Source organism: Cervus elaphus, chromosome 14 (genome assembly GCF_910594005.1).
Source record: "Cervus elaphus chromosome 14, mCerEla1.1, whole genome shotgun sequence".
Classification (NCBI taxonomy): Eukaryota; Metazoa; Chordata; class Mammalia; order Artiodactyla; family Cervidae; genus Cervus; species Cervus elaphus.
The window spans coordinates 60,872,974-60,989,057 of NC_057828.1; the positions used below are offsets into that span (position 1 = coordinate 60,872,974).

The window sequence follows — 116,084 nt, forward strand, 5'->3', positions numbered from 1 at the left end:
CCTGAAACCCTTTCATTTCTCATTTTTCAAAAGGGAATAACTATAGGGTATTTTGGAAGAGGTAAAGTGTGTTGCTTGGTTATTTGTTTTGACTGCATGAAAGCCTCAGTGATCAATATCTAAATCCTCAGAGCTGCATTGAAGCTACCACCTTCATAATCTTCCCAACGGGGTATGCTGACCTTTGCTTTAAGGGAATAAGAAATTACAACCTCTTGATGACATTTTTGCAGGGAAATAATGCAAGAGGCTGGACAGCCATTGTTTTGAATGTGTTTGCATTCTTACCTAGTTTAATGATCAGAGAGACCCCATGCAATCCTTTTATCCCAATTCCTTATCAAGTGCATCTCACAAAGGTACCAGGACTTTGCCTTTCACCATATATTTGCTATGCCCAGGAAACTGGGGTCATTCAGAGCTTCCTGGACTCTGACTACACACCCCCTATGTCTGTCCAGTAGCTGCTAGTCACGTGCGGCAATCGAGCAGTTGGAACACGGCTGTCCTGAATTGAGATGTAAGTGTAAAATACACACCAGACTTTAAAACTTAGAATTTTTAAAAATGTAAAATATCAAATTAATGAGTTTTCTACATGCGATTACAGGTTGAAATGAAATGTTCTAGATGTATTGAGTTAAATCCGGATTTTTCATCCTCAGTAGCATAGACATTTGGGGCTACGTGGCTTTTTGCCATGGGATGCTGTCCCCTGTGCATTGTAGGATGTTCAGCTGCATCTCTGGCTTCTTCCTATTAAGTGCCACCAGCACACTCCAAGTTGTGACAACTAAAACTTGCCTAATGGCATTGCTAAACATTGCCAAATGCCCTCAGGGTGCAAAATCTCCCCTGGTTGAGAACCATTGGGATAAATAGAATACACTATTAAAATTAATATCACTATTCATTTTATTTTTTTTAATGTGGTCACTAGAGAACTTAAAACTACACTTGTGGCTTTTATTGTATTTATGCTGGACAGTGCTACCCTAGACTGAGCATCCTGAGATCAAGGTTCTTTCTTTTCTTTGTTGCATCACCAGAGCTGAGGGCAAGGACCCTTGGGCCTGGCACGGAACAGAGGAGCAGGAGCAGAACTGCAGCCTGTAATGTTTGCAGGTGGGGTTGGTAGGCAGCTGCCCACTGAAGACATTCAGGTAAGTAATAGGAAGGAAATGGGAAAAACACTGAAAGGTCACAGATCAGGCCCACCGGTGCTGGAAGAACCCAGTTGCAACAATCCCAGAGTTTGAGGGGAAGAGAGTTCTAGTAATTATCATGAAATCACAGGCTGGACCTGATGGCATATTAACCATTGGATAAAGTCCACCTCAGGAACCCATGTTGTCTTCTAACCAAAAATAGCTTTGCATGTGTGCATGCTAAGTCGCTTTATTTGTGTCCGACTCTTTGCAACCCTGTGGACGGTAGCCTGCCAGCCTCCTCTGTCCATGAATACTGGAATGGGTTGCCATGCCCTTCTCCAGGGGATCTTTCAGACCCAGGGATTGAAGCCGCATCTCTTATATCTCCTGCATTAGCAGGAGGGTTCTTTACCACTAGCGCCACCTGGGATGCCCAAGAATAGCTTCACCAGTGTCAAAATAGTAAAAAATAATGTATCATTTGGGGACATAATATCTTAATCAGCATACAAGCTCCCAAGTCCCTCTGACATTTGCTTATATTCTACTTTCTAATTCTGATCCTCTTAGTCTGCCTTTCCTCAGCTGTTCTTTCCAGTCCTGGGTTCACCTCCCCACCTATCAGACCACAAAATCCTCATAAGTTTGCTGTTCTTAAGGCACCGAGCATACCTTTCCTCCACCATGTGCTCCCAACCTGTTCTCATATGGTCACATCTCCCAGGTTGGGTGGGAACTCTTTACTCATACCCTGACTTGCTTACCACCTCCAGCTCTTTCTAAACTGGTTCTTCCTGGACATTCTTCTAATACTTAGGCCTTAATGAAGGTACATGTTTCATGGTTGAGTGTATTCTCTAATGCCAGGCATCTCACATTGCCTGCAGTAAGGCTCAGGGATCCTGTCCCATAACCTACCCCACTGTCCTCATGACAGAAAAGAAATTTTAACATTATTGTTTTATCAATTAAGTTGTCTTTCACTGAAAGTAACAGAGAACTCCAACTCAAAATAACTTAACAAATAAGGTAGGCAACTCCATATTTAATTGGGTAGCCGAAGGACATCACTAAGGACCCAGGTGCTTTGCATCAAGGGTCCCTGATGGCACTGGTCCATGGCCTGTTAGGAACTGGGTCACACAGTAGGAGATGAGGGTCAGGCAAAACCAAAACCATCCCTACCCCCAACTCCTGAGTGTGGAAAAATTGTCTTCTACAAAACCGGCCCCTGGTGCCAAAAAAGATTGGACATTCTCAGAGCATCCACTTTGTCCTTAGTGTTGCTCCCTTAATAGTCCCAGAATATCTGCAGCAGTCCCAGGTGCTCCAAAGACTTTGTTCAGAGCTGGAAAAGGAGCCATCTCTTCTCTGTGTCTCATTTGAAAAGTGAGAACCCCTTTCCCATAAGCCCCCTGCAGACTTATCATATCTCACTGGGAAGAGTTGCTTCATGTATCTATACCTAACCACTAAACATCAAGGAGGAGAAGGGACAAAAGAGGATGAGATGGTTGGATGGCATCACTGACTCAATGGACATGAGTTTGAGCAAACTCCGAGAGATGGTGAAGGATAGGGGAGCCTGGCATGCTGAAGTCCATGGCGTTGCAAAGAGTCAGATGCAACTTAGCAACTGAACAACAACTGGTAAGGAGGAGGGGATCACCAGGACTGGCTCAGACAGTGGCTGTCAAAGCCTGGTCTTCAGACCAATAGTATCAGCATCACTTGATGCAAATTCTCTGACATCACCCAGACCTACTAAATCAGGGCTGGTGCTCAGCGACTGGTGTTTTAACAAGCCTTCTGCATGATTCTGATGCCCATTAAAGTTTAGGAACCATTGACAGACCAATCTAGGCTTGCTTCTGGGCTAAAGCCTGCCTCCCTTGAAACATGCCATCATGATAAGGGCAGACATATAACAAAATCAGGGTTATTTTACAAAGGAGAAAGGAGTGATGTAAGAATAGAGGTTGAATAGAGGTTGGTTAAATAGCCAACATTACATGCCATAATCACCAAGTCAATTTTTTTCCTTTTCTGACTGGAAAAGAAGCCTTCCTATGTTATACACTTTTATTGCACATGCCTGGCAACCACTTTACAATAGTTCAAAGAGTGTTTTGGGAGTATTCTTAGAAAAAGTTTAACTCTACTTCTATACAATATTCAACAAAAACAACAACCCTTTAGCAACACAGTCTTCAAAACTATTACCCTTAAAAGGGTTTCATATTATCCTCAGGATAATTTTATAAAGTAGAAAGAGCAGTTGTTATTTTTATTTTCATTTTACAGGTGGGAAAACTGAAGTTCAGGAAGGACAGAATCACACAGCTAGCAAATTTTAGGGTGAGCATTCACTTTGTAGATCTTCTGGCCTCAACTTTTTATTCCTTCCATGATGATACCAAGCTTTCTCCCAGATAAACATCTCCAAGCAGAGGCCACTGTGATTCAACACACCCAGTGTCAGAACTCAGTGGGGCAATGACCTCCTACAATAAAGCATATTGGAAGAAAGCCATGGCTGTCTCCATAACTTTCACCCGCATGACCTGTTCTGGTGCGAGACAGTGGGATTCCACCTACAAGAGAATCTGACAGCTAGAAGAAATGGCCGAAATTTCCCTACCACTGTTAATTGTGCAGCAGAGAGATTTTGCATGCTGCTACCCAAGAAAATGAACATTTTCATTAACACTGTAGATTTAATTATTGACCTAAAGTTCAGCAAAAGAGATGCTACCCTAATCACATTGAAGCCACCTAAGAAGATATTTTTCTCTAGAAAATCCAAATGATTTTTTGTTTTATTTTTGCTAGAAATATGAATGATTTTGAATTGATGCTTTTGGATTATAGTACTGGAAAAGACCCTTGAGAGTCCCTTGGATGCAAGGAAATCAACCCTGAGTATTCACTGGAAGGACTGATGCTGAAACTGAAGCTCCAATACTTTGGCCACTTGATACAAACAGCCAACTCATTGGAAAAGACCCTTATGCTGGGAAAGATTGAAGGCAAAAGGAGAAGGGGGTGGTAGAGGATGAGATGGTTGGATAGCATCACAGACTCAACGGACATGAATTTGGGCAAACTCAGAGATAGTGAAGGACAGGGAAGCCTGAGGTGCTATAGTCCATGAGGTCACAAAGAGTCAGATATGACTTATCAATTGAATAACAGTAAGAAATGTTTAAATATAGCACACACGGTATACATTAAAATAAATTTCAACAGTAATTTTCAACTAGGGGACACAGGCTATGGTGTTCTTGAATAGCCATCAAACCAGGAGCTCAAACCCTAAAGATCACATGGGGTTCCTGGGGCAACAGAACCCAAGAAACAGATGTTTCTCAACTCCATCTCCCATTAATCTAACCATTCTCCAGCTCTACCAGGAAGCCCCTTCAGATCTTGGGAGCACTCATTACTAGAACAGTGCTGCCTGAGATGGGAAACCTAGGAGCTCTACCACAGCCTGAGTCAACTCTGAGATCCTAATAGGCATCCAGAGACCCAGGGAGCAGAAAATAGTATATACCTGAAGACTCCCTGGAGAAAAGGACTTTCGTGGAGAAAACTACATCAGCAGACTTTATTAAGGAACCCTGAAGGTAGGACAAGAGCAACATTATCCCGATGGCCCTCGCTCAAGGCTTCTCCAAAGGAATGATCCTCTCCAGATTCTCTGCTGTTGGCCCTGCTGCTGATTTTCCTCCTGTCTTTTGTGGCTTCCATGTATCCAAAGAGATGCCACTGAGCCTGGAATTTCTAATAATCTGTGCTGGACCAGCTCTGGATTCTAGCATCACTCCAACCTGACTTAGCTTAAATCTAATGCACCCGCTCTCCAAGATGCTGTCACCAAAGAGAACTTTCCTTTTGATCAAAAGAAAGCCCTGATGCAGCGCCATTGGGTCCCAGAGCAGCTGCCAAGTCCTGTCCCTAACCAAAGCCAAGCATCTTCCTGCCAAAACCCAGGTGGAAGGGAGCTCTTTCCCCACCTCAGCCCTGCAGGAACACGGCAGCTCAAAGCCCCAGGAAGCGCTCCGCCTGAGCAGGGTTCATGAATGCTTTATTATTGTTCTGCTGAGCAGTTACCCCCATGCCAAGCAACCCTGAACAACCTTTCTAAGCCGCAGTGATGGATGTTTGCAGGAAACCCATGGGAGTTATTAATATTCATGTTCCCGTCACACTTTTGCAAGTAATGGAAGCTTGTTTTCTGTAACACATCATTAGGCAAGGAAGATAAGTGACCTCCTAGAGTTTTGATGTGCAAAGGGTGGTCACCCAAGGCTCAGAAGGGGCTGAGGGAAGAGCAGGCAGGTGAGAGGGGTGACGGTGTTGCACTCTCCTTTCAGAGACTCCCAAAAGACCCTTTCGGTGAAGGCGGGCCTTCGTGGACCCCCCTCCCACAGAGCGAGCAGAATCTGGGACTGGAATCTGGGGAATGGTCACAGTGTCTCCCCTCCCCCAGAGGACAGCAGGACCCAATGTCAGGTGTCTGAGGGCACAGATCTGAGAGCACAGAGTGAGGAACTGGGAGGGCTGGGCTGAGCCATCCTGCCTGTTCTCGAGCGCTGGAGAGGCCTACAGACTCGGGAGCCAAAGAACAGGGGGTCGTGAGGGTCAGAAGGAGAGCATTTGCTGAGAGCTCAGGGAAGATTTGGTCCAGAGCAGCGAGGACTGAAGTGAGGGAAGGAGACATGTCCAGCAACTCTAAGAACCAGTCAATGGGGCAAGAGAGTGATTATTACCCATAAGCCTCCCAGAGCTGCCCACCTGCCCCTCTCCATTCTAAGGAAGTGCCCAGTTACAATGCAAGCTGTTGTCACACACGCCATCCACATTTCAGAATGTGTGGATTCTGTGTCTCCGTTTCCTCATCTGCAAATTGGGCATAAGAGTCATACTGACCTCTTTTTGTTGTAAGAAGAGTTAATACACCTAAACATAGAACAGCATCTGGCCTGTAGTACACTCCATTAAATGCAAGCCATCATCATTATCACTATTAATATTATTTATGGGTCCATTTCCCTCAATAGACTGAGTTCTCTGGAAGCAGAAACCATGTCTCATTTACATTCGTTACCCCAAAGCCCAGCACTGTGCCAGGCACAACTTAATTGCATAGTAAATACCTACTGAATGAATGAATCAATGAACAAATGATACATTTCCTGATCCTGTCATTGTAGGAAAGGCCTCACTCTACACTTAGGCTACATGAAGTCATTTCTTCCTAATATTAACAGCATCAGGTCACTGATTCATTCAACAAATATTTGTTGATCACTTTCTCTGGGCCAGGTGCTATTCTGGGTGCTGAGACTGTAGCAGGGAAACAAACGGAGAGACTGTCAGGCCTCAGGGAACTTGCCTTTCATTAGGGGAAAGAGAAGGCAAGTGAAAAAAGAAGTAAAATGTGTTCTGTTTGATGACTATCTGTGCTATGGAGAACAGTTGAACAACAAGAAGTGGGAAACTGCTATATAAGACAGGGAGGTCAGTATGGCGTCTGTGATGACCTAGAGATGTGACCAGGGTTTGGAGGAAGGCTCAAGAGGGAGGGGACATATATATAATTATGACTGATTTGTGCTGTTATATGGCAGAAACCAACACAGCATGGTAAAGCAATTATCCTCCAATTAAACTTTTTTAAAAGAAAAGATGCCAGGGAGCAGGGAATTTCCCTGGTGGTCCAGTGGTTAAGAATCTGCCTTCCAACGCAGGAGAGGCAGGTTCAATCTGTGGTCAGGAAACTAAGATCTCACATGCCACAGGGCAACTAAGCCCAGGCCCCATAATTAGAAGTGCCGCTGCCCTGCAACTGGAGAAAGTATGCGTGACACAACGAAGACTCAGCATGGCCCAAAAATAATTTAAAAATTAAATTTTAAAAAGGAATGGCAGGGAGCAGGGGCATTCTGTGTAACAACAGTGCTAAGGGAGGTCTGCTGGAGAAGGGAGCCAAGGAGGCGGGGGAGCCAACCACGTGCGTGTAGGGGAAGAGACTTCTGGTTAGAGGAAAACAAAGGTGCAAAGACAGGTTTACATCTTCTGGCCACACCTTAGTGACAGATTTCATAGCCTTCTTATAATGGAGAGGGTTTCCTTAGATACCTGAGCCGTCAAGGTCAGCTCAGGGTACCGAGTTTTTCACGAAGTCAAACCACAATCAAGCAGTGACAGCTCTTTGTTAACTGTGTGATTGTGAAGTGAAACTGGATCTCTCAGTGTGATCAGGAAGGAACACTTCTGACAATTCCAGATCTGTCCCCATCTTTAGTTCATAAATCTCATTTCCTTCTGGATAGATCTGTTAAATGAGATATTAGATATAAAATGCCTAAAAGACACTTGATCCTTGGAAGAAAAGCTATGATGAACCTAAACAGCATATTAAAAAGCAGAGACATAGTTTTGCCCACAAAGGCCCCTATGGTCAAAGCTATGGTTTTTCCAGTAGTCAGGTACGGATGTGAGAGTTGGACCATAAAGAAGGCTGAGTGCCAACGAATTGATGCTTTAAAACTGAGGTGCTGGATAAGACTCTTGAGAGTCCTTTGGACAGCAAGGAGGTCAAACCAGTCAATCCTAAAGGAAATCACTCCTAAATATTCACTGGAAGCACTGGTGCTGAAGCTAAAGCTCCAATACTTTGGCCACCTGATGTGAAGAGCCAACTCATTGGAAAAGACCCTGATGCTGGGAAAGACTGAAGGCAGGAGGAGAAGGGGATGACAGAGAATGAGATGGTTGGATGGCATCACCGACTCAATTGACATGAGTTTGAGCAAGCTCTGGGAGTGGTGACAGACAGGGAAGCCTGGCATGATGCAGTCCAAGGGGTCAAAAAGAGTTGGACACGACCGAGAAACTGAACAACAACAAGTGCTATACTGGGCACACTGCAATTGGTTAAATGGTTATTCCTATTATTCCAGTCATTCCTTCACCCTCCCCAAGTCCCAACCTTCCAAAATGCCACAAACAAGGAAAAATACTGGAGGAGGTTGTTGCTCTGTTGCTACTTGGGAAGCACGGGTAGGGAGGGGGAAGAACAGGATAACTGACCACTGATGGGCATTTTCTGCACCAGACTGTGAGTGAGCAGCTTGAGAGAGGCAATCTCCAGCTCTGTAACTCTGCACGATACCCAGCAGATGATCTGCCACATGGTAGGTACTCAATAAATGCTTGATGACAGAATAAATGGAAATAAAGTGCAGCCCTACGTGGTGGACCTCGGGACTGTAATACACTCATTTCCATGAGTCCTACTGGCGTCTTAGCCAGCCTGAGCTGGTGACACCTACAGCGCGAGGCTGCACTTCGACCTAACACCTCAGGAGCTTATCTCTTGCTGTCCACACGAACACTCGCTCAAATGCCGCCTGGTGTTCAGGGTGGGGCATGAGTAGCAACCCACAAAGGGAGTCTGGGTGATTTTACTGCACTTAGCTTTGTTGGCATTTAGATAAATCATTACTTTCTGTAGTTTTAAACTTTAGCTTGGTGTTCTCAGAGAAGATATAAATTATTAAACAAAGGAAAGCAACTCTGGCTTCAGATCAGCTGGCAATTAGCATTACCTAGCACTGAGGAAAAAGTCCCTTCATGTGGTCCACATGTCAGCTTAAGGAGCTCATGTTTTGGCAATGATGCTCAAGTTCTAGCTGATATTAATCTCAGATGTGCCTGGAACCCAGGGAGAATAATTGAAGTGATTTGGGCATTCACCTCTACTACAAGAGAAAAGGAAATTAAAAAGAGAAGGAAAAAAGGAAATGTAAATCTTGGTATAAGAATAGAGGGAATTTACATGAACTGCCCACTTTCTAGTTACCATGTATGGTACATATATGAACTCATTTCAATTTTTACATCATGAAGTAGGTGTTACTCTGTTAGTCAGGCAATCAAACTGAGGTTCAGAGAAGTTGAGTAACTCACCCAAAGGCACACAGCAGGTGGAGAAGCAGAGAGTAGAACCTGGATTTGCCTCACACTAAACTGCCTCCTCTCAGAAGAGAGCATAGGACCCTACCAGGCAGCCACAAAGTACACCCCAAAGGGTTTGTGGGCCATGAGCAACAATGCCTGGGGAAGAGTTTAAGTGTGGACCACTCCCTTTGAATGTACATATCCTCAAGGGAAGGATGAATCTGCACACATTTCCATGACATTAGAATTATTCCCTCCCTGTAAGAAGAAAAAAATAAAATGTTTCTTTGTAACAAACTGAGCTAAAGTCATGAGGTCCTATAACACTATTTCTCAACTTTTTCTTCACGCAATCCCCCACTTTGACATCTGTCATGTCCCGTCATTAGAATATAATCTATGTCATATGTATAGAGAGAGATAGAAATGTATCATATTTATATTCCCCTTCAATGCTAGAACTGAGTCTTGCCCCAACAGACTCTTAGTTAATATTTGTTGAATGAATATTCGTGTGTAAAATCTATCACAGGAAATAAAAGATTATAAGTGATCCAACTAAATAAATAGGGTTCCAAAAAAAGAGAAGACTTTAAGCATTGATTTTTTTTCTGATTTCAAAAGTAAATCCTCCTCTTGGAATTCAGAAAACGACCAGCGTTATTGACACTGGAATATGAGGAAAGGGGAGGTTTAATTAACCAGACAGCAAAACAAAAGTCTTTGTTTACCTAAGAGTTCCCTCTGCCATTGCCAGGTACCTCTTACCATGAAGAGTTTTCACTGCTCAAGGATGAACCTCATGGGGCTGGGGGAGGGGGGGGAAATGCAGTTTAAAAAGGTAAGTAACAGCATTAAAATAACACCACCAGAAAGGCTTCTGAGGATTCTCAGGTCACAGTTCTAACTGGTCGGGCAATATTAATAGGAGGGAGAAAAAGAGCAGAAGGCTGTATCGAAAAGATCCTCAGACTACAAAGACAGAAGTGAAATTCTGAACAATGAAAGCCAGGAAAGCTCAGAAGAAAATATGGCTTCAAAGATTCCTAGTGAGACCCTTTTTGGACTTTTCCATGTAGGAGATGCAAGAGACACAGGTTCAAGCCCTGAGTCAGGGAGATCCCCTGGAATAGGAAATGGCAACCCCTTCCAATGTTCTTGCCTGGAAAACTCCATGGATAGAGGAGCCTGACTGGCTACAATCTGTAAGGTCGCAAAGAGTCAGACACAACTGAGCGTGCATGCAGCATGACCCTTTTTACCTATCTAGAGAGAACACACACACACACACACTGATGAGAATATTCCCAGCCAGTCCTTGGTAACCTTCCAACAACCATTGTTGCCAATTACTGTCCCTTTGGTCTCAGAACACCTGCTTGGAGTGACACAAGCCAGAGATTCCAGCAGAGCATCCCAGGACCATTGAAGTTCACATTAGCCAGGTGACTTCTGAGCCTGAGGGAAGAGCCAGCTCAAACATTTCACTTGGGATCATGCCAAAATGCAGCTGCCTAAATAACAGCCCCATAACCAGCTCCCATAAGATTGTCCCTCTGGACAAGAAGAGTCATTTTTGCTGCCAGGATATGAACTGCCTATTCAGGTAAAGACTGACAGTGTGATAAAATCTAAATCTTCCTCAGAAATTTTAAACCTTCTTAAAACACAAACCTAGACATATCCTCTGACATACAACTCCTGACATTTTACAATTAACTGACACATAAAATAGCTAAAACATACCCAACATTCACTATGTGCCCAACTCTAAGTATTAGCTTGTGTAACCAATGCAAAAAAAAAAAATCTATGAGGTGAGAAATATCATTACTCCCATTTTGTGGATGAGGAAATTGAGACCCTGGAAGATTAACTTGCCCACGATCACACAGTTCCAGAGCCCTCACTCTCACCCACTACGCTATACTATGTCTTATGCTAGGATTCCAGGAAAATCTTAGATGTTTATGTCACTTGCTATCACTGACACAAAGTAACCCTTACGTCTTTCAATTGGGAATACATGTGCATTCCTGAGGATTTATCCAATTCAGCAAGTTCAATGAAACCTTATTCAATATCTTCTTGGTGAAAATCAGGGCCAGAGGTGGGGGTGGGCTCCATCTGGAGGTGGGCATCTGGCTTTCCTCCTTGCAGCTCACTGCCCAGGAGGAGGTGTGCTAGTGTGCGAGCCACAACTACTGAAGCTTGAGCAACCTAGAGCCCATGACCCACGACAAGAGAAGCCACCACAGTGAGCGCTACTGGGCCATGATGCAGGGTGGGATAGTCTGTGCGATGAACAACGAGGCAGGTCTTCCCTGGTGGCTCAGTGGTAAAGAATCCACCTGCCAATTCAGGAGACACAGGCTCGATTCCTGATCCGAGAAGATTCCACATAGTGAGGAACAACTAAGCCTGTGTACCACAACTACAGAACCTGTGCGCTAGAGCCCAGGAGCCACAACCACTGAAGCCCAAGCACCCTACAGCCCATGTTCCACAGCAAGAGAAGCCACCACAATGAGAAGTCCAGGCAGCCAACTAGAGAAAAGCCAACACGGCAACAAAGACCCAGCAGAGCCATAAATAAAATATTAATTATTTTTTAAAAAGTCAAAGGCTCTTACATCCCTGACCTGCTCTCTGCTCTCCTATCTAGTCCCTCATTTAATTTCCAGATTGTGTTCCTGTATTCGGTTAGTTCGAGAAGTTAAGCCTTTGGCTTCCTACCCCTGCCCTCCGCCCGTTGCCATCTCCCAATGCCTGGGGGGTTAACTTAGGCCAGCTCTGCTCTAGGCTGTATCCCCTGGACCATCTCCCTGTTAGATTCAGCTGTCCATGCCCTCCTGCTTTCACACAGTGGTAGAGGCTTGGGTATAAGAAAGGGACCAAGGAAGCCAGTTTTTAGCCTTGTCCTTGAGCTCTTCAGGAGACCAAGAAGAAAGTGTGACTCACACATGGTGAAGCCAGCTCCCTGGTCTATGGGTTCCATCCAACACCGAGTGGTCATCAATAGTCTACTCTTGTCTGGCCATGTTCTCTGTGCATGTCTACCCCAAAACCAGCACTGGTAAACTGAGGGTTCCAGTTTTCAGGATCTTACCCCTGCCTGTCTCCATCTTGGAGACATCTTAGAGATATAAGGACCAGTGAACCATGGTCCTTCCCTACCCTCAAGGAACTCACAATCTAGTGGGGATACAGATAAACACAAGTAGTCAGATATTAGGCAGAGGGAGAATGCATCGTCTGTCTACTTGGGAGCACAGAGGAGGGCGTGATGGATTTCAACTAAAGCAATCAGAAAAAAAAAAAAAGCAATCAGAAGAGAATCACAGGACTTGAACAGGCTTCTGATGGCAAGGGAGGGTGCTTTTTGCAGGTCAAGGGAACAACATGAGCCAGAGACTATGAAGCTGGAAAGGGCAAGGAGTTTTGAAAAATATCAATCACTGAAGCATTGGGTATAGGAGCTCAATGAGAGATGAGGCTGAAATCAACCCATAAAGAACCTTAAATGTCATATTAAAGGGCTTGGCCTTTGTCCTTTAACAAGTAAGCAGATGTTATAGGTTTTGATATTTATTTCCTGAAGACTTCCTCTGCCTCTCCCCTGAACTCTAGACTAGCAAATCCAGCTGCATGGCTTGGCACGTCTCCACTTGTAATTCTCAGATCCTAACATGTCCAAACCACGCTCTCCATCTTCTCCCCACATCCCTCTCTTCCTGCAGTTTTCCCCATTTTTCTGCTGCTAAAGCCAAAAACCTATGAGTCAACTTTTACTCCTGTATTTCACTCACACCCCACAGCCAATCCACCAGAAAATTCTAACAGCTCAACCTTGAGAATATATCCAGAATTTCAGCACTTCCCACCACCTGATCCAACCACCATGACCTATTGCCTAGATTATGCCAAGATCCTTCTGTCTCTCACCCAGTCTCGTCTCCTTCCAGAAGCCAGAGTGATCCCTGAAAAATGCAAAGACCGTGTCAGTCACTCCTCTGCTCAAAACCCAACAGCAGTCTCCCTCTCACTTAAAGACCAAAGTCCTTACCTTGACCCCTACAGCCTATGAGACCTGCCTCCCCACTTCAGGGAGCTCGTCTCCTTCCACTCCCTCCCCTTCCATCACCCACAGCATGCTGGCATCATGGCTGTTATTACACATCAAGCATGCTGTACCTTGAGTCTTGACACTCGCTGTTCCCTTGGCCTGGATCTCGAGATGGAGAGATTATCCTGGATTATCCAAGTGGGTCCATTGTAACCAAAAGGCCCATTATAAGAGGGAGGGAGAGGGAGATTACTGCTAAAGAGGAGAAGGCCATGTGATGATGGAAGTGTACATTGTCATGATGTGGCCACAAGGCAAGAAATGTGAGCAGCCACCAGAGCTGAGAGAGGCAAGGAAGAGTTTCCCCCGGATTCTCCAGAAGGAACCAGCCCGGCTAACGCCTGAAGTTTAGTCCCTAAGACTCTTTTCAGACTTGTGGGCTCCATAACTGCGAGATAATAAATTCATGTTGGTCTAAGCCATTAAGTTTGTGGCAACTTGTTACAACAGCGGAAGGAGACATACCACTGGGGATTCACCAGTGCCTGTTACAAGTGGAAAGGTCACTGGACAAGGATACTGGATCTCCAAGAGTCCTTTCTCTCTCAAAATTCTAGAATAAAAAGATAATTGGAGGGGCTTTTAAAACTCATTGCAGACTCTCCTGCTTCTGGGTCCTTCCATAGCAAGATGTTTAAGACTGAGTCCAGCTCTTTCTACTCAGTTTGGCCTCTTCTGTAGCAAGAGTTTTAGGAAACACTATTTCCAGACCTGAAAAATTGTCTTATTTTTTAAGCATTAGCTTTCCAAGCTTTTTCTTTTTACCTTGATGGGAGGAGGAGAAAGAGAAGTCTTCATGCCCTAAAGTAGAAATAATTCTCTTGAGGACTTCAAGACCGCACACTCACTGTTTACACCATTCTGATCAAAGTCAGCCATGACTTAAGAACAAACTATAGCCTTCTATTCAGTATTTCTTTAAATAATCTTTCTGCCTCTCCTCTTTGAGGAAAGAAAAAACTTAACAACCTGGAGACTAGTATTAACCATAATGATAATGTTTCACGTTTACATGCTCAAAGAGCTTTAGCATCATTAGGCAGTTAATGCATATGACACTTCATTGCATGAGTTAGGTCAGTACTGTTCTTCCCTCTCAGCGACAGGGATCCAGGTGCTACAAGTTTCAGTTCTCACTCATACACTTGTCATCCATCAGTCACAGGGACAGGGCTGGAAACCAGGTCGACAGAATCTCTGATCTCTCCAACATATGTAGGATTGTGAGCAGCCAACAGCCTCCAAAAAAAGACTGTTGACAAAAAAAAAGTTTATCAATGAATAACAGGATTCAAATAGAGTATTCTCATTCTTTAGGAGAGATAAGACTTGTGAATAATCAACAGCACAGGAGACAATGTAAAAACGAAGGGCTGTTGTGCTCTGTGGCATAGACAGTATGAGCTTCAGGGATTCGGATAAAGGAGATGTGATTGAGCAGATGCGTCTGTGCAGAGTCTTTTTTTTTTCACACCAACTAGAATTCTTGTAGTTCAGAGAGGAGCTTTGTATTTACATGATTGGAGCACATATATGTTCCACCTAAAGACAGAGCAACTACATCTGGAGCAGAAGAAAATGTATTAGACATCAGTGTGTTGGCTTCTGTGCCCCTGTTACAGGGACTGACAGGGATGTAAATTTTCCTATAGCCTAGTGATGGCATCCCTGCATGACTCATGTGGCCCAGCCTGGACCCCTGCTCTGAAGAGTCAAGACAGAGACGAGCCTGCAGGGCTTCAGGCGTCTTATCATTTGCTGAAATGAGCTCATTCTTTTAAGCAGCCCAGTGTCTCACTTAAAACCAATAGGGTGGTTTCACTACCATATGACCCAGCAATCCCACTCCTAGGCATATACCCTGAGGAAACCAAAATTGAAAATGACATATGTATTCCAGTGTTTATTGTAGCACTATTTACAATAGCTAGAACACAGAAGCAGCCTAGATGTCCACTAACAAATGAATGGATAAATAAGTTGTGGTACATATACACAATGGAATATTACTCAGCCATAAAAGGAACACAACTGAGTCAGTTCTAATGAGGAGGATGAAACTAGAGCCTATTATACAGAGTGAAGTAAGCAGGAAGAAAGATAAATACCATATACTAAAGCATATATACATGCAATCTACAAAGATGGTACTGATGAATTTATTTGCAAGGCAGCAATGGAGAAATAGACATAGAGAACAGATTTACGGACATGGGGAGAGGGGAGGAGAAGGTGAGAGGTATGGAGAGAATTAACATGGAAACTTACATTACCATATGTAAAATAGATAGCCAATGGGAATTTTCTGTATGTCTCAGGGAACTCAAAGAGGGGCTCTGTATCTACCTAGAGGGGTAGGATGGAGAGGGAGATGGGAGGGAGGTTTAAGAGAGAGGGGACATATGTACACCTATGGCTGATTCATGTTGATGTTTGACAGAAAACAACAAAATTCTGTAAAGCAATTATCCTTCAATTAAAAAAATAATATAAGAAAAACAATAGGGTGGTTTCAGTGAACTTTTTTTCAAAAGACAGAGATGAGTTAAACCATGGGTCCAGATTTTGGGATTTCACAGACTAATTAAACTTCCCCTCTTCATCCTCCCAAAATGCAGGGGGCTTAGGATCTTTTTGTTTTGCCAGGTATAGGCTAACAAAACTGGTGAAAAGTGTGCAATGTTCTGGCCCCAGCTGTGTTTGTCCAGGTTAAATGCTCTATAAATTCTCTGATGGCTCTTGGTTCAGAGATCTCATTTGCCATCTCATTTGTAGGCAAATTCAAGAGAAACCATGCCTCATACCTATTTTGCTCCTTGAAACCATAATGACAGGTAGGCTGCCTGCAGAGATTAGTCTCTGAAGAAACAAAGACTTTCATCCATCCACCAACCCACTCATTCATTCGTTCATTATTTACGGAGTACCTGTTAAACAGGGCTTCCCTGGTGGCTCAATGGTAAAGAATCTGCTGGCAGTGCAATGCTGGAAATGTAGGTTTGATCCCTGGGTTGGGAAGATCCCCTGGAGAAAGAAGTGGCTACCCACTCCAGTATTCGTGCCTGGGAAATCCCATGGACAGAGAAACCTGGTGGGCTACAGTCCACAGGGTTGCAAAAGTCAGACACGCCTTAGAGACTAAACCACCACCACCACCACTTACTAAACATTAGGGATTATTTTAGAAAATGGAGAAGCAAAGAAGAACTTTCAAGCCATGTTGACACATAAATCATGAAACAATATCCATTGCAGCATTATTTACAATAGCCAATATTTGAAAGCAACCTAAGTATCATCAATAGAATGGATAAAGCACATAGGATATAGATGTAGTTATGCAATGGAATATTACTCACCATAAAAAAGAATGAAGTCTTGCCATCTGAAAGAGTCTGGATGGACCTAGATGGCATTTTGCTAAGTGAATTAAGTCACACAGAAAAAGATGAATATTGATACCACCTGATTTCACTTGTATGTGGAACCTAAAAAAGAAAACAAAACATAACAGGGACAGACTTATAGAGCACAAACCGGTGACTGCCATGGTTGGGGGCTGGGGTGAAGATGAGTGAAACAGGTGAAGGAAATTAAGAGGTACGGACTTCCAGTTATGAAATAAATAAGTCACAGGGATGTAATGTACCACACGGGGAATATACTCAATAATATTAAAATAGCTTTGTGTGGTGACAGGTGGTAACTAGACTGATCATGGTGATCATTTTATAATTATAAAAATATTGAATCTCTGCTTTCTACCTGAAACTAATATAATAAGACCATTATACTTCAATTAAATTGAAAAAAATGAAACAAAAAGATAAAGCTGCAAAGTGCAGCAAGACCTGCAAATAGCAGTGCCAGGGCCAATGCAGGTACAATCAGAGAAGAGGGGGCTGGAGGCACAGGGAAGCAGAGGTCACATGCATCTGCTTCAGCCACCGAAATTTCCATCTTCTGTGGTACACACCCTGGCAATGATGCTGACAGCAGGCATATCTTCAGATAAGGCAGACAATGATACATCCCACTGTTCTAATTCTGGAACTGTTATGCCACCTCATTAATATGTGAAAATGTGTTAAAAAGCTGCTGATAAACAGCTGCACAGAGGCAGAAATAGTGGCTCCCATCACATTTGCAAGCTTTACTAGCTGGCTCTCGAACATGGCATGAGAAACGAAGCTTCGCCTGCATGTATAAACTGGGTAATTTGCTGTAATCTTCCACTTTATTGGTAGACATTTTGCCATATCATGTCTCCCCAACCACAGTTTAAGGGCACTTCTGATTTACACAGCTCTGTAAACTGCCTCTTCCTTAGAAAGAACTGTCATGTCGTTTGGCAGCATTGTTTCAACATTCTGATTTATCAATAAAATGGAAGATTGCCTTGCTTCCATGCACTGCACAATTTCTAATAACTGCATTTCTATTCAGTCGGAGAGCATTTGATTAAGGAATTAGATACAAGTTATATATAAATCAGTGCAAGCCCTGAGTTGACTGAAATGTTGGAAAGAGCACTTCATGGGTGAGGGGAGTAAAATTTTCCCCCGACCCAGGAGCAGATCGGGAGTAAGGAAAGAGGCTTGTCTGAAATGTGATGGCAGAGATTTTCATCTCTCCCAGGCACCGTTCCCCAAGGCCAAGAGCAAAAGCCCTCCGTTTACCTTACCTTGGGGATGGCCCGGCTCCATATTTCTCTAGCGACACTTCCCGCTGGAAGAAAAGTCCCCAGCGATCCTCATCTCCAATGCCTCCTTTCTCCCCCCTCCAATTCCTTTAGGGTGACAGATTGACGGCCTCCCCAGGTGCCGCCTGAATGCATCTTTTGACAGGGGACAGCAACATTGAGCTCAACGAACTGATTCCCAGTGTGTCCCTACTTAGACCCAGACCTTGGAGGTGATTCCCAGCCCTGACCTCCCCTCACCCGCCCCCACCCCCAGAGAGGAAATACGGCCGGTTGGGGGACCTTCTCTTCTGGGTAAATATTAAGCTGTTTTCTGTTTGGACCAGGTGGCAGCTGCTCCTTTCCTTCTGGGTTGGGGATTATGTATTTGTGTAATTTTTATATTGTGTTTGTTTTCTTGGCAGATGGCTTCCTTCTCATTATTGGGGTGGTATGGAGGGAGAGGAAGGGTGTAACTCTAGGGGTGTGTTCTGCCTGATGAAAGGCAGATAATAAAAAGGTGGCGTTTTGTAAAACCCACAGAGAGCAAGACTATATAATTTAACTAAACATGAACAGCCTCAGATCCTGCAATTATCCAAACAATCTCCATCCAGGCAGCACTTGGAACAGGGCAACTTAGAAATGGGCTTTCCTTTCTAGAAGCATTTAGATGATTCTCCTGACATACACATCTCCTTTCGCCTGGCTCCCCGTCCCCACCTCACGCTGCATTTGCATGCAAGAATGCAAAAACAAGCTCCGGGTCAGGATTTTGCCTCGTCTAGAAAATGTGAGTGTTTCCTGGCAGTGCCAAGAGTAGGGGTGGGGTCTTAGAATTACAAATGTAGCGCTAAGTTAAAGCCCTTGGTATAAAATTTGATCTAATTAAGACACTACCAGAGCAAAGCATTTCAATAGCAATTACACAGGTTGCAAAGGGGGTGAAGTGCCTTCTAAAACCAAAAAAATGCTTCTGCCAGAAATAAGCACCCCTGAAGGTCAAATGAGGAGCTGTCAGTGCAGAATACCACTCGCCTTGACCTCAAGTAGGTACCTCCCTTCCATCAACTGCCATGAAGGCTGTATGCTGGGGGTCTCTGCAAGGAGCCTGGGCTCCCCATCCCAGCAATCTCTATCACCTCTCCCACGGACAGCTTCCCAAATGTTGTGATAATTCCCATTTGCACCCCTTGCCTCCTTTACTAAGCTATCATTTATGGATTTTTTTTGGTGTTTTCTATGTACTGAGACCTGTCACCTCCTAAAGAGGCAGTGAGTGTTAGTCACTCAGTCGTGTCCAACTCTTTGGACCTCACAGACTGTAGCCTGCCGGGCGTCTCTGTTTGTGGGATTCTCCAGGCAAGAACACTGGTATGGGTAGCCTTTCTCTTCTCCAGGGGATCTTCCTGGAGATGGATAAAATTCTAACAATAGGATGATCCCGCATAGCAACCTCTAGGCCAGAAATAATTTGCAAATATTTTCTTACAGTTTTCAAGTACTCATAATGGGAAATTATTCATTCAGGTCTACTTTGAATACTGAGCCCTTAATAGACACAGGCACTGTGAAAGGTTCTAGAAATATAAAGGTAAGTTGTATCAGCCCTGTCCCTGTGAAGTCACAAGTCTAATAGATAAAACAGACATATGCCTAAACACTTAAGATCATGAGTAATATTGCTCAGTTACAGATGGAAAACAGAGGCATAGAAATTCACACTAGATGAGACAGAGGTGTCAGACTGGGGATAACGTTCAGTGGTCCTGCTCAAGATTGCAGGACAGATTCAACCACTTTAAACTAAGTGAACAGAAGGTAAGGGTCTAGGCTCTGGGGCCAGACGGCCTAGGTTCAAATCCCAGCCCCCCACCCCAAAATACTGTGTGATATTGGGAAAGTTACCTAAACTCTCTGTGCCTTCATTTTCTCAATTGTGAAGTGAGGCTAAATAAAGCCACCTGGTTTGAGTTATCTTGATGATTAAATAAGACAACATACATGAAGCACCTAGCACAATGTTTTCTGAGCTCTATCGTTAGCTGTGCAGTGCTGTCCAAATTATTTGAACTCCATGTTTAATTTCCTCCAAATACCTGCTTCATTTACATTAAGAGAATTTAATGAATGTAAACATGTGAACTCAAGTAACAACACCGAGCACAAAATCTTAGTTATTATTATTGACATTTTATTACTACAGACACACTCTCGATGTACTAATGAAACAGCTTTATATTTTAAATTATGTTCTCATAGTCAAAGGAAAAGACCATCAGCCTGGAAATCAAAACTTTAATTAAGGGCTTCCGAGGTGGTGCTGGGAAAGCATCCACCTGCCAATGCAGGTGATGCAGTAGTTGCAAGTTCAATCACTGGAGGAGAAAGTGGCAACCCACTCCAGTATTCTTGCCTGGAAAATCCCATGGACAGAGGATCCTGATGGGCTACAGTCCATGGGGTTGCAAAGAGTCAAACATGACTGAGTGACTGAATACTACACACAGGAAAATTGACTAACCTCTCCAATCCATGGTCTTTCCATCGATTGTTACCTCCTCGAGAACCTTCCAGTCACCTCCTTCCCTGGCGGGCAGTATCAGAGCCCTCTGCAGCACATTGCTAGCTCCTGAAGCAATCGCTATCTTGCAATATACTTGTTCACTTGGTTTCCCATCTCGCCCATGAGCTCTTTGAGCTAGTCATTTTTTTCACCTATCCATTCCATAAGTGTAAGTGTTAGTCGCCCAGTCGTGCCCGACTCTTTGCAACCCGATGGACTGCAGCCCACCAGGCTCTTCTGTCCATGAGATTTTCCAGGCAAGGATACTGGAGTGGGTTGCCATTTCCTTCTCCAGGGTATCTTCCTGACCCAGGGATCGAACCCAGGTCTCCTGCACTGCAGGCAGATTATTTACCTACTGAGCTACAAGGGAAGCCCATCCATTCCATGAGAGATCCTAATTTATTTGTTGAATGAGCAAATCCAAGTTTTTAGCTGAGAAATTTGGGGGCACTGAGAAATTCAATTAATTTACTTAAAATCACCAGTTTAGCTAGTGGGAGATGTGAGTCTAGAACTGGAAGTCTTTTCTTACTGTGGTATCTTCCTCCAAGATCACAAAATCAGCCTCTATAAACTGAGTGATTCATTTAAAGTGAACATTTTCTTTACAAACCATTTTTTTTATTTTAGAGTTTTAACATCAATTACCTTCAAATAGCAAGCCACTCCAGTACATTTAAAAACTAATTTGATTTAGCAAACGTCAATGTATCTACAGCTTGTTGTTCAAGTACCTGTTGCACAAAGCAAGTAAGTGTAGCTGGATCCCGACTTGAGATATTAACTGAGGTGCATTATCAGGGTGACTAACACCATCTGTGAGGTTGGGGCTGGTTTGTTGTTGTCTTCGAGGAGAAGCAGCTAAAAATTACATAAAGAAGTCATGAGTATAAGTCTCTGATTTGTTCTCAATTCATGAGTATTCATCCAAATATTCAGAGACGTATTAGAAATAAATTCTTACAGCCCCCGACTCAGATTATGTCTACTCCAGGACAATGAGATCCCCTTGTGATCTCAAATGATGACTGTAGAACACAAGGACAGGGAAAAAACAGTGATCATCATCCTCTATGTTCCAAAATGCACTTTTAGAACTCAGAGACAAGTTTTTTAAAAGTCCAGGTTTCTAAGATGCCACACTGGGGGAACATAACATCCTAGCTACAGTTTTCTAGCCCTAAGTCTGGATTTATTGACCTAGGATCTGTCATATCCTATTCTGGTAAATAGGACTCCAAGAATAGCTACATACTATCAGTCACTTGGAAGATGCTTAAAGGAGGGGCTGTCTTCCAGATAGGCAGTAATTGTGAAGAGGAAATAAAAGTCTAGAAAAAAAGGTAAAAAGAGACACACACATAAATCACATGCACTCCTCACCTTGGACCCTTCCCTAAGAGAGTTCTACTGCAATAGTTGGTCTTTTTTGGCCTCAGGATCCTGGAAAAAGCAGGAAGGAGCAAGCGGGTATTCTGTGATGGCAGCCTGGCACATCTAAATCAGACCATCCTCCTTGCCGATGCCACTGTTCCTTGTCCTTGTCATCACAGTGCACCAAAACCCTTGTTCCTTCAGGCTTCATGCTCGCCCCCTGCAGCCTAACGCCAGTTTACACTTGAGCCCAAAAGTTTGAATTTGCTATTCTACCTACTAGCAATAACCTTCACCCTGCTCTTAACCGACAATAAATGGTACCATTTGAACATGTTACACATTATATTAGCTCTTAAATTATATAAATAGATGAAACTCCTTATTGTTAAAAGATATCAAGGTAATTAAGTCCTTTGAATATATTTTTAAGTACAACTGTTCTGAAATTAAGCAGTAATTTCTGTGTTCATGTGTCTATCTCCCTCACTAGACTATGAGTATTTTTAGAGAGAAGACTCTCTTGATGAGAAAGCAGTGCAATGCCTGACACATCATTTGATTAATATTTGATGAATAAGTGAACAAATAAATATACATATGTCCAGGGACAATGTAGCTCAAAGCCCAGATTCTGAGGCCAGACTACCTGGAGTCTAATCCCAGCTCCATCCTTACGAGCCAAATGACCTTGGACAAATTGCTTAAACTCTTGAGTTTTCAGATTCCCCATTAATAACGTGTTGCAATACTACTATATAGGACACGACTGAGCACATACATACACACTCTGTGTATGTATATACACAGTGTGTGTATACACGTGTCTGACACAAGTGAGTGTTCTCACATGCAAATCCTTGTGCCCAACCCACAGTGAGGCCAAACAATATCAAAATGGCAGGGTTTGAGGTCCAGGCCCTGGCTACAAGGAGGGGTCCCTGCACGGGCCAGTCATCCTACCCAGGAGAATTCGTCCAGCACCAGTCTTGGTCCTCCCACTGGCACACAGGCCTGGCTGAAGAAGGGTGGTGAACTGGCAGCACCCTCAGGACCAGGCCCCCAGACCCTGCCCAGCCGCCATCACTGCGAGAGCCAGATGCCCAGGGCCCAGCCGGCACCTCAGGCTTTTCATCTGAACTGGAGAGAATCCTTTGTATAGAACCAATAGGAATACACGTTGTAGCAAATACCACTCAGGTTAATCCCCAGCTCACAACAGCCCTCTTTGAGAATAGCCCCAACCACAGAGATACTCTGAAGTACAATGTCCTTGCAACTTAACCCTGACCTCTGGCCACTTCCTAGGTGACAATTGATTTAAGCTGGACCAACTTTTGAAACTTGGAGAGTAATCGGTTAAAGCTGTTACCTTAAAGGCCGTGTCCATACACTCCGGTTGCTGAGGCCTCCATGGACTGTGGGTTTGCGGGAAACCTATGCCCGGCCATGGTGAGGACTCTAGAGCTCTTCAGGATCCAGTCCTCAGCCTGTCCCCAGGATGCCCAGCTCATCCACCGGCCTGGAGGCTGGAGGGCCTAGAGGGCCCCGGGGAGAAGGCCTTAATCTGCAGTCCTGCCGCAAGGACCACTGGGAGGCTGACTGTTGGCCACGCTCAAGGTCTCCTGATAACAATTAGAGACTAATGGCTGCAAGCTCACTCCACTCCTGTTACATAAGTACTCAATAAATATATATCTATTATTATTGCAATGCAGACTGTCTGGTCATCATAGCTACCAAAAGATTCCAAACATTTAGCTAATTTAATCCCCAACTCTGGTCAAGAAAGCCCCTTTTTGTAAACGTTCATTTCACAAGCTGAGACATGATTTAATGGGCTTCCAAAACATGGAAGAGTTCCAGGCACAGGTGGTGGTGAGCAGCTGTTTTCCATCTCCGCTGAGGACAAGCTGAGAGTCTTAAAGAGCCACATGAGCGATTTGGGTATAAAGTGCTAGGAATACCTTCCTAATGTTTGAGAGTGTGAAACTCTACATTGAAACCTCAAGAGAAGCCATGGAATCCTCCTCTCTAGAGATTCTTTAAAAATGGGACACTGAATCAGCTCTAAGTTGGATAAAGACCAGAAAAGCATCTCACATTAAAATAACAAGCAGTTTACATGGGTCAGTCAAGTTTGAGTTACACTGCTATTGACCTAGTTCCCTTGAAGTACCATTACCTGGAGACACATATAAAAAGAAAGAGTATGGGAAGCAGATTCCTTTACTAAGTGAGACCGCAATGAAAATCGTTGAACACTCATTCAAAATAACTTTAAATCTCATTAAGAAATCATTTCTGAAGGATCTGAATGAATGGTACCTGGTATAAGTACTTCATGAGAGAAGGCAGTCTTGGGGGTCATGTTTGAGGCAAACTCAGGAAAGTACCTAACATTCTATTATATGCAGACCACACCATATGCAATTTCCAGCTTAAGATGGTAAAAACAAGAGGGGAAAATGCACTTCCATTGTACTCTCTTGGCGGAGAAAGTGTCAGAAAAACCCCTGTGAGTGGAGAGACCCAAATTACACACCTATTATTCTTTCCAAGCTCAGGAGTGTTTTGCATATTTCCTCTTGGGAAGAAAATATTCTGATTTTAGTAAAGAGGTGGAGGCAGTCTCTTGCTATTCTTGGTGGCTCAGAGGAAGAAACCAAAGAGAAAGGCGATTTCTAGGGTTAAAAAAAAAAAAAGCTAGCAGAGGCTTTGATCCTGAACAACCTGAAGTTTGAGTTAGGGCCGAAAGAGGAGGCTGCATAGGTGACTAAGGAAGCAAGGCTTGTTTGCAGTTTTATAGCCACATAAGTGGGTTAGACAGAAGGCAGGAATGGTGATATGTGATAAAGACACTTAAATGGAATTTAACGGTTTATTCTCTTCCAAATTACTGAACATTAGGTTTAAATGTTTCCATATAAATATTAAATTATATGTATATAGCAGGATTGCAAATTTGCACATTACCACTCTGTTTTTTAAGGAAACTATAGCTTCTTTATTTCTTATAACTATTCTTCCTCCAAGTTCACACCCCATTGAGGAGTGTGGGGCAAAAACAAACTTGCCAATTAATAATATCTCAGTCTCTTCCCTTTTAAAGAGTGTCTTTGGGTAAGTCTTTTTTTAAAAGAGAGAAAGATCTGCTTATTTCTTCTCCCCAAAATGAGAAAGAAGGTCTGTGGCTGACACAGCCAGCCCCTCTCCTTGCAGGTGGCTGGTCTGATCCAGCCCTGACTTGGCATCTGCTGGGGCACAACGGGTCCCTCTTGACCTTTGGTGCACAATCATTGCCTCCAAAAGTCCCATGTGCACCAGCTTGCAGGGACCCAGAGGCTCTGCCTCAGACCATGGTCATCCCGAAGGCCAGGATGCTACAGCTCCCAAGCCAAAGCCAGCTTCTCCTTGGCCTGCAGAGGCCTGCAGCCTCCCAGGAGCTGTAGATGAGGAAACAGGCCACAAGCCCCAGTGTTCTCAGGCTCCCTGTTCCTGTTCAGCATATTTCTAGCACAATATCCCCAAGCTTTTACCTATATAGGAGGGAAAAAATATCTTGTTCTTACAGTTGCATTTGCTTTGTTTCACCACAACTGGTTTTAACTGCTAGAGCTCTAAAACAATCATGACCTTTAGCAACCTCACCACCATCACCACCACTAAAAAAAGCTGATCAACTACTAAGACCTCTGAGTGACCCCAGTTCATCAGACCCTTACTGCGCTAAACTGAGGGTTCCTTCCTGACCAATGAACAGCAGGACTGGTTTTAACCAACCGCACACCAATGAATGGATGCATTCTGACTTTGCTGGAGTACAAGCTTCCAAACATGATTTAGCGTAAGTGCCGCGGCCTCCTCCCTTTCTACTGCATAAACCCCTCTGATCTTCCCCTCAGAAAATGTGTCCACGGCTGCACGCACTACCTCCTTTGCCTGGAAAGTAACTAAGCTCAAGGCCTACTTTGTTGACACTAGTCACTGGTTTTCCATGAATAATCCCAACAGGAGGCAGAAGGGAAAAAACACAGGCATCTTGGCCTTCCTCTCAGGTCCTCACTGTCTTCCTCTAAAGTGCTTCTTTTTATGAGATAGGACTTCCCCTTCGTCATTGTTCCTGGGGGCACTAGACCACATGGCCTAACGCTGGTGGCAGCCAGGATGCACGGAGACAAACCAGCTTAGTCATAAGAACACCTATTGAAAAGTAATTTTAATTTATTCTTTCCATTACATACCTGCATCAAGAAGGAAAAATCTCATACAGATGGCCTACAGGCACATGACAAGATTCTCAACATCACTAATTATTAAAGAAATGCAAATCAAAACTACAATGAGGTATCACCCTCATATGGGTCAGCACGGCCACCATTAAAAATCCTACAAACAACCAAAACTAGAGAGGGTGTGGAGAAAAGGGAACCCTCCTACACTGTTGGTGGGAATGTAAGTTGATGCAACCACTACAGAAAACAGTATAGACGTTCCCCCAAAAAATTAAAAATAGAGTTGCCATATGATCCTGCAATCCTGGGCACATATCCAAAGAAAACTATAATTCAAAAAGATTCATGCACCCCAGTGTTCACTATTTACAATAGCCAAGACATAGAAACAACCTAAATGAATGAATAAGGAAGATGTGGTACATATATACAATTTGGATATTATTCAGCCATAAAAAAGAACAAAATAATGGAACTTGGAACAATATGGAGGGACCTAGAGATTATCATACTAAGTGAAGTAAATCAGAAAAAGACAAATGCCATATCATATCACTTACATGTGGAATTTAAAATATAACACAAATGAACTTATCTATGAAACAGAAATAGACTCACATAGAGGACAGACTTGTGATTGCCAAGGGGGAAGTGGGTAGGGGAGAAATGGATTAGATGTTTGGAATTAGCAGATGCAACTATTATACAGAGAATAGACAAACAACAAGGTCCTACTGTACAGCACAGGGAACTATATTAAATATCCTGTGATAAACTATACAGAAAAGAATATGAAAAAGAATGTGTGTGTATAAACACACACATATATATACAACTGAATCACTTTGCTATACAGTAGAAATTAACACAATATTGTAAATCAACTATACTTCAATAAAAGTTTTAAGTGAATAAAAATCCAGTTTAATCTGGTAGGCAACAAGCTTAAGGCAATTTTACTTATTAGAGTGTACACTAGTAATTTTTTAGAAACACACACATATGATGTGCAGCATGTACTAGGTACTTCTTTAAGAGATTGACTCAGTTCTTGCACTGCCATATGTGATGCCTCATGTGCTTAGTCATGTCCGGCTCTCTGTGACCCTGCCAGGTCCTGCCAGGCTCCTCTCCTGGAGCCTGGAGTCCATGGAGATTCTCCAAAGCAAGAATACTGGAGTGGGTTGCCATGCCCTCCTCCAGGGTCCTATGTGGCAGTACTATTATAATTACTATTGTAATTATAATCATTGCAATAGTAATTATTATCCTCATTTTATAGAAGAGGGAATTGAAGACAAGAACAATTAGATAACCCTGTCCAAGATTCCAAGGTGAACTGTGGATGAGCCAGGATTCAAGTCTAAACAATTTGGTGCCTCTGAAACTCAGAAACTACTGACATTGTTCCGCCACTGGGTGTCAGCATACCAAACTGAAGGGGCTGCAGTCTTTTCAAGAAGAAAAGGAACAGAACTCACTGAGGGCCTTCTAGATGCAAAACACTTACACGTACATTTCCTAATCTGAGAGATGAATAAACTTCTTAGAGGACAGAATGTGCCACATTTAGTTAACGGAGTAACTAGTTTTCATGAGAAGAGGGTTTGTTCATTTTTTTTAATTGTAAAAATAATGGTAGACAATTTAAGAGGATCAGTCCCTAGATTCTTCATTAATTAAGGGCTTTTTCCAGCTGTCTGCACCTTATCACCCAGTGAAACCATTATTAGAAAGACCTCAGGGAAGAGACCACCACGCCGTGTGTACTCTCCCTCTGCAAAAATCAGCCAGAGACAAGCATCTGCTATAAAATTATCTGGTTTAATCACAATCAACATCAGAACCATAGTACATTAAAGTACAAAACCTGTATGTACAATTACACATACAAAGAATGTTTTTTGTGAGGAGCAATTTTCAACAAATCTGACAAACAGCATGAGTCATTCCTATTGGGGGTATGAAAGGAGAAATGAAAATTTCCAAGATGGCCCCCTTCTCCCTCGGTCTCCTCTGACCCTCTGAACATCAATTTGCAGAGGCCTGAGGGAGGAAGGGAAGTATTAACAATCTCAGACACTCAATCCTCCTCTTATGGAAGGGGTGAATTTTTAGGGAACATTTTCCATCCTTTATTACACTGATGTTCCATCCATTTGCATCATTAGGTTCAGTAGTTACCATGACAATATGATGCCTACAGCAATCTAACTTGATAGCCAGATGCCAGAATGTGAAAAAAATAGGACCAGCTAAGAAAGTGAGAGAAATATAATTAATCTGAACCACATAAAAAAAAAAATGTGCACAAACCAAAACCAAGAAGGAAACTGCCGAAATGTCACCCAAGACAGAATGATGACAGGAAACAATGATCAAGTTTCCAAGATTCAAAAATCCTTTGCTAACTTGAGCCACGAATTGGTCTGTAACTAAGGCATGGAAGGAGTCAAAGTTAATCTAGAATATTGCTCTGAGTGCCTCTCCCCAAGTAACTGCTGCTGCGGAGTCCAGTGGTGTCATCTTTGATTCCTGCAGAGGAATTCTTAAGCCCTGATTTTCCCAAGGATCTACAGCCACGTGCTCAATGCTGCCACCATGGCATTCCGCTCCCCTCCAGTCTGATGTTATACCCAGCTTTTCCACCTGATGAAGTCATTTCCACCATCACTGTGAAGCTAATCTTAAGAGATTGGAACTGAGCTGTGTCCTGGGAGACCCTGTGCCCTTGCCTTCTCCATACCCAGTGAAAGCAACTGGCTAGCACAACCCTCTTGGGGGCCCAAACATGGCAGAGGGGCTGGGAAATGAAGAAACAAGAACAACATAACAGTTGTGTTTCAGGGAGACCAGCCTGAGATGGGTGGTCCTTCTCATCATGACTGGGTTGGATAACGGCGCTGAGCTAGGCGATTTGGCCGGTTCAGGCTGGTAACCGTGGAGAGCTGGAAAAAGACAAGCACAGCATGAGGTTATAACCCCAGGCACGACTGGCTGGATTGGGCTTGAAGTGAAGTGAAGTGAAGTCTCTCAGTCGTGTCCGACTCCTTGTGATCCCATGCACTATAGCCTACCAGGCTCCTCTGTCCATGGAATTCTCCAGGCAAGAATACTGGAGTGGGTTGCCATTTCCCTCTCCAGGGGATCTTCCCGACCCAGGGATCGAACCCAGGTCTCCTGCATTGCAGGCAGATGCTTTACCACCTGAGCTATCAATCTAGAACCCTTCAGGAACATTTGGTTTCCCATGTGGTATTCTCATTATTCACTTTCACACAACACCTTTACCTCTTAAATAAGGAGAAAGAAATTTGACTTTATAAAGAAGAGAAGCCAGTGACACATCCAAGCAAGCAGTCTGCCTCAGATCATGCAGAAGCAGGGAGTTTAGTTTCAGCCAAAGTTTGCAATGATCCCCTCACCCTCAGGACCCTGTGCTGGTGCAACCATACGATTAACACCGACACAAATTGTCTCTCTTGAGTCTTAAGACTTATGAAAGGTCAAGAGCAACATTAATAATAGTGACACTGACTGAGCATTTTCAGAGTGCCAGGACCTTCACATACATGCCCTGATTTAATCCTCACAACTATCCAGGGAGGTAGTTACCACTAACCCCATTTCACAGATGCAGAAGCCAAGACTTACAGAAGTTAGTCATTGCTGAAGAACTCAGGCAGAGTAAGTTGTTATCAGTAAGTTATAAACCAGGGTCTCCTTCACTCAGAACCCATGCTCCAAACCCAACCCCTCTCCCTCAGGACCTCCTTACCTGGGGAACCTGAGATGGGTTGTAGAGAGGAACACTCCCCGTCACCGGGGGTGGGGGAAGCAGAACACCAGCGTTGAAGTAGAGCTCAGTGGAAACACCCTGTGATGGAACATAATAGAAAATCCTCTTAGTCACCACTTCCTGGATTCTAGAATGTCAGGGGCTTCCCTGAGAATCAACTTTGGTCAAGAGATGCAGTCCCTGGTGATGCAGAGGATGGGAACCCAGCTGCCAAGGCAGGGGACACAGGTTCCATCCCTGCTCCAGGAAGATTTCACGTGCAACTAAGCCTGTGCACCACATCTACTGAGCCCACAAGCCTAGAGCCCGAGCTCTGCAAGAAGAGACGCCGCTGCGATGAGGAGCCCGTGACTGCAGCCCAAGAGCAGCCCCCACTCACTGCAACCAGAGAAAAGCCCACATAGTAACAAAGACCCGGCGTAGTCAAAATAAACAATAAATAAATTTTAAACATTTGTAAAAGAAAGAGGCAAATGTGATAGAGCTCAGGGAATCCTGAGCAAACAAACAGTCCCAGTGGGCACAGCCACCTCCGGGGCCTGGGGGAGCTTTGCAGAGGCTCAGGTGCTGCTGTCTGAGAAGAAAAGGCCACAAAAATGGTACTAATAGCATCATAAAAAGTAACCTCATATTCCTTGAAAAGCCTAAAATACTACAAGAGTGCCGTAACCAGGCCCCAAGAAATAAAATTGTTTTCCTAGCAATTGGCATAAATCCACACTGGACAATTCGTCAAGGCTTTATCACAATCCTTGCAAGGGATACTGGTAAACTCTAGCTCCTACTGGGGACAGGGAAAGAGGACTTTCCCTTTTTTCTTTTTTTTTTTTTTTTTTGGCTGTGCTTTGTGACATGTGGGATCTTGGTTCCTCAACCAGGGATTGAACCTGTGCCCCCTGCACTGGAAGCACAGTCTTAACCACTGGACTCCCAGGGAAGTCCCGAGGCCACTCTCTAGATATCACGTAAGGAAGCAGTGAGGGGCTAACTCATGTTCCTGCCCCCGACTTCCTGTCCTGAAGTCCTAACCCGGAGACCTCAGAATGTATTCAGAGACAGGGTCTTTAAAGAGGTGATTAACTACTGCACAGCTCAGGGAACTGTATTTGGTGCTCCATGGTGACCTAAATGAGAAGGTAATCCAAAAAGGAGCAGATATACGTATACTTATGGCTGATTCACATAGCTGTGCAACAGAAACCAACACAACATTGTAAAGCGATCCAGGCAAGAGTAATGGAATGGGTGGCCATTCCCTTCTCCAGGGGGCCTTCCTGACCCAGGGACCGAACCCTCATCTTCTGCATTGCAGGCAGATTCTTCACCTTCTGAGCCACCAGGGAAGCCCCATACTCAATAGAAATTAATTAAAAAAAAAAAAAAGAAGGTGATTAGAGTGGGCCCTAACCCATTATGACCGGTGTTCTTGTAAGAAGGGGAAATTCTGACATAGACACACACCAGGGAAAGACCACATAAAGACGCAGGAAGAACATGGCCATTCACAAGCCAAGGAGAAACCCACTCTGCGGACACTCTCCAGCCTCCAGAACTGTGAGGAGATACTTGTCTGGTGTTTAAATGGCACAGTCTACAACACCTTGTTCTGGCAGCTCTAGCAAATTACTACAGAAACTTTCTCCATACTCTCCACGAGTCAGGCCCTCACGGGGCAGCACCTCCAGCCCCCATGAAAGTTCAGTTCACACACAGGTGGGCTGCTCACCTCAGGTCCCAACAAGCCTCCACTCCCTGGGCCCTCAGCTGTCCCCGCACCAGATGCTGACCCTCGGACTTCATCTCCACCTAGGAAGCAACAAGTTGGGGGTGTTCCAACTACTCAGGACAGAGGAGTCCCCACTCCCAGAAGGCTCCTCCACCCACCCCTGGGGAGCGCAGAGAGGACCAGAGAGGGCTCAGAGGACATGAGGTTGGCATACCTGTGTCCCTGGAGAAGGCACTGGCACCCAGCAGAGACTGGGGATCTGGGGAAGGTGTCAGTGAGAGGCCTGGGCTGGGCTGAGGTGGAGATGCTGCCCTGGGCATCTCCTGCTTAGTGGAGAAAGAAGGGTGGAACTGATGGTCAACACATCCATGCCACCTGCTTGTATTCCTGCAGGACCCACATGGCGGCCTCCGTCCTCAACCAGGGCTGGGCTCCTCTCCACCAAACTCCATTCTCTTCATACCACTCCTCCGCTCAATAATCCAAATCACTGCCGGCTCTCGAAAGTTAAAATTCTACATCCTAACTTTTAAGGCCTTTCGTCATCTGCCTCTCCCCTCGCTGAACCAATCTGTCTCCCACAACCTCCCATCACAAAACCAGTTTCATCCAGACCAGGGTGGAGATGCCAGCTCCGAGCCCTCCTGGAGTTGAGGAAACTTCCTCAGAAGGCGCCACAGAAGAGGGAGTTTCCCTGCCCAGACCCCCACAACCTTCTGCCCAAGGTTACCTCAGAGTCCGGGCTGTCAGAGGAGTCTTCGTCTCCAGAGGGGGATGCGTTGTGGGTGGGCTTTGAGCGGAACCAGCTGAACCAGCCAAACCCTGAGCTCTGGAAGAGAGGGGGGTAGTTCTGTGGTCTGTAGGGTGGAGATTAACCCCCCCTCACTGTGACGGTGGTGAGACAGGAGAGGAAGGGACCCTACAAGAGCCCAGATCCCCAGCTCTGCACCACCATCTGGGAAGAAAAAGATCCCTCCACCTTTGCATTCTCCTTCACGTTTCCAAGCTTTTCTCTCTGGATGGTATTTTGTGAAGATTTTTTATCTGCCGCATCAGAGGACTCATCCTTGTCCTCCTTGACTGATATGGTGGAACTCTCGGAAATACTTCGAGCTCTGGGAATCAGTGGCACCTGGAATTAGAGAAAAGAGAAGTAACATCTTTATAGCACTTGACAGGTTACAAAGGCACATTTACATGTACTCCCTCACCTGACCTGCTCGATAAATCAGCGGGGATAGCTTTACAGGATCTAATATCACTGATGGGGCACCACGATCCAGCCACGAGGAATAACTTGCTGAAGGTCTCAGGACAAGGCCAGAGCCCAGTCTCAATCTTCAGATTATCCTTAATCCTACAGGGTTTTGGCCATTGTGCTACTAGTCCCCAGGAGCACCAGGTTTCCTGAACTATTCCAAGGCCTGGAGCAGTGGTATGGAATGCTTCCACTGGAGATGAAGAAAGCCAGGAAACACCCTTCAGGGAACCCCTAAATGCAAAGATCAGGGAAAGTGACAGCCACTGAATCTAACTCATCCCAGACCTCACTTCCTAGCTGACTTGCTCAAGATGAACCGTGAGCAACTGTACCGGGGGGGGGGGGGGGGGGGGGGGGAGTAAAATACACCCACATCCCTTAGTATTAATTTTGTGTGTGTGGTAGAATGTATCTAGTTGCCCAAAATGTTTGCTCAGGTTTGTCTGTAACATCTTACGGAAAAATCCAAATGAATTTTTTGGCCAACCCAATACATTGCATAAAGTTTACCCATTTAACCACTTAAAGCATACAGTTCAGTGTATTAGAATATTCATGATGTTGCATAACCATCACCGCTTTCCATTTTCAGAAATTTTCATTAACCTCAACAGAAACTCTGTTCCCATTAAAACTAACTCCTCATTTTTCTTTCCCTCTGGCCCCCGAGAACCTCTACGCTTTCTGTCTCTATGAGTTTGCCTATTCTAGATGCCTTGTATAAGTGGAATCATACAGTATTTGTCCTTTTGTGTTGTATTTACAATTTTCACTCTCAGAAAAAGATAATTGGTATAACCTTTAGAAAAAACACTTTGGCAAATATAGAAAAAGTTTCATTTTTTATTCTAATGAGTATAGAACTTACTGTGTAGCAAGTAGTATTCTGAGCATTTTATGTACGGCGAGTCATTTAATCCTTAAAACTATCCTGTCAGGTAGGTACTGTTATTGTCGTCCCATTTAACATATGAGAAAACTAAGATACAGAAAAGTTAAGCAACCTGGGTAAGGTCACACAGCTAGTTAAGGGCAGAGCAAGGATTCAAACCCAAGCAGTCCGGCTTTCCTTCTAGGAATTTCTCCTAATTGAGTGATTCAAGAAATACACAAGGGCTTATATATTAGAATGTCCATCACTGTGGTTTACCTACGAGGGGAAGGGAAGGGAGGAGTAAGGAGAAAGAGTAGAAAAGAAAAGGAAAAGAGAGACACTTGGCGTGTTTAACAAAGTAGTAAAGACGAATTAAAATCCAAGCTCCTTCCAGGGCCTACCAGGCCCTCTATGATCCTGCCTTTCTCTTTCTCTCTGGTCTTGCTTCTTAGTCCTCTCTTCACCTTTTTTTTTTTTTTTTTTTTTTGACCACACTGAACAGCTTGCAGGATCTTAGTTCCCCAACCAGGACTGACCCCAAGCCCTCAGTAATGAAAGCGCAAAGTCCTAACCACTGGCCCACCACGGAGTTCCCTCGTCCCTCTCTCTAGATACAGCCCATGCTCTCCCTCAGTTGTACCAGGTCATCTTATTACAGGGTCTTTGCTCTTGCTATGCCCTCTGCCTTGAACACTTGTTCCCTGAATACTCACCTGGCTCATGTCCACCCTCCATGCTGCGCTCAGAGACGCACTCCCTCCCACACCATCTAAAGGAGCATCCCTCAAGCATACAGTGGTTTATTTGCAGTCACCTCTACTGAACAGAAGCCCCATGAAGACAGGCTTTGTCTAGTTCCCTGTGTATCCCCAGCCTCAACAACAGGACCAGGTACACTGCAGGGTCTCAGTATTTGTGAATGAATAAACACATGAGCAATGATGTTTCCATACAGTGAATTTATCACACCAATACTAAAAATCATATTTAAGAATGACATGGAAAATCTCATTTTATAGTGTTAAAAATAGAAAATAAAGCTTCATCTACATATGTTCTCAACCATTTAAAAACACATACATGTGTATATATATACACATTTATGCATGTGGGCTAAGTCACTTCAGTCATGTCTGACTTTTTGCGACCCTATGGACTGTAGCCTGCCAAGCTCCTCTGTCCATTGAATTTTCCAGGCAAGAATACTGGAGTGGGTTGCTATGCCCTCCTCCAGGGGATCTTCCCAACCCAGTGATCAAACATGCATTTCTTATGTCTCCTGCATTGGCAGGCACGGTCTTTAGCACTAGCACCACCTGGGAAGCCCATATACACATCTATATATACACCCATATAGACGGGTCTCCTTCACTTTTTGAAAGTTTGTATCATACAGCTTTGCTTTTACCAAAGACTGACATTAGTACCTATTTTCGCTAACAACAACAAAAAAAAAAAAATCCAAAGAGGACTTTCACTTTTACCAAAAAAGTCAGAAAGCGAAAAAAGCATTCAGCATTTGTTTTGTAGGAGCCATTATAGAGGCAGCTCGTATCCCAAGCAGTGAGACTGGCCCCACTAAGCTCCTTTACCGGAAACTACACTCAGCATCTCACGTGGCTTTGAACCGTATCTGTGAGCATCTGGGCTTCATCTCGATTCATTTTGTGCATTGTTAGCAAGATGTGTACTGAGGTAATTGCTTCTTCCCTTCACATCATTTAGACTTACAAAAGGTTTCATAGGAAGGCTCTGCTTTCAGATAGCATGAGAAATGTGTACATAGAAAAAATATTGGAAGAAAATAAACTGTCTGGCTATGAGATTCTGAGTGATGGCTGTTTGACACTTCATATGACATTTTCTCTCTGTTTTTCAGATTATGTATAACAATAAAGCACTAATTTAGGGGGAAAAACATGTTTTAAGGTCTGTAGCTTGGTTACTACTCAAGATAGTTCTATGACATCACGTCCAAGCAGGCAAAGCTAGAGAGTATCTTAAATTTGGACCAGCAATGCCTGTTACTAGTGGAGGGATTCATTCATTCAACAGCTGAATAGATGATTAACTAGACATGGTTACCTCCAAGACCTGAAGAGAAGAGACACAGCTGCCATAGGTCCTTCTCAGAAATAAAGCAAGGCAAAAATGTTAAAGATAGAAATATCAAGAGTCTTCCATGATGGCGCAGAGCACAGCAAGTGTTCAGTGCATCAGTAAGAAGAGGGCATTGGATGGTGCTGATGTATGAGACCAGAGGGAAACCCAGTCCTGCCCCCACGGACACAGGTTGGCAGGATTGCACATGAACAAGAACGAGCCTCCTCTCCACCTCTCAGGATCTGGTGTAGACAGAAACAAGGAGCAATGTGGAAGAAAGGGCTGATGCAAGGCACAGGAAGGTGCCTGCATGTGGCTGAGAAACTGGGGCAATTGGAGGAAATCCACAGCTCAGAGTGGGTGCTGTCATCTGGGGACTCTGTCCTCTCACCTGGGGTCTGGAAACAGTCTTCTGCCCATCAGGATGCTGGAGGGTTTCCGGAGACACTGTGTTCTCTCCTATGGCACAAAACAACAGAAATTAGCATGTTGCGTCTTTCCCTTCTCTCCTGAAGAAGGGAACACAGTAAGCTTTCCTAATTGCCAAGTGACTGGAACTCTGAGCACGTAGCCCCAAGTGCCTCAGAATAAATATGAGGTCCATTTGCACAAGCCTCTCAATTCAGACCACCCCAGAACATGCAACTCACCCAACCTCCACCCCAAACCAAGATCATTCCACAGGAACCCTGGAAATGAGAGCGACGTCAGGCTGGATCACAGGGATCCTCCCAGGCTTCCCCTCCGTGTGAGCCTCCCATCTTGGATGGGACCTTGTGTTAGAAGGCCTAAGATCTGATTCTTCTGTTTGGCTTCTAGCACTTCCCTGGCCTCACTCAGCAGTGCTCACCCACACTCAGCCCCTGTTGTCCAAGACCTGATGGGACAGGACAGAAGCACAAGCCTCTGCCCGCAGCCCCCGACACGGATGACTTCAGAAAGAGGACTTGGCCTAAACTGCAGCCGCAGGCACAAGTGGATGGTCTTGCCTTCCACCGCCTCTCTCCTGGAAACTACGGAATCCAAACGGGGGCCGGAGCAGCTGCTAGAGGCTGCGGTGTGTTTGTCCCAGCAGAGAGCGGGGCTGGAATGGGAGACAGCCGTCTCCCTCGGATGAACGCGAAGCCACCAGCCCAGGTCTGACACCCCGAGGCCATCAATCACATGCACACCCACCACCCAGGGCTTCACTCGCTCCCACCCCGTATCCCACACTGGCCCCCGCACCGCCCTCCTCTGCTCGCTTCCCTCCACACCTCCCCACCCCAGGCTCGCTGCCTTGCTGGCAGCTCTTACCAGGGGGCAGGTGTATCTGCTGGGCTCCCTCCCAGGCTCCGGGAGCCCCTGTCACTGCCACATTGCCACTGGTCCCCAGCAGATGGGTCTCGGGAACGGAGTAGAGAGGCACCGGGACCCCCATCTGCCCGGAACCTCCGCCTGTTGGGTAGGAGCCGGGCTGCTGTGGGCTGGGCTGGGCGGGGCCCGACTGCTCCGGAGCTGGCCACAGAGCTGAGCGGTCGCCATAGGCTCCTGAGTTGCCTTGAGGTCCAGAAAGATCATGATAGAAAGTGTTTTCTAAGGACACAGGACAAAGAAGAAGAGGTGAGACCTGTAATGTGGCCTTCGTGTGGACTAAACACCAGGAACAAGCCTGCTCTTTGGAAAGCAGTGACGAGGACAGGCCAGTTGATGTGGCCACCATCAATGTGACAAGTATAACACAGCAGCGATTGTAACACCTCCCATCACTTAGGACTTAGAGTTTTCAAAACTATATCCCTCACAGCCTGTATGATCTCTCAGCCTTTTAAACCAGGGGGTTGGGATGGCAGAAATGACCATCTCGTTTAACTCTACACCTTTTAGCTTTTGAATAAACTGTTGTGTTTTTTTTTTAATGGATTTCCTAATGGACTGGGGTACTTGGAACTTGGAAAGTTTCAACTTAAAACCCAAATCAGACTACAGAAATGATGGCTTTGTTTTGAAAGATAAGAGCTTTGGCCCAGGAAAGGGACTTGGTGACATTCTTTCTGGCTTCACTGTGTTGCTGACGAGACAGACCAAGGTGTGGACTGTGGACGTGAACAACTGTTGGCCCAAATAATGGGACTAGTAAGGTTGGCTGACCTACCCGCTTGATAGGGTGACAGGAGACACAGCTGTTTCCCAGGGGAAGTGACCACTCAGGAGCACCCAGCCTGCTCTCCCGCATCCCTCTCCCCTCACCAATTCTGGGGCACAGCAGCAAAGCTGGGAAACAGAGACCAAGGCCTGCCCATCCTTGCTATCCCCTTAATCATCCCTAAAGGAAGTACAAAAGGCTGGGAATCAGCCAGAAGCAAAGCAGTGAGACCCCATCCTCACCCCACCAGTGAGTGCTATTTGGGGAAACAGCATGGAGTTAACTGGGATAATAATGTCTGCCCAGGCCAGCACTTGAAGCATCCTAAGAGAAAAGGAGGGATCTGTTGAAAACACTTTGAAGCCTATTTCACGTGTGTGGCAACTGATGCTCAAACACCATAGGCACTTCCAATGTGCCCACCACTAACATGAAATACAGATGATCCACCACCTCAGGCATCAAGAAATGCATCCACATGGGGAGATGGTACTGACACTAGTGAAGCAACTATATAACAACACAGCAATAACAAGATTAAAGCCTGAAAGTGAAACAAAAACTCTAAGGATGCGGAAACAGAAGTGTCAGGGAAGGCTGTGGCCGGCGGGGCTGTGTAGAGAGAAGCCTGCACCGTGGGTCAGACCAATATGTGTGAGGAAGACACTCCAGGCAAGGAAGGGGGAAAGTTTTTTGTTAGGTTATCTCCTATAATCAGATCCCAAGAGTCGGCTATTTACACACTCAGTTCATTAGTTTAGGTACCTGGAGTTTTTCTGGCTTCTGAAATAACCGCTTGAGCAGAGTGAGGACCCCCAACGTCTCCTGCTTCCTTTTGCTATTAAGATAAAGTAAAATCCTCTTAGGTGACACAAAGGAAAACAAAAACAAGGAAGCATGATTTGAAATGAAGTCAAGCAACTTCAGCAGTGATGAGGCAAGGGATCCTCAGCTGAGTGTGGGGGCTGTGAGGGGTTGGGGGTGGGGCGCCCGCGGCTCTTCCTACCTCGCAACTCTGCTCAGAGACAGCAGGCAGAGGCCAGGGCCTCCTCCTCTCCCAGAGGAAGGGACAAGAAGAAGGGACTAAACCACGGGCCCCAGAGCCCACAGCACACGGGGGAAGCAATGGCCACGTGTGTCTAAAAAAAAAAATCCACCTGCCCCTTTCTCAGAGACGGAGGAAGAAAGGAAATGGAGGAGGCCTTGTTCCAATTACTGTGACAATTACTACCAGCCGCTTTTGCAATTGTCAGAACAAAAAAAAAAAAGAAGGAAAGGTCCGGAAGTCTTTTAAGCAATTGCCCTACATTACATGAAAGTGACACGGGGCCGCTATGAGCCACTGTTCCGCACATAGAGAGACGGAAGCTTTGATGGTCAAACAATGTATTTTCTAGGACCGCAGAGAAGGGTGGCTGGGTGACTCGGGAGAGGGTCCCACTGTCTCCCAGGGGAACACAGGAAAATGTCTCCACCCGGGAGGGGAGCACGTTAGCGGAGGGGGGGGTGCGGTGGGGTGGGTAGCTGAGTGCTACCCCTTCCCCCATTAGGCTGTGCTTCCTTGGGGACAGACGACCCCGAGGCCCTCCACAGTGTTGGGGACTTGCCGAGGTCAGTGCCTGCCTACCCTGGGTCCAGAGGAGCTGAGAGGGGCGCAGAGGCCCACCCCGCTGACCGTGCCCCCTCACCTGCAGCTCCCTATGATGCCCCCGGAGGTGCACCAGCCAGTCCGGCTCCAGGTCCCTGTCTCCTCGGCGGCGGCGGCGTTCTAAAACCAGAGGGTCTGACAGCTTCAGTCTCTCTGCCAACTGTGCCCGGTTTCCAGATGGTAAGAGAGGGCAAAGGAGGGAGAGAAGTAGGAGAAATGGACCATGGGGAGAAGTAGTAAGAGAAAAGAAGAAAGGAAGCCTTTGCTCACTTGTAAATCAGATTACAAAGAACTGCCAAATAGCAACATCAGCAGATACCTTCCTCGAATCGCAACATAAACAGTTAAACCATCCTGGTGTTAGATACTAAATAAAATATGAGGAGAAACTGCTACTCTGCTCTATGTCTCTGCAAAGCTGTTCTCAGGAGCAGTGCTTCTCAAACTTCAGAGCTGGTAGGAACCACCTGGGATTTTGTTAAAATGCTAATTCCGATCCCAGAAGTCTTTGGGCCTGAGATCCGGCATTGCTAACAAGCCCCCCATGAGGTGATGCCCATGTTGCGGGTCGAAGGACTGCTTATGTTGCAAGACTATTCAATCGTTGCTTTTTTGGTGGCTCAGCGGTAAAGAATCTGCCTGCCAATGCAGGAGACGCAGGTTTGATCCCTGGGTCAGGAAGATCCCCTGGAGGAGAGAATGGCAACCCACTGCAGTATTCTTGCCTGGGAAATTGCATGGACAGAGGAGCCTGATGGGCTACAGTCCATGGGGTCGCAAAGAGTAGGACACAACTTAATGACTAAACAACAACATCCCATCATTAAGGCCCCCAACTTTCCTACTCCTCCCTTCTGGCTCCTGAGCAGCCTGCAACCATCATCCTATTGGCAGAAATTTGCCATCAGGTCACTCACTAGCACAGATCTTACTGGCTACAGAATCCAACACTTGGGCCTCATTTAAAGCAAAGCAAAAATTGACGGTAAGCTGCCTTTTTACTCTCAGCTAATGGATTTTTCTTCAATTAATTGGAACAACTATTTGCCTGATTGTTTTCTTTCCCAGGAACTAAAAGTTGATGTTTTTGTTTTCTTTTTTTTGAATGTATCTCACATGTGATAAAATATTCCATGCATTTAAAAGCATTTTAATAAGGATCATTTCCCATTTTAATCACTAAAATATATTTTCCAAGCCCAGCTCTTATAATTAGAATGGTTTGCCATAACATGCATTTTTACTGTACCAAAAAGGCAGATGCAAGAATGACTTCCTTGCACAGCACACGCCTGGTTTCCAGTCCCCCTATTTCAAACCCACTCCCGCCCCCCGCCCCTCCCACCCATAGCATCCTTCTTTATGCAGTGTCAGGCCTCTGCTTATCACATCTGGGCATGCATATGTGGTCAAAGACAGCCAGGGGCTCCAATTTTATAGCATGTTCAAAGAAGATGAAACGGGGCTCTGAGCCGCTTTACAATAGCTTTCTCTGAACACTGAAGATAACACACCTGCAGAGGACCCTTTGAGACGCTCACCTTGATGAGTTCCACTAATAGCACAGGGTGACTGCTCCCTCCGTGGCTCAGGAGGGCTGTGCCAATGGCTTCGCAGTAATGCAAGGCCTGGGACGTGAGGCCGTAATCTGCCAGACGGGAAGCATAAAGGAGCTTATACATCTGCGAAGAGGAGCGGGGCCAGAAAGAGAGACGTGGAGATAAGACTTCTTGGAAGTCCGTGGACGGCCAACTTCCTCTAACTCTGGGTCCAAATATTAAAGAGGGCCTTGCAACATTTAGGGCATTCTATCTGTGTATAGGCACAGTTCCAAACCCAGCCCGCAGTTCTGTCATTGCAGAGAACGGGGTGGAAGGCACATCAGCTGAGTCTCCCTAGGCGCTGGTCACCATGGAAATGCACCAGCCTCTCCACTTCTTATCAGGCAGCCTGTATCTCTGGGAAGCCTGGTGGGGGTGGGGGGTGGGCAGAGGACCAGGCAGCAGGGACACAGGTAAAAGAAGAAAAAATGCCTCCAGTGGAAGGGGCTTCAAGCCTAAGAGGAAGAGTAAGAAAGATACAGGTAAGGGTTCAGAGAAGCATGAGGGACAGGGCCAGATGGAGCACAAAGGGGCTGGGAATCAGACAGACCCAAGTTCAAACCCCAACTCTATGCTGGATATGGAACATGAAGCTAGTTCACCCACCTCCTCTCTGCACCTTGGTTTCCTCACTCTAATATGGGGATGATACTACAATCTACCCCTTGGTTGTTGTAAAGATTCAATGAGATAATCCATATAAAGTCCCTAGAGCGAATGGTACCCAAGAGATGTGAGCCAATAGCATGTAACTCCTTGGAACCTCTTTTGAGAAAAAAGGGTAATCATGCCTGCCTCACAGAATTAGAAATCACACAGTCAGAGGATCACAGCACAGTGCCTGGTGTGTAAAACTCATTCCCTAAAAACAGCTAATCTCACTGCTATCAGTCCAAAGCCAGCTGAGAGGTGCAATGACTACAGAAGAGAAAGACAGAGACTGAAGACCTGCATGGACCCAAAGCAGCTCACTGGGCAGGGCTGCGCTGGAGAAGATGGGTCTTTGGTAAAACCCTTACAGAAGATACTAACTGGGTCACTGCCCTATAGACAGTAATCCATCCTTTTCCAAGGCTTTGTTTTGTGTTTGGTGGTGATGGTGGTGATGGTGGGGTGTATGTGTGAGAGTGTGTGTGTGTGTGTGTGTGTGTGTGTGTGTGTGTGTGTGTGTGTTGTTGCCACCAGAGACACTCTCACTACAATCACTGACGAAGTCTTTGGGGATCAAAGGGGACACCAGGGCATCCAGTAGAGAGGTTGAGAGGTTAGAACCTGGACATGGATGCTGCCTACACACCTGCAGCCATGAGAGGAAGAGGAAGGACAGGGGCCAAAGTCAGAGCAGGGAGGAATTCCAGAGTTAAAGAGGGAGGCAGCCGAGAGAGATGGGAGCGGCAGGTCAGAGGAGAGTAGGAACGGTGAGCAGCGGGGGGCCGCCCCTGGCAGGATGACCGTGGAGCCGAGAAGATAGAGCCGTTTGGAGACAGAAGAGCGGAAGGAGCTGGGGCGGGGTGCCAGGGAGCCTGCCTGATTCTCCTTCGTCAGGAGGGAGGCAGGAGCCCGCAGCACAGAGGCTGCTGCCATGTTTTGCTTTCCTATCTTAAAATGCAGACCTTCAGGGGACCTCAAAAGAAATCCTAACCCTTCCCACACTCCAGCTCATGAGGAAAAGTTCAGTGGATGACTTAGTCCAGCCGCTACGTGCCAGAGAGCAAGGCTGAGAATCCAGGCGCCCACAGCCGTGAGATGCAGATAAGGCCTCGAGAGCGTTCAGTTACCTGGAAAGAAGGGATGAAGGATCGGGGACGGCCCAGCATCTGACAGTACTCGAAGATTTCTGTCCTCTGGATAGCCTCAGTTGTTGCAAATTTCAAAAACTCTTGACTAAAACCAGGGAATAACAATAAAAGAATTTGAGGTCGAGGCGGGTAGGGGACGTATTTCACTCATAGATAGCCAAACACCAGCTGCATCCATTCACGGCAGAGTTTCTGTCCTGGGCTGATCCCTGGGGCAGCTCCAAGAGAAGAAGGAGAATCTGTGCCCCCAAAGGCTCTGGGGGAAGGCGGGGCCAAGCAGGGGGACTTCAGGCAGTGGGGGCGGTTCCTGCCATCTTTCCTGGAGGGTCACTTAAGGCAAGATGCTCTCATGCCCAGCTCAGAGGGGCACTGCGTCCCCCCTGTAAGCATGCTGAGCGCCAGCCTTAGTGCCCGGAGAGCCCAGAGTGGGTGTCTGGGAGAGGTCACCCCAGCCTGAGCAGAAGAGCAGGAAAGAGGGAGCCATGTGATGTTCCGGAAGCACTGAAGAAAGAAGGCCCGGCAGAGAGAGGGTAGCACCGCAGAGCCAAAAATCAAATGACGGTCCGTACATTGGACGCTCATTCCAGTGAGAAAGCAGACTGAGTGAACGTGATCAGGGGGCCCTCAGAGTCCCCACGGGCCCCAAAACAGCTGCCGTGGGGGCTGAAACCATAATCACTGGGGCTTCCCCTGGGGTCAGGGCTGGATCTCCAGAAACAACTTCATACAATACACAGGAGGGAGACACCTTAACCCAGGAGTCTCCAACCTTCGGGATCTAACGCCTGGTGATCTGAGGTGGAGCTGATGTAATAAAAGAAATAAAGTGCACAATAAATGTAATGCACTTGAATCATACCAAAACCATACAGGGTCCCCCACCCCCCGCCCCCACCAACTCCAATCCGTGGAAAAATTGTCTTCCACGAAACCAGTCCCTGGTGACAAAACGGTTGGGGAAGCTGCATAACCCACTTCGCTTATTTGACACATCTGGCCCAGACAGGCTGCTTTGACAAGGTAACTATGTGCTATCAGAGACCGTGACCTTGACAGACAGGTTATGAGACGATGCATTTCTAGGAAGAAAAGCCCTAACAGTCTGGATTCCAAGTCCAACCTGACTCCACTTTAGCTGTACAATCTTAGACCCGTTACTCCACCTCTCTGTGCCTCAGTTTCCCTCCTCTATAAAGTGAAGCTTAAAAATAGGCTTTCTTCACAGGGTGAATGTGTAATGATTAAAGGAAACGGTGCAAATAAAACAGCTGGTACAAGGTAAGAGTTAGGAAATCTTCACTAACACAGAGAGAGAGAGAGAAAGAAAGATCCAGAATGTGGAGGGTGGCTAGAGAGCAATCCGGTCTTTTCATCCATTTATTCACTGTCTAGAGGCTTATCAAGGTCCTTCTATGTGAGAAGTCTAATATTATGGCCAGCAGGGAATGAGTGACAGGCCTGACTTTGAGTAGCTCGTGTGTCAAGTCAGTGTAAGGTGTGGGGGCGAAACACGAACTTCTTCCACTTGCAGGTTTTGCCCAAGGCCGGTTCTGAGAACAGATCCAGGGCGGCCGAACGCAGAGCCTCAAGCCACCGCGCTCGTATTAGCATGCTCCAAGAGTCGGTCTCCGGTCATGGAGCCAGGGCGCCACCGAGTGGCCAGAGGGGCATAATCCAACCCACGGGCACCAGCTCGCTGCTTCCCGGAGCAAGGCCTGGGCCTGAGGACCCCTGGCGGTGTGATGTTGCACTCTTCCCGGCACCTCTCAGCCCAGAGCCCACCTGTGCTGAAAAGCCATCAGCAGCAGCTGAAAATTCACAAAGGACAATGGAAAAATGAAGCCATGAAACCCAGCTAGGGCGAAACCAATCCCCTGGAAGACGTCCTCCCCACTCTCTGTCCCCCAGAAGATGGGCATACCTGTGGCTACTGCCCAGCAAGGCCAAGTAGTCTGTCTTCACGGTGTAGTAGCCGAAGGGCACGTGAGCCATGAGGTAGCAGAAGTGAGCAGCCTCCACCAGCCCCTTCCCAGCTGTAGGCGGAGAACAAGCCCAGGTCAGGGAACACACCCACAAAGAGAGGGACCCACCATCCGGGTGGGAGGGGAGAGGATTAGAGAGCGGCTCTGAGGTCAGAGCAGGGAGCTTCCGGGGAATAAAAGAACAAGCTCTCCATGACACGAGTCACAGACCCCAAACCCCACTCCCTCTCCCACCCCATTCTTGCCCTCCGACATTATATTTCACGTCTCTTCAGCCAGAAAAAGGAACTATTTCACATTCCCCCAATGGACTTTTGATGAGGACGTTTCTAAGCATTTTAGTCCTTCTGGAAGGGAACAAATAGGTAAGAAATGCCTACACCTGAGAAGAAAAGCAGACCCTTGGAAGCAGCGGTTTTTAAACTAGGCTTCTTGGGACATTGATGCCTCCCCCGCTAAAAATCAAACAATAGAAGACTTTTTCCCAGTGCTCATAAAAATCACATTCAGTACCAAATTGTTCCCAGTTTTTAAATGTTCTCCCATACCTTTTTCATTACTTCCACACTGAGTTAATTCAAGTAGGCAAAGTAATTAGCCTGGCACCCAAGAAGGTTCAACAAAAGTTAAGTTCTTTCTACCCAGGTGCTGAATAACCTGTCATTTGACTGGGCACAACTTTACCTGTAGCTATTTTAAGTTTAGCAGAGCAGTACTTCACGAAGTGCCACAAAGCAATGATTTTCTAAATATTCTGTCCCTTGACCCAATCTGAGAACCACTGATCTGCAACATCCAACAGCCCCTAAGTGTTTAAAAGGCCACATTCACAAAGAGATGATAGAAATAAAGACTACACAGTTACCCAGGGTAGCTCAGACAAAAATAGAATTTCCTATCTGGTTGAGCTGGGTCACTGGGGGACTAACAACAACAGTAGGAGAGATGCTCCAGGTGTTAACTCCATCTGCTGGGGACTCTGACCCCGGCACAGGAATCAACCACTCAGGGCAGCCTCCTGCAGCGGCAGGACACCGGAGTCTCAGGGGCCTGGCCTGCACTCACTCACAGCAGAAATCCGGGAAACGGAAAGGCAAGAAGGACACTCCTTTCCCTGGATTTTCTGTCCCCAAAACACTGAGGCTCCTGGGTCAAAGGAACGGCTGAGGCGCAGACTTGGGCCCAACACAGAACTGAAGTGTAAGCACAGGGTGTTTAAAGCTGGCCTGGAGACAGAGGCGAGGAGGGGACAGAGCTGGTGTCTGCTTACCCAGGGTGTCCCCCATGGTGACAATCGTGCGCTGGTACAGCTCCGGGTCTCCACCCTGGTTCGACAAAATCACTGCTAAGTGTGGCCTCCAGTCTCCCCACTGCTTGTCCCCACAACACTGAAAAGCAGCAGAAAAATTGAACACTGGCTGAGTAATACAGCCCCGGCCAGAACATAGGTTAAGGAAGGCTGTTGTCTATTTTCTGATTTGCCAGGAATGCCTATTAGGCTGCCTGCAGTGCGGCCACTCATTGATTCTGAGTTTTCTTTTATTAAAAAAAGCAAAACTCTTAGAAGGATGGGTAGGCAGACACATATACATACATACACACACAGGAGTATTGGGAGGTGGTGGTTGGTGGTTTAGTTGCTAAGTTGTGTCCGACTCTTGTGACCCCATGGACTGTAGCCTGCCAGGCTCCTCTGTCCATGGGATTTTCCTGGCAAGAATACTGGATTGGGTTGCTATTTCCTTCTCCAATATTGGGAGGTAGATAAATAAATAAAATCACACTACTAGTCACTAATTTTCAAATTTCATCCTGGTGCCCCTAATCTCAATAGCTGGGGGCCAAATTTAAAAAAACACACACACTGATATTGATACACTTCCTTCTTGGAGGATCGCAAACCCTTGGTTCATGAGAAGAGTCCATATTAACCTGTAAGAAAACAGGGGAACACTGGGATCCTTAATATTTTACCAAATGGCTAATGTTCTCTGTTTTTACAGAGTCCTCTTCTACACATCACCTTCTTTAGTCTTCACACAACTCTGTGAAATCTAATTCCTGTCGCCTCTTGAGAGAAAACAGGCCAAGGGGCCCAGCCAGCGTTAGTCGCTAGTGACGGTGCAGGGGCAGCAGAGCTCCACGAGGGGGCGGTAGAGGGTAGTCAGAGAAGTGGACGCGGGTGGAAGCCCCATAGGAACGGATGGGCCGTTCTCCTTGAATGCCGGGGAATTTCGGGGCAGAGGAAATAGCAATAAAGAAAGCAATGTCACAGGCTCTGGATTCAACAGGAGTCCTGCCTCTTGAGCAAGTTTCTTAATGCCTTTGAAGCTTTGTTTCTTCATCTCCTAAATCGAGATCATAATGTCTACCTGACTGGATTACTGTTGGTAGTGAAATGCGATTGGTAAAGCCCATAGCATAGTGCCTTGCACTTGGTTTGCACTTTATAAATTACATGTAGGTGTAAATACACACACACAGAAGCACAGCAGAGGAAAAGAGATGATTTGCAGGCCAGTCCGTCCTCCAATTTGTTACACAGAATGGACAGAACAGGAGATTGACAGTAATAGCTAAGATCTGGAGGTCAAAACAATTCACAATTATTTGGTATTGTATTTGTAATTATCCCACAGAACAAAAGATGCTTTATCCAGCTCCATTTTATAGATACTCTTTGTTTATCTGGGCAAAGCAGTGTGAATGAGAGGAATGATAATAATAAATCACAAAAATAATAGCAGTTCTCACTTATTGCACTCTGACCCCGGGCCACAGCCTGTGCTAAGCATTTCTCCTGTGAACAATCACATGCATTAAGTACCATTATTATCCCCATTTTAACGTGTGAGCCAGGCTCTTTCTGGCTGGAACTAAGGCAGCCAGCAACAGAAAAGCTCTTGCTAAAAGAATGAAAACTTAGAAGCAATTCTTCTGTCTCCTCCCCAGGTGATGGAGGCAGGGGGGGAATCACTGTAAAGGAAGTCTATAGAGGTGGGGAGAGACAGAGAACACTTATTAACTAACTTCAATGGGCCAAGCATGGCCATTAATACATTCAGATATTCTCTCTCCTTTAAATTTTTACAATAACTCTGTTAGGCATCAAAATGCCCACAAAGACGAAAAGCTGAGACTCTGAGACTAAGTAACAAGACCCAGTTCACACAACAGTGAGAAGCAGAGTCTAGGTTAAGCCTGTGACAGAAGCTGACATCTCTGTTTTCCAGTCGCCATGCTTCGTCCACCACACCTCTTATTGTAAGTACCAGAGTCTAGCCTTTACTGGCTGCTATGATGCTAGGAAACTCTCCAACACGGGTGTCAAATACCACATTGGAATATCACCTCTGGCTCCTTGGTTTTCTCACCCAAAAGCAGGGATCAGTTAGCAAACTCTACCAGTGCACTGAGACCCAATGTTGTTTGTTGATTGCATCACTCCCTGCATTTAGTGTTTTGTGGCGTGGTAGGATTTCATTGCAGAGCACAAGCACTCGGCAGAACTGTGAGGTGCATCCCGCGTTCTGATGTAGCCAGTTCATTTGACAAAGGGGCATGAAAGTCAGTATTTCTCTTTTCTTTTCTTGAAATTGTCCACAAGCAATAAGAAGGACAAAAAAGCAAAAGTGTGAGTGTGTTTTCACTAAAACTAAACGTCAGCAAAAACCCAAGCCTCTAAATACAAGAAAAGGCTTCCAAAAGAGATTGAGCAGAGGTGGGTTCGGGAGGCAGAGAGAGAGAACACCAGAGACAAGGGATCCCACAGCCATCTCCACTGGCTCACAGAAAATACCAGGTTATGTGGAAATGCCAGCTGGCCTGGAACATGGCCCTGGCATCTCCCCAGCTCAAACCTCCCATAAATAATGGGTCCAAGGAAGGGTTGGAGCCTGTGAAGGAACAAATACAGAATTTGTACAAATATACCATCAAGATAAAAGGAGGGAAGAAGGTAGAGAGAACATTCACCAGAAAAAAAAAACAAATGATACCACCAAACAAAGAATGGTCATCAAATATTTCATCAGGAATTAAGTAAAATAATGAAACAGTTTCTTTTATGAAGCAAGACCCTGAAGCTAAGTTATAGGAGCAGAGGAAAGAGATGGTGGAGAACAGGAGGAGGTAGATGTGACCTGCAAAAGCTCAGGAGGGAAGTGGGAGGAAAGTCAAAGAAATAAAGACAAAAATGGAGGGGACTTCCCTGGTGGTCCAGTGGTTAAGAATCTGCCTTCCAGTGCAGGGAATGTGGGTTCTATACCTGGTCAGGGAACCAAGATCCCACATGCCATGGGGCAAATAAGCCCATACAACACAACGACTGAGACTCCGTGCTCTGGAGCCCACACACCATAACCAGAGAGAAGCCACGCTCCCACAGCAAAGAACCCGGGCACCACAACTAAGACCAGAAATAGTCGAATAAATAAATACATATATTTTTTTTAATGACAAAATTTCAAAGAGCTCAGCAAGTAAGAGACACCGGTGAAAAGATAGTAAGGGACACACAGGAGGGACACAGCAAAAAAGAAGAAAAGAAAGAATTAATCATATATATATATATATATTATTATATTTTGTATATAGAGGGAGTTCCTGAAAAGAAAACCAAAATAAGAGAACAAAACAAATACTGAAGGACATAATTCAAGAAATTTTTCCTGAACTGTTAAGAGATGGATGCACATATTAAAACAGCGTGCTCTATCCCCCAAAAATCGACACAGACAGTCAACAACAAGATATATCTTACTAAAATTACTGGACTTCGAGGACAAGGAAGGAATGCCTTGGGACAAAAAGATCAAGTCTCTTATCATGGGAAAACTATCAAGGTGGCCTCAGGGTTCTCTTGAACCACATCTCACACTGACAACCTGTAGAATCTAAAGTGTCCCTCTTTGAAGGGTCCCGTGCAGTGGTGGGGAAGGAAGGAAGCCTGGTTGTGGGAAGCGGGGAGAGCAGCCTCAGCTTCACTCGCTATTCTTCACTCAGCAGGTAGCTGTGGATTTGTGGAAAGAGCAAGATCTTCGGAATCAGATAGACATGGGCCAATCTTGACTCCTCTGCCCCTAGCTCTGTGATCTTGGGTCATTTTACACTTTCGCATCTCAGTTTTCATGATTGCAAGACAGGGATAATAATTCCTACCTCCAGGCATTAAATGAAATAATATGCATCACAATTCTTAGCACAGGACCAGGCACATGGCAGGTAATTAAGGGACAGTTGTTGTTTTATTTGTCATCTCTAAAGCCATCACTTCGTTTCTGAGCAGTCCCCACCCACTAAACCCTTAGGATGCTGGGCTCCTGTTACGAAGGGTACCGTGGCTGCCTGTGGGATCCTCCCCGACATGAGCTGGAAGAGAGTCTGCAGTGGATCGTTGAGCGCCAGCGTGCTGGTGAAGCTGCAGAGAGAGGGGACCGACCATCAGTGGGGACCCAATCAAGAGCACCTCTAACCCATTGCCTTGCAGTGGCTTCTGTTGAAACTTGAGTTTCTCTCTGCTTTTCGGTTATGGCTCAGCTCCATCCCACTTTCGGACACCCATCCCACCACACACCCCAAGCAGACCTTACCACCCAGGGAGACCTTCTGCACTTCAGCACTGACACCCTATCTCTTGAGCAAACCATTTTTATAGACCTTCGTCCATCATGGAGATGAACCACACATAAGTCAATGAACGCTGAGAGCCCAACAGTAAACCTGAACCTCTTCTTTCCAGACCCCTCCTCCCCAGCCACCCTCGAGACCCACTGCCCCAAGGCAGTCCCCCTCCAGGCCAAGCCTACAGTTCTCAGTGCTGGGTTTTTTGGGCTTATCGCGAACCCGGGTCTCTCATGCCTTTGCTCACAAGTACTAAATAGTCATTTTCAGTAACTGAAGAGGCGTAGAGCAGGGACCAGAAATGATCCTGCTGATGACAAACCGTGGGATCTGCTTAACAAGTATATAATAAGCTCTATGGCTGATTTGAGATTTAAGCATACTCAGTAAGAGAGATATTTCACGATTCACTGGGCCCCATCAAACATCAATGGCCCAAGGCGGAGATCCGTAGCAGAGATGTATGCTACAGCAGAGGGTTGTCGGATGCTCGCTTCCAAAACCTAAAGGAAATTTATCCCTCATAATGCTGTCTTTAACAGCATCCTTCCTCCAGAGCTGGGAGTGCTTCTTCTCATAGAAGTTCAGTGCTCCTCACTGTTCTGGCCTCTGAACATAATGAAGTACATGGTGGTCACTATTTACTGGGAAGACTGAGGGTCAGAGTAATAAAGAGACTCAGCAGGGACCATGGTGAAGAACAGACTCCCAGGCAGTGGGATAGATGTGAGCCCCACAGACCAAACTTAAAGTTGGGGTGTCCATCTCCTTATCCAACTCTGCCCAGCAGGATTTACAGCCAATTTAAATATAAGATGGCTTCCCTGGTGGCTCAGATGGGAAAGAGTCTGCCTGCAGCACAGGAGACCCAGGTTCAATCCCTGGGTTGGGAAGATCCCCTGGAGAAGGAATGGCAACCCACTCCAGTATTCTTGCCTGAAAAATCCCATGGGTGAAGGAGCCTGGTAGGTTACAGTCCATGGGGTCATAAAGAGTTGGACACGACTGAGCAACTTCACTTCACTTAAATATAAGATAAGGCTTCCCTGGTGGCTCAGCAGTAAAGAATCTGCCTGCCAAATGCAAGGGACTCGGGTTCAATCCCTGTGTCGAAAGATCCCCTGGAGAAGGAAATGGCAACCCACTCCAGTATTCTTGCTGGAGAAATACCAGGGACAGAGGAGCCTGGTGGGCTACAGTCCACGGGGTTGCAAAGAGTCAGACGCGACTGAGCAACTAAACAACAACAAGCTGAGAAGGTTGCTTCAAGGCTTAAAGCAACACGAGAAGATAAATGTTGAGTTAGCATCCTTCTCACTGTCTGACCCAAGCCTGCTTCTTATGGGAGGGTCCCCCACCCCACCCCATCCCTGCCACACATCTGTCCCCAGCCACCCACAGATGCTAACTGCAGCCTGAAGGGCTGACCCCAGCACGTGCTACACCCACCACCTCCGTCTGATCCTGAGTCTCCTTAACTGTTTCATCGCCCCTGTTCTAAACTCCTGGCTAGGTACTCACACCTGCATTCCTATCCTATTCTGGTTTGAGCCTTCTTCCCAGTGCCCCCTGGCACCCAGGTCCTGATAAACCAGTGCAACCTGTGACCGAGGGCATCCCTTCAGTCTTGACATCTCCCTTTAGATGAAGTCTTCCGTATCTCATCTCCAGCCCTATAAACCCCTTTCTCCCACAGCTCACAGTCCTGCTACTGTGTACCCCTCCCTACCTCTCAGCACCCACACCCCCACTGAGGACTAAGCAGTGAGTTACTCACTCTCAGTCCTAAGGCTCTGTCATTCACCCTTAAGGGATCCACCCCCTCACTGATTCAACTCTCTAGAGTTCTAGGAACTTCTCTCTTCCAATGAGAGAAGGCTACTGCAGTGCAGAATCCTGTTTAATCTTTGGAAGCTCTGACCCTGAGAAAATGTTAGTAAAATGTTTTGTTCAACTTAGCAGCTAAAAAGAATGTATCCACACCTAGGCTATAAGGATCTGGAGAAGAAAAATACTATGCCCAACTTAGAATTGGAAAGACGCTTGGAGGGTGGGGCTCCTCAGTGCATCTTGTATGTCTCCCTACCCTCATCCCCACGTTTGGAGGGGAGGTCTCTCCACTCCACTGGTCTCTCCCTGCGCAAGTCCCCAACTCACCCACTCATGACCCAGCTGTAGGTCCTCGGGTCCATCTTGCTGGAGAGGAACAGAGCGTGGCCCCACAAGTGGTTCTTCATGGCCCACTCCAAGGCTTCCTGAAAACACAGACATCGCCTTCAGGACCTCCATGCTCACCTTCCTCTAACACAACCAACAACTGTGCTTGGGTACCACTGCCCCCTGAGCAACTAGAGGCCAGGCTTCCAGGAAGACTCGCAGAGCCTCCATGTGAATCTGAGAAAGAAAGAGTAGGGAACCAGCTTCAGCTGGCGGGTATTTCTCTCTCCATTGTCCCTTTCTCCAACCTTCATGTTATCAGAACCTATTACATGATTTCATTAGCTCCCCACAAACATGGTTACCAGTTACCTTTATCTCTTGAGAAAATGTCACATGATACTTTCATGAGCCTAAGCACCAAGAATGAGAGAGGCATTTCACACCAAGACCGAGTCTCTAAAGATGAGTTGTAAGATGGTGTTCACAGGGCATATAGAGGAACTGTTTATTAACAACTGTGGCAGAGACACCTAGTTCCTCACCCAAATCCATGCTCTCCTTCCTGGGCCAAGAGCTGGACTGTATTTCCCACCTCCCTGGCCCTGAGGTGTGGCTGAGTTCTAGGTTATCAGATGGGAATGGAAGCAAATGCATGCAGCCTCTGGGTCTGGCCCATAGAACTCCCCATGCTCAATCCTCCATGGCCTTGTTCCCATCTTGTTGGAATGCAGATGACACCCAGGAGCCTTAGAGGCTCTATGTTAAAGATGGTAGAGCCTCATACAGCTGAGTCCTTGGGTTACTTATGGAGGAGGGCTGCCCCATCTTCTGTTCACCTGCTCAGTACTCTCACATGAAGAGAAAAATGCTGCTATTATGTTTAAGCCAGTATACATAGCCATTATCCTACCCCACCTAATACTATAACTAACTGCCTACTAACTATCAAGTGCTTATTAGTTAACTAGTCAACTTCATATGTCAAAGTAATCACACCATTAATTTGGTGACATGGGTCAAAAGCTGCAAACTTAAAAACATACACATACATATATTTATCTTTTCATTTAATTTTCAAAACTATTTAGTAAGAGTTTAATTTATATGTGAGGTTGAGTGGTGAAGAAGCCACCTGCCAATGTAGGAGACACAGGAGATGCAGGTTTGATCCCTGAGTCAGGAAGATCCCCTGGAGGATGAAATGGCAACCCACGCTAGTATTCTTGCCTGGAAAAATCCCATGGACAGGGGAGCCTGGTGGGCTACTATAGTCCATGGGGTCACAAAAGAGTCAGACACAACTTTGTAACGGACCACGCAATTTTCTTACTGTCCCCAAAATAATTTGATTTTTGGACAGGAGGTTACTAATGAGGTATTTTCACCTCCAAATGAAAATGCATTTGATTATCCCAACATCTCCCACGTTACTGTATTTGAAGAGACAATAAATTTAAACAGTTACAGTTAGGAAATTCAGCCTCATAGTCAGTAGAAGTAAAAATGACATTAAGATTGCTCTTTTTGAAACAAGTTCCTACTGTATAGCACCAGCAACTATATTCAAAATCCTGTAATAAAACATAATATAAAACAATATTTAGAAAAAGTGTATCTATATGTAAAACTGCATCACTCTGCTGTATAACAGAAATTAACACAACATTATATATCAACTATACTTCAATTTACAAAAAACAAGAAACCCAGGTGAAATCTTTAAAAAAAAAGAAAATGTTCTTTTTGGGGAAAAGAAGATTGATATTTTTGTACGTTAAACTATTTCATAGTAGTATTTTTTAGAAGGATTTACTAAAGACTGGTAAGCTTTCTTATCTCTCCTTGCTATTCTTTGGAAGTCTGTATTCAGTTGGGTGTATCTTTCCCTTTCTCCTTTGCCTTTTGCTTCTCTTCTTTTCTAAGCTCTTTGTAAGGCCTCCTCAGACAACCATTTTGATTGGTAGGGATTTACTACATTAGTCAAAAATCTGCATCCCCAAAAATATAATTAAGAATAATTGATGAATTGAGAACTTATATGGAGGATATCAATCTTGCCCAATGCCAGAATTAAGATCCTGCTGCTGCTGCTAAGTTGCTAAGTCGCTGCTAAGTCCGACTTTGTGCGACCCCATAGAGGGCAGCCCACCAGGCTCCCCCGTCCCTGGGATTCTCCAGGCAAGCACACTGGAGTGGGTTGCCATTTCCTTCTCCAATGCATGAAAGTGAAAAGTGAAAATGAAGTCGCTCAGTCATGTCTGACTCTTAGTGACCCCATGGACTGCAGCCTACCAGGCTCCTCCATCCATGGGATTTTTCAGGCAAGAGTACTGGAGTGGGTTGCCATTGCTTTCTCCTGAATTAAGACCCTAGTCAAGTGTTAATATAACATTTTAAACATATTGTGGAGGAGAGCTCCTCACAGATCACCCTGAACTCCCACAGTGCTCTATCTGCCCTTGCTACCTTTGGGTCATAGTATGATAGATGATGTGGTGGGTGGTCACAAGCCCAAGCTCAGGTACCAGGCTGCCTAAATCTAAACCTGGGCTTTATTACTAACTTTCCTCATTTAAAAATACATAGAATAAGAATAGAACCTAAACTAGAGGGTTTCTATGAAGATAAATGAGATAATGCATATAAGGTGATAGGTATCTGACACATAGAAAGTATTTTTCAAATATTTTCTTTTATTATTGTTGTTGTTATGATCATTACTTATTCTTAAGAAAGAGATTATCACTGATTTATCTCTGTATCTCCCTACTGGGTTTGATGCCTTAGAAGAAGTGGCTGCTACATAGATGTTTATTGAGTAAGTGAATCACTGGTGAAATAGCAGTCCCTACTATATAGTGAATATATATATTAAATATATAATGACTATATACACACACATATATGCTACATGTTGATCCCATTTTCACTGAGTATCATGTCTATCTCTCATTTAAAAGATAACATCACATACAAAGAAACACACATAATTAAACATTTAAAGGTAAAGGTGAAGTCACAAAAGTATTTCAACTTTATTTTCATAAGTTAATTTTGAAGCAGGAAAAGCCTTTCTATATATCATCCCAAAAAAGTGATTTCAGACAGAAAATCCTAAAAAAGTAAAGAGCTCCTACAAATCAATATATGGGTATCAAAAATCCACAGAAAAATGTGGAAAACCCATGACAAAAATATTCACAGATTAAAGGATATTCAGCTTCATTTATAATAAGAAAAATGCAAATAACTGCTATACATTTTTTTCACCTCTCACACTGGCACATATCAAAAAGAAACACCCTGGGTTGGTGAAAGTTGGGGGAAGCAGGCACTTGATAGAGTAATCAGTACAACCTCTAAAAAGTCAGTTTGTAAATATCTATCAAAATTACAAACCATATACCCTTTGATCCAAAGCTTCCACTTCTACAAACTTTCCTTACGTATATTCTCTCCACAGGGGCAAAATGACAGTGTTATTCACTGCAGCATTATTTGTAATTGTAAAAGACTAGAAATGATCTAAGTGTCAATCTACAGAAGTTCAACTGAATTGATTATAATTCATCTAGAGAAACCTATGTAGCTGTAACTAATAATGAGGAAGGTATTTGTATATAATAAGAAACAAGAGTCACCAAAATGCGGCCCGAAGACCCAGTTCAGCCCACTGCCTGTTTTGGTACAGCCTACAAGCTACGAAAAGTTTTTACACTTTTAAATGATTGGGGAAAAGATCAAAAAAAGAATAATGCTTCATTACACGTGAAAGTGATATATTCAAATTTCTATGTCCATAAATAAAGTTTTATTGAAACACAGCCACACCCATTTATTTACAGATTATCCATGGCTGTCTTCACACAATAACAGCAGAACTAAGTAGAGCAAAGCCTGCAAAGCCTAAAATATTTACTATCTGTTCCTTTACAAAAAAAATTTACCAGTGCCAATATAGTGTTTCCTATAAGATTTTGTTAAATGACAAAAGGAAGGTGAAGACATGATATGTAATATGCTATAAGGGCAAGGAGGGAGGAAATAATTATATATGGAAGAAATACCTCCATATATTTCAGAAAGGAAAAATCTTATGGCTGGGAAGGAGCAGGGAACAGCATCATTTCTCCCATTATATCCCTTTTATCTTTTGATTTTTAATTGATTTGAATTTATTTCAACCATTTATGCAAATATTTAAGTTTACTGAAATGCAACTCAATCCAGTATTCTTGCCTGGGAAATCCCATGGATAGAGGAACCTGGTGGGCTACAGTCCATGGAGGGTTGCAAAGAGTCAGACACAACTGAGTGACTTTCACTTCACTTCACTTAAGACTTCTGTAAAATGTGAGCTCAACTTCAAAATTAGGGTATAAAATAATAGGGACATATGTGAGGTGATGTATATGTTAATAACTCAGTGAGGGGAATACTTTCACAACATATATCAAATCACATTGTACACTTTATCTTACCATTTTATTTGTCAAATATACTTCTATTTAAAATTTAATAAATAATATAAAAATGTCAAAGTCTAACTTACACATCAAAAAATACAGAAGACATCACTTCATCAGTGGAATTATTCAGTATTGACATGTATGTTTTAGATATAGTTGATGGAGGTATCATTTGTAAACAAACTTCCTGGAAACTAATTTAGTGTATATGTGAAGAGCCTTTTAAAAGTACATACTCTTTAACCCAGTAGTTCCACTTCTAGGAATCTATCTTAAAAAAATAATAAAAAGATCATCCAAAGATTTATATAACAAGATTTTCGAATTGTGTAATTATGGTGGTGGTGGTTTAGTGGATAAGTCGTGTCTGGCTCTTGCAGCCCCATGGACTGTAGCCCACCCGGCTCCTCTGTCCAGGGGATTTTCCAAGCAAGAATACTAGAGTAGGTTGCCATTTCCTTCTTCAGAGGATCTTCCCCACCCAGGGGTGGAACCCTGGTCTCCTGCATTGCAGGTGAATTCTTTACCCACTGAGTTACCAGAGACTGGCAAAATTGTACATGGCCTATAGAGTCAACAACAGTGAATTGTGCATAAAATATGATACATTCATATAATGGAATATATCTAGTTTTTAGTGGCATAGTTTAATGCTATGAGAGGGTTTCACCATATAGTCTTAAGGGGAAAAAAAGAAAAAAATTGTTTATGTAATTTAATTTAACTTTTAATATTGATACATATGCATAGAAAATACTAGAAGTAAATATATCAAAATGTTAACAGGTATTATCTTTTAATGGTAGGACTTTGGTTTTTTCCTCCTTTGTACCTTTCTGAACTTAACTGTTATGAAATGAGTATATGTCACTCATATCATTGGGGGAGGGGTGAGCTATAGGGCTGCCGGGACTATTTTAAGCAGGAGCGGGCGCGGCACTTGCCTTCTTCCTTCCATAGTAGAGCAGCTTAGTGAATTTCTCCACGATCTGCGCAGGCGTCTCCACGCTGGGAGGAATCTCCCCGGTGAGCAGGTCCCGGGTCCCGGAGCTCAGCACTGGCCAGTCCTCGTCCGTCAGGCTGATGAGGTTGGCCACAGGCGGCTGCCTCTTGTACTTCTCCAGCTTCTTACAGTCCTGCATCAGCAGCTCGGCGATGTCAGACCCCACCATGGACTGCAAGGCAAAGAGAATCCCATTCCCTGAGCTAGAATCCCATTTGTCGCCATGCTGGTACCCCAGGCTGCAGAAGGGGGGCACCGGAGCACCCGCCTTCTTCAGGAGGAGACCCACATGTAAACACAAGACAGTCCTTTTTGCATTGTGGTAGTTGAAACTCCACCTTCATTCTCATGGCTATTTTCTGCCTGTCAGGAGCCACAAAGATGACCAGCAATATGCACACTCTCATAGGTGTATTATCTGCTTGGTGCAGTAACCCAAGAACTGAGCAATAACCAGAGGCTAGTGGAGAAGGGCAGGGAAAAGTTAGCCTTTGAACAGTGGCATTGACCTCAGCAGTTTCTTTTCTTGAGGCCATTTGTTGCTTCTTTAATGTTACCTTTTATAGTTATGCCCCAAGACGAATCTTCTGTCTCCCAGGAAAATTTAAATTTCAGTCCAGCCTGCACCTGCCCATCCTCCGGCCGCGGTGATACTGACCCCGTTCTGCCGACAAAGGAGAACCAACAGCTGCCAGAGTAGGGCCGAGTCTCTGCCCCCCGGTGTCTCAGATTTGCGGCTCTGTGCTGCCTTCTGCTGGCAAAACGTCATGATGTCCACCTTGTGCACATCTTCCCTAGGGAGAGATTTCAAGGAGCCAAGAGTGATGGACAGACTCCGACCCCGGGCAGGACCACCAGCCCCTCCTACAGCGCGAGGGTGCTGCCTGGGCTGGGACTGAGATAGTAACAGAAAGAGGACCTCCTAGGATGGGAACAGTGAGTCTGAAGTTACAGAGCAGTTATTCCCGTATAGAACAGGAAGGGACCGCAGAGATTCTCTCATCCACTGTCTCCATTTTACAGAGGAAGAAACTGAGGCCCAGAGACCTGAAATGACTATTTGGGTGGCAGGTTAGAATACAGACTTTGAGATCAGACAACCCTGGATTTAAATCTAGCCTAAACTTCTCAGCCTACACAAGTTGCTGATCTCCTCTGAGCCTCTGCTCTTTCTGATAAAACAGGGGTGATGAAAATGTCTACCTCCAAGGCTTCCCTGGGGGTACAATGGATAAGAATCTACCTGCCCATACAAGGGACACAGGTTCAATCCCTGGTCTGGTAAGATTCCACATGCTGTGGAGCAACTAACCCATGTGCCCTAACTACTGGCCTTGGCGCTGCAACTATTGAGCCTGTGTGCCACAACTACTGAAGCCTGCACGCCTAAAGCCTGTGCTCCACAAAAAGAGAAGCTACCACAGGGAGAAGCCAGTCCACTGCAACAAAAGTACCTCCGCTCCCCACCACGAGAGAAAGCCCGCATGGAGCAACGAGGACCTAGTGCAGCTAAAACTAATAAACAAAGTAAAATTTCTTTAAAAGTCTACCTCCAACTCAATGTCTTATAATAACCTACAGTGGAAAAGAATCTGAAAAGGAACAGATTTATATATAACTGAATCACTTTGCTGTACGCGTGAAACTAACACAGCATTGGAAATCAACTATACTTCTATTAAAACACTGTTTTAAAGCCTACCTCATACAAAAAGGAATTAGCCAACTGTGTAGCACATATAAAGTGCTCAATAAACAGGAATTATTATTTGCTTGAGATTATTTAATGAAGTCAGTCAAATGGGGATCAGTACCCTAGGTGTCCAAACACCCAACTCGGTATTCTAGGCCACATCGCTACACCTGTGTGTAAAAAATGGAGACAGCAATTCATTTTTACTTGAAGGAACTGTCAAAATACCCTGGGGATTTTCTTGGAGGGGGAAGCTTCAGGATAAGGACACATCTGTATAGTTGTGGTGATATTTAAAGGGCTTCAGAATGCATTATCTCACCTCTGACACCAGCGTGAACTCTTCTCTCCACAACAAAGAACATCCTCAATATTTATCAGAAACATGACTAGGAACTTAAAAGCAGTTCTAGCTCAGTCCTGCAGAGGGCAGACTTGCACACTGTCTAGTAACTCATGCTGACTGGGTTATATACATCTCTCCAGAAAAATGTTTTCCATATGAGCAACTTGCCTGTGATTTCCCATAGGAAATCGTATTATTATTAGGTACCCAGAACATTAAAACCTCCTACCACATAGCCTTTGTAAAATAGAACTGATTTCAGATTTTTAAACCTTTTTCTGTCTTTCAACACTCAAACTGCTTGTCAAAATGGCTCAGGCCACATCTGTCTCCAACTTGTAGCACAAAGATTCCATTCCAATGGGGACAGATATTTTCTTTCAAAGGAAGCCAAGCCCAAATCCCCAAGATGCTGATTTGGGCAGGAAGGTTTCAAAAGCCCTTATTTGGCAACTTTTATGGTGATTTACCTGATCAGCGGTCCTGAGAAAGTCCTCATCTCTTCTTGTTCCTCAGAATCATTAAGAATAACCTGGAACAAAAAACTCAGGTTTGGTCTTCAAGACTATGTCCCCCTAGTGCCCCATTCCTCGGTTGAGTCCAGTATCAGAACCCAGAGCTGTGGTCCTAGTATGAGGCTCAATGCCTCATGGAGAAAGCAGAAAGACAAAAATGAGCTCTCTAGTTGCTGGATATGAGCCAACAGCATCACAGGTAAAACATCAGTCTAGCATTACTTCTTTCAGAGGAGAGCCCACACATTCCTTCACACACACACACACACACACACACACACACACACACACACACACACACACACGCACCAATCCACAGGGTACATGGCTCAGGCCCCTCCAAGAGATTCATGGAGATGCCAGGGCTCAGGCAAAGGGGAGCAGGGAGTAACATGCTGGCATTCAAGGGACACAGAATTTTGTTTACCTCCATGCTGTGCAGTTCAACAAGGGCTGTCTGTCCATCACTGGGAGAGCTGGGACTCACACACACCAGCTGACCTCCTGGCCCAAAACTCACAGGCATGTGAGGGACATAGAACTTCATGGGTTCCTTGGGACCTGCTGCTGAGATGTCCTCTGACCAACCAACACAGGTGGACAGTGTTAGCATTACTACCACTGCTTTGCTTTATGTAAGAAATATTCCACAGACATATTTCTTTCCAAATTTCACTTGGGACCAAGATAAGATTCTGGGTGGGTTACATAATTAGAAGAAATACATGCTCTAAGTCAGATTTAGGCCTTTAATAATATGTCAGACTATAATGCCAAATCCAGCAACATATTACAAGGATTATACACCATGATCAAGTGGGATTTATCCCAGGGATGCAAGGATTCTTCAGTATATGCAAATCAATCAATGTGATGTACCATATTAACAAATTAAAGAATAAAAACCATACAATCATCTCAATAGATGCAGGAAAAACTTTTGACAAAATTCAACACCCATTTATGATAAAAAAAAAAAAAATTCTCCAGAAAGTGGGCATAGAAGGAACCTACTTCAACATAATAAAGGCCATACATGACAAACCCACAGCAAACATCATTCTCAATGATGAAAAACTGAAAGCATTTCCTCTAAGATCAGGAACAAGACTAGGATGCCTGTGCTCATCATTATCATTCCACATAGTTTTAGAAATCCTAGTCATGGCAATAAGAAAAGAAAAAGAAATAAAAGGAATCCAAATCGGAAAAAAAGTAAAAATATCACTGTTTGCAAATGACATGATACTAAACATAGACAATCTTAAAGAGGCCACCAGAAAACTACTGGTGCTAATCAATGAATTTGGTAAAGTTTCAGTATACAAAATTAATGCACAGAAATCTCTTGCATTCCTGTACAATAACAATGGAAGATCAGAAAGAGAAATTAAGGAAGCAATTCTATTTACCATTGCAACAAAAAGAATAAATACCTAGGAATAAACCTTCCTAAAGAGATAAAAAACCTGTACTCAGAAAACTATAAGATACTGATGAAAGATATCAAAGACAACACAAAGAGATGGAGAGATATACCATGTTCTTGGGCTAGAAGAATCAATACTGTAAAAATGACTGTACTACCCAAAGCAATCTACAGATTCAATGCAATCCCTATCAAATAACCAATGTAATTTTTTTCACAAAATTAGAACAGATTTTATAATTTGTGTGGAAGCACAAAAGACCTGGAATAGCCAAAACAGTCTTGAGAAGGAAAAGCAGAGCAGGAAGAATCAGGCTTCCTAACTTTAGACTATACTACAAAGCTACAGTAATAAGACAGTATGGTACTGGCACAAAAATAGAAATATAGATCAATGGAACAGGCTAGAAAGCCCAGCAATAAACCCACACACCTACGGTTACCTAATATTTGATAATGGAGAAAAGATAATCTCTTCAATAGTGATGCTGGGAAAACTGAACAACCCATGTAAAAGAATGAAATTAAAACACTCCATAACACTATATACACAAAAATAAACAGAAAATGGGTTAAAGACCTAAATGTAAGGCCAACACTATAAAACTCTTAGATGAAAACAGGCAGAACACTCTGACATAAATCACAGCAAGAGTTGCTTTTGACCCATCTCCTAGAGTAATGAAAATAAAAACAAAATTAAACAAGTGGGACCTAATTAAACTTAAAAGTTTTTGCACAGCAAAGGAAACCATAAACAAGGCCAAAAAAAAAATAACACTTAGAATGGGAGAAAATATTTGCGAATGAAGCAACACACAAGGGACTAATCTCCAAAATATATAAACAGCTCATGTAGCTCAATATCAAAATAACAAACAATCCAATCAAAAAATGAACAAAAGACTTAAATAGACATTTCTCCAAAGAAGACAAACAGATGGCCAAGAGACACATGAAAAGATGTTCAACATCACTAATTACTAGAGAAATGCAAATCAAAACTATAGTGAGATATCACCTCACACTGGTCTGAATGGCCATCATCAGAAAAGCTACAAACAAAAAATGCTGGGGACAGTGTGGAGAAATGGGAACCCTCTTATAATGTTTGTAGGAAAGTGGATTGGTTCAGTCACTATGGAGAACAGTGTGGAGATTCCTTAAAAAACTAAAAACAGAACTACCATATGACCGAGCAAGCCCACTCATGGGCATATACCCGGAGAAAACCATAATTCCAAAAGATACATGCACCCTGATGTTTATTGCAGCACTATTTATAATAGCCCAGACATGGAAGCAACCTAAATGTTCATTGACAGAGGAATGGATAAAGAAGACATGGCACATATACACAATGGAATATTACTCAGCCATAAAGAGGAACAAAATTGTGCCATTTGCAGAGATGTGGATGGACCTAGAGACTTTCTTGCTGAGTGAAGCAAGTCAAAAAGAGAAAAACAAACATCATATATTAAGGCATATATGTAGAATCTAGAAAAATGGTACAGATGAACCTATTTGCAAAGAAGAAAGAGAGACACAGACATAGTATGGACATCAAGGGGGGAAGGGAGCATGGGATAAATTGATGGATTGGGATTTACATATATACACTATCAGGTATAAAATAGAAAACTAAGAGAACCTACTGTATAGCACAGGAAACTCAACTCAATGCTCTATGGTGACCTAAATGGGAAGGAAATCCAAAAAAGAGGGGATATGTGTGTATATATGGCTGATTCACTTTTCTGTACAGCAGAAAATTGCAACATTGTAAATCAACTATACTCCAATAAAAAATTAATTTTAAAAAAGAGGAATATAATGCAAGGAATTGATGGTTTGGTCCAAATGATAATGTACCAGGCCTAGACTCTCAAGAGGGTGACAGGTTGGGGACTGGCTCTCAGAGCCCCAATACTCAGGGCAAATCTCCTACATCCGGACCTTTGCGACCTGCCTTCACTTTCCCAAACTGACTCTGGTCTTTATTTTCTTCCCTTGTTACCTACAATACCTCTGAGGGCCTCCTCTCCCAACCTGACGATGGCCATGGGCAGTGTTCCTTTCCAAGAATCAGCTATGATGCATTCTTCAGGACAAAAGAAAAGATGGGGAATGGAGCCAAAGCTGGCCACTCTGCCCAGGGGACCTACATATGCAAATGAGGCAGACAAAGGCTCTACTCTTGGAAATACCAGGTAAAGTTGACCTTCCAAGAGATGTGCCACCCAGCACTCTTCTCATCAGACTCAGCCAACTCCTTTAATCACGTCAGTACCCACCAGCCTGAACTGGGCTCCAGACTGCTGAAGTCATGGGGTCATGGAGCTCTGAAGCATCTGCCATGTACTGACTGAGCTCGTAGCTGCTGGAGGTGAGACCAGACTCATGCTGCCAGAGAAGGTTGGACTCCTCCATCAGTGATGGCTGGAAGTTAAAAACAACAAGAACACATGGGGAGAATCAGAGGTACTTTCAGAGAGACAGTCCTCCAGTGTTTCTTCAAAGCAACAAAATTCCAACTTTCAAATAAATCTAATGAATGTGGACATATTGAAAGGAAAAGAAGGGATCATTCAACTGACAGTTCTCACTAAGGGATTCATTTTGGCCCCATGGGTAGAGTGCCCATGGGGTCAGAGGGGTTTTAATTCAAATCCCAGCTTTGTTAATACCAGGCTCTGTGACCTTGAACAAGTGACGCAGACTCTCTAAGTTCAGTACCTTCATTTGTAATGTAGATAATCATACCTATCTTATATAGTTCAAGTACTTACTGCTTGCATTCATTCACCAACTGTTTAATGAGCACTTACTATGCTCCAGGTGCAATGCTTTCCCTTAGGATACAGGTATAAAAGAACTTCCCTGGTGGTTCAGGGGCTAAGATTCTGTGCTCCCAATACAAGGGGCCCAGGTTCAATCCCTGGTCAGGGAACTAGATCCCCCATGATGCAGCTAAAAATTTGCACACCACAACTAAAAAATTCCACATGCTGCAACTAAAAAAAATCCTACATGTTGCAATGAAGATGCATGCCACAACTAAGACCCAGTACAGCCAAATAAATAAATATTTTTTAAAAAAGAAATTCACAGAACTTATATTCTGGGAGGATTGTAAAACAGATGCAAACAATGGATACAAAAGCTCTTTGTCCACATTGTAAAGTACTGTACTCATATATGACTGCTGTTATTGTGTTGTTGTTACTGTTAGTCCTAATAGGTGCCCAGCCCTGTTAAGTATTAGGTATACAGAAGAAACTGTTCCCCCAAATCATACAAATCTAATCAGGGATAGAAGATTAATACAAGACTGTCAAAAATTAAGACCTTGTCTCTTGTAACTTTTCCATAAGTCTAAAGTTATTCCAAAATTGAAAGTTTAAAAACTTCAGGAGTTCCATTTCATAGCCCAACTGGTTCACAGTAAGATTTCAGAAGAGAGAAATGGAAGACTCAAGAAAGGTTTCACATTCTGCTTTTCATACCCAAATTAAAAGATTCCCAGAGGAATCGGGTGGAGAGGGAGGTGGGAGGGGGGATCGGGATGGGGAATACGTGTAACTCTATGGCTGATTCATATCAATGTATGACAAAACCCACTGAAATGTTGCGAAGTAACTAGCCTCCAACTAATAAAAAAAAAAAAAAAAAAAAAGATGCTAGCAACTTCCCACTTCCTGAGTAAACCAAATTGCTAGTCCACTGGGGTACCAGTAACATTTCTTTTCTTTCCCACCTTGGAGTGACTTGGATGATATTTTCTGGCAGCTAACTTGGCAAAAGAAAAAAGAAAAATGCAAAAGAGCTCGATAAGGTCCCCAGACCCAGAAGATTGGAACAGGAAACAGGGAAAGGCGGACGTGGGCATGGAGGCTCTGCCAAGAGGGGAGGAATGGTACCCCTTAGACTGCTGGCACCAGGGACCCCCACCCCCAGGGCCCTGCCCTGCCACTGCTGATGATGTCAGCGGAGATGCCCTGTCACAGACCACCAGCCCTGTGTCACTTCAGGTTACCTTGTTTTTCTCGGCCCCAGTCAGCGGACTCTCCGTGAACAGGTCCCCGGGCCTCTCCTGTCCAGAGTTAGAAGCAGGACTGTCTTTATAAGGATTCCGACTCTTAGATCTGCAGCAAAATGACAGGAGCATGTGAGAGGGGGTCCAGGGCAGGCCAGCAAGGCTGAGCTGCTCTGTACCGGAGGCTGCTCTGCCGCAAAGTGTGGGCAGGTGTCGGATGGGCCCATGTGCCACAGGGAAAAGCCTTGTCCTCCCTTGTGCTGCCACAGTCTATTAAACCAGAAAAACAGGAACTCCCAGGGTTCATAGTACAGTTAGTTACTAGAAGTGGCCCCAAACTCTGCAGAGAAGGCTGGGTCTCTGTGGCCTGGCATCCCAGAATGACTTAAATCAGAGCAGGCGGGTTGGTGAGTTTCAGGCAGGGGAAAGGCCCCAGGGTACCAGACAGGTACATGTACAAAATGCTCTTCCCTGCTCTTCTCATCCCGGGGGAGAGACCATTCTTAGGGCACAGGACTGGGCAGAGGAGAAGCACCCCATCCCCAGGCAGGATGCAATCATGAGAACTTCTGCAAGGCCACATCTGTCCCAAGGCCAACATAGAATTAAGGCCCTCCTTCAAGGTGGACCTCAAGTAACCTCACAGGTTTGGGGACTTAGGCAGGTTTGGGGAACTGCTGCTCAGAATTAAGAATCCCTCCTTCCAGGGTCCATGAGAACAGCTGGCTCGGGCCAGCCTGAGCTCCATCCCTGTGGCCAGAACAAAAGCAAACAGGCTTCTGAAGATGAGGGACCAGTACCAGATGACATCAGGTTTGCCAAATATAGTCTGAGTTTGGCTGAATCATGTTGAACCAGCCTCTCCTTTCACACTTACTGGAACTTGGTCTCTCTATTTGTTCCAAAGGGACTATTCTGGTTTTCATGTTGATGATCATTGAGGTACTTTTGATCTCGATGATCTTCCTGCCAGATATAAGGACTCCCTTGCCTTGGCACTGCACCCTCAGAGAAAACAAAACAAAGACAGGTCACTTCCTATTCCTAAAAGTTTGGAGATACTAGCAAGTTGTAAAGCTGGGCAATTGGAGCATGGCAGGTATAAAGACATACAGTCATCCTTCTGTATGCTTTAGGAGATTGGTTTCAGGACCTGGGAAAGTTAAATTCCCTTATATATTAATAAAATGATGTAATATTTGCATATAATCTATGCATGTCCTCCATAAACTTCAAATCATCTCTATATGACTTCTAATACTAATAATACCATATGCATGCATGCATGCTAAGTCGCTTCAGTTGTGTCCGACTCTGTGCGACCCCATGGACAGCAGCCCACCAGGCTCCTCCATCCAGGGGATTCTCCAGGCCAGAATACTGGAGTGGGCTGCCATATAAACGCTATGCAAATAGTTGTAAATACAACATAGGTGCTATGTAAATAGTTGCCAACAAGCAACAAATTCAAGTTTCAAGTTTTGGAATTTTCTTTTTTTCAAATATTTTCGATCATCAGTTGGAGGCAGACCTGCAGATTCAGAGGGCTGACTGTATTTGCCAAATTGAATAAAGTTGGTATGTGAAAGCCAAGAGTGTAAGTCTGTAAGATGAACCTCAGTCTTCTCTGAACGAATCAGCATGACTGTATAGGATGGTGCAATCGTGGGGATCCTCTGTGTGTGTGTGTGTGTGTGTGTGTGTGTGTGTGTGTGTGTGTATGTTTGTGTTTTCATTACTGAAACAGATTTTTCTCTTTGCTAGCAGGTCAGAAGCTGCCATTAACACATATCTAAATCCTTACTATTGGTATAGGGTATAAATTCCTTTTTGCATAAATCTGCCACTCTGTGATGGTCAGACTCACTACAGCCCAGCCACACACTTGATGACTTCACTGTCAAGAACTGACTTCACTGTTACTTGGTCAGGGAGAGACTATAATCTTGATTATAATGAGGAGTAGGGAAAAAAAATGGATGAAGTACAAACTATCCGTAACACTAATAACATAATAACAGTTTCAGTACCATCAACTACACCTACATGTACCAAGAAAAATGACTCTTTTCTATCTCTTCTCAAGACATCTAGCAGCAGTGTGTTTGCTGTGGCCTCATCTGACCAAGAAAGAAGCAGGTGGGGGTGAGAGGGAGTCGGGGTGGAGGCCTAGGATGAGGCTCCGAGCATGGCCCTTTTGGCCTCTGCCCTGTCATACCAGTGGTACCATCCCAAAGGCTTCTTGGAGATTATTCCATACCTCTTTCTTCCTGAAGCTGCTGTGGGTGTCCATGGTAGTAATAACTTCCATAAGCATATTCTTCCCTTAGGGCTGGAGAGTAATAGTTCTGATAGAGATCCTCAATGCCCCACCTAAAGAATAACAAAGAAAGCCACTCATTGAAGGATGAGCGTAGCAAAGAGAAAAACCAATGGAGAGCAACTTTCCCAGTGGTCCAGTGGCTAAGACTCCATGATCCCAATGTAGGGAACCTGGGATGATCCGGGTCAATGAACTAGATCCCACATGCTCCAGCTAAAGATTACACATACTGCAACAAAGATCAAATATCCTAAGTGCCACAACTAAGACCCGGAACAGCCAAATAAATAAATGATTTTTTTAAAAGAAAAACAATGAGGGACTTGACAAACAAAACAACTTCAGAGGACAAAACTGTGATACCCATCTAGAATCTGCTCTAAAGCTATGGTTCATCCTACAAGCAAAAATCTAGAATTGGAGCAGGAATAGGATCATTGTGTCAGAACAAGGCTGCAATTTTTACAGTAAAACCACAGCCAAGTGTCTCTTCTCCTTCCTCATGATCCCTCTTACTCCTCAAATACACACATTCAACAAAACGAAATATTATCTAAGAAAACCCTGACCTGATATCACCTTAGGAAACCCCTTCCCAAGATAATTGTGTAAAGCACCCAGTCAGTCAGTCATTTCAGTCGCTCAGTCGTGTCCGACTCTTTGCAACCCCATGAATCAAAGCACGCCAGGCCTCCCTGTCCATCACAAACTCCCGGAGTTTACTCAAACCCATGCCCATCGAGTCGCTGATGCCATCCAGCCATCTCATCCTCTATCGTCCCCTTCTCCTCCTGCCCCCAATCCCTCCAAGCATCAGGGTCTTTTCCAATGAGTCAACTCTTCCCATCAGGTGGCCAAAGTACTGGAGTTTCAGCTTCAGCATCAGTCCTTCCAATGAACACCCAGGACTGATCTCCTTTAGGATGGACTGGTTGGATCTCCTTGCAGTCCAAGGGACGCTTAAGAGTCTTCTCTAACACCATAGTTCAAAAGCATCAATTTTTCGGCGCTCAGCTTTCCTCACAGTCCAACTCTCACATCCATACATGACCACTAGAAAAACCATAGCCTTGACTAAATGGACCTTTGTTGGCAAAGTAATGTCTCTGCTTTTTAATATGCTATCTAGGTTGGTCATAACTTTCCTTATAAGGAGTAAGCGTCTTTTAATTTCATGGCTGCAATCACCATCTGCAGTGATTTTGGAGCCCAGAAAAATAAAGTCTGACACTGTTTCCACTGTCTCCCCATCTATTTCCCATGAAGTGATGGGACCAGATGCCATGATCTTAGTTTTCTGAATATTGAGCTTTAAGCCAACTTTTTCACTCTCCTCTTTCACTTTCATCAAGAGGCTTTTTAGTTCCTCTTTACTTTCTGCCATAAGGGTGGTGTCATCTGCATATCTGAGGTTATTGATATTTCTCCCGGCAATCTTGATTCCAGCTTGTCCTTCTTCCAGCCCAGTGTTTCTCATGATGTACTCTGCATATAAGTTAAATAAGCAGGGTGACAATATACAGCCTTTTCCTGTTTGGAACCAGTCTGTTGTTCCATGTCCAGTTCTGACTGTTGCTTCCTGACCTGCATACAGGTTTCTCAAGAGGCAGGTCAGGTGGTCTGGTACTCCCACCACTGTAATTCCCATGCATATTATAGATGGAAATGAGATGGAAAAGTCAAATTGGACCATCTTAAATCTGCTTGCTGTTATTGCCTCTACTCTTAACAGACTTTCCTTCAAGAATTCAACACTATTTTTATCAATTAATAATTCTTTACTATTTCATAGGGACAGAATTCTTTATAATAAATGTCATAATTTCAACCTTAAACCTAGAGGCAGGAAAATATCATCTCACTGAAAAAGCTAAAGTGAAAAATAGATGGCTTGCAACATTCCATAAAATATGAAGGCCAGGAGAAAAAACTCCAGATTCTCCCAGAATCACCTCACAGAGACCTTTTCATTCTGAACTTGGAGACTATAAGCGTCTATCCACTTTCTGATTTTTTTAAGTTTCCATTCATTCACTCAATGTATATATTTTCTGTGTAGGCATCACACTGTAGGTGCTGTTCTAGGCACTAGGACTCTTATGTAGCTGGTGGGTTCGGTGCTAACCCTGGGTTAGAGTCATCAAAGAGGATAAGGAACTTTTTATAGACATCCATAGGAAAAGCTTTTCCATAGTCTACAAATCCTGCCTTTTGTGATCCCAGAGTAAGAGGGTCTCATCTGCCATCTTGAATTTCACCATTCTTTCTACTCTCTCCTCTGCCCCCAACACCCAATCACATTGTGATGGCTTCTTAAGAAGCTCCCCTAGGGACTAATAAAGGGAAATAAACTATATTTCAGTCACCAAAATCCAGCCTGGGAGAGGAAAGGGTTTAGCTAAGTCAGTGTAGGAGGAGGAGGAAAAGGAAGAAGAGAAATAAAAGGAAAAGGAAGACGGAAAAGAACAATCTGTTCATAAGCATTTGGGAGAGCTGGGTCAAGTCCAAGCTCTAAACTCATACCTTGAATACAATTGACTGGGATAACTGCCTTCATAGTAGTCAACCCCAGACACAGATGGATGCCATTCCCTAGGTCTGGCTGCATAGTGAGGCTCCTGGTGGTCTGCCCTGGGGTCCTGCTGTGGCTGGGGGCTCCTGCTCAAGTCTTGCCTTTGATGGACCCTCTCTCCATCGTGCCAAGAGTGAGGAATAGGCCGATAGTATCTATCTCTCCAAAGCCCTCGGTCTGGATCCTTTGATGGTGCTGGGGGCCTCCCTGATGGCTGAGGCAGCCACTGGGGAATCCAAGGTTCCATCCTAGATCTTCTGAATTTCTCTAGTGTTTTGAGTCAGCTGTGTATTTATTTTATCCTCCTGCCAGACAAAACAAAAACAAAACAAATTATCATTTTAGGCCTATATCCAAGCATGATGCTTAATTAGGTTTTGTGAAAGAAGCACCGATGGTCCTCAGAAATCTTCTATATAAAACAAACCACACAGGCATTGAGACAGAGATGTCTGAAAAAATCGCAAGCAGATACTTGAAATAAATAACAGGCTAGACAATTATACTGAGCTTGTTATAAAAATTTAGAAGTATATTTGGAGCAACAATAGATGTGGGAGGCCCGGGAGAGAGAACAATAATAGATGAAGCTCCAAAACACAATCAAAGTATTCCAATTAAAGACATGTGTGCTCACCTATTCCACCAACAAATAGTCATTCAGGAGGCGCAATGTTGTCATAGAAATAAAGTGGGCTTTAGACAGAGCTAGACACAGTTCAGATCCTAACGCTGAACTTCCCTGGTGGTAAAGTGGATAAGAATCTGCCTGCCAGTGCTGGAAACAAAAGAGACAAGGGTTCAACCCCTGGGTGGGGAAGATCCCCTGGAGAAGGGCATGGCAACCCATGCCAGTATTCTCGCCTGGGAAGTCCTATGGACAGAGGAGCCTGGCGGGCTGCAGCCCATTGTTTCACAAGGAGTCGGACACAGCTGAAGTTACTTAGCACACCAGGACGATCTCACATGCCGAGGAGTAGCTAAAGCCTGTGAGCCACAACTACTGAGCCCGCACACCACAACCACTGGAGCCCTTACACTCTAGGGCCCGAGAGCCACGACTAATGAGCCCCTGTGGCACAACTACTGAAACCCACGTACCCTAGAGCCCACATGTTGGAGCTACTGAAGCCTGTCCACCTATAGCCTGTGCTCCACAAGGGAAGCCACCGCAATGAGAAGCCCATGGATGGTAACTAGAGAGTAGGCCCCACTCTCCAAAACTAGAGAAAGCCGGCATGCAGCCACAAAGACCCAGCACAACCAAAAAAAAAAATAAATAAATACATCATTTTTTAATGTAAAAAAAAAATCCTGACTTTGCCCCTTATTAGCGAGTTAAATTTTTCCAGCCTTAATGTCCTTACCCATAAAATGAGGACTATAATAATTAGCTGACTGGGTCACTGTCAGAGTTAGAGATACTTATGTAAAGTGCTGAACACTATGCCTGGTATATATTAGTGGTTCAATAAATAACAGTGTTATCAGAGATAGAGATTAGCATATTGTGAGTAGCTGAAAAGATTTCCTAAATAAAAAGAAGCTTAGGGACTTCCCTGGTGGTCCAGTGGTGAAGAATTCTTCTGCCAATGCCGGGGACACAGGTTTGATTGCTGGTCCAGAAAGAACCCACATGCCTCAGGGCAACTAAGCCCATGTGCCACAACTACTGAAGCCTGCTTGTTCTGGAACCCGCACCTACAACAAAGATCCCACATGCTACAGCTAAGACCCAACATGGCCAAATAAATAGATGTTTAAAAAGAAGAAGAAGAAGCTTAAAGTGACTTCAAGAGACATCTTTTCTAAATCCTTAAAGTCTTAGAGAACTGTGCTCTATAACTTGCCCATGCCTGCCCCTCCTCCAGGGGAGGTGAGGAGACGCAGGGTTTGGGATTGCTTCAGTGACAAACTAGAGAGCCATGTTTCAGTAATCTTCCTGCCTGGAGATTTTAAAACCTGGAAGTCATCCCAGGATCAAACTGGTATTCCCCATTTATTCTTCGAAATGGGACATAGCTCCCAAGGACGAGTTACCCTCCAAGCTTCTCTGCTTGTATCACAGAGCACCTCCAGAGAAAAGTACCCATCACCCCTTAGAGCTGCTCAGGAGTCTCCTGTTGTCAGGAGTATACACGGCTCCATCAGACCCCATGCTCCTTCTCCCTTGGGAACTACGTTAGGTTGAAAAGTTCTGATTGGATCCACAACTTGCTCCCACTCCTGAAACTCCCAGCCCAATATAAGAATGAATATCAGAAGCAAAGGTCAGAGGGTGTGTGTGTTGAAATCAAGATGTCACTCTGCTCCAATGCTGCGGAGCCAGGGTCCACAGCTATGAGCAGAGAGCTGTAAGCAGAATGCACCAGAAGAACAAGGCGTAGAAGTGCCTTCTACCTCCAGAACAATCACAGCTCAGGAAAACTTGCACCTTCCTTACCATGTCAGCTTACTTCCTTGAAAAAGTCAGATGTAACGAGAGCCTTTTCCAGAAAACCCAGCTAAGGCCAAATGCCCCAGACACAGTGAAAGGCTACCTGTGTCCTTCCTGAAGGCCTATGGAATTTGAAAGCATTTGGACACAAGGAAACTCAACAAGAAGAAAGCCTCAGGATTTCCCTGGTGGTCCAGTGGTTAAGACTTCGCCTTCCAATGCAGAGGGTGTGGGTTCAATCCCTGGTCAGGTAGCTAAGAGCCCACATGCCTTATGGCCAGAAAACCAAAACATAAAACAGGAACAACACTGAAACAAATTTATAGATAAAAACTTTTAAAATGGTCCACATCAAAAAAAATTATCTATTAAAAAAAAAAGAAGACGAAAGCCTCTTCCACCTCATCCCCAGATATTTTCACTAGACAGCCCTTCTCTGACTGCAAAGACACATTACCCACCACCTTTGCCAAAGTCAACTACAGTTGATTACTGTTGCCAATATATCAATTCCAGCAAGCTAGGGCTCAGGTTACAATTAAGGACCCCAAGTGAAAAGCACTTAAGATACTTCAGATGAAGGCATTACATGCACAGGGACAAGTCATACTCACGCATCCACATAAATGACCTTCCCTGGCCCCACTAAGATCAATATTGCCTTTCCTAATTTGACCAGCACAGCAAGCACAGCCCAGACAAAGCCCACAAGGGCGCTAGCGTCCCCACACACCTGTTCTGACAGCCGCCACCTTCCCTTCGCACGCTCCCGGAGTGTCTTCTCCCCTCCTAGACACTGTCAAAGTCCAGGTGCCACATCTACCAAGACCTACCTGGCTCTCAGATCTACAGCCTGTCAGCTACCTTTGCAACTGCCCAGCCTCCACGCGCTGATTCACGGGGGCAAAGTACAGCCCAGCTCCCTCCTTCGTCCAGACCCGGCTCGGCGTGTTTGCCCAGAACCCAGTCAGAGGCTGCTGCTTCCGTTTGCCTGGTAGTGGGCTGAGCCAGGTTCCTGCACATGGGAAAGAATCCAAACCTGCAGAGCAAAGAACAGAGCCCCCTAGGAGAGGAAGCGCAGAAAGCCCAGAGGCAACCTGGCCTGGGGGGAAGAGCGCCACCTATGGGTTGTTAACTCCTCTCTGGGCCACGGGCGGCTCTATTGCTCAACCTCTGTTTCTTCTCTGAAAGAAGAATAACAAGGTGGGTTTTCCCAGGTGGCTTAGTGGTAAGGAATCCGCCTGCCAATGCAGGAGACTCAGGAGACGTGGGTCTGAACCCTGGGTCAGGTAGATCCCCTGAAAGAGCAATAACAATACTTAACTTAGGAGGGTCATCATGAGGACCACAGGCTGACTTCAGAGATATTGTGAGTTCAATTCCAGACCACTGAAATATAATGAGTCATATGAATCTGTTGGTTTCCCAGTGCATATAAAAGTTCTGTTGTACATGATACTGTAGCCTACTGTGTGCAATAGCTGTATGTCTAAAAAAAAAAAAAAAAAGGTAGGACTTCCCTGGTGATCCAGTGGTTGGTAATCCACCTGCCAATGCAGGGAACACAGGTTTGATCCCTGGTCTGGAAGAGTCTACAGGCCATGGGATGACTAAGCCCATGTGCCACAACCACTGACCCTGCACTCTACAGCCCATGCTCTGCAACAAGAGAAGCCACTGCAATGAGAAGCCTGCTCGCTGCAACTAGAGAAAGCCCATGTGCAGCAAAACATAAAAAGAACAAAACACGAAAACAGACCCAGTGCAGCCAAACATAAACAAATAAATTTTTTTTTAATGTATATACCTTAATTCTAAAATCCTTGGGGACTTCTCTTGTGGCCCAATGGTTAAGAATCTGCCTTCCAAGGCAGGGGACACGTGTTCAATCCCTGGTTGGGGAACTAAGATCCCACATGCCACAGGGCAACTAAACCCACAACTACTGAGCCCTCGAGCCACAACTAGGTGCTGACACAGCCAATCACAAACAAATAAATGAATATAAAATACTCTATTGCTAAAAATTGCCAAAACAATTACAATAGTAATATCAAACATCACTGATCACAGATCACCATAACAAATATGATCACAATGGAAAAATCTGAACTACTGCCAGCATACAAAATGAAAAAGAAAACGAAAGAAATATTGCCAGAATTACCAAAATGTGACGTGGAGACACAAAGTGAGTAAGTGCTATTGGGAAGGTGGTGCCGTGAGACTTGCTCAACGCAGCTTTGCCCCAAGACTTCAGGTTGTAAAACAACACAATAAAGTGAAGCGATATAGAATGAGGTATGCCTTTAAATGTTGGTAATGATATATAATTATCTATGGTTTATAAATAAGTATTATCTTTTCGTTTCAAAGGAAATGAGCTGATTGTACTGGCTGAGGTAGGCAGAGTACACCCTGTGTGTGTTAGTTGCTCACTCGTGTCCGACTCTTTGTGAACCCATGGACTGTAGCCCACCCAGCCCCTCTGTCCATGGGATTTCCCAAGCAAGAATACTGGAGTGGGTTGCCATTTCCTTCTCATGGGATCTTCCCAACCCAGAGACCAAACCCAGGTCTCCTGCATTGCAGGCAAATTCTTTACCATCTGAGCTACTGGAGCACCCTCAGAGTATTCACTGGTGGGTAGTAAATGCCTGGTTTAGGTTTTTCTCATTCAAATTTCTCTCCATTGGATTCTGATTGTGCATCAATTGTGTTATCTAGATGGAAGGCAAATTTAAATGCTCAATACTAAATTGAAGGCACTGAGAAGTTTCTATTACAACAAGAACATAATTTATCTTGTTTGAAAAATAAATTTCTTCAGGTGAACACAAAGAAGCTCATGTCTACTCTTGAATTAATATTTTAAAATTTAGCAAATCATCATGCTGTCTACCTTAAATTTGTACAATGTTATACATCAATTATATCTCAAAAGAGCTGGGAGAAAATACAAATCAAACTCAGAATTTGCTCTAAAAAGGCTCAGATGTTTATCCTTTCTTTCAACAAACACTTACTGAGTCCTTATTGTGTGCCAGGATTTGACACACATAAATATGAAGGACACGAGTCCTTGTCATCAAAAATCTATGAGCAAATTAACCTGTCATGCTGTTTATTAGTCCAGGGAAGGCCTGGACTAATGGTCCACGGTTGATCACACGATCAGATAGGCTAAGGTACCTAAGCTATAAGATTATGACACAGAGGACTTCCATGGTGGTCCAGTGGTTGAGAAGCCATCTTGCAAGGCAGGAAACAAGGGTTCAATTGCTGGTTAGGGAACTAAGATCCCACAGGCCACGGAGCAACTGAGCCCACACATTCTGGACCCGAGTGCCACAACTAGGGAGTCCGTGCACCACAAGGAAGATCCTACATGCTGAAACCAAGACCTGACAGAGCCTAATTCATTAATTAATTTTTTAAGAAAAAGCTTTGGCCACAGCCCTTCAACTGACTCCGAGGACATGACAGCTGAATGTAGAATTCTCTGACTCTGGGTCGTGGTTTCTTACCCCACTGGTAGGCTTTGAGGCTTGGCTCACTAATAACCGCACTGTCATTTTTAATCCTCCAGGGAAGAGGTACTGGAAAAGGACACACACAATGACCACAGGAATCAGAACATGGTTGATTACAACACAGGCTCAGATGTCAAATTATGTGTCCCAATATCTCACAATAACATCTCTTTTGGCTTATAACATGATGTTAGCTCTGCCCCCAAGGGCTTCCCTGGTAGCTCAGCTGGTAAAGCATCTGCCTGCAATGCAGGAGACCCCAGTTCAATTCCTGGGTCAAGAAGACCCCCTGGAGAAGGTCTAGGCTACCCACTCCAGTATTCTTGGGCTTCCCTGGTGGCCCAGACAGTAAAGAATCCTCCTGCAATGCGGGAGACTTGGGTTAGATCCCTGGGTTGGGAAGATCCCCTGGAGGAGGGCATGGCAACCCACTCCAGTAGTCTTGTCTGGAGAATCCCCAAGGACAGAGGTGCCTGGAGGGCTAAGTCCATGGGGTCGCAAAGAATTGGACATGACCGAGCGACTAAGCACAGCACAGCACAGCCCTGCCCTATAACACAGCTCTGTCACTGAAATGTTAACTTTGGAAGACCTTACAGATTATTTTAGCAACTTCATTTGGTTGGTGATAAAACCAGATCCAGAGAGATAAAGTGATTTAGTCAACATCACAAAGCTAGCTAGAAGCCCAGTTAAGATGATCTAGATGTACTGGACTTGCATTGGGCTTACCAAAGTGTGATTATTAATTATTCAAGAATTATGTGAGCCAACAGTAAAACTGTCGATAATTTGAAATCCACCACAGTGGGGGTATTTACAGCACAGAAACTGGCAAGTGCTGCAAAACCAGGTTGTTGTTGTTTTCAGATAATCACTTTCCCAGCACAATGATTACAACTCCTAACTCCTATTCCAGTGTTCTTTCAACCACAGAATTGTCATTGTTTCTAGCTTTCATCTCACACATCTGGGTTAAACATCTAGCCCCGTTATTGCAAATGCTCCTTTTGTGACATCCCAAAGCATCTCCAGTCATCTCAAGAGTTATTATGAAACTCTTCAAATACTCACCAACCAAAATTAATTTTAATTAGCTTTAATTATTTTATATCGACATATGGCATACCACAGTTATATGGGTCATGAAATGAGACAGATTGTATGGGGTTTCAGCACTCCAAAAGGTTTGGGATTTATCAGTCCCTGCCTTTCCTAGCCCTGTAAATCAACAGTTACTAAGTCTTTCAACCTGGCAGCTCAAGTCTTCCTGGTTTCTAACAAAATTCACTCAGTTTGACAGTACATTAGCAGCTCATCCCCAACAGGAGTTGGGCTAAAATTGGTCTTGTCACCTCAAGTCCTGATCACAGTGCCCTCACATGATCCCATAGGCTCTCATATGCTGAAACAGTTATAGTCTTAACATTTTTCCCTTCCCCAAGTGTCCTGTCCTTTTGCCCAATTCCTACTCTGCATGCCAACTGTCCACTGGAACTGGAAAGAAGAGTGAAAGTGAATTCGCTCAGTCGTGTCCAACTCTTTGCAACCACATGGACTGTAGCCTACCAGGCTCCTCCGTCCATGGGATTTTCCAGGCAAGAGTACTGGAGTGGGTTGCCATTTCCTTCTCCAGAGGATCTTCCCAACCCAGGGATTGAACCCGGGTCTCCTGCATTGTAGGCAGACGATTTACTGTCTGAGCCACCAGGAAAGTCAAGCCCTGGAAATGGAGCCCTGGTCAATTGCCAATTGTTATGAATTACCTTTCTCAGCCTTCCTCTCCAGATACCAGATCACTAAGAGGATCTTGCTTCAATCAGGTGCAAATACCCTAGTGTGACATCTATCTAACAAAAGCATCATCACTGCTAATAATGCAGTTAATCTCTTCCCACCGGAATAGTGCTGCTAGACGTGAACACCCACCTAGATCCAGGTCAGGTTTGCCATGAATCCCTGAACACTAGGATTTAATGACTGGTGAGCTTTGCAAAGGCCAGCTCAGTAGCTGAGATATTCTCCAGGCTTGACCCCATTTCTTTACTGAAAGTAAAACTTTACGAAACGAACTGAGAGGCCTTATGTCAACAGATGACTGGTAATTATTTGTCTGGGTAATGGGTCTATGGATGATTTCATTTTTTTCTCCTGGCTATTCGTATTTTCTAACTTTTCTACAATAAACTTATTTTCAAAGACAAAATCAACTAACATGATTTTTAATCAGTTCTGTATCCAAGTGTGGTACTCTCATAGCAGTAATTAATTATTTACCCAAGTTGCTAAAATGCAGCAGTAAGTCCCCAAAGCTTCCAAGATTGGTTGGCTGTGCTGTCTGCTCCTCTGAAAAGATGATTCTGGAAGTCATACATTCACTAAACAGATCTTTATTGAACACTCACTCTATGCCCAGCATTGTCACTTGCACGGGGGACACTGAAATTAATAACATAATCCTTTCCCTAAAGAAGTTTTCAGTCCATTGAAGCAGTAGATATTGAAAAGCTGGACACAGAAGGAGGAGCCTGTGAAAGACATTAATGAAGGTGGGCTGAAAACTAGGAGAGAATGGTGTCTCAGAAGCCAGGGGAGGTGATGGCTTCAGAAATGGGAGAGTCATCGACAATGCCAAATGTAGGAGAGACGTTGAAAGAGGCAACAGTGAAAGTATTCTCCCTACACTGGTTTTACCAATAAGGAGGTTTGATGATCATGACCTAAACAATTTCCTTGGAACTATAGTCAACGGTGCAAGGAATTAGATACAGAAATCACTTGTGCTGCAAATGGAAAGTAAGAAAAGGAGACAGTAAGAATTACTCTTTTGAGAAGCCTGGGTATGAAGAAAAGGGGACAATAGCCAGGACTACTTGAAGCACTCAGGACTGAAGAACTGGCTTAGCATAGACAAGATTAAAAAGGTTATATGCTGATTCATATGGAGATTGGAGATACAGAAATGAAATACAATTACTGAAGGAATAAATCTCAAAAGAGGCTGATTGCATTGAAGTATAGAAATAACGTTAAGCCTAGCTAAGAGAAAGGGCATTTCTTCCTCCAAGAAAGAGATAAAGGCAGTGAAGATAGGCTTGGATGGAGGCAAGTCTGTTCAAAAAGGGACTGGGTACTAAGACTTCTCTGCAGAGTAGACTGCTAGAGATCAAAGTGAGCTTTTAGTGATAAACTTGAGAAATGTGGTGATGGTTTGGATTGTCCAATGTGGAAAACAAGAGTGGGCTTTAACCAGGAACATGTCCTCAGAGGAACCAGTAGGCAGGAAATGCGGCTGTTATTGGACCCTTAGATGGATCTGAAGCTCCATGAGGATATTGAGCATCTGTGGTTTTGTCCATGCTATGACCACTGGGCCTAGCACAGCATCTGGTGTGTGACAAAAGCTCAATAAAGACTTTATTTATAAATGAACGGACCTCTGAAATGTATAGCAGCAACAGTCTTGGCTGCAGATTGTATCCAGTAGTTTTCCCAGCCTAAGTATAGAATTAAACTCTGATAGAGAGTTCCTAGGGAAAGTAAAAGGGAATGTTAAGGCAGTGAGTTAAGGGGACTGACTGAAGAGTGATTGAAGGGGTGCCATATAGGGCATAAATGAGACAGAAACACAAATTCTCTGCATACCTTGTTAAAGTGAGGTGCCTAGAAATACATAAGAGGCTTCTCCAAAAAAAAAAAAAAAAAAAGAGGCTTCTCCAATAAGACAGCAAAAGAAAAACATTCAATCATGATTCAAAATGTAAAACTTCAGTTAAAGGGGAATGACTGGATAATGCCTACCCCAGACTTTCCAAAAACATCTGATACAATGAAGTGCTTTTTAGACAGCTAGCATCTCATAGCTCTGGCTCCAGGAAGGAGTCGGGGGCAAGGCGAGGAGGGGAAGGTTTAGCACAGAGCAGCCTCTGGACTCCAGCAAAGCCAGCCCCTAGAGCCTGCCTTGGAGATATGGAGTTCATGGCCTCAGCCAGGGCCTGGCAACCAAGGGTTTAACCTCCTTCTTCAGGAGGGTTGGGTGGCAGGTGAGAGGCATAGCAGCACATGCCTGTCAGCAGTCCCATTATTAGCAAGGACGTGTGCCAAGAAAACCTGGTATAAGGGCCAGAGACAATTAACCTGGCACAGACACCATGAGCTACCCATGCCAATCCTGGGACTGTTGCTCTTACCCTAGAAGTGAAGGAGAGGGGCCTCACTCTCTCCTCTCCTCACCCTTCCCTTTTTATCGATGCCCCCTGAACCTGGATGAGTGGGGTGGCAGATGGACACTGCTCTGACTTTTAACCCCACATCAAGCTTCCATCAGACAAAGATGACTCACGCACCTGCTAAATGAAATAAAAGGCTATAAATGCTGGGAGAGTCCTCCAAGCCCCCTAAGCCAACTGGAAATAGGCAGGATAAAGCTGAGTATGAATTTCAGCTCCACTATCTGCTAGTTGTGTGAACTTAGGCAAGTTATTCTATATCTTCTTTTCTTGCTCTATAAGATGGGAGCAATAATAACAGAACCTTTCTCAGAGAGCTATAATTTAAGGGTACATTTTTAGATTAAAAAACTACAAACATGATGTATACTAAATGCTCAATAAATGTTAACTGTTACCATTTCCCTGAAAATGCTATAAAGTGCTCAGGAAGCGTTCCGTACAAGTCATCAGTCAGGAATTAATTGGTTATCCATTACTGCTCTGAAATCCACAGCTTCTCCCCAACGTTTAACCCAGTGTCCCCAATGAACCATGAGATCAGGGAAAAATTGAGAGACTATGTTACACAACTACATATGACATAAAACAATGGGTTAAGGTAAGAACATCAGAATTAGAAACTTCATGATGATGCAGTCCTATGCTTCTCACACTGGACAACTTGTATCCACTGTCAGGATGCCTCAGGATCAGCACTAATTTTATTTTATAAGGAAATTAAAATATTACCTTAATTTTTAACAAACAAAAATATTGTAATATGGAATATAATGGAACAAAACTCAAATCTGTATTACTTTTCACAACAAAACATGAAAAACTTCAAAAAAATTTCACACTTGCACTGAGACAGGTACACACACATCCCACAGAGACACATGTTCACATACACATACCTTGCATCCCCAGGAGTCACTGCCTGCCATTTGATGGAAATGTTTGAGAGACACATTTGAACAAGAGCAGACATTTGGACACATAACTGATGAGCTGGGAAGAATCTCTGGAAGGAATCCATCTGTGCAGGTGATGCAGTGTCTAAGCCAGAGAGACTCAGGCCAAGGCATACAGCTCATTGATTTCCAGACCTGTAGCACTCCAAGCTTTCCACTGCTGGATAAAAAATCCTCTCTTACATAAGACTCTATAGAGTACCTAGGTGGCCAGTGACTCTCTTCCTTTACCTGGGGCAGGAAGTGTTTGTTCTCCAGTTGGTAAGTCCTCAGACTCCTTATAGAAACACACCTCAATATTTTAGAGTTAAGATATTCTCCTTTTGGGCTTCCCTGGTAGTCCAGTGGTTAAAAATCTGCCTTCCAAAGCAGGGGACGTGGGTTCAATCTCTGGGTGGAGAACTAAGATCCCACATGCCACAGGGCAACTAAGGCTGCAGTCTGCAACTACTGAGCCTGTGCAACTAAGAGCTGATGTGGCCAAATAAATAAATATTTTCAAAAATAAAGATACTCTTCCTGGATGGTAACACACATACGTGATTCAAACTCACTTAAACTCTTCAAATAGGGGGAAGTGTCATGCCACTTAGCCGCCTTCTTCTCTCCCGGCTTCACAGCCCCAATCCCATTTATGTTTCCTTGTGCAATTTCCTTCCCTCAGTCACTTTGGGAAGTAGTAAGGGCACAGGGGAAAGGAAATAGGAATTGAAATCTGGATTTAGTTTTAACATCGCCACTTCTCAGCCATGTGCCTTTGGAAAACCATCATTCCAACTTTATCAGCCCCAGTCTCCTCATTTTTAAAATAAAGTCTAAAAAGTACCAAAGAAAGGCAATGTCAAAGAATGCTCAAACTACCGCACAATTGCACTCATCTCACATGCTAGTAAAGTAATGTTCAAAATTCTCCAAGCCAGGCTTCAGCAGTATGTGAACCGTGAACTTCCAGATGTTCAAGCTGGTTTTAGAAAAGGCAGAGGAACCAGAGATCAAATTGTCAACATCCGCTGGATCTTCAAAAAAAGCAAGAGAGTTCCAGAAAAACATCTATTTCTGCTTTATTGACTATGCCAAAGCCCTTGACTATGTGGATCACAATAAACTGTGGAAAATTCTGAAAGAGATGGGAGTACCAGACCACCTCACCTGCCTCTTGAGAAACCTGTATGCAGGTCAGGAAGCAACAGTTAGAACTGGACATGGAAAAATAGACTGGTTCCAAATAGGGAAAGGAGTACGTCAAAGCTGTATATTGTCACCATGCTTATTTAACTTTTATGCAGAGTACATCATGAGAAACGATGGGCTGGATGAAGCACAAGCTGGAATCAATCAAGCTGGAATTGCCAGTAGATATATCAATAACCTCAGATATGCAGATAATACCACCCTTATGGCAGAAAGCAAAGAACTAAAGAGCCTCTTGAAACAGGAGAGTGAAAAAGTTGGCTTAAAACTCAACATTCAGAAAACTAAGATCATGGCATCTGGTCCCATCACTTCATGGTAAATGAATGGGGAAACAGTGGAAACAGTGACAGACTTTATTTTTGGGGGCTCCGAAATCACTGCAGATGGTGACTGCAGCCATGAAATTAAAAGACGCTTGCTCCTTGGAAGAAAAGTTATGACCAATCTAGACAACATAATAAAAAGCAGAGACATTACTTTGCCAACAAATGTCCGTCTAGTCAAGGCTATGGTTTTTCCAGTAGTCATGTCTGGATGTGAGAGTTGGACTATAAAGAAAGCTGAGCACTGAAGAATTGATGCTTTTGAACTGTGGTGTTGGAAAAGACTCTTGAGAGTCCTTTGGACTGCAAGGAGATCCAACCAGTCCATCCTAAAGGAAATCAGTTCAGTTCAGTTGCTCGGTCATGTCTGACTCTCAGCGACCCCATGAACCGCAGCACGCCAGGCCTCCCTGTCCAACAGTCCTGAATAATCATTGGAAGGTCTGATGTTGAAGCTGAAACTCTGATACTTTGGCAACCTGATGCAAAGAACTGACTCATTTGAAAAGACCCTGATGCTGGGAAAGATTGAAGGCGAGAGGAGAAAGGGACTACAAAGGATGAGATGGTTAGATGGCATCACCGACTCAATGGACATGAGTTTGAGTAAACTCTGGGAGTTGGTGATGGACAGGGAAGCCTGGAGTGCAGCAGGAAATGGGTCGCAAAGAGTCAGACACGACAGAGACTGAACTGAACTGCACTGAAAAAGTACCTCTCAGGGCTGTGATGCAGATAGACTGAAATCATATATGGCAAAACACAACAGTGCCTGTTAAATAGAGGTTTGCCATAAGTCTCTGCCTCTCTGTATTCCAGGTTCCTTACCTGCTGTTAAAGGTGTGACAATCTAAACTGTAGGCAAAGCTCATGAGTACGATACAATATGATGGTTAAGGGCTCAGGCTTTGCAGTGTGAATTGGATTCAAGTCCCAGAGCCTCCCCTGAATAACTGTGAGACTTCAAGTAGGATACTTAACCACTCAGGCTGAGTGTTCTTATTTGTTAAGTGATTGTATAATAATGAATATCTTCACAAGGTTGTTGTAGAATGAGTAAGACAATGTACTTTTCATGGCATGTAGGAGGTGCTCAATGACTATTTGATGCCAGATGAGTGCACGAGCTAGGAAAAGCACTTGGCACAGTGCCTGCACATAGGAAGTGTCCACCAGTGCTTATTGCCAGTGTTCTCGTGTAAAAGGTCATAGCAGGAGAGTTCCCTTCTGGGCTGCTCAGGTGTAAATTCTTAGGTTCTCTTATCATAGTAGTTCATAGCTTTTATCTTAGCTGATCTTTATTATTGGCTTCAAATCTAATCTTGGGTTATTGCTTTTAATTTTTCTCCTGATCTCTCTCTCATCATCATAATCCCCATAGCTTGTCTTCCCCCAAGACAGGCATCCTTGGTTCTTTATTTATATCACCCAGTGGTATTGGCAGAGTTTGTCCATTTAGGGGCAATGAAAGTGAGTCCAGAAAAGGTAAGAGATTTCACCAAACTCACGCAGTGTCAGTATCAGTCATCAAGTAGCAAAAAATCAATTACAGGACTTCTAGTCAAGGCTTTGTTCAGAAAAGCATACTGGTTCATAAAAAACATGTGATATATTTAATACAGGGCTTCCCAGGCAGTGTTAGTGGTAACGAATCCACCTGCCAATGCAGGAGATATGAGACACAGGTGTGATTCCTGGGTCGGGAAGATGCTCTGGAGGAGGACATGGCATTCCACTCTTGTATCCTTGCCTGGAGAATCCCATGGACAGAGGAGTCTGGCGGGCTACAGTCCATGGGGTGGCAAAGAGTCAGATGCGACTAAAGCAATTTAGCACGCATGCAAGCATATTTAATACAAAATTGCAATTATTTAAATACCCATTCCATAAACTTCAAAGTTATCAGTCACTGTAAATAGGCTCATTGAACTTGACATATATATAGGAATACATATTCATAAAAATAGAAACTCAAAGATTAACTTCTGTATTTCCTCCTTGTCTCATTTGTCAGTCAGTAAAGGTGCATACCATTTTGCTGGTTCTACTCCTCTGCCCACTGTTCCACATATAGAAATAGCCCATGTGTGCACAGCATGAGTGCATACACGTATTTTCATGGTTCTCACATTCTTGTTCTCTCGGCCTGGAATAAGTGACTGCAGATATAGCCAAGATCCCCAGGAGTGCTGTTCTAATGCTGAATTTAGCACATCAGGACAATTTCCATAGGAGCCGCTTTTGATGCCAAAAAACAAAGCTCAGACTTCAGTTTCTGGAGGACACTGAAGGACACGATGAGCTGATGGAGAAGTTTCTTTTCTAAGAATAAATGTCTGTAGTCATCGAAAGGGAGATGGCCAAAGTTCATTTTTTTCTGGGAGCCGTCCATATGTGAATATTATAGATTCTCTGCATGCTGAGAAAATACTTACTGCCTTGTTCAACATTGCTTCTGTGATATAACTTCCGTACAAACCTCCTAAGAATGCTTCTTTTTTCACTAAGGATGCAATACTCTGTGATCCATGACATCATGACACTGTGACACCATGTCCTAGTGCTGGTCCAAATGTTATTCACTAGATGGATGATGTCACTGAATGAACCTGACTGGGGTATATAGCCTCACCCCGGGAGGATTTTTAAAAATTATTTCCTTCATTCAGTAAATGATATTTTAGACACATATGATTCATTATTCACTGTAATAAGAATATTTTCTCCTGTATGAGCTGGCTTTCCACAGTTTCTCTAATAAAGCTGCTAAGTCCCAGGACTATGTGGAAGATAAAAACCCCAAGAAAACCCCAGTTCCTATTTAATAACCAAGAAATGGGTGAGAAGCTGAGTACTTCATTTATCCTGTCTTTACTATGTGCCACACACTGTCTTAGGTGTTAAGTGCAGGCCACAGGAAGTGACCAAGTAAGTTTGGTCTTTATCCCCTTGGAGTTTACTACAAACAAGGTAACAGGCAACTCCAACGATCAGCGCTAGGAGAGGATGGCAGTAAGAAACAGATGAAGCACACAGCAGAGGTGCCCAACCTAGTCAGGGAAGTCTTCCCAGCAAAGAGAGAAGTCTCATTGAAGACCACATGAAGGAAGACTCACATTCAGGAAGGATGTGAGTCAGTTAGCCTGGAAGAAGGGAAGGAAGAGCAGGAGAGTAGGTGTTCCCAGCAAAAGGATGGATATGATAAGGGCTCAGAGTTGAAGGAGGATCTGCACATTTAGTACATAATCAGTAGGTTTTACGTTCAGTGTGGTTGGAGCCTAGAATGCACAAAAGGAGTTGCTAAGACTGAATTTTTGTATCCCTCCAAAATTCGTATGTTGAAACCTAATTCCCAGACTGAATATTTGTGGAGACTTTGGAGGAGGGGTGATTAGGTCAAGAGAGCAGAGTCCTCATAAATGAAATTAGTGTCCATATAAAAAAGACCCTAGAGAGATCCCATGCCCTTTGTGAAGACACAGGTGAGAAGATGTGAGAAGATAGCTATCTATGAACCGGGAGGCAGGCCCTCCCCATACCCTGAACCTGCCAGCACCTCAGCCTTCGGCTTGACAGCCTCCAAAACTATGAGAAATAAATTGCTGTTGTTTATAAGCTAGCCAGTCTATGGTATCACATCATAGCAGCTTGAGTGGATAAAGACAGCAGTGATGAGGGCTGAGACTGAAGAGACTCTCCTAGCTGTCTCCGCCAGCATGCAGAGCAGAGCATAGCCCCAGCTGTCCCTAGCATCCAGATTGTTTGCACACAATGTGGCAGACATGTGCTACTACTGCCTGCCTGCCTCCTTTCCTCCAGCTTCTGCTAATAAATCATTAGTTTTTCTATGATAAGCTTCCCTGCCCCCTCTCAGCTTATATAGCATGTATAGGACTGATCCCATCCCTGTTCTGAGAATGGACACAAAATTCATACCTGACAGAGTCCTGCAGCTCCCTGCCTGAAAAGATTAATTTGGCAGTTAGCACATGTCCAGGGACATGTCCACAAAGCATGCTCCCAGAGCTTATGCTTGAACTGCTGGGAAATAAGTCTTCCCACTGGATTGACTGAGATGATAGAATAGCAACCTGGAGCTGCAGGCAGCCATCGGTCCACCATTCATTCAATCTATAACAGTTTCTTGGATAACTAGTATGTACCTCATGTTGTTGTAGACATTAGGGACACAGGAATAAGGATATAATTCTGCTTTTTAGGTTTTCACTATCAACTGGAAAGGCAGACAAAATAATCACCTTAGATGAAAGTGATAAATATCACATAGCTTCTTATATGATCACTGAAGGGCAACCAACTCAAGCAAATCTTCTTAGGAGGAAGAAAAAAACTCATTAAACCTTATTGGATAATTAGGACTTAATCAGGCAAATTGAGGCATGGGGGTGGTTCCAGAAGAGGAATCAGTAAGTTCAAAGGCATGGAGGGGAGGCCCAGCTGGACAGGCTCTGGTGACACACCATATTCAATTAGACAGGAAGATAATGCCCTTTCAAGGGAGTGTATGTACCAATATACTTGTCTCGGACAGTGAATATGAGTCACGAGCTCCTGAGAAAAGTCTGCAGGGACTCAATGTGTGGTGGGTGGTATTATTTGTTTATATGTTGCTTCTTTCCTGAAGATTTGTATATGTTTTGATTTATGTGTTATCAGCACACAAGTCATAATGAAAATCATGGACATGATAACATTATCAAGGAACAGCACAGACTTTAAAATAAAAAATAAGATGAAGAATTAAGGGTAAAAGGCAAAGAAAGAGAAGTTCATGAAGACTAAGAAGGCAGAGTTGGAACAGCATCAAGGAAACCAAGGCATCAAGACATAGGAAGAGGTAAAGAGAATAAAATCAGTAAGAGATCAAGTTACATAGGAACTTGAAAGTATCCATGGGATTCCATAGGGTTCGTGGAATGGTGAGAAAAGGGGTAGAACATTAAAGAGGGTTGTTGATTAGCTGGCTGCTTGGTTGGTATAAAATGGGAGACACTTGAACATGTTTTTCCCTATGGTGGACTGGAAAGCCAGTGTAAAAGAGAAGCTAAAGAGATGGGGGAACAAGGAAAATGAGTGATGGATGTGGTCCCTTAGGAGGCCATAGAGGGATGGAGCTCATAGCCCAGGAGAAGGGATTACTTGGGTCAGGAAGTACACTTCTGCCACTGAGAAGGGCAGGAGGCAGCAAGGGACGTATAAATGCCCAGGTGGGTGCTAGACACGGCTGATGGGGGACATATGCATACTAGTTATGTTAAAGAAATTGATCTTATCCTTCAGATTCTATTAAAACATGTTAATGAGACGCCCACAATTTCCAAAGCTAAAAATGACTGAGCTGATGGTGCTGGGTTTCAGGAAGCTGAGGATGTAACACACAGTCACTCGTGGTAGGTTTTTTTTTCCCTATTCTATTGGAAACACAGCCTGACTTGTTCTTGATTCAATTTAATTTCTGTCAAGCTGTAGCCTGTGGGTCACACCTATTTTAAGAAATTTCATTTTCCTTAGTGCCAGGCTCTTGTGTCTTTGCTCCTCAAAAGTCAGCAGCAGTTAGAAAAGTTCCAATCGATAACCTTTTGGAAATAGATATTTAAGATGAGTCTGTATGGAATCGCTACCTTTAAGACATCTTTTTCAGAAACAATCTTTCCTCCTACCAATATCATACTATATGTGCACCCATCCAAAAAGGATCCTTCAAGTTTAGGTCACAGAAAATCACAATTTGGGTTTCCCTAGTGGTTCAGTGGTAAAGAATTTGCCTGCCAATGCAGGAAACACGGGTTTGATCCCTGATCCAGGAAGAGGTCACATGCTGCAGAACAACTAAGCCTGGGTGCCCCAGCTGTTGAGTCTCTGCTCTAGAGCCCAGGAGCCACAACTACTGAGCCGGCACACCCTAGAGCCCCTGCTCCGCAACAAGAGAAGCCAGCACCATGAGAAGCTGATACATCCAAACTAGAGAGGAGCCCAGCTTGCTGCAGCTGGAGAAAAGCCCACGCAGCAAAGAAGACCCAGTACAGCCAAAACATAAATAAATAAATAAATAAAATTATTTTAAAAAATAAAATCACAATTTGATAAAGCCTACTTGATGACATGTGAAATCTATTTCATAAATAAAGTACTCATTCCCAAGTAAGACATGGAGCAAATTCAATGTCGGGTAAAAAGCTGTTCAGCAAGGGGAGAACTACCAGTAGATAAGGAATCAATTACTGACAGCTATCCCTCCCACCCATTCATTTTATAGCACAGAAACTGCAGCCCAGAGTGCCATATGGTTTGCCCAGAATTCAGGTCTCCTGGCTCCCCACCCACGGTTCATCCCTCTTCTCATCACATCTGTTTTTCCTGCTGGGCAGCAAACATTATTGGACCAGAGACCTCTTTCATCTTGTTCACTTAGGCGCCCCCCAGCATAGAGGTACCCATCAGAAATACCTGTTAGTAAGTTAACCACACTTAGGGTGGACCGCTGCTGATCCTTTGTGAGGTTTTATAAAGAACTGAACATCAGAGTAAAAGATCTCAACAGGGGAAAAAAAAAAATCACCAATATATAAACATATGGTTTAGAAACTCTGAAAATACCAGAAACTCCAGACATGATTTTCAGGGTGGCAAGTCTCGGGAACAGCAGCTCAAGGTAAGGATCCGCGCCAGGGCTTCATTTGTCATCGGGTTGGCAGGCCCCACGCCCCTGGTCAACTCTATAGCTCAAGAATAAGAAGTTTCCACCGCTGTCTCTAAGTCAGCTTTCACCAGTTTGAATCCACCTTAAATATTTAACAGGCTCTCTCCCTCCCTCAAACACTGTAAGTGCTAAGCCTCCTTTGATCTTCCCATAACCAAACCTGCCTAAAATTTTTATCTTTGCTGAAATCACATGTCCTTTTTGCACATTAGCAATGCACTCTATCCCACAGGGGACAGCCCCTGCCAGAGTATGCAGGTCCTTGGAGGAGTTAGGACTTGAAAGGGGCGTTAGCCACAGTTAAAGCTTGTTTTTTCAAACAAGACCCTGTGAGTTTCCCCTTCTGCTGAAAACCATGTGCCGGCTTGAAAACTTTCTACTCTGGTTAAGCCCAACTGTTTCTCAAATGAATCTTCTAAAAGGGTCTCTAGTGGGAACTGTATTCCCTCTCAGCATTCTTCAGTTTGAGTTTGCTTTGTGTTAATTGGTTAATGGTGAAAGTAAGTACTTACATCTTTTGCCCCTAAATCAGGAGTTGCTGCTGCTGCTTCTGCTATATTCCAACATGACAGCCTGCAGTTCCTCACAACTGGCAGACACTGTAAGCTGTGATGCCACGTCAGCTGCCCAGAACCTTTCTGCTTCAGCAACAGTTTCCTGACGGAATGATTTGCATGTAGATCCTGAGGCTGGAAACATGATCTGACCACCATATTGAGAAGGTCTGGGTAAAAGAGGTCACTACCTCTTTTACAACAGAATTACAGAAAGAAATTGAGGACCCTTTCATGTATCTAAATGAGAATTCCAAAAGAAAGCTAAATATTATGATGACTTTCTAAACAATCATGACAGCAAGTTAATAACTGACCAAAAAAATTCAAGTGAAAAAAGTAAAATTTAGACTTGTAGACAGCATCATAGATTTTAGAAAGTTAAAAAATTATGAGCCTGAGCTGAAAAAAATTGTGAGCTTGGAATGGCAGAAAACTGAAAAAGTAAATGCTCATAAATAGATTTTTTAATGGATTATGAGACATTTAAGTTGTGGAATATTCAGATATCTAATGACAAATAATGAATTAGAGATATACCAGTTGATTTGAAGGGGTTTCTATGAAACATTAATGAGCCAAAATAAAAAAGGTATAATGTTACTTTGTTTGGGGTTTCTATGACATATAATGAGTGAAAAGTATACTACTATCCCCTATGCTATTATATATGCATATATATGATGATATGTGGTTATATATAACTATATATCTATATAGATAAAAGTATACAAAAGATATATACCCAGCTGTTAACAATACTTGCTTTGTTTGAGGGGGAAGTGATACATGGACAATGACCAGAGATGGATGTGGTTTTTTTAAAAGGCTTCACAATAAACAGCATTTATTACATCCCATGTATATAAAAGTATCTGTACGTAAATGGCATGTATTGAGAAGTGTGTGGAAGTTAACAAAAGTGTTAATTAGATATCTTAGGGTGGTGGGCTTCTAGATGATTTTTATTTTATTCTCTATAATTTTACATGTATCTATCTTTTTCAAAGAAAAATTTTCTTTATATAATCAGAACAAACAATAAAACTGCTTCTGTTATGTAGAAATTATTGACAAGTGGTAACTTGCTTGAGCTCTTCTGTTTCTGAAGCCCTCTGCTGAATCTTAAATAGATTTGGATTTTTTCCTTCATGTTCCAAATACACTCAAGAATTCTGAAGATGTTCTTGTGCTTATCTGGAACAGACAGGCCATGCCAAAGAGAAATGTAAAACACTATTGCAGCCCGGACCTCACTGGCCCTCCTCTCCTTTGAGATGGATAGCAGAGGGGGCTCATATCTTCACACCTTCCCGTGATGTGTGGTGCAGAGTGAGGGGGCTCTGTGGCACGTGCACACACACGGGTGTGACAGAGCTGTAACCCATGCTGCCTCAGACCGTTCCTCTAGGGGTGACTCAGGAATCATCTGGGAAAATGTCAACTGAGGCAAAGGGAGTTGGAACTGACCAGTCAATCCCTGCTTTCAGCAACAAAGCCAGAAATTGAGAAATAAGCTCTTATTGATCAGTGACCAAACAACCAACATATCTTATATAATTAAACTACAGGCAAGGTCAGTAGGTATTCACTGGCCACATTTTCTGAATTAAAATGAAATGAGGTATGTGAATGCACTTGGATGTAAAATTATTTATATGGAAACACCACAGAGTTTTTTTTTCTTATTTGGTACAATCATAGAAAATTCAAGATGTCCCATCACGATAAAGACTCTGTATTAAGTAGGTATGTGTATGAATCAGAAAGTATATACTGTGTGTATATATTCACTACTCTGGAATGGGGGAAGCTCCCAATTTTAAACTTAAATGAGAAAAAGACCTGATTTAGATAAAATATTTTAATTATAGAAATATTTTGAAAATAACTTTTTAAAAATAAATATTGTTCCTTACTTTCAATTACAAAAATAATCCAAAGTAGAGGCCAAAAAACTTTAACCTAAAATGATCTTGAATTAACCTCATCATTTTAGATAGAAATAATTAGAGATGAGAGAGGTTAAATAACTTGCCCAAGGTCACACCGTAGAACTTAGGACTCTGGCTCTCAGAGATCATCTCACAACACCATGCTGCAAATATTAACAATAGATCATACATAACCTGATTTGTCATAACTAGAGAAGACACCCATAATTACCATATTCTTGCTTTATATGCAAAGAACACCTCCTTAGATTTATGCAAAGAATACTTAAATACGACCTGCATTTGCCATCTTGTCTTGTGATTAGTTTAGGCTCCGTTATCTTGTTACTAATCACTCACCTAGACAAATGAAGGCTACAAACAAAAATCTGTAAAAAACAAATGTAAATAAATGCCAAATGTGTGATGTCAGCTACAAGAGATCAGGAGAGGAAAATAAACCTAAGGTAATTTCAAGGATGAGAAGAAAAGGAATCAATGCAAAAAGAGATAGGAAAGAATATTCAAAATACAAGGTTTCGAAGGCTGCTTCCTATTTGTGAGGCGGGGGCTGCAATAGCAACCGAGCTTCCGACTGGTTTCGGTTTCCTTCCCTCTCCAGCTCTGTTGGGTGGGCGCACTGTCTAGGATTCACCGCCGCCTGTCGGGCCCGGCGCCTGGTCAGTCTTTTATTAAAATAAAAAAAAAAAAAAAATACAAGGTTTCTTGTTTGAGAACACATCTACTGCTCAGGCTATTATGGACGATACTGGCCTTAGTTTACATGGGACTTGTGACTCTGATCTAAAGACAATCTAGCAGTCTCATTTTCCACACACTTCCCTCACTTAAAAAGAGATACATTAGGAAAATATGCAAAAAGTATACATACATATTTTCACAAACTAGCATTTTCCTTGGCTCAGACATCTCCCGTAAATTGAAAAGGTATAGACCTGTGCGTATGTAACTAAACAACTGAATAAAAAGGAGAAAATGCAATGATTGCTATGTTCCCAAATACATACTTTCTCATAGGCGCCTACTTCAGTTTCACTAGCAGATTCAAGAAATTAACTCAGATGTTGGTGAACCAAAACAGACAGCAGAACACAATATGCACAAATGTTTCCTCTTGAAAGAATTCTAAGCTCCATCCCTTAAATTAAATTACTTCTAACAACAGTCCGGGCTCAGTGTTTACCCACCATAAGGCCAAGTTGCTGTTGTTCAGTCCTAAGTCATGTCCGAGTCTTCGGAACCCCATGAACTACAGCACACCAGGCTTCCCTGTCCTTCACGGTCTCCTGGAGTTTGCTCAAACTCATGTCCAAGGCTAAGTTATGAGAAGGGAAAACATCTTAAACTCCCCAGGAGAGATTAAGCAAAGGGTTTTTGAGCAGAGGCAGTATACTACAATGGTTATGTGTGTGGGCTCTAAAGCCACACTACCAAGCTAAGGTCCTGGCTATGCCACTCTCTAACCCCATTGATATCAGGTAAGTCATTGAATAGCTCTGGGCCTCAGTTTTCTTATCTGTAAAATGGGGTTAATAGTAACTCCCTCAGGGGTTGTTGTGAATAGATATTAAAGTATTACAGCTAAAAGCATTTAGATTAATTTTACACAATCCATGCAGCTGCCTTAAGGAGTAGTTCCTATTATTGCTCTTCATTCTTTCTTTTTTTTTTTTTTTTTGGCCCATTTTAAGCTTTATTTTTTTCTTTTTATTATTGATTCAAAGGAGTTCTAATTCTGGATCTGAGTCCTTTGTTAGAGAGATTTATTAGGAATATTTTCTCCCACTCTATGGCTTGCCTTTTCATTTAACTGTCCTTTTTTAAGGTCTTTTTTTATCAAAGTATAGTTGATTTACTATGTTGAGTTAGTTGAGATTTACTATGTTGTATATTTACTATGTATTTACTATGTTGATTTACTTTGTTGTGTTAGTTTCTGGTGTACAGCTAAGTGATTCATATATATACAAATATAATTCCAAGCTCCTAATTTATCCCTCCTCCCTCTTAACTGTCTTTTAATAAGCAGAAACTTTCACTTTTGATAAAGTCCAATTTATCAATTTTTCTTTCTTTTGAAGTTAGTGCTTTGGGGATCTCATGAAAGAAATCTTTGCCTGCCCCAAAGTTATGAATATATTCTCCAATGTTTTCTTCTAGACGCTTCACAGTTTCAGCTTTCACAGTTAGGTCCATGATCCACCTTGATTTTGGGGGGGATGGGGGTGAACTTGGTAATAGCCAGATAGGAGACACGCACAGAACGAGGTGTGGAGGAAGGCCCAGGGAGCTCGCATGCCTTCTCCCCGCGTGCCACTCTCCCCGTATACCCATGTCTCCATGTGTCACTGACGCAGAAGTTCTGCTCCTTTCTTTACAAATGAGAAAACTAAAACTCACGGAGAATGAGCAGTTTGCTCAAAAGTCCCACAGCCAGCAAGGATAACCCAGACTTTGAATCCAGGCCTACAAACATTTCATCATTGTTTATACTGCCTCCCAAGTCAGCAGTTCAAAAACACACAACACAGAGATGGAGAAAACCAACATGGTTACCAGTCGATGGGGGCGGGGAGGGGGGCGGTGTAAACTGGGAGATTGGGATTGACATGTATACACTACTATGTATAAAATAGATAACTAATAAGAACCTATTGTATAACACAGGGAACTCTATTCAATATTCCGTAATGACCTATATGGGAAAAGAATAGAGAAAAAGAGTGACATGTGATATGTATAACTGATTCACTTTGCCGTACACATGAAACTAACACAACATTGTAAGCCAAATACATGCCAATAAAAAATTTTCAAAATAAAAAAACAGACAACATAGATCCTTTTGTTGTTATTGTTCATTCATTCATTCATGTATTCATTCACTGGAGAGCTGGGTGTGTGCCAGGCTCTGTACCTGGCGATGGGGATCTAGCCATGACCTAGGCAGACCAGAAGCAAAATGTCTTCATGAAGTCTATATGCTGATGAGGGAGGCAGACAAGCAAACAAAAACCAATCCATCATGTAATAAAACAAACAGCAGTCAGCACCCTAAAGAAAATAAGAAAGTGAGGGAGAATAGAAAGTGTCAGGGTTGAGATGGGCTTCTTTAGGTAGAAGAGTCAGAGAATACTCCCCGGAGGAGAGACGAATTCAGTGAGGGGTGCTCCAGGCAAGATCTGGAGAAAGACTGGAAACAGAGTGAACTGTAATTACACATCATGAGGCAGGGGCAAGATTGACCTACTGGAGGTGTGAAAAGGCTCCTGTCGCGAGCTGGTCTGGAGAGGGAAGGTGTAGAAGAGCCCTTCAAAGAAAAGGGAAATGAATGAACTAAGGAAATGGGGCACCATGACAAATCCACTTGAGTCCTGTGTTCATAAAATTAAGACCAGTCAGCGGCTGTGTGTTTTCATCCAGTCACATTCTGAGATCTGGTACTCGGACGCAGACATGAACAGGTGAGTAGAGGTTATCAGATCCTGGGGTTGGCCAGGTTTAGGCAGCAGAAGGGTAGAGAGGCAGAGGAGTTGAGCTGGGTCGTGGACTCACACGGGTGAGGTGGAAGGCAAGGCCAGGGGGCATGACAGACAGTGGAAAGAGGTAGAGATGATGGCCTGGTGGACCTGGCAAGGTCAAAGGATGGTTGGAATTGGGGTTCTAAAGGGAGTGAGCTGGAAGTGAGGAAGTGGTAGTCACAGTGAAATGCCAGAAATCAACATTTTTGAGAGGGGAGAGGTTCTAGTAATGACAAACACCAGTGTTACTGAGTGGATGTCCTAGAGGGTAAAAAGGACTGTTGAAAGTAAGGAAGTTTAAGGATCCGAGAAGCCAGAATATTACTTGGATCACCTCTACAAACCTTCATATACTAGAATGACTGGGACCTCTTAAAAACTACACAGACCTCCAACCCCCAAAGATTCCAGCTCAATCGACTGGGAGGAGGGGGAGTGGTGCCTGCGCTTTTTTTTTTTTTTTTTTAAGTTTATTGAATAATTTTCTAGTGCAGCCGACACTGGGGCTGGCTGATCTAAGCGGGCCATTCACCAGTGGCCAGATGAGGGTGGGAGTGAGGGCCATGGGTTGAAGCATCACTGGATGAGGGGGTGACGGCAGGTTGGTGGAGGACTACAATGTGGAGGTTTATGGAGATTCAAGGGCCTGTCTTCCAAATATGGCAACCCACTCCAGTGTTCTTGCCTGGAGAATCCCAGGGACGGCAGAGGCTGGCAGGCTGCCATCTATGGGGTCACACAGAGTCAGACACGACTGAAGCGACTTAGCAGCAGCAGCTTTCAAACAGCTCTGGGAGTGGCCATGAGAGGCAAAGCAGATGCCAATCCCATCATCAGGTCCTGGGACACCTGAGGGGTGTCCCCACGTCCCCGAGAGTAAGTCAGGTATCCAAGCAAAAAGGTGAGGGGGACATTCAGAGAAGAAGCTGAGGACATAGGAGAGGGTATGGGAGTCAGGCAATAGGAGTCAAATAAGGAGATGTACAAAGATGTGTGAGGAAGGGGGCCTGGGAGTCTTGCATTGAAGTAATGACAAGGGAAGGCATGATGGATTAGTACCAACGGCTTTCAGGAGGATGGGTAATCGATTCTAATTAGAACCTCTCTTTCACATTTTCTTTAGACTCTCAGGCAGTGGATTCATTTCCTAGGGCTGCCATAACAAATTACCACAAACAACAGAACCTTATTCTCCCATAGGGAGCTGGAAGTCGAAAACCAGGGTGTTAGCAGAGCCATGTTCCCTCTGGAGGCCCCATGGGGGGAATCCTTCCTGCCTCATCCTTGCTTCTGATGACTCCAATCCTTGGCATCCCTTGGCTTACAGCTGCATCACCCCAATGTCTGACTCAATCTTTACATGGCTGTTTTCCCTCTGTGTGTGTCCAAATCCCTCTTTCCTTAAAAGGACATCAGTCATTGGGGAATTCCCTGGCGGTTCAGTGGTTAGGACTCGGTGTTTTCACTGCCAAGGGCCCGGGTTCAATCCCCAGTCTTGCTGTGCACAAGCTGCACAGCAGGGCAAAAAAAAAAAAATTATTTCTAAATAAATAAATAAAAAGATAACCAGTCATTGGATTAGAGCCCACTGTAATCAGTATGGGCTTCCCAGGTGGCGCTAGTAGTAAAGAACCCGCCTGCCAGTGCAGGATACATAAGAGATGAGGGTTCGATCCCTGGGTCAGGAAGATCCCCTGGAGAAGGGCACAGCAACCCACTCCAGTATTCTTGCCTGGAGAATTCCATGGACATAGGAGACTTGTGGGCTATAGTCCACGGAGTCACAAAGAGTCAGACAGGACTGAAGTGACTTAGCACACATGCACTAATCCAATATGACCTCATCTTGATTATATCTATGAAGACTATATCTGTATCTAGAAGATTATATCTATGACAGGCTTTATTTTCTTGGACTCCAAATCACTGCATATGATGACTACAGCCATGAAATTAAAAGATGCTTGCTCCTTGGAAGAAAAGCCTTGACAAATCTAGACAGCATATTAAAAAGCAGAGACATTATTTTGCCAGCAAAGGTCCATCTAGTCAAAGCTATGGTTTTTCCAGTAGTCACATGGATGTGAGAGCTGGACTATAAAGAAAGCTGAGCACCAAAGAATTGATGTCTTTGAACTGTGGTGCTGGAGAAGACACTTGAGAGTCCCTTGGACTGCAAGGGGATCAAACCAGTCAATCCTAAAGGAAATCAGTCCTGAATATTCATTGGAAGGATTAATGCTAAAGCTGAAGCTCCAGTACTTTGGCCACTTTATGCAAAAAAACTGACTCATTGGAAAAGACCCTGATGCTGGGAAAGATTGAAGGTGGGAGGAGAAGGGGATGACAGAGGATGAGATGGTTGGATGGCATCACTGACTCGATGGACATGAGTTTGAGAAGGCTCCAGGAGTAGGTTTTGGACAGGGAAGCCCAGCATGCTTCAGTCCGTGGGGTCGCAAAGAGTCAGGCACAACTGAGCAACTGAACTGAACTGAACTGAACTGAACTGATGAAAACTCTATCTCCAAATAAGGTCTAGGGTTTCAACATGCCTTTTGTGGGGAGAAGAGGAACATAGTTCAACCCATAAGAAGCAATCCATGGAGGTGATGTTACAGCCGGAATAGTGTTCTTATCCAAAGAGCACAGGCTCTTGGGGCTTCTATTAAATTCACTGCTTGCCTGTCATGGCCTAAGAGGGTCAGCTGCAAGCCTTCTTTATAGACCTCGGGGTCAGAACAGGGGGATGGGCAGCCTCACCAGGCACACATTCAGCTCGATGTACCCTCCTTAACCCTGCTTGAGTGTGAAAACAAAGCTGATTCGGGGAAAACCCATCCTCCTAGTGGATAAACAATTCAATTTGTGTTCATGGCAGGTCAGCAGTATCTTTGAATATACACAGAGCATATATTTGATGAGAAGCTACAAAGTGACAAAATAATAAAAGCCTCAAAGACTTCCTGCTACCTCACCATTAGCATCAAGCAGTGAAGGAGCAATAAAGATAAGGAAAATAACCTGTGTTATGCTAAGAACGCAAATTTAGTTGAAAAAGTAATGTACTCCATCAGTCAATGATCAAGGATTAAGTGCCTATTATTGTAACAATGACACAAGGGGAAAAAAAATGCACAGCACAGCTCTGCAAAGAACCTATCCATCCACCAACTAGGGATGTGAAGAAACTAGAGCCACGTTTTAAAGTCAATGTCAGTTAACTGTTAACTTGTATGGTACAGATAGATTCAATAACACAGAAACCCAAAAACAGGAGGGATTAATGATTTGGGGATTACTCAAATGGGGCTTTCTGGAGTTTGGTAAGTATCTCATTGGAGGCTGTTCTGTGTACCCCAGTCACCAGGCTGGACCCTAAGCCCCCGATTCTCACTTCATGAGATGATCAATGTCTCTCTTTTACAGGCAAGAAAACCAAGGTTCCAATACAACATCATGACTCGCCCAAGATCAGACAGTTTGTAACTTTCAAGTCAGGAGTTGATCCGAATCTTTTATCCTCAAGTCCATGGCTTTTTCTACAACACATTGAAGAATGAATAGGGTTGGATACAGGGGAAAAAAGAGAGGGTTGTATGTGTGGGAAATAGGATTAATATTTTATTATTACATTTAGCTAATTGGCTCCTGAGAGCCAGCCCATATCCCCAGATGAGATGCTGCAGTCAGTCCTCCAGCACTTAAAATATCTGGGTCAGTGAGAAGAGGATCACAAGGTCTCCTTGTGCTTATTTTTAACTTAAAAATATAACCTTTAAAGAAAAGGACAGGATAAAAATGAAAAAAAAAATAATTAGAAATGTTACAAGCTCAAGTCAAAAGGGAACTAACTATTCAACAGGTTATTGAGTAGTTATTCAATAGGTTATTGAGGCTGACTTGCAGGGAGGGGGCCCTGGCGGGTCACACTGGTTCCTGGCTCCATGAGAACTGAGAAGGGTGCCCTGGAATCTATATCAGAAAGTGGGCTTGAGACTGGAGCAGAAACTAACAGCAGGAGACATCCAGGTGTGGGTGCCACTTCCCCATGCCTACCCTCCCTTCAAAAAGACACTACTCTTGATCCTTTCTTCAGAGAAGAAAGGGAGAGAGAAACTCAGTGGACCTGGTTCCCAGCTTCTACCACTGGCTTTTGCAGTTTCAGAACAAAAGGAAAAAAAGGGGAATGTTTTAAGCTATCACTTTATGTTACAAAAGTGGCTCCAATTGATATGTGAATGCTGGTCTTATGAGAAAGATATTCTGAATGCCGCTTTGTGTTTTTTGAGACAAATCAGCAAAAATATAACACCCTTTGCACAGTTGTCCCTTCAACTCAAAGAAACCAGGAATGAGGAAGCTCTAAGTGCCACAGACTCTGTTTCCCAGGACCTCAGAGTGAGAGGTTTCTGCAAAGCATCCCACTGTGTCCTGTGCCAAAAGTAGCACCTAAGGACAGACAGTTTCCCTCGGGTCTGCTATACGATGGTCACTTTCCACCCCTAGGTCTCATGCAAGGGAAAGCGTATCAGAGGCATGTCCTGAGTCTAAGGAATTTACTCCCAGGCTGGGTCTCTAACCCAGGGCCCCAGTCATAGCAAATGTTCCCTAAATGTTGAACATCGCTGAAGGATAACACTACCACATACATACAACAAGTGCATGCATGCTCAGTTGTGTCCAACTCTTTGCGATCCCTTGTACTGTACACCAGGCTCCTCTGTTTATAGGATTTCCCAGGCAAGAATACCAGAGTGGGTTGCCATGCCCTCCTCTAGGGTATCTTCCCAACCTAGGGATCAAATCCATAACTCTCGTGTCTCTGGCATTGGCAGGTGGATTCTTTACCCCTGAGCCATCTGGCAACAAGACAACTGCAAATCCTTGGCTACCTGAGAGCTGAATTGTGTGCCATGGGAGGCAAGGTCAATGTAAGCTAGTTTCACTGAGCAAACAAGACTTCAGCTGAGTTCAGAATGGGCACAACTTGCACTGAAGGAAATGACAGGTTCTTGGAGTGAAAAGATGTGTTTCTTTGGGCACTGTGTGTGCACCAGAGACACAACAGTGAGCAAAGTGCATCCTGGCCCCTGCTTTCACACAGCTGCAGTCTCCAGCGATCAGTTTCCTTAGAGTCCAGGGTACTGGTGGATCGTGACAAAAGTTGACATTGATTTAAGGACTATGATGCGCCAGGCACTATGCTAAGTGCTCCACAAATATAATATCACTTGCTGCTCACTGCAGCTCAGAGATAAGAGAAGTTTCTATAATCACCTTTTTATGAATTGGAGACTGAGCACACTCAGATAATTCGTGGTGAAGCCAAAATTCAAATCTAGGGCTGCCTGACTCATGGGCCATTCCCTTCCCACTATACCTCATGGGAAATAAGGTCAGGGGAGGGTGGATGGTGGAGCGCTTGGAAGCCCAGTGAAGCAATCCATATTTGCCATGAAGGAGATAAGTTATCTGCTATCAGTGTGTCTTCCTGCTGTTGCCTTACCTGCTCTAAGTCAGATTCCCAAGGGACACACCCAAAATTAAGATGACCCTCCAGTCAAGACATGCTCTCTCCCTCCAGATGTCCATCAGTTTTCCAGCCATAGGGAACTGCAATGACCATGTTTAAAAGAAATTTGAGTCCTACTTTTTCTCTCTCCCTTAAATCTTAAACCCACGAGAAACCATGAGAAACCAGTTCCCATGTTTTTTCTCATCTGGACCCTATATTGGTCTTTTGTAGTTCTCCCAAGATTCAAAAGAACCCTCAAAGCTATCCAGAGACTGGCTTTTTAGATGACATTTTATCACTCAAAACATATAAAGGAGAAGAGAGATGCTTGCAAATTTCTCCTTAGCTTTTACTTCTTCATCTTCCCAGGGAGGAAAGGGGGATGAGAGAAGATATATATCTGCATTCTCTCCACCTCCCGAGAAGATGCAGGATTGTTCCCAGCCCTCAGTCCTTTCCTTAGCTCTGAACTGGGAAATACTGCTCCCCAAGGAGGTCAACCAGGATCAGGCAAGGCAAGATGAAGGTCAACCCACCCAGTGGACAGAAAGCTAGAAATGCTGCAATAAAAGCAGAAGTTCGTAAGTTCATATAGATAACCACCATAACCACTTCCAGGGACCTCCCTAGTGGTCCAGTGGTTAAGAATCCACCTTGCAATGCAGGAGATGCAGGTTTGATCCTGGGTCAAGGAACTAAGATCCCATATGCTGCAGAGCAACTCACACACCACAACCATTGAACCTGCACACTCTCGAACCAAGGTGTCCCAGAACCATCACGCCACAACTAGAGAGACCACATGTCGAAACTAGAGAGTCCATGGACCACAATGAAGCTTCCGCACACTGTGGCTAAGACCTGAAACAGTCAAATAGATAGATATTTTAAAATAAACAAACAAACAAACACTTTCAGAAACAGGCCTTCATTTGCATCTCTCACAGTAGTTAGGCAGGTTTTAATGCTGACATTACTTTTTTTTTCCCACTTGAGGAAACTGGGGTACATCATAAAGAAGTAAGTCCCTAAGGTCAAGGGGGTAAAACTTGTAGCCATGCCCTCTGAACTCAGTCTGTGCTCTGTCCTCTCTGGCATGTTCACTCAGGTACCCTGATTTGGACAAGATGCCAGATAGGGACAGGAAAGCTTAATGGTCAGACTCCATGCCGTCATCCTCCAAGATTAGAAAGATTTACACAAATGGTTTTAATTTCATTTTATAATCTCCTAGGACTCTACCCTCCAACAGTATGTCTTTCTCTTATACTAGTTGGTTTGGTCCTGGCCAACCTTTAGAGTATGAAGTTCCATATATTCACTATTTCTGTGGAAGGAAGTGCTATTTTTACTTCGCCCTAAAACTATTTCTTTAAAATGATAAGGTTGTCCCTAGTTCTTGTGCTCTGGGATTTCATAAGATCATATTTTTATCCTATGATCTTCATTATTTTATAAATTTCAATTATATTCCCCTCTCAGCCTGGGCCTTCCCAGAATGAAAAGCCCTAATTCTTTTATCATCCCTCACAAAGGACTCTCTTGACCCTCTGGATCAATTTAGGCATCCTCTGGATCCTGTCTGGCTCTGTATGTCTTTGAGGTATATCAGATCATCGGGCCCTCATCACTTTGTCCATTGTTCTGTATAAAAAAGCACAATGGCTTCAGATAAAATCAAATGTTGAAATATTTGAGAGATACTCTTTAAAATCAAGCAATTCTTCCAACTGTATAGCATGGGGAACTATATTCAATACCCTGTGAGAAATCATAATGGAAAAGAATATGAAAAAGAATGTGTGTATATATATGTATGTGTATATATATATATATATATATATATATAACTGAGTCGCTTTGCCATACAGCAGTAATTAACACATTATAATTCAAAAATATCTCAATAAAAAATAAATTTTTAAAAAATCAAGCAATTCTTTTGCTTCAAGCCAGCCCAAGATGTGTGTTAAGTCACTTCAGTCATGTCTGACTCTGTGCAGCCCTATGGACTACTGCCTGCCAGTCTCCTCTATACATGGGATTTTCCAGGCAAGAATACTGGGGTGGGTTGCCATGCCCTCCTCCAGGGGATCTTCCCGACCCAGGGATCAAACCCAAGTCTCTTACTTCTCCTGCATTGGGCAGGCAGGTTCTTTACCACTAGTGCCACCTGGGAAGCCCCAGCCCAGTACAGGCTGAAAAAATATAAATTTTGCTTCAAGGCTGAAATGAATTTGAACACATTGCTACCAGGCAACCTTGTAATCTATTATGGAAATGAGAGTTTGCAAAGCACTTTCATATACATTATCTCACTTGACCCTCACGTGAACTATGCACCATGCACAGTAGGGAAAAAAAAACATTATCCTCATTTTTTTTACATGAGAAAAGGAAAAAGATTAGTCTAGCCTCTAGTCAAACAGCTGGAACTGGAGTCCTAGACATGAGCCCTCCATCAAGAGAATGGTGTTTTATCCACTGTGCAATACAGCCTTCCTTATAAACACTTGTGATTTACATTAAAGCACCAAACTACCTCTAAGTCTATGTTAGTGGTCATAGCATAGTCACAAAATAGTCTATAATTCTATTGAAAGGAAGGATTTTTAAGGTCAATCTAAACTCTTCCTTTCTCTCTCTTCCCTGGTAGCTTCCCTGGTAGCTCAGTTGGTAAAGAATCCACCAGCAATGCAGCAGATCCCAATTCAATTCCTGGGTCGGGAAGACCTGCTGGAGAAGGGATGGGCTACCCACTCCAGTATTCTTGGGCTTCTCTGGTGGCTCAGCTGGTAAAGAATCCACCTCCAATGCAGGAAAGCTGAGCTCAATCCCTGGGTTGGGAAGATCCCCTGGAGAAGGGAAAGGCTATCCACTCCAGTGTTGTGCCCTGGAGAATTTCATGGACTGTATAGTCCATGGAGTTGCAAAGAGTCAGATACAACTGAGTGACTTTCACAAACTCTTCCCTTCTTTCTCTAATGCTCTACAGACACAGTCTCAGCCACACCTCAGGCATCATGGTCACCTCCATGCAAATGACTTCCAAATCTCTATCTCTAGGCCACACTTCCCCTCTGAACACTTTTCAAGTTTTATAAAAGTATAAAACTGCATACTTGACATCTTTTGGTTGTCTCAATATGCAGAAAACTTTTATCTTCTGTCCCAGTCACATTCCCCTCCACTGCCAAAACCCAGTTCTCTTTTTTTTTTATTTTTTATTGAAGGATTGTTTTTTTTTGTTTGTTTGTTTTTGTTTTATAGAATTTTGTTGCTTTCTGTCAAACCTCAACATGAATCAACCATAGGTATACATATATACCCTCTCTTTTGAACCTCCCTCCCATCTCCCTCCCCATCCCACCCCTCTGGGTTGATCCAGAGCCCCTGTTTGAGTTTCCTGAGCCATACAGCAAATTCTCTCTGGCTATCTATTTTACACATGGTAATGCAAGTTTCCATGTTACGCTTTCCATACACCTCACCCTCTGCTCCCCTCTCCCCATGTCCATAAGTCTATTCTCTATGTCTGTTTCTCCATTGCTGCTCTATAAATAAATTCTTCAGTACCATTTTTCTAGAATCTGTATATATGCATTAGAATATGATATTTATCTTTCTTTTTCTGACTCACTTCACTCTGTATGATAGGTTCTAGATTCATCCACCTCATTAGAACTGACTCAAATGCATTCCTTTTTATGGCTAAGTAATATTCTATTGTGTATATGTACCACAACTTCTTTATCCATTCATCTGTCAACAGACACCTAGGCTGCCTCCATGTTCTAGTTATTGTAAATAGTGCTGCAATGAACAACGGGATACATGTGCCTTTTTCAATTTTGGTTTCCTCAGGGTATATGCCTAGGAGTGGGATTGCTGGGTCATATGGTGGTTTTATTCCTAGTGTTTTAAGGAATCTCCAAACCGTCTTCCATAGTGGCTGTATCAATTTACATTCCCACAAACAGTGCAAGAGCAGTCCCTCTTCTCTGCACCCTCTCCAGCATTTATTGTTTGTAGACTTTTTGATGATGGCCATTCTGACCGGCATGAGGTGATCTCTCTTTGTAGTTCTGATTTGCATTTCTCTAATAATGAGTGATGTTGAGCATCTTTTCATGTGTTTGTTAGCCATCTGTATGTCTTCCTAGGAGAAATGTCAGTTTAGGTCTTTTTCCCACCTTTTGATTGGGTTGTTTGTTTTTCTGGTATTGAGTTGTATGAGCTGCTTGTATATTTTGGAAATTAATCCTCTGTCAGTTGTTTCATTTGCTATTATTTTCTCCCATTCTGAAGGTTGTCTTCTCACCTTGCTTGTAGTTTCCTTTGCTGTGAAAAAGCTTTTAGGTTTAAGCATGTCCCACTTGTTTACTGTTGTTTTTATTTCCATTACTATAGGAGGTGGGTCACAGAGGATCTTGCTTTGATTTATGTCATAGAGTGTTCTGCCTATGTTTTCCTCTAAGAGTTTTATAGTTTCTGGTCTTACATTTAGGTGTTTAATCCATACACATGGATTAAACATGTGTATGGTGTTAGGAAGTGTTCTAATTTCATTCTTTTACATGTAGTTTTCCAGTTTTCCCAGCACCATTTATTGAAGAGGCTGTCTTTGCCCCATTGTATATTCTTGCCTCCTGTGTCAAAAATAAGGTACCCATAAGTTTATTTATGGGCTTTCTATCTTGTTTCATTGGTCTACATTTCTGTTTTTGTGCCAGTACCATACTGTCTTGATGACTGTAGCTTTGTAGTATAATCTGAAGTCAGGAAGGTTGAACCTCCATTCTTCTTTCTCAAGACTGCTTCAGCTATTCAGGGTCTTTTGTATTTCCATATGAATTGTGAAATTTTTTGTTCTAGTTCTATGAAAAATGCTATCGGTAATTTGATAGGGATTGCATTGAATTTGTAGGTTGTGTTTGGTACTATAGTCATTTTCACAATATTGATTCTTCCTACCCAAGAACATGGAATATCTCCCCATCTGTTTATGTCATCTTTGATTTCTTTCATTAGTGTCTTATAATTTTCTGTGTATAGTTCTTTTGTCTTCTTAGGTAAGTTTATTCCTTAATATTTAATTACTTTTGTTGCAATAGTAGATGGGATTGATTCCTTAATTTCTCTTTCTGATTTTTCATTGTTAGTATACAGAAGTGCAAGTGATTTCTGTGTATTTATTTTGGAACCTGCAACTTTGCTAAATTCACTGATTAGCTCTAGGTATTTTCTGATACTATCTTTAGGGTTTTTATGTACAGTATCACATCATCTGCAAACAGTGAGAGCTTTACTTCTTTTCTAACCTGGATTCCTTTTATTTCTTTTTCTTCTCTGATTGCTATAGCTAGGACTTACAGAACTATGTTGAATAATAGTGGTGAAAGTGGACACCCTTGTCTCGTTCCTGATCTTAGGGTAAATGCTTTCACTTTTTCACCATTGAGAATAATGTTTGCTGTAGGCTTATCATATATGGCCTTTACTATGTGGAGGTAGGTTCCTTCTATACCCATTTTTTGAACAATTTTAACCATAAATGGGTGCTGAATTTTGTCAAAGGCTTTTTCTTTATCTATTGAGATTATCACATAGTTTTTATCTTTCAATTTGTTAATATGGTGTATCACATTGATTGATTTGGGTATATTGAAGAATCCTTGCCTCCCTGGAATAAACCCAACTTGGTCACGGAGTATGAGCTTTTTGATGTGTTGCTGAATTCTGTTTGCCAAAATTTTGTTGAGGATTTTTGTGTCTATGTTCATCAGTGATATTGGCCTGTAGTTTTCTTTTTTTGTGTGTTGTCTTTGTCTGGTTTTGGTATCAGGGTGAGGGTGGCCTTGTAGAATGAGTTTGGAAGTGTTCCTTCCTCTGCAATTTTTTGGAAGAGTTTTAGGATAGGCATTAGCTCTTCTCTAAATGTTTGATAGAATTCTCCTGTGAAGCCATCTGACCCTAGGCTTTTGTTTTTTGGGAGGTTTTTGATCACAGCTTCAATTTCGGTGCTTGTAGTTGGGTTGTTCATAATTTCTATTTCTTCCTGGTTCAGTCTTGGAAGATTGAACTTTTCTAAGAGTCTGTCTGTTTCTTCCAGGTTATCCATTTTATTGCCAAATAGTTGTTCACAATAGTCTCTTATAATCCTTTGTATTTCTTCATTGTCTGTTGTAACCTCTCCTTTTTAATTTCTAATTTTGTTGATTTGATTCGTCTCTCTTTTTTTCTTGATAAGTCTGGCTAAAGGTTTGTCAATTTTGTTTATCTTCTCAAAGAATGAGCTTTTAGTTTTATTAATCTTTACTATTGCTTCTTTCATTTCTTTTCATTTATTTCTGCTTGGATCTTTAAGATTTCTTTCCTTCTACTAATTTTTTTTGGGGGGGGGTTGTTCTTTTTCCAGTTGTTTTAGGTGTAAAGTTAGGTTGTCTATTCGATGTTTTTCTTATTTCTTGAGGTAGACTGTATTGCTATGAACTTCCCTCTTAGAACTGCTTTTGCTGCATCCCATAGGTTTTGAGCTGTTGTGTTTTCATAGTCATTTGTTTCTAGAAATTTTTTTATTTCCCTTTTGATTTCTTCAGTAACCTGTTTGTTATTTAGAAATGTGTTCTTTAATCTCCATGTGTTTGTGTTTCTTACAATTTTTTTCTTGTAATTGATATCTAGTCTCATAGCGTTGTGGTCAGAGAAGATGCCTGATATGATTTCAACTTTCTTAAATTTACTAAGGTTTGATTTGTGACCCAAGATGTGGTCTATCCTGGAGAATGCTCCATGTGCACCTGAGAAGAAGGTATATTCTTCTGCATTTGGATGGAATGTCCCAAACCTATCAATGAGATCCATCTCATCTAATGTAGCATTTAGGACTTGTGTTTCCTTATTAATTTTCTGTTTTGGTGATCTGTCCATTAGAGTGAGTGGGGTGTTAAAGTCTCCTACTATTATTGTGTCAATTTCTCCTTTTAAGTCTGTTAGTGTTTGTCTTATTTATTGAGGTGCTCCTATGTTGTGTGCATAGATATTTACAATTGTTATGTTTTCCTCTTGGATTGATTTCTTGATCATTATGTAGCATCCTTCCTTACCTCTTGTAATCTTCTTTAAGGTCTATTTTGTCTGATATGAGGATTGCTACTCCAGCTTTCTTTTGCTTCCCATTTGCATGGAATATATTTTTCCATCCTCTCACTTTCATTCTATATGTGTCTTTAGGTCTGAAGTGGGTTTCTTGTAGAGAACATATGTATGGGTCTTGTTTTTGTATCCATTCAACGAGTCTGTGTCTTTTGGTTGGAGCATTTAATCCATTTACATTTAAAGTAATTATTGATATATATGTTCCTATTGCCATTTTCTTAATTGTTTGGGGTTGAATTTGTAGATCTTTTTCTTCTCTTGTATTCCTTGACTATATACTTCCCTTTAACATTTGTTGTAAAGCTGGTTTGATGCTACTGAATTCTCTTCACTTTTGCTTGTCTGAAAAGCTTTTTATTCTTCCATCAATTTTGAATGAGATCCTTGCTGGGTACAGTAATCTTGGTTGTAAGTTTTTCCCTTTCAGTACTTTAAATATATCCTGCCATTCCTTTGTGCCCTGCAGCGTTTCTGCTGAAAGATCAGCTGTTAAGCATATGGGCTTTCCCTTGTATGTTACTTGTTGCTTCTTCCTTGCTGCTTTTAATATTCTTTCTGCTAAGTCTTTGTTAGTTTGATTAGTACGTGTCTTGGCATGTTTCTCCTTGGGCCTATTCTGTATGGGACTATGTGACTCTGTGCCTCTTGGACTTGATTGACTATTTCCTTTTCCATGTTGGGGACATTTTCAACTACAATCTCTTCAAAAATTTTCTCATTCCCTTTCTTTTTCTCTTCTTCTGGGACTCCTATCATTTAAAAGCTGGTGTGTTTGATACTGTCCCAGAGGTATCTGAGACTATCCTCAGTTCTTTTCATTCTTTTTACTTTATTCTGCTCTTCAGAAGTTATTTCTACCATTTTACCTTCCAGCTCACTAATTCATTCTGTTTCAGATATTCTGCTATTGATTCCTTCTGGAGTATTTTTAATTTTAGTAACTATGCTGTTTGTCCCTGTAAGTTTATTCTTTAATTCTTCTAGGTCTTTGTTAACTGATTCTTGCATTTTCTCCATTTTGTTTTCAAGGTTTTTGATTATCTTTCCTATCATTATTCTGAATTCTTTTTCAGGTAGTTTGCCTGTTTCCTCTTCATTAATTTGGACTTCCATGTTTCTAGTTTGTTCCTTCATTTGTGTTGTATTTCTCTGCCTTTTCATTATATATATATACTTTTTTTTTTTTAATTTATTGTGTTTGAGGTTTCCTTTTCCCAGGCTTCAAGGTTGAATTCTTTATTCCTTTTGGTTTCTGCCCTCCTAAGTTTGGTCCAGTGGTTTGTGTAAGCTTGGTATAGGGTGAGACTTGTGCTGAACTTTTTAATTTGTTTTTCTTCTGACGGTCAAGGCTGAGTGAAGTGGTAATCCTGTCTGCTGATGATTGGGCTTGTATTTTTGTTTTCTTTGTAATTTAGTTGAGGTGTCCTGCACAGGGTGCTACTGGTGGTTGGGTGATGCCAGGTCTTGTATTCAAGTGGTTTCCTTTGTGTGAGTTCTCACTAGTTGATACTCCCTAGGGTTAGTTTTCTGGCAGTCTAGGGTCTTGGAGTCAGTGTTCCCACTCCAAAGGCTCAGGGCTTGATCTCTGGTCAGGAATGAAGATTCCATAAGTAGTTTGTTATGGCATTAAGTGAGATTAAAACAAATACCCCAAAACAAGAAACCAAAGATGAGCCCCAGACAAATGACAGTTACAAAATCAGGCAAATAACAATTAAAATAATGGAATATATACATATACATATATACCTATGAGCAAAGTCAAAACAGTCCAACAAAAATAAAGTACAATAGATTGACCCAGGGAACAAAGGAAATCAAAACTTATACTTACCAGTTAGGAAGAAAACTAAAGCACAAACTCGAAAACAAAATTAAAGCAAGGTGCCAAGTGGGGAATAGAGTAATGAAAACAAAACTAACAAATATGTTGAGAGGAAAGAAAAAAAAAGAAAAAAAAGAAAGAATAGATATGCAAAGTGAAATAGAGGGAGATGAAGAAGATTCATATACATTAAAGATTAACCACAAGGGAAAAAGAACAGTCTGAAAGGCAAAAAAAGGGATAAATGTAGAAAAAAAAAGTAATAGGTTTTAAAAAATTAAAATTATAAAAAAGGGAAAAAAAGGAAGAAGAAAGAAAAAAGGGGAAGAAAAGGAAAACTCCAGAGAACTGCAAAAGCCCAGCATAGAGGCAGAGGTTTGTAACAACAATAAAAAAATGTAACTGAGAAAAAAAAGCTCAAAATCTTAATTAGATTTCATAGTGCCAATAAAATTGACAACTACAATGTGTGGGGGGGTGGGATCCAAAAGAATCCACAGAAGAAGTGAAAACATAAGAATAATAAATGTTTTTCTTGGGTCACTGCTGTCAGAGTCCTTTCCCCCGCTGGGAGTCACAGTCCACCTCGCCTCCCTAGGATGCCCTCCAATACTGTTTTGATCTCTGGACCTGCTGTGGGAGCAGCTCAGCTTCTAATCTGGTCCTACTTCTGTGTGTTCTTGCCTCCAAAGTCCACAGCTATCAGACCTACTGTGTTTTCTTTTGTGGGAGCTCTCAATGACCTTTTATATATTCCATAGACACAGAGTCTGCCTAGTTGATTGTGTGGATTTAATCGGCAGCTTGTACAGCGGTGGGAAGGTTTTGGGTCTCCTTCCTTAGCCACACTGCCCCTGGGTTTCACTTGTGGTTTTATTTCCACCTCTACATGTGGGTCATCCACTGAGGTTTGCTCCTGAGGCTGCCCTGGAGGACTTGGGTTTGCCCCTGTGAGGGCCAGGTGTGGAGGTGGTGCATCTGCTTGAGTGGCAGGGGTTCTGGCAGCACCAGGTACTCAGGGGGGTTGGCGGCTAGGGCAGCAGGAAATATGGTGCTCTAGAAGGGCATGGAAACCAGTGTTGGCCAATACGCTCTGGTGATCTTGCCTGGAGAACGCCCCCCCCGCCCCCAACTCCCTGACAGAGAAGTCTGGCAGACCACAGTCTACCGGGTCACAAAAAGTCCGGACATGACGGAAGCGACCCTGTACACGTAAGACACCTTTTTTTCGCCTGTGGCAGCTCTGCCCCAGTGAGAGTTGAGCATGAAGGTGGCGCAGCTGCTTGGCTTGCGGGGCCCTGGCAGTGCCAAGCGTGAAGGGACACGGACTCCCTCCACCGCAGGAGGGAGTTATGGCCCTGTCAGAGTCTCTTTTTGAGCCTCTTGTAGCCAGCGATCAGAAGGCCTCTTTGGCCAGTCTTTCTCTGTAGCTCCACCCGCTCAGGCACTTAGAGGGCTCCCTTGCCTGGGGTCCTTCTCTGTCTGTCGGTGCTTCAGGCACATAGAGGGGCCCCCTGGCTGGGGCCCTACTCTGTAGTTCAGCGTGTCAGGCCTTGGATGGGCCAGCCTCTCTATCGTTCAGCTGCCAGAAGCTGGTGTGTGGGGAGAGAGAGGCTGTGGTGATGGCTCCACCCCCTGCATGTGACTCAGCACTATGGCCTTGCTTCCATGGCTGCCTGGCTCTCCTCCACAGGCATTTCCCACCACAGTCTCCTCCCTCTCATCCTCGCGATCCATCTCGCTGCAGTCAACAGCAGCCCTCGCCCTGGGATTGCTCCACAACCCCTAAACTCCAGCTCCCAGCCGCTGCGCCTGCCAAGGAACCTGCGTACCTGTCCGGGGTATGCATGGCTGCAACAAGGACTGTCTGATTCTCATTCCATTTAGACTGCCACAGATCAGTTGTTTCACTCTCAGCCTTAAATATTTCTCCTCTGACTCAGACAATTGATGTGGGGATAGATCTTTTCTGCTGGTCGGGTACGGCTGTCTGTTCCCAGCTGGTGTTTCTAATGTACTTCTGTGTCTGAAGCTGTGTTCCTGATGTATCCGTGGAAAGAGATGTACTCCCCGTCCACCCACTCCTCCACCATCTTGCTCTCCCCAATTCTCTTTTGATGTCCCTCCTCTCAAAAAAACCTACCAGGAAACTAGGAGTCATCTCGACATTTTTCTCTTCCTCCTGCACGGCTCTCATCCTTTCCTTCCTCTCCTTCCCCATCATCACCACCTTAGTCCAAGGTTACTATCCTCTCTCAAGGGACTTCCACAGACTCCTAATTGGTCTCCTCCTCTCCAGTCGTTCCTGCCCATTATAGACTATGCCATTCTAGTCATTCCATCCCTTCCCAACCCATGCTTAGAACACTTCAATGGAATCTCACTGCCTGTAGTGTAAAGGCAAAACACCCAGAACTGACCCACCAGCACTGCCTAACCTGGCCCCACCTGAAGCCTCATCCCACAACACCCACCTTCATTTCTTAGGCTCCAGTCCCACTAGCCTTTGTTCAACCCCTTTTACTCACCATACTTTGTCACAGGGTCCTAACATATTCTTGTCTTCCCTGATTTTTCTTGTTATTGATTTATTTGGCTGCATCAGGTCTTAGTTGCAGCACTCACCAACTTCAACTTTCCGAGTTGATCTTCAGCTTGGCACATGGAATCTTTAATTGCAGCATGTGGGACCTAGTTCCCTGACCAGAGATCAAACCCAGGCCCCCTGCACTTGGAGCATGGAGTCTCAGCCACAAGATCATCAGGGAAGTCCCTGTGTCATTCTTTTCAATAACTGCTACCAGTCAATCCTAAAGAAAATCAACCCTGAATATCCATTAGAAGGACTGTTGCTGAAGCTCCAATAGTTTGGCCACCTCATTCGAAGAGCTGACTCACTGAAAAAGACCTTGACAGTGGGAAAGATTGAAGGGAAAAGGAGAATGGGGCAGCAGAGGATGAAATGGTTAATTAAATAGCATCACTGACTCAGTGGACACGAATTTGAGTAAATTCCATGAGATAGTGAAGGACAGAGGAGCCTAACATGCTACAGTCCATGAGGTCCCAAAGAGGCGACCATGACTTAGCAACTGAACAAGTGCATAATGAGATGTACATCATATACAACCATTCCCTTCCCTCATGTGACCTGTATAAACAATAAACATTTTGAAAAATCACTGCTCTTGATCCAGTTATACAATCTTGGAAGGCAAATAAGAGAAAGAAATAATGTGGATTTTTCTTAGTTTACTTAGTTTGGGTTTTAAATAAAAGTGAATTTGTGTAAATACTTTTATTTTCTTTTACTTGGCAAAGAACAAATCTTTTGTTGTCTTTACCATAGTTTCAGCATCAGTGCTCAGCCTTCTTTGTGGTCCAAAGAATTCCTAATGGAATTCTGAATATTCATTGGAAGGACTGATGCTGAAGCTGAAACTCCAATACTTTGGCCACCTGATGCTAAGAGCCAACTCATAGGAAAAGATCCTGATGCTGTGAAGAACTGAGGGCAGGAAGAGAAGGCGGTGACAGAGGATGAGATGGTTGGATGGCATCACTGACTCAATGGACATGAGTTGGCGCAAACTCCAGGAGATGGTGAAGGTCAGGGAAACCTGGTGTACTGCAGTCCCTGCGGTCGCAAGAAGTCAGACATGACTTAGCGACTGACAACAACCATAGTCCCAACAGAAAAGATAGCTTTCTATAGCCATGCAGACTGCAGAGGAAGGAGCAGGGACAAATACACGGGTGATATGCAGACAGGATTATCCCATGGCTAACAGCACAAAATCCCACTTCTGTTGTTGAAAGAAGTGTGTGCAGGTGGATAGACCCACAGTTAGAGAAAAAGAAGAGGGAACTGTGTGGGAGTGATTTCTTCAGCAGCCAGCCTACAATGGGGAGCTGGGAAAAGTCTGTGAATATAGAAGAAATGCTGTCACTTGGAGCTGCACTGATTCTTTTTTCAGACTAACTAATGGCTCAGATGGTGGAACAACCAAACGATGACTAAAATGTGAGTCAAATGCTTTCAAATCAAATCATTCCAGTGAAGCAGGAACACAGGCAAGCAGAGAACAGGTCATTAGGGGTTCTAACCAATACTTGTTAAACCTGAAGAAACTCACTCTCCTTAATGACTGCCTCTTTCAATCTAAGTCATTTTGACATTAGTGAGCTGGGGACAATTGATCTTTATTACTAGTGACATCTACTGATCAGCTCTGAACAGTGGGAAAGGGAGCTGCCTGGGGGAGGGGGAGAGGTTGTACACTTTTCTCAATCCTGATTTGTCTTCCTTCTCTCCTGGGGTCTATCCAGCATGTCTTTCAATTATCCCAAAGGGTATCAGAAAATTCTAAAATTGGTGTCTTGACATTTTTGAAAACTAACTTTCATTTAAATACAAAATTAGCTCACGTTAAGAAGAAGTAAGTGTAGGGAGAAAGCAGGCGAAGAGAGGCTTGTCATTCAATGGAACCTCAGGGCATGCAGCCCCCAGAGACTAAAATGGGCAGCCAGGTACGGAAGAAGTTTGAGCTCTGGCTCTCATGGCAGCTCCACGTGGGCCCACCAACAGACACGTGGTGGGCCCCTCGTCTCATCCCCCCCCGCTTCCTTCTGCTAATTTCTCAGTTTTAAATTCTCTCCCTAAATGTTCACTTTCTATTTTGTAATTCAATTTTTCCAAAAGCTTTTTGATGAGGAAACCCTGAGAAGATGGGTGTTTTTTAATGGCCTGGATATTTATCAGAAAACAAAGCCCCTTTCCAATTCTCTGTCTCTTGTGCTGAATTTATTATTTTACATCTTTCAAGCAATTTGTCTGTTTCATCTAGTTGTCAATTCACTGCCTGGTTTAATGATTGTATCATACCTGTCTGTAAGCATACTTCAACAGCGTCTTATACGGTTTTCTGTTTTTTTTTTTTTTAACTTCTGCTAAGTGGTTAGAA

The 116,084-nt window shown here is 43.7% G+C and overlaps 1 protein-coding gene across 5 annotated transcripts; it reads right to left on the reverse strand.

Moving 5' to 3' along the window:
• Window positions 1–27,913: 27,913 nt before the first annotated feature.
• Window positions 27,914–91,206, reverse strand: SEC16B (SEC16 homolog B, endoplasmic reticulum export factor). 5 transcript variants are annotated; one of them, XM_043923866.1, is made up of 26 exons: window positions 91,102–91,206; window positions 71,148–71,501; window positions 68,562–68,674; window positions 67,179–67,308; window positions 66,302–66,410; window positions 64,560–64,704; window positions 61,261–61,412; window positions 60,789–60,850; window positions 58,938–59,073; window positions 58,221–58,451; window positions 52,805–52,902; window positions 50,363–50,444; window positions 46,296–46,413; window positions 44,965–45,076; window positions 43,023–43,128; window positions 41,185–41,325; window positions 39,684–39,803; window positions 38,761–38,833; window positions 37,167–37,445; window positions 36,262–36,329; window positions 32,612–32,764; window positions 32,363–32,461; window positions 31,847–31,955; window positions 31,633–31,712; window positions 29,886–29,984; window positions 27,914–29,055 (listed from the first exon to the last, which is right to left on the reverse strand). In XM_043923866.1, the coding sequence occupies exons 2-26, from the start codon at window positions 71,441–71,443 to the stop codon at window positions 28,987–28,989; spliced, it is 3,180 nt and encodes a 1,059-aa protein (XP_043779801.1). In that variant the 5' UTR covers window positions 71,444–71,501; window positions 91,102–91,206; the 3' UTR covers window positions 27,914–28,986. The 5 variants fall into 5 exon arrangements, with proteins under 5 accessions (XP_043779801.1, XP_043779804.1, XP_043779800.1 ...); XM_043923869.1 differs by lacking the exon at window positions 91,102–91,206 and adding an exon at window positions 74,467–74,595 and having other exon boundaries at window positions 67,179–67,299; XM_043923865.1 differs by lacking the exon at window positions 91,102–91,206 and adding an exon at window positions 74,467–74,595.
• Window positions 91,207–116,084: the final 24,878 nt, after the last annotated feature.

Excerpts from the sequence above, each read along its gene's own strand:
- SEC16B (XM_043923866.1), bottom strand. The coding sequence starts at position 71,443 with ATGGAACCTTGGATTCCCCAGTGGCTGCCTCAGCCATCAGGGAGGCCC. Across the intron at positions 38,834-39,683 it reads GGCATCATAGGGAGCTGCAG|CAAAAGGAAGCAGGAGACGT; the intron begins GTGAGGGGGCAC and ends TTATCTTAATAG. Across the intron at positions 36,330-37,166 it reads GCAGATACACCTGCCCCCTG|GAGAGAACACAGTGTCTCCG; the intron begins GTAAGAGCTGCC and ends TTTGTGCCATAG.